General features: G+C 43.0%; 3 protein-coding genes and 1 pseudogene across 11 annotated transcripts in view; all 4 read right to left on the reverse strand.

Annotated features, from left to right (window-relative positions):
• Positions 1 to 32,328: 32,328 nt before the first annotated feature.
• On the reverse strand, positions 32,329 to 88,699 carry LOC105469933 (DAZ interacting zinc finger protein 1 like). 8 transcript variants are annotated; one of them, XM_071090967.1, is made up of 18 exons: positions 88,521 to 88,699; positions 85,091 to 85,231; positions 76,567 to 77,148; positions 70,479 to 70,563; positions 67,613 to 67,734; positions 62,826 to 62,987; positions 58,770 to 58,898; positions 57,357 to 57,419; positions 55,975 to 56,115; positions 53,598 to 53,628; positions 52,440 to 52,493; positions 48,887 to 49,020; positions 42,750 to 42,942; positions 39,256 to 39,472; positions 38,641 to 38,807; positions 35,713 to 35,852; positions 35,032 to 35,124; positions 32,329 to 34,089 (listed from the first exon to the last, which is right to left on the reverse strand). In XM_071090967.1, the coding sequence occupies exons 3-18, from the start codon at positions 77,065 to 77,067 to the stop codon at positions 33,928 to 33,930; spliced, it is 2,394 nt and encodes a 797-aa protein (XP_070947068.1). In that variant the 5' UTR covers positions 77,068 to 77,148; positions 85,091 to 85,231; positions 88,521 to 88,699; the 3' UTR covers positions 32,329 to 33,927. The 8 variants fall into 8 exon arrangements, with proteins under 8 accessions (XP_070947068.1, XP_070947069.1, XP_070947070.1 ...); XM_071090968.1 differs by lacking the exon at positions 88,521 to 88,699 and adding an exon at positions 88,389 to 88,503; XM_071090969.1 differs by lacking the exon at positions 85,091 to 85,231.
• On the reverse strand, positions 72,084 to 76,543 carry LOC139361883 (keratin, type II cytoskeletal 8 pseudogene; annotated as a pseudogene).
• Positions 88,700 to 93,105: 4,406 nt separating the features above from the next.
• On the reverse strand, positions 93,106 to 105,532 carry LOC105469934 (alpha-1,4-N-acetylglucosaminyltransferase). Of its 2 annotated transcripts, XR_011619733.1 has the most exons (4): positions 105,407 to 105,532; positions 103,920 to 104,353; positions 95,735 to 97,942; positions 93,106 to 94,875 (listed from the first exon to the last, which is right to left on the reverse strand). XR_011619733.1 is itself a non-coding variant. In XM_011721551.2 (3 exons), the coding sequence occupies exons 2-3, from the start codon at positions 104,325 to 104,327 to the stop codon at positions 97,328 to 97,330; spliced, it is 1,023 nt and encodes a 340-aa protein (XP_011719853.1). In that variant the 5' UTR covers positions 104,328 to 104,353; positions 105,407 to 105,532; the 3' UTR covers positions 93,106 to 97,327. The 2 variants fall into 2 exon arrangements, 1 of the variants encoding a protein (XP_011719853.1); XM_011721551.2 differs by having other exon boundaries at positions 93,106 to 97,942.
• A 30,556-nt stretch (positions 105,533 to 136,088) lies between these two features.
• Positions 136,089 to 144,179, reverse strand: part of LOC105469935 (debranching RNA lariats 1) — a 13,517-nt gene continuing 5,426 nt past the window's right edge. The window contains exons 5-8 of the mRNA XM_011721552.3: positions 142,095 to 142,319; positions 138,504 to 138,584; positions 138,075 to 138,220; positions 136,089 to 137,305 (exon numbers count right to left, since the gene is read on the reverse strand). Of these exons, the coding sequence (XP_011719854.1) occupies positions 136,612 to 137,305; positions 138,075 to 138,220; positions 138,504 to 138,584; positions 142,095 to 142,319 (1,146 nt within the window). The 3' untranslated portion in view covers positions 136,089 to 136,611. The remainder of the gene's footprint in view (positions 137,306 to 138,074; positions 138,221 to 138,503; positions 138,585 to 142,094; positions 142,320 to 144,179) is intronic.

Raw genomic sequence — 144,179 nt, forward strand, 5'->3', positions numbered from 1 at the left:
AGTGATGGCTTTTAGTATCCACACCACCACAATATTCAATACTAAATGCAGCTACTCCCTAATAACCAATAAGATGAAATCTTAGTCACCCCTGCCACAGTGGGTAGCTAAAAGAAAGCATAGACTTCTTCTTCTTCAGAGAAACTTCAAGGGGTGGGTGGGTCCTACTTGCAGACCAAGGATCATACAAATTCCATACATAGAAAATACTGTACTTTGTCCTATCTTTTAACTTAGATTTTCAGGGTAACATAAAGGTAGAATTAAATGTAATATGGAAGAAAACTGGAAATATTTCTTCCTTAATCCAGCAACCCTCCTTCTTTAAATTTCTCCTAAGGAAATAATCATAAATACTTATGCTCAAAGGTATATATCAATTGTTTAAAATAATATTAACTGGATCAACCTAAAAATCTAATGAGGGGAAGATTCCTAATAGTCTTTATATATAAGTAAGCTATTATATAGTCATTAAAATTATTATAATATTTTTCTAACATTAAGTCTATTTAACGGTGTATTGAAAAACACCCTGGAAAGAAATATATTCCAAAATATTTTAAGTAGTTGTTTCTGATTGGAGATATAATGATGATAGTTTTTTATTTGTACTTTACAGTCTTTGCAAATTTTCTTCAATGAGAATAGCTTCATTTTATATCTAGAGAAAAAAATAAAACTAAAAACTGAAGAATTAAAAAATAGAAAACAACGCCCAGACATGAAGTCCACAGGAGCAGATATAGCTCATTACCTGGAGACATAACCATCTCAGGCAGCTTGGAAGGAGGAAGTTATTAAGTCATGGCTGAGTAGAGCTCTCTGTTTACTTTGAACCAATAAATTAAAATGGTCATGAGCCCAGAAACTGACCTCACACTATGTTGCTTTAGCTTTTCTTCTCCTTTGGAGACCCTTTGGCAATTGGCAATCATTTCCCCATTTACTCACTTCTACTCACCTCTGAAGATGGGAAAGCAGAGGCCCATACCTCTGTTGTGAACAAGGACCAGAAAGGAGAAATGACATGCTCAAGGCCTTTACACAGGCATATCAGGGGAGCCAGAACAAAGACTAGAGTCCATACCAGGTTAGCCTCTTGCTTGCTCCACAAGGACACACAGACCTCATCTCCTCCCATCCGCTGGCCTTCTCAATTTCCAACTTCTTTTCCTGACTAGAAGAGCCATCCAGAAAGAGCAGGATGGGCTCGCTTCAGGATGGGTGGCCTAATGTTGGCAGGTGCTCTGAGCCAACCAGATCCACCTGTGTGGGGAAATATCCAGAACAGACCCTGAGTCCCCAAATGTTTATCACCTGGAACTCATCAGACCTGCATCTGATAAGGAAGGGGCTCTGGATGAGCTATGCACAGAGCAGCCTATCTTTAAAGAAGAAGACTTTTGGGTCCTTGATGAGTTTTTCAAGGTTTCTAAGAGATAATTTCAACCATGTGTTATCACTGGATTCTACTCAGGAACGTTAGGCGTCAGGGAAAATTCAGCAGCTATCGTTTTTTAGTTGGACATAGCAAAGCTTCAGAAACCCAGTTTTAGTCATTTTTTGTTACTTATCACAGAATACCTGAAAGTGGGTAATTTATAAAGAAACAAAATATATTTTTTACAATTCTGGAGGCTGGAAAGTCCAGGGTCAAGGGGCTGCATCTGGTGAGGCCCTTCTTGCAGATGGGGATCTCTGCAGAGTCCCAAAGGAGTTCAGGGCATCATGTGGTGAGGGAGCTAAGTGTGCTAGCTCAAGTCTCTCTTCCTCTTCTTATAAAGCCACCAGTACCACTCCTATGATAACCCACTAATCCATTAACTCACTAATATATTACTCTATGAATGGATTAATCCATTCATGAGAGTGAAGTTCTCTTAAAGGCCCCACTCCTCATTATTTCCACTTTGGGAATTAAGTTTCAACATGAGTTTTGGAGGGGACAAACATTCAAACCATAATACCCAGGCTTATGTAAAAATGAAGAAAACGAAATAAACTTTTTCTCCTTGAAAAAACATTAGAAAAAAAGAGAAAAGCACTGATGGCAGAAAAAATCACTCTGAGCCTTTAAAAAATACAGATGATTATTAATGTTAATATTGCTGTCATTATCATTATCATTATCATTATTGAGAATCTACAATGTCCCAGACGTAGTTTCAGGCCCTTTTCTTACACTATTTCCAACCCTCAAAATAGCCCCAGTGAGACAGGTATTATTATCCCCAGCTCACAGGTGAAGAAACCAAGGCTCAGGGAAGCTAAGTATCTTGTCCAAGTAAAGTGACCAACCATCCCAGTTTGTCCAGGACTGTCCCAGGTTCAGCACTGAAAGTCCCGTGTTCCAGAAAGCCTCTCAGCCCTGAACAAACCAGGACAGCTATGCCAAGTCTATATAGCTAATAAATAGAAACGTGTGGATTCCAACCTGGGTTTGTCTGACTCCACATCTCACTCTGTTTCTAATATGCCAGAGAAAATCTCATTAAATGGGAAAAATAAATTCATAACTACATTTTTTTAAATGGAAGGAAGAAAAACGGGAGAGAGAGAGACAGAGCAAAGGAAGAAGAAAAAACAAATGAGCAAAATAAAGAAAAATAGGGAGAAACTCATATAGATATACTTTAAAGAAAAAAATATTTACCAATGAAGCCAAGAAGCATAATACTTAATTTACAGTAAATTTTTATTTTTTAACACTCAAATATTTAAAAATGGCCAATAAGAGCCTGTCTCTGTAACTAGTGCATAGACAGATGGCAGAGATAGGGGAGGACATTGGGCTACCCGGTCCCTCAGCCTCTGCAAAGCTCTCAGTGGGCTCTGTGATGTGTGTACACTCTTAAGGGCTTCCATGCTAAAGAGGACTCTGGTGTGATGCCACCCAGAAAAGAAAGGAAAGCCCCAGCACCCCCAAGGTGGACTGTCTGTAGGAGAAATACCTGTTCCCTCCAGTGGTGGCAGCTACACAAACATTACAAGGTTGGGTTTGGACCAGGGCTCACTTCATCCCAGCAGCCACCTTAGGCTAGAGCTTCCCCAGCAGCATCTGGGATCTGAGTCAGTTTCCATCAGCACTGAGAGGTTTCCCATTCCTTTCTCATCTCAAGTGGAACTGGATGTGACCTGCTCACTCTGGTTTCGAGTTTTTGACCCGTCCAAGCTTTCACTGTTATCAAAGCTGCCGCCCTTAGCCCTTGTTGACAATAAAAAGCTTATTTATTTTGTTCGACAGGACAACTTGAATTTCCCCAAAGAATGTTTTGAAAAGTAAAACATCAAACATATTAAGTATGTAGGACTTTGCCGCCCATACTTATTGCCCAGAGGAGGGAGGTTGCCATGGCAATGCCTCTGGTAAGGAGAATGAAGTCTGGCTGAAGGGTGAATAAAGTATCACAGTGGGGCACAGGCTGCCCCGCCAGGCAGCAAGCCCCTTATGATACTGGAAGTGTTTGCCCAAGTCTTAAGAATTAAGTCATAATTAAGAGAGAGTAAGAAAAACAAATGTCCAGCTGCAAAAAAAAACAAAACAAACAAACAAAAAATGTTGAGGGGTGGGGGAGTCAGAATGTAGACAGAGATATTTTAAAAGTCAGCAGTGAGTGAACGTGACTATGCCTTCTTATGACAGCTGGCAGAACCCATCCACCAGTACCTTTTGTGCAAACAGGCCACACCCCATCCATCTGCAGAAGGGTACAGCTAATGGAGTAGAGAAAGCCCAAAAAGGAATTCATTGGAGGGCTGGCATCAAATGAGCTTCATGGCCTCTTCGGTAACACACCAAAACTTCCCAGAAATTAACACAAAACCTAGGCAGGAGGAACTCAGCTTCCAGTATGGCTTAGTAAGCTCCTACCAGGCTAACCTTCCTGCAGATAACAAATATAAACTCTGTACAAAATATAAAAAGTAACTACTTGAAGCCACTAGAGAGTGAACAAAGTCAGACATATTCTGAAGGGTAGTTGACATTTAAAAGAGAGGAAAGGCATAAAGAAAATTTCTGTTTTTGAGGCTTCTGGCCCAAGGACAAGCCAAAGACAGGTGGCATGAAGTACCTAAAATCTGTTAGAAAATCTGCAGTTTTTCTGGCCTGAAGAACCATGAGACAGAGTTCAGGGCAACTATAGCCACTATAAGGTGAGCAAAAAATCTTAGGAAAAAGAGACTCAGGGGAGAAGATCCCAGTTTTCTATAAAAAACCCTTCCTGAGTCTCTAGCTAAACCCTAAGCCATGCAAGTATAGGGCTGACTACAAACAGCTGACTTAGGATCCAAAGCTAAATGGAGACCTGAGATGTCCCCAAGACTCAAAGTTTGCTGTACGAGTACAAGCAAATTAGTTGTCTTCTCCAGCAAACAAACAAAAAAAAAATCAATACTCTTTGGAAGACTATAATAGCATCTAGAGTCTGAAACACAATATTCACAATATCCAGGATGCAATACAAAATTATCTGACATGTGCGTGACATGGCCTATGTTTAAGAGAAAAGGTGATCAATGGAGACCTGACCCCAAGATAACCCAGATATTGGAATTAGCAGATGAGGACTTTTAAAGCAACTATTGCAACTATGCTCAAATACATAAAAGAAAATATGCTCATAATGACTAAAAAGACAAGAGATCTCACAGAGAAATAGAAACTATTCTTGAAAACAGAACTTCTGAAACTAAAAATACAAAATCTGAAATTTAAAAATGTATGAACTTAGCAATGTGGAGATAACAGAGGAAATCATCAGTTAACTTGAAGATAGATCACTAGAAGTTATCCAAAAATAGAGAAAAAATTTTTTAGCAAAAACAGAACCTCAGGGACTTGAAGGATAATATCAAAAAAGAAACAACTGAGGCCAGAAAACAGTGGTATTTTTTAGGGGCTGACAGAAAAAAAAATGTACAAATACACTTCAAGAATGAATGCAAAATATAGTTTGCAGATAAAAGGAAACCATGAAGATTCATTGCCAGAAAATCTTCACTATAAAAAAAATGCTAAAAGAGTTCTTCAATCTAAGGGAAAATGATACTAGATGAAAACTAGGATCTCCAGGAAGACATAAAGAGCATCAGAAATAGACCTTGTTGAATAGGACATTGGATATCACTAGATGTATAAAGCAAGACACAAAGCCTGAGAATTTGAGGCAGTCAGGCATTGCACCTCACTTTCCACCATCACAGCGGTTCTGGGCAGCTGTCAGCCTTCCTACTGTCTCACATAACTGGGAGTATGAATCCACCTATAGAAGCACATATTGCTGTACATACAAAGAGGAAAGACAGTAGAATTAAGTAGGTAACAGCAATAGGTAAGTCTTGGCAGTCTGTAAACCCAATACTAAAGCAGGAAAATCTTAACTTTGTAAACTGAATTGAAAAAATATTTTTGAAAATGTTACTTTGTACATATTTAATGTCGAGGCGAAAAGTTTCAGGATGAGAATTCCCTCATAATCGGCATATCTCAAAGGCATCTCTTAGTGGGTCTCCAGATAATAAGCAAAGCCAGTACCAATGACAAAGAATTCATCAATGGTCATTCTCTGAATGTCTTGCCTCATACTAGGAGGTAGTATCATCTAAAAAAAAAAAAGATACGTTCACTTCATATTTCTTACCAACTTATCAGTTTGTTAGACATTTGTTTTTATGTTTTGATCTCTCTTTTTATGTGTGCTAACATTGAATATTTTGTGTGATATGTGTGTCCCTTTGGCTTGTGTTTATGGACGAATTGAGTATTGGTAAGAATAAAGGAAATTTCAAAATCCTTGGTTCTCAATCAGAATGTGCTAAAAAAATGAGAGACTTCCAGACTCCTGGAAGAATAACAGCAAAAAAAAAAAAATGTAATTTTATGCCAAGTACATTGAGTTGATTGATAAAAAATATCTGCTAAAACAACTTTTTCACACTAGGATGGTTAACAGGGACATTGTGTGTATATATGAAAGTTGTACAGAGATAAGATTTTAAAAGAAATGAAACTAAGACTACTCTGTTTGCATTTAATCACCTAAAACCTATTTTTAAGAAAGGATTACAGAGTTATCTATTAGTCATCATCATTGATGGCAAATAGTTCAACTCTCCTCTCCCTCCAGGTATATTTTCCTCCAGGATGTGAAAGAAAAATATTTTCCAAAGCAGTTGTCTTTAGGCCAGATTCTCCCAAGGAAATAATTATGGCCCCTGCAGTGGACAATTTAATCCCAGAGCAGCTGGTGAGGGTACGGTTTGCAGAGTAGGATGGGACAGACAATGAGTGTAAAGACACTATTGTGAGATCCTGTAGCTGACTGCCCTTCAGTTCTTCTGCTCTGCCCTGATTCATGTTTGAATGGAATGGAAACTCCAAAACCAGGCTGAACATGAGTTCCTCCACTTACATGCAACCCCTTAACATTCTTTTTTTCTTCATAGAAGCTAACTCTTCTTTCTGTGAACAGTAGAACTGGCACTTCAGTTATTGTTCTCCAAATTGGGTTTCATACACTTAATTTATTTTCAAGATTCAGTTGTATTCATTTAGTCAACAAATATGTATTAAATATCTATTTTGCAAAAACATGAAGAAACTTTGCTATTAAAATATAATATCTACGAACCATGTAGCAAATTTTTAAAAAATTAAAGAAATAAAGGGAAAAAACTAGACTGCAGTAGGTGAAACTGTTGAGTCCCATAGTAGGCACTCCTTATGGATGCATCCACACCCCAGGACATGCACGAGCTCCCCATACAAAAACACCTCTCACTAAAGTTAAGCTCACTATCAAGAATTAGAGAGCATGTGGGAAAAAAAAAAAAAACCATGATGAGAAAGCCACCCAAGGTAATAACCAAGAGAAATCCCATCTCAATATCTATAGCTAATAGAAAAATCTAAAAGAAACTGTAAAATAAGCATATGTAAAATGTCCAAAAAAATAAAGAAGGTGTAGTGGGGGGATGGAGGAACCTGTGGGATTTTAAAATAAACCAAATAAAAATGCTGGAAATCTAAAATATAGACACTGATACAAGAAACACAGGTAAGTTAAACAGTGGACTAGACATAGCAATAGTGACTGAGGAGAGCAAGTCAAAGAAATGACCCAATATGAGAAGGAAAGAAACATGATGACTGAAAAGGCTTTGGAGATATGACACACAGGATGGGGAACTTCTCAACATGCATTTAATTCAGGTTCCAAGAAAGGAGAACAGTCAGAATAAGGAGAAGAAATGTCTCTATACTTGAAAACATACATTCTAGTATTGAAAACACTCTGTCTTCTGAGAAGTATTAAACCATGCTTAGCTACACTTTAGTGAAAATGGAGAATATCAACAATAAAAATAACATCTTAAAATAAGAAAAAAAATATGTATTACATACCCATGGCAATGAGACTGACATCAGTACCAAAAAAATGACAGAAGACTTTGTAATCATTTCTTCAAAGATCAGAAGGAAGACGACTGTCAAGCTAGAATATTACACCGAGATAAATCATCATTCCAAAGTAAGGACAAGATAAAGAGTAGCAACAGCAACTGTGATCAAAGCCTTCATGGGACCAGCATAGAAGATACTGGAAATTCCAGCTGTCATCATGCTCCAAATGTGTAAGCCACTCAGGATTCTCCTAGCAAAAAAGGGTCAGACCTAAAGAACTGGAGATCCTGTTGACCTTGTTACATGGGGAATCCGATACAAATTTCACTGAGGATTCTATGCAGACACTCAAGAGCAGGTGGGCCTTGAATAGTAGTCATCATCTTAGTTTTAGTGTTATTTACCCATCTGAAATGGCTTCATTAGTTTGAGAACTACAAAGATACATACACTGGGTGAGCAGAGGGCCCAGATTAAATGTAAGCTGTGCTCACCCTAAGACGCATACATCTATGAATACCTTGGTCAAGTATTTTCATATGCAAGGAACAGAAAACCCACTCCAAGATTCTGGCTGTTCCTGCCAAGTGCTTACTCATCAACTAACAACGGTTGCCCCACCCAGATCCAATTCTGTGTGAACTTCTAATTAAAGCATCTACTACTGCCTAAGCAGAGTCTATGTTTCTCTTAGTTTAAATTCTCTCCAAAGAGAAAATCTTATTGACGACTAGCCAGTGAAATGTTTGTCACCCCCTCTGAAGAGAGATCCCCTCTCTCAAGAGTCCACCTCTGATCCAATCAGCTCTTTCCCTGTGGAGCTAGAACTGTTGGCTTGCCTAATCAACATCCATTCCACCATCACTATCACTTTTTTCTTATTAACATTGTAAATCAATCCCTCCCTCCTATGGTGCTATCCTCAGCTCAAGGGGTATATTCTGATTTGCCTAAGTCATGGTGTCCCATTCTCCTTACCAGTGATTGGTTTAGGGGATGGAGCACATGACCTTGTTTCTTTTTTTTAAGTCTTTATTTTTTTAAAGGAGTTTAAGCTTACAGCAAAATTGAAAGGAAGGTACAGAGATTTCCCACATACATGCAGGTGCATAGAGTCCCCCATTTTCAACAGCCCCCACAGAGTGGTACCTTTGTTACAACTGATGAACCTACATTGACACATCATTATCACCCAAAGTTTATAGGATTTGCTCTTGTCACTGTACATTCTATGGGTTTGGACAAATGTGTGATGACACATATCCACCATTGTAGTATCCTACAGAGTGACTTCATTGCCATAAAAATCTATGCTCTGCCTTTCCCCCAGCCTCTGGCAACCACTGATCTTTTTACTATCTCCATAGTTTTGCCTTTTCCAGAATGTCATATAGGTGGGATCATACCCTATGTAGCCTTTTCAGACTAGCTACTTCCAGTTCATAATATGCACTTACAATTTCTTCATGTCTTTTCATGGCTTGATAACTTATTTCTCTTTAGTACTGAATAGCATTCCATTGTCTAGATGTACTACAATTATTTATCCATTCACCTACTGAAGGACATCTTGGTTGCTTCCAAGTTTTGACAGCTAAGAACAAATCTGCTATAAACATCTGTGTGTGGGATTTTGTGTGAGTGTAAGTTTTCAATTCCTTTGTGTAAATACCAAGGAAAATGATGGCTACATCATATGGCAAGATTATGGTGAGTTTCATAAGAGCACATGACCCAGTTTTGACTAGTGGTTCAAAAGGAAAGATTCTAGTATTTCTTCATTGAAGGGAAAACTTCTTTACTCTTAATGAAGAGACAACAAAAGAGGCAGCTCCATCCTTGGAAACATATACAGACACACACACACACACACACACACACAGGTGCACACCTTCTTCCTCCATCTAAGCATTCTCATGTGTGATACATTGGAAGTACTGCAGCCCAAAGATGAACCAACATGGATGAAGGCAGAACAAAAGAAGCCTGGGGAAATGGAGCCAGAGCTCTACTTTATGTTCCTCACCTGACAACACCCCTCCTCTGAACTTTTTATAATGTGTGGTAAGTTTTCTTTTTTTTTTTTTTTTTTTTTTGAGGCAGAGTCTCGCTCTGACACCCAGGCTGGAGTGCAGTGGCATGACTCACTGCAACCTCCACCTTCCGAGTTCAAGCCATTCTCCTGCCTCAGCTTTCCAAGCAGCTGGGAATACAGGCACATGCCACCATGCCCAGCTAATTCTTGTATTTTTAGTAGAGACGGGGTTTCACCTTGTTGGCCAGGCTGGTCTTGAACTCCTGACCTCAGGTGATCCACTCGCCTCGGCCTCCCAGAGTGCTGGGATTACAGGCATGAGCCACCGCGCCCAACCTTATGTGTGGTAAGTTTCTTTATTACTTAAGTCAATTTCAGTTGGGATTTACTATTACTTAAAGCCAGTGCATCTGAATCAAAACATGGACACCCAGGCCAGTCCTCCATCAAAGATCACGTGTAGGTCCAACTCCCACAGAAATATCTACTGTTTCATGGGGGTTTTGTGGACTTGGAAAACACAAGGAATGAACAGTGTCCTGGGAAGTCCCATCTCATGAGAAAAAAAGTGAAAAAGAACAAGTTTGAGTAGGGATGAAAGATAATTCTATTGTCCTGTAAACTAGTGTGCATAGACTCATGTCTGAGTTCCAGGGCATACACATTGCAAAAAGTAGTTTAAAACAAAATTATATATATATATATATATATATATATATATATATATATATATATATGTGGCTGTTTCGCTAAAATCTCTGTGGCATAGTGAAAGGTGCTAGTAACTTTGGTGCCATGACCTGGCCATGTCAGGAGACCAAAGGAAGCTTCCTGAGGAGGAAGGGAGTCTTTGAATATTGGGTACTAAATGTACAAAAAGTGGTCCTTTTTGGGGCCAGGGACAACAAATTGTTTGATCTTAAATCTTAACTGCCAACTCAGGCCAATTCCAACTGACTATGCTGAGAAGGACTCAGGAATGGAAGACTGTCATGATCAATCGGCAATGCCTGTCATGGAACTGACTGGAAACCAGCAGTACACATGCCACATGCTTGCCCTCTTGAATTCCTTTTTGAGATGGACCTCGGCCAAATACTCCCTGCATCAGTGAAGATGCATTCACTCTAACACCCCACGTTACATATTCAAAAATCTTACATTTTATTTTCTCTACTCTTAAGCAAGGATACACATACAAAAGTGCACTTTTTAGTCCACTTTAGATTGGTTTAAATTAACCAATCTAATCATTGTTGAACAATCCCCCAAACCCAGGAGCTGTTCTTGTCACATTTATTGTCCCTTGTGCTTCAGGGTACTTGACAATCCTCAACTACTGCTGTTTCTTGAAGAGCAACAGCACTCCATCTAGTACATTTTACTTCAGAATGTTAGTACTATTGTTATTTTCAGCATTATTTTTGTCTGTCTGCCTCATCCTAAAGATTGTAACCATGAGTAGCTTTGACATGCTTCAAAACTTCTTTTGTTCTTCCAGGGAGCTTTTGGAGAGGGTCCCACTTCATGATGTCCCTATGAAACAAGGTCATGGAGAATCCTTTGAATTTACTTCCACGAATATTTCTTTGAGTACCTATTTTGTGCCAGGTGCCACAACAGGTATAAAGAGGAATAAGGAAGAAAAGAGAAGGATCATTTGTCGAGATTCTGGTCTGCTATGCAATGTGCTAATACGCCATTCTGGTGACTTGGAGGCGTTCATCTCATTCCATTCCCATAACTACCTCCCAAAGCATCTTTACCACAGTTACAGCTGAGGAAACTGAGGCTTGTGGAGGTTACATGACTTGCCCGGTCATTCATCTAGTGGTTACTGGTGCTGGGATCTGAATCATGTCTGTCTGACTCAAAGCCCATGTTTCAATTCTCCTGACAGGAGACCAGTTGAGAAGTATGGTTCACAAGTTGGGGAGGAGCGTGTCTTGGGAAATTTTGAGGCAGAGCACTTCCTAGCCCAGTGTATGAAAGCAGGTCAGTTATTAACCTATCTTAGCCTCAGCAACCCAGTCAACAGAGGCTAATACCTACCTTGCAAGGTTGTTGTGAGGATTAAAGATAATGAGTAAAACATCCAGCACACAGTATGTGGTCTATAAAGAATAGCTATGTTATTCAAAGCTATGTAAAAAATTACCATTTCTCAAAGAAGCAGCAGCTATTTTCTGATACAGTGAATTCTTGGAACTTGCAATGGGTGTGTATTGTGAAATTTAGGATCTAAGCTAGCAAGATTTTGCTATATGGCTCTGCGAAGGTATACGGTTGTCGCAAAAATCTCAGGAGTGTCTGCAAGATAAAAAAAATCTCAAAGCAGAGGCAAGTTCAGAGACTTGCTTTCCTACTCCTGAATCTTCATTCAGCTGAGCTACTGGCCAGGAATAACAAGAGGACTCACCATTGTTTGAGCCTGCCTGTGAATTTGCATAAAATGTGATTTAAAACAAAAACATAACCAAGGATCTGGCCCCCAGGAATAGCCATGGTATCTGCAGTGAGTAGAAGACCATTATTTATACTGCCTGGAATCCCACCACAAATCTTTACAGAAAGGCACAAACTCACATTGGATCAGGCTTTTGTTGGTCTCCAGGGAATGCTGACTTTGTTTATTAATGCCACAACAAATGTGTCTCTGAATAAGGGAATTGACAGAACACCTGTCTCTGCATTGAAACCTGATTAAAAGCAAGTCCAGCCCCTTCTAGTCTCTCAGGAGTCTTCACAGTTTCTAAGCTGTCCTTTGTGAGTCAGTGATGTCGAAGGCAGGAAAGCTCCATCCTTGCTTCTTCGGGTGATAATCCACACAGCACAGCATGAATACTCAAGCTCTCACACGAAGCAGTGGTCTGTCTCCCATATAGAAAGAAGGAGAGTTGCCTAAGTGGAAGGACTTGATAGGAGCTGAAAATGCAATCCCATGACACCCAGTCCTCCCCTAACAAAGGTTTTTCCCTATCTCCTGTCACTGATGCTGCAAATTCTACTCTGGAGGCAGAATGGTACAGGCAGGCAGCACTTCTTGAACCTTTCCATGAAAGGACCCCTCAAACACAGGGGAACAGTGCGGATAGTTGCACAACATTATGAGTATACTGAAAACTACTGAATTGTATACCTTATTCTGTGAACTTATTATGTGCTGAAGTTATGTTATATGAATTATATGTTAATAATAATAATAAATTTTTAAAAAACACATAGAAGAAATAGCCTATGTCCTTGCAAGGCCAGCAGGGCCAGGACTCAAATGGACAGCTCTAAGTATAAAGTCTTGTGCATGTTGTATTCTGCTCCAACATATATCTGTTGTAATTGTTTAAGGTTAAAGTTATTTACCAGTTAAAATGTTTAACTTTTATCCCCTCAGATATTCAAATAAAATTGATACCCCAGGTAGACATACCTCAGATGGAGAACCCTATGGCAGCACCACTCACTTGTGGCTTGAGAAACACAAAGGGGAGGTGGGCTTACCAGGGTGAGATCCCAAGGTGTGGATCCCAGAGTACGAATCCCAGGATGTGGATCCTAGGGTATGGGCGCCTAAAATGGTGCTGAAGTTCTGACTTAGGGTGACTCTCACTCACATTTTTCCCAGAATAAGTTCAGAACTCTGGGCTATCAAAAGCGCATTGTCACATGTGTGGACCCATGCATCCACTCTCACCCTTCCATGTTCTGTTCACAGTGCTGCCTCAGGTCAATGACATCCAATGGCAGCAGGCGTCATTCACCTTGTGCGTGCCCAACTCTGACTCCCAGGGCAGTCTCCCCACCCCTCACGGGCTGCATGCCACATATGAAGCAGGCCTCTGGGGGTGGTCTCAGCCATATCCTCCGAGAGCCTTCAAGACTGTTGCTCTGCAACACCAGTGGTCCCTTCCAACCAATGTCCTTTCTTGCCTCCAGTTGACATGGTGACATCATGCTCTCCAGCTTTAGTTTTAAGCCATGGCGGAAAATGTTTGGTCATGCCTTGCACAATAGACATACCTTACTCTTCTCACTCCATCCACAGGCCTTTTGCCTACCCAACCTGCAAGTGGCTGTGTGTGGAAGGCAGGGGTATGTCAACATGGAAAGAAATTACATTCTAGGAATGTGGGGGTTAAGGCCTAAAATGTCAAAGAGAAGACATGGTTTGTAGATGTGTCATGCTACATTTCCATTATGAAATTTCAAATGGCAAATTTAACAAGACCAGAACATTATCATTCAGATTCTCTGCATACTCTGGGTAGGATTTGTATTTGTTCTTAACAACAAAGCACAGCAACAAGATTTGAGAGAGTCCTTGGAAGCCAGCATCCACAGGAGGCTGACATGTGACTCGGCATCACAAGTAAGCAATGATATCACCAGCAGGACACGTGAAGCCCAAATGCACCTAGATCTACTAATCTGTGGGTCTTAGGTAAGGTGACGTTCCCTGCCAGAGGTCCCAGAGTGCCCCACATAGCAACAGAGCTGTCACCTGCACCCTCCGCGCGCATCCTCCCTGTGCTCTGTGATCTACTGCCCCCTGCCGGCCTCCCTGGACTCACCTCATCCCTCTCCTCTCTGAAGTCCAGACGACCGTTTTCTGGCTTCTTCCAGGCCACTCTCAAATCACCATCTACACCCACTGCAGATCTGCACACACCCCCTGCCTCTGTCTCCCAGAACAGGGCCTTCCCCTTCTAAGACCCAGCTCTGTCGCAGAGCTGCGTGGGCCCCTAATGATATAGCTGTGAACCCCATAATTCCCGAAGGGCTTTTTCAAAAGTCATTTTGTTTCTGCTATACATTAGCCACAAAAGAACTAATTCTAAAGAAAAAAAAAACAAAAAAAAGACAATTATGTGAAAAACGGCTCAGAACCATGAAATAGATGCTGATTATAAATATAGGCTTCAGGCTTTATGAAATGAGGCAGCTCTAAATTTTCAAAGAACAAAGAAAAAGCAAGAGGATTTTTTAAATATCAAAAAGACTTTCAGGTTATAATTAGTAAATTGACTAACCTTTTTAAAGGTAAAAGTGAATTTCTAAAGCCTGCAGCATTCATGGAATTATATATACTGTAAGTCTAGGGGACCGACTCTGCCAGCCTCACTTCACAGATGAAAAAACAAAAGGTTCCATGACTTTCCCAAAGTCATGAAACAAGTTTGTGGCTGCCAGGATTTTAATTGGAGCTCCTGACCTCCATCCTCAGTTTCTTTCACCCATTCTACCATGGAAGCTACTTTCACAAATAGGCAACAATGTTCAGATTACTTGGATAAATATATGGAGATGGTGTTTGTGGAGGTGGTGGTAGAGATGGTGGTGGTGGTAAGAAGGTGGTAATAATGGTAATAGAGGTAGTAGAGGAGGTGGTAATAGCCGTGGTGGTGGAGGTGGAAGTGGTTGTAGTGGAGGTGGTGGTTGTGGTGGTGGTGGTGGTAGTGAAATGATGGTAGTGATGTTGGTGGTGGAGGTAAGAGGTGGTGGTGGAGGTGGTGGTTGTGGTGGTGGTAGAGGTGGTGATGGTGGTAGTGGAGTGATGGTAGTGATGGTGGTGGATGTGGAGGTGGTAGTGGTAGTGGTGGAGGTGGTGGTTGTGGTGGTGGTGGTAGTGAAATGATGGTAGTGATGTTGGTGGAAGTAAGAGGTGGTAGTGGAGGTGATGGTGGTGGTAGAGGTAGTGATGGTGGTGGATGTGGAGGTGGTAGTGGTAGTGGTGGAGGTGGTGGTTGTGGTGGTGGTGGTGATAGTGAAATGATGGTAGTGATGTTGGTGGTGGAGGTGGTGGTTGTGGTGGTGGTAGAGGTGGTGATAGTGATGGTGGAGTGATGATAATGATGGTGGTGGATGTGGAGGTGGTAGCGGTAGTGGTGGAGGTGGTGGTTGTGGTGGTGGTGGTGGTGGTGGTGAAATGATGGTAGTGATGTTGGTGGAGGTAAGAGGTGGTAGTGGAGGTGATGGTTGTGGTAGAGGTAGCGATGGTGGTAGTGGAGTGATGGTAGTGATGGTGGTGGATGTGGAGGTGGAAGTGGTAGTGGTGGAGGTGGTGGTTGTGGTGGTGGTGGTAGTGAGATGATGGTAGTGATGGTGATGGTGGAGGTAAGAGGTGGTAGTGGAGGTGATGGTGGTGGTAGAGGTAGCAATGGTGGTAGTGGAGTGATGGTAGTGATGGTGGTGGATGTGGAGGTGGTAGTGGTAGTGGTGAAGGTGGTGGTGGTGGTGGTGGTGGTGAAATGATGGCAGTGATGTTGATGGTGGAGGTAAGAGGTGATAGTGGAGGTGATGGTGGTGGTAGAGGCAGTGATGGTGGTAGTGGAGTGATGGTAGTGATGGTGGTGGATGTGGAGGTGGAGGAGGTAGTGGTGATGATGGGGGTGAAGGTGGAGGTGGTAGTGATGAAGGCAGAGAAATGAAAATTGTGCTGGGGCTAGGCACAGTGGTGCACACCTATAATCCTAGCACCTTGGGAAGCTCAGATGGGAGGATTACTTGAGCCCAGGAGTTCAAGACCACCCTGGGCAATATAGAGAGACCGCCATCTCTATAAAAAATAAAAAATGAGCCGGGCATGGTGACACACGCCTGTGGTCCCTGCTACTCAGGAGGCTGGGGCAAGAGGATCTCTTGAGTCTGGGAGGTCGAGGCTGCAGTGAGCTGTGATCGCACTACTGCACTCTAGTCTGGGTGACAGAGCAAGACCCTGTTTCAAAAAAAAAGAAAAAGAAAGAAGAAAGAAAGAGAAAGGAAGGAAGGAAGGAAGGAAGGAAGGAAGGAAGGAAGGAAGGAAGGAAGGAAGGAAGGAAGGAAGGAAGGAAGGAAGGGAGGGAGGGAGGGAGGGAGGGAGGGAGGGAGGAAGGAAGGAGAGAAGAAAGAAAGAAAGAAAGAAAGAAAGAAAGAAAGAAAGAAAGAAAGAAAGAAAGAAAGAAAGAAAGAAAGAAAGAAAGAAAGAAGAAGGAAAGAAAGAAAGAGAAAGAAAGAAAATAGTGATGGTATGCATATGTGCTGGGAAGTTGAGGAGTGAGGGACAGTTCAAGGGCATTTCAGTCAAAGCTCAGATTCAGTTAAGAGTGAATATATATAAGAAACTGGTGGAATGAGGAAAAGGATTCAGCAGGTATAAACAAATCAATTACATGTATCTATAAACAAAATGACAGAAATGGTACAGCAGCTGAGGAAGTAGCAACAGGGTCATAAGGATCCTTCAGTGTGGGATTGCCATGCATGCTGAATACTTCCAGGCTGGGGAAAAGCTCCTAATAATGAGGCTTCTCGAGTGCAGGTACAGGTTGTGAAACCCATCAACATTTGTTGGTTGCCTTTTCTGTGCAAAGACCTCAGCTGGGCGTTGGCAACACAAGGGTATGCAGGAAAGCAAGAGAGGCCACACCCTGTCCTGCTCCATTTTCTATCTTTAAATATTGGAGGTTTTGTGCTTTGTTTTGTTTTTTAATCACGGGAGAGTTGCGCGGCTGAATAAGACAATTCGTCAAGTCCTGCCGAACCGTGAGTGGTGGTGCAGGCTGCAGGAGCCCGGCTTATTTCTTACAGTGAAGTTCACCTGTCATTAAAAAGTGCCTGTGTAGCCATTCACTTTGTGGCCCACAGTGCCACCGTGTGGAAGGCACCTGTTGACTGGACATGCACAAAATAAAACCGAAGCAGTAGCAGCTTTTAAACTAATCCATCACCTTCACTCAGGGAACCCAAAGCACTCTCTCTATGTGACTATTATGCTCAATTTACCAAAGAAAAGGCTGTTGGATCTGTGGGTTCAATGAACCCTTAGTGCATCAGCTATGTGGTCTAAGTTCTCACTGATCTCCTCTCCAAGATCCCTGACTGAGGCCAGAATCACAGAATCAATGGGCACCTCTCTATTCTTTCATACCAATCATTTGATCCATTGCAATGATAGTTTATTGAGTACAAAATGCTGCTTCCTTTTCCACAAAAGCCTAACAATGGTCAGCTATTGCCAGTGGAAGAACAATTCAGCTCATCGCATCTTTTCTGGATCAGGCCCTTATATTCACCACCCTCTGAGCTTTATTTAAAGTCCTCTCTATCCCTTTGAAACATTTTTCTTTCTGGCTCCCTGCTTAGGTTAGCTCTTCTCGCGTGTCTTGTCATTAGGTGGAATAATGCATGAAGACACTCCTGGCACAATTACTGCCTCAGAATTGGCCCAGTTCAGCTTATCAGATGATGAGTGTCTGCTATGGGCAGATACAAGTGATATAAGCATCAGAGACACCTCCTTCCTAGAGAACTTAACAAATGTTAGTGTCTCCACCAGCAGCTCTGTTTTCTGTCTACTATGCTAAACGTTGAGCCTGCATCTTTACGTCCAGCTGGGAGACAGGCTTGCAACCTTTTGTAACAGACACAGGCATGAACACAGATGTAGAGAAGGCCATACAGGTGCAGGATAATTCCTTCCACACCCTTTCCACCTAAGCCTGGAGAGGACTTAGTGGACCTTTGCAGCTCCCCTAAGAAACTGGCAGTGAGGCCAAGCGCAGTGGCCCACGCCTGTAATCCCAGCACTTTGGGAGGCCGAGGCAGGTGGATCACCTGAAGTCAGGAGTTTGAGACCAGCCTGGCCAGCATGGTGAAACCCTGTCTCTACTAAAAGTACGAAAATTAACTAGCCATGGTGGCACATGCCTGTAATCCTAGCTACTCAGGAGGCTGAGGCAGGAAAATCGCTTGAATCCAGGAGGCAGAGGTTACAGTGAGCCAAGATCAGGCCACTGCACTCCAGCCTGAGCAACAGAACAAGATGCCATCTCAAAAAAAAATAATAAAAAAAGAAGAAACTGGCAATGAGAGACATGGGGAAGAGAAAAAAGTGTAGAATTACACTTGATGCTCTGTTGATTCTAAAGGTTACTTTACTTAGATTCCCTATAAGCCTAGAATTTGGTTATAGTATGTGAGTCAGTTTATTATAAATATATAATTCACTTTGGATTTTCTAAAGTTGAAAATGGTCTTAATCTTTATCTCAGTTACACACCACTACTAGGTTCCAGCCACGAGACCAAAGCATCTTCTACTTCCTAAATTGTGGGCTCAGGTTTTCAGATGATAAAAACCTTTTTCAGGTTGTAACTATAAACCTATTATACATTTCCAATCAATGTCATCCCTGTATGTATAAGTTCAGGACATTCTTTAGTTTACCTCAGAAAATACAGCTAATTAAATTTTCTCTTTTTATATTGAACCATGCAGTCATGGAAGGGAAGAGCTTGTATGGTCCAAAGACACAAACCAGTGCAGCAGCTCCCAAGTGCTAGGCTGTGGACCAGAGTTGGTCTATTGCTAAATTTTCATTTGTCTAAGACAAAATATGGGGCCAGCTGTCCATTCTTGGAGAGCCTTATTTTCTTACTCTGCTGGTATTAAAGTATCCTTTATAAAATGACAGTTATTGTTGCATATTTTATGTGCTGACTCGGCAAAATAAAAGTTAGCAACCTTGGGTCAACTGCAAAGCTTTTTGTTAACAGCCTATACCTACCAGGGACTATACTCCTCACACTACCAGGGACTATACTCCTGCATTACAGACAACTAGCCTGATGAGAATCCAGAACAGGAAGAATTGTGAGAAATGAGACTTTCTACTTAAAAGTATTCAGAAGATGCCCACAACTAAGGTTCAGGACTCAACTTCAAAAAAGATTTCTAATTAGAATTCATGAAGGCACCTACCCGTCAGAGCATTTATCCATATGCGGAGATTGGGATGGCCTCACAAGAATGTGATGTAATTTCACATTTGAAAAATAGTCAATAAAAAATTCTGAAAGAGAAAAATAATCAGAGTATCTGTGTCTTGCAAGATGGTAAAATATATGATAAAATTTCCATGACTAAAAATAGCACACTATTAGGACTAATAAATGGATTCAGCAAAGTTAAAGGATACAAAATCGACACACAAAAATCAGTTGCATTTCTATACATTAATAATGAACAATCTGAAAAAGAAATTAAGAAAACAATCCCATTTATAATAACATCAAAAGAATAAAATAACAATACACCAAATCAAGGAAACAAAAGATTTGTACACTAAAAACTTCAAAACATTGCTGAAAAAAATTAAGGAAGACACCAATAAATGGAAACACATTGTGTGATCATGGATTGAAAGACTTAGTATTATTAAGATGTAAATACTAACCAAAGTCATCTATAAATGTGATGCAATGTCTATCAAAATCCCAACATTTTTTGCAGGAATAGCAAAATCTATCCTAAAATTCATATGGAATCTCAAGGGACCCTGAATAGCCGAAACAATCTTGAAAAAGAAAAACAAAATTGAAGGTCTCATGCTTCCTGATTTCAAAATTTATGGCAAAGCTATAATAATCAAAATAGTGTAGTACTAGTATAAAGACAGACATGTAGACCCATGGAGTAGAATAGAGACCCCAGAAATAAACACTCGCATATATGGTCACATGATTTTCAACAAGGGTGTTAAGACCATTCAATGGGAAAAGGACAGTCTCTTCAACACATGGTGTTAGGAACACTTGATATCCATGTGCAGAATAGTGAAGTTTGACTCCCCACTCCCCACCTTACAACATATACGAAATTTAACTCAAACTGGATCAAAGACCTAAACATAAGACCTAAAGCTATAAAACTCTTGGAAGAAAAGATAGGGGGAAATATTCACGACATTGGATTTGGCAAGGATTTCTTGGAAATGACACCAAAACACAGGCAACAAAAGTAAAAATAGATAAATGTGACTAAATAAAAATTGAAAATTCTTGTGCATCAAAACACACAATGAACAGAGTAAAAGACAACCTATAAAATGGGAGAAAACCATTTGCAAATCATATCTAACCCCACAATATATAAAGCTCCTATAACTCAACAACAAAAAAACCCAAATAACCCAATTTTAAAATAAGAAAAGGACTTGGATAAACATCTCTGCAAAGAAGATACACAAATGGCCAACAATCATATAAAAAGATGCTCAACATCACTAATCATTAGGGAAATGCAAATCAAAACTGCAATGAGATATTATTTCACATCCATTAGGACGGCCAATATTTTTTAAAAAAACAGAAAATAACAAGTGTCAGCAAAGGTGGAGAGAAATAGGAACATTTGTGCATTTTCGGTGGGAATATAAAATGGAAAACAGTATACAGGTTCCTGAAAAACAAAAAATAGACTATATGATTACTATATGATCCAGTAATTCCACTCTGGGTATATATCCAAAAAAGTTAAAAATAGGATCTTGGAGAAATATTTGCACAGCTGTGTTTATAGCAGCACTATTCACAATAGTCAAGATGTGGAAGCAACCAAGTGTCAACGGACAAATGGATTTTTTAAAACGAGATATATTCATACAATGGAATAGTATTTAATCTTTAAAAGGAAGGAAATTGTGACACACACTACAACATGAATAAACCTTGATTACATTACGCTAAGTGAAATAAGATAGTCACAAAAAGACAAATACTGTATGATACTACCATATATGGTATTTACAGTAGTCAAAATCATAGAAATAGAAAGTAGAATGGTGGTTGCCTGCAACTGGGTTGGGGGAGATAGGGAATTCTTTAATGGGTATAAAGTTTCTGTTGGGGAAGATGAAAAAGTTCTGGAAATTGGTTACACAACAGTGTTCATATACCCAGCACCACCGAACAATACAGTTAGAGGTGGGTAAGATGGTAAATTTTACGTGTTGTTTTACCACAATTAAAAATAAATTTTTAAAAACAAAACTGTGCAACACCAAAATAGTACCAGAATAGTCAGATTACTGGAATATATAGAAAGTTCAGGAATACACTAACCACATACAATAATTTACATTTGATGGAGCAGGTATTTTTCAAGTGAAGAAAGGATGAATTGTCAAGTAATGCTGCTGAGATGACTGGCTAATTGTAAAAATAAAATAGATCCCTAACTTACTGTTAACATCCCTCAAAAAATCCAGATATACTAAATATTGAAATTTTTAAAACTTTTTAAACTGGTAAAAGAAAATATAGATGAACATATAGAAGTCTTGGAATGGAGAAAACATTCCTAATTATGACACCAAAAGCAGAAATTACAAAGTAAAACACTGATTAATTAGACAGCTAAAACTTAAAATCTCTTTATAGTAAAGAACTCCATGAACATAGTTAAAAGACAAATGATCGACTAGAAAGGAGAAAAAGTAACATATACAACAAAGGATTAATATTTTCAATATATTAAAAACTCTTAAGAGCAATAAGACACAAATTACATAATAAAAATGCAGTCTCTAAAATCAAAAGTAAAATAAGGCATTCAGTAGCATAAACACAAAAAAGAACTACAAATGACTTTTGTTTGTTTGTTTGTCTTCTTTTTTTATTTTTTATTATTATTATACTTTAAGTTCTAGCATACATGTGCATAACGTGCAGGTTTGTTACATAAGTATACTTGTGCCATGTTGCTGTGCTACACCCATCAACTCGTCAGCACCCATCAACTCGTCATTTACATCAGGTATAACTCCCAATGCAATCCCTCCCCCCTCCCCCCTCCCCATGATAGGCCCCGGTGTGTGATGTCCCCCTTCCCGAGTCCAAGTGATCTCATTGTTCAGTTCCCACCTATGAGTGAGAACATGTGGTGTTTGGTTTTCTGTTCTTGTGATAGTTTGCTAAGAATGATGGTTTCCAGCTGCATCCATGTCCCTACAAAGGACACAAACTCATCCTTTTTTATGGCTGCATAGTATTCCATGGTGTATATGTGCCACATTTTCTTAATCCAGTCTGTCACTGATGGACATTTGGGTTGATTCCGAGTCTTTGCTATTGTGAATAGTGCCACAATAAACATACGTGTGCATGTGTCTTTATAGCAGCATGATTTATAATCCTTTGGGAATATCCCCAGTAATGGGATGGCTGGGTCATATGGTACATCTAGTTCTAGATCCTTGAGGAATCGCCATACTGTTTTCCATAATGGTTGAACTAGTTTACAATCCCACCAACAGTGTAAAAGTGTCCCTATTTCTCCACATCCTCTCCAGCACCTGTTGTTTCCTGACTTTTTAATGATCGCCATTCTAACTGGTGTGAGATGGTATCTCATTGTGGTTTTGATTTGCATTTCTCTGATGGCCAGTGATGATGAGCATTTTTCATGTGTCTGTTGGCTGTATGAATGTCTTCTTTTGAGAAATGTCTGTTCATATCCTTTGCCCACTTTTTGATGGGGTTGTTTGTTTTTTTCTTGTAAATTTGTTTGAGTTCTTTGTAGGTTCTGGACATTAGCCCTTTGTCAGATGAGCAGATTGCAAAAATTTTCTCCCATTCTGTAGGTTGCCTGTCCACTCTGATGGTAGTTTCTTTTGCTATGCAGAAGCTCTTTAATGAGATCCCATTTGTCAATTTTGGCTTTTGCTGCTGTTGCTTTTGGTGTTTTAGACGTGAAGTCTTTGCCCATGCCTATGTCCTGAATGGTACTACCTAGGTTTTCCTCTAGGGTTTTTATGGTATTAGGTCTAACATTTAAGTCTCTAATCCATCTTGAATTAATTTTCATATAAGGAGTAAGGAAAGGATCCAGTTTCAGCTTTCTACTTATGGCTAGCCAATTTTCCCAGCACCATTTATTAAATAGGGAATCCTTTCCCCATTTCTTGTTTCTCTCAGGTTTGTCAAAGATCAGATGGTTGTAGATGTGTGGTATTATTTCTGAGGACTCTGTTCTGTTCCATTGGTCTATATCTCTGTTTTGGTACCAGTACCATGCTGTTTTGGTTACTGTAGCCTTGTAGTATAGTTTGAAGTCAGGTAGCGTGATGCCTCCAGCTTTGTTCTTTTGACTTAGGATTGTCTTGGAGATGCGGGCTCTTTTTTGGTTCCATATGAACTTTAAAGCAGTTTTTTCCAATTCTGTGAAGAAACTCATTGGTAGCTTGATGGGGATGGCATTGAATCTATAAATTACCTTGGGCAGTATGGCCATTTTCACGATATTGATTCTTCCTATCCATGAGCATGGTATGTTCTTCCATTTGTTTGTGTCCTCTTTGATTTCACTGAGCAGTGGTTTGTAGTTCTCCTTGAAGAGGTCCTTTACATCCCTTGTCAGCTGGATTCCTAGGTATTTTATTCTCTTTGAAGCAATTGTGAATGGAAGTTCATTCATGATTTGGCTCTCTGTTTGTCTGTTACTGGTGTATACGAATGCTTGTGATTTTTGCACATTGATTTTGTATCTTGAGACTTTGCTGAAGTTGCTTATCAGCTTAAGGAGATTTTGGGCTGAGACAATGGGGTTTTCTAAATATACAATCATGTCATCTGCAAACAGGGACAATTTGACTTCTTCTTTTCCTAACTGAATACCCTTGATTTCTTTCTCTTGCCTGATTGCCCTAGCCAGAACTTCCAACACTATGTTGAATAGGAGTGGTGAGAGAGGGCATCCCTGTCTTGTGCCAGTTTTCAAAGGGAATTTTTCCAGTTTTTGCCCATTCAGTATGATATTGGCTGTGGGTTTGTCATAAATAGCTCTTATTATTTTGAGGTACGTTCCATCAATACCGAATTTATTGAGCGTTTTTAGCATGAAGGGCTGTTGAATTTTGTCAAAAGCCTTTTCTGCATCTATTGAGATAATCATGTGGTTCTTGTCTTTGGTTCTGTTTATATGCTGGATTATGTTTATTGATTTGCGAATGTTGAACCAGCCTTGCATCCCAGGGATGAAGCCCACTTGATCATGGTGGATAAGCTTTTTGATGTGCTGCTGAATCCGGTTTGCCAGTATTTTATTAGGATTTTTGCATCGATGTTCATCAGGGATATTGATCTAAAATTCTCTTTTTTTGTTGTGTCTCTGCCAGGCTTTGGTATCAGGATGATGTCGGCCTCATAAAATGAGTTAGGGAGGATTCCCTCTTTTTCTATTGATTGGAATAGTTTCAGAAGGAATGGTACCAGCTCCTCCTTGTACCTCTGGTAGAATTCAGCTGTGAATCCATCTGGTCCTGGACTTTTTTTGGTTGGTAGGCTATTAATTATTGCCTCAATTTCAGAGCCTGCTATTGGTCTATTCAGGGATTCAACTTCTTCCTGGTTTAGTCTTGGAAGAGTGTAAGTGTCCAGGAAATTATCCATTTCTGCTAGATTTTCTAGTTTATTTGCGTAGAGGTGTTTATAGTATTCTCTGATGGTAGTTTGTATTTCTGTGGGGTCGGTGGTGATATCCCCTTTATCATTTTTAATTGCGTCGATTTGATTCTTCTCTCTTTTCTTCTTTATTAGTCTTGCTAGCGGTCTGTCAATTTTGTTATTTTTTCAAAAAACCAACTCCTGGATTCATTGATTTTTTTGGAGGGTTTTTTGTGTCTCTATCTCCTTCAGTTCTGCTCTGATCTTAGTTATTTCTTGCCTTCTGCTAGCTTTTGAATGTGTTTGCTCTTGCTTCTCTAGTTCTTTTAATTGTGATGCTAGAGTGTCAATTTCAGATCTTTCCTGCTTTCTCTTGTGGGCATTTAGTGCTATAAATTTCCCTCTACACACTGCTTTAAATGGGTCCCAGAGATTCTGGTATGTTGTATCTTTGTTCTCATTGGTTTCAAAGAACATCTTTATTTCTGCCTTCATTTCGTTATGTACCCAGTAGTCATTCAGGAGCAGGTTGTTCAGTTTCCATGTAGTTGAGCGGTTTTGATTGAGTTTCTTAGTCCTGAGTTCTAGTTTGATTGCACTGTGGTCTGAGAGACAGTTTGTTATAATTTCTGTTCTTGTACATTTGCTGAGGAGTGCTTTACTTCCAATTATGTGGTCAATTTTGGAATAAGTGCGATGTGGTGCTGAGAAGAATGTATATTCTGTTGATTTGGGGTGGAGAGTTCTATAGATGTCTATTAGGTCTGCTTGCTGCAGAGATGAGTTCAATTCCTGGATATCCTTGTTAACTTTCTGTCTCGTTGATCTGTCTAATGTTGACAGTGGAGTGTTGAAGTCTCCCATTATTATTGTATGGGAGTCTAAGTCTCTTTGTAAGTCTCTAAGGACTTGCTTTATGAATCTGGGTGCTCCTGTATTGGGTGCATATATATTTAGGATAGTTAGCTCTTCCTGTTGAATTGATCCTTTTACCATTATGTAATGGCCTTGTCTCTTTTGATCTTTGATGGTTTAAAGTCTGTTTTATCAGAGACTAGTATTGCAAACCCTGCTTTTTTTTGTTTTCCATTTGCTTGGTAGATCTTCCTCCATCCCTTTATTTTGAGCCTATGTATGTCTCTGCGTGTGAGATGGGTCTCCTGAATACAGCAGACTGATGGGTCCTGACTCTTTATCCAGTTTGCCAGTCTGTGTCTTTTAATTGGAGCATTTAGTCCATTTACATTTAAGGTTAATATTGTTATGTGTGAACTTGATCCTGCCATTGTGATATTAACTGGTTATTTTGCTCGTTAGTTGATGCAGTTTCTTCCTAGCCTCGATGGTCTTTACATTTTGGCATGTTTTTGCAATGGCTGGTACCGGTTGTTCCTTTCCATGTTTAGTGCTTCCTTCAGGGTCTCTTGTAAGGCAGGCCTAGTGGTGACAAAATCTCTAAGCATTTGCTTATCTGTAAAGGATTTTATTTCTCCTTCACTTATGAAACTCAGTTTGGCTGGATATGAAATTCTGGGTTTAAAATTCTTTTCTTTAAGAATGTTGAATATTGGCCCCCACTCTCTTCTGGCTTGGAGAGTTTCTGCCGAGAGATCTGCTGTTAGTCTGATGGGCTTCCCTTTGTGGGTAACCCGACCTTTCTCTCTGGCTGCCCTTAAGATTTTTTCCTTCATTTCAACTTTGGTGAATCTGGCAATTATGTGTCTTGGAGTTGCTCTTCTCGAGGAGTATCTTTGTGGCGTTCTCTGTATTTCCTGGATTTGAATGTTGGCCTACCCTACTAGGTTGGGGAAGTTCTCCTGGATGATATCCTGAAGAGTGTTTTCCAACTTGGTTCCATTTTCCCCCCCACTTTCAGGCACCCCAATCAGATGTAGATTTGGTCTTTTTACATAATCCCATACTTCTTGCAGGCTTTGTTCATTTCTCTTTCTTCTTTTTTCTTTTGGTTTCTCTTCTCGCTTCATTTCGTTCATTTGATCCTCAATCGCTGATACTCTTTCTTCCAGTTGATCGAGTCGGTTACTGAAGCTTGTGCATTTGTCACGTATTTCTCATGTCATGGTTTTCATCTCTTTCATTTCGTTTATGACCTTCTCTGCATTAATTACTCTAGCCATCAATTCTTCCACTTTTTTTTCAAGATTTTTAGTTTCTTTGCGCTGGGTATGTAATTCCTCCTTTAGCTCTGAGAAGTTTGATGGACTGAAGCCTTCTTCTCTCATCTCGTCAAAGTCATTCTCCATCCAGCTTTGATCCATTGCTGGTGATGAGCTGCGCTCCTTTGCCGGGGGAGATGCGCTCTTATTTTTTGAATTTCCAGCTTTTCTGCCCTGCTTTTTCCCCATCTTTGTGGTTTTATCTGCCTCTGGTCTTCAATGATGATGGTGACGTACTGATGGGGTTTTGGTGTAGGTGTCCTTCCTGTTTGATAGTTTTCCTTCTAACAGTCAGGACCCTCAGCTGTAGGTCTGTTGGAGATTGCTTGAGGTCCACTCCAGACCCTGTTTGCCTGGGTGTCAGCAGCAGAGGCTGCAGAAGATAGAATATTGCTGAACAGTGAGTGTACCTGTCTGATTCTTGCTTTGGAGGCTTCCTCTCAGGGGTGTACTCCACCCTGTGAAGTGTGGGGTGTCAGACTGCCTCTAGTGGGGGATGTCTCTCAGTTAGGCTACTCAGGGGTCAGGGACCCACTTGAGCAGGGAGTCTGTCTCTTCACAGATCTCAACCTCCGTGTTGGGAGATCCACTGCTCTCTTCAAAGCTGTCAGACAGAGTCGTTTGCGTCTGCAGAGGTTTCTGCTGCTTTTGTTGTTGTTTAGCTGTGCCCTGTCCCCAGAGGTGGAGTCTACAGAGACAGGCAGGTTTCCTTGAGCTGCTGTGAGCTCCACCCAGTTCGAGCTTCCCAGCGGCTTTGTTTACCTACTTAAGCCTCAGCGATGGCGGGCGCCCCTCCCCCAGCCTCGCTGCTGCCTTGCGGTTAGATCGCAGACTGCTGTGCTAGCAATGAGGGAGGCTCCGTGGGCGTGGGACCCTCCCGGCCAGGTGTGGGATATGATCTCCTAGTGTGCCTGTTTGCTTAAAGCGCAGTATTGGGGTGGGAGTTACCCGATTTTCCAGGTGCTGTGTGTCTCAGTTCCCCTGGCTAGGAAAAGGGATTCCCTTTCCCCTTGCGCTTCCCAGGTGAGGCGATGCCTCGCCCTGCTTCAGCTCTCGCTGGTCGGGCTGCAGCAGCTGACCAGCACCGATTGTCCGGCACTCCCTAGTGAGATGAACCCAGTACCTCAGTTGAAAATGCAGAAATCACCAGTCTTCTGTGTCGCTCACGCTGGGAGTTGGAGACTGGAGCTGTTCCTATTTGGCCATCTTGCTCCGCCCCCCTACAAATGACTTTAAAACAGTAATTTAATCATGGCATCACACAAGTGATTACTATGATACTGCAAGGAAAAGAAGGGTTGACATACACCTAAAATACATGTTGGGAACTATCATGACCTAATGTATCTTTTATCATTATGCATTACACAAATGATGCTGCTAGGTCCAAAAAGAAAATATTTTATTTTTCATGTTATAACCTGCCAACTTTTGTTTAATGCTATATCTATCTCACATATATAGTGATATATAGGGATATACAGACATCCCAAGTAGGATCTACCTTAAGGACAAAAACAACTCCAAAAAAATTAGTAATAAATTTTAAATTGTTTTCAGTAGTCATACAATAAGCAATAGGGTGGGTATTGTTATTTCTAAGACTATGATTGTGATGTTAACAGCCAGGATTTTTGGTATGGAAGACAAGTGATATAGATGTTAGATCAACAAGATAAAGTAAAAATTCTGTAGTCAGGAATTTGAATAGGGAATATCAGCATGAACTCACAATATTTTTATTGTATTTCTTATCTCTGTGCACTGAAAGTTCTTAAAAACAAATAGTAATAGGCACTCCTAGCACCCAGATGTCTACAAATATAATTTCCTTCTAAAAGAAACCAGGATTCCCTCAGATAAATTACTAATTTTAGGTCTGGGACAAGAAAGGTATGCAATGAGCCTGGAAGGAAGCTATCAGACTACTAAGGTCATATCAAAATCATTCAAGAACCGAGTTAAAGAGGCACCCAAAGACAGGACAATCTCAGCATTAATAAGGATAATAGCTACAAGTGATTTAAACAAATCAAATATATTTAAATATATAAGGTTGTATGGCACCTATTGAAGATACTAGGAAGCTCATTCATTATTCTGAAAAAAGAAAGATTCGAGCCTTCAGCTGCTTTACCTGTATGAACTGTACCTCAGGGCAACCAGACAGTTTGATGTGGAGGATTTCTCTTTACAGAAGTTTTCCAGCTAGTAAATGTCAAAGGAATAACAGACTTAGACTATCAAACTTTTACAGATCTCTAATTAATAGATAAGGCTGGGCACAGTGGTTCACGCCTGTAATCCCAGCAAGTTGAGGGGTCAAAGAGGGCGAATCACAAGGTCAGGAGTTCAAGACCAGCCTGGCCAATATGGTGAAAACCCGTCTCTACTAAAAATACAAAAAATTAGCTGGGCATAGTGATGGGCACCTGTAATCCCAGCTACTGGGGAGGCTGAGGGAGGACAATCATTTGAACCCAGGAGGTGGAGGTTGCAGTGAGCTGAGATCACACCACTGCATTCCAGCCCAGGTGACAGTGCAAGACTCTGTCTCAAAAAAAAAAAAAGATGGTAATGATCAATGATCATCAGTGTCTATCATCAATGCCATCATCAACATCACAAGAAAGGAAAAAAAGATATTCTGTGTCTCCTGATGGAGATACACAAAACCACCGATGAAGAGTCCTGCCAAAACACAAAAGAATAGTCAAAGCTGAACCTGATCAAGCATTTAGCTCTAACTACAAATCTACAGATAGTTCAGGAGAAAGAGGAATACATTAAATGCCACCACAGTAATCAATCAGCAAAACCCAGACTGTGGGGAATTTCACAAGATGAACAATATGATTTATTCAGCAACCGTCAAAATAATAAAAATCATGGGGAAGGAAAAGGGAAAGGAAGAGAGTAAAGGTGGGAAGAATGGAAGAGGAATCTATAGATTAAAAAAAGACAAATATGTGTAGTAAAACAGAGGAATTGTGGATACTGAATCGATATTTGACGACATTTAGAAAAAAAGTACGGATTTTTGTTGTAGTGTGATGGTGGTACAGTGGTTATTTTTTAAAAGGAAGTATCTTTTAGAGACACATACAGAAATGCTTGTAGATATAATGACATTATTTGGAATAATATGTAGTATTACATGTAAATTACTTGGAATAATATGCAGTATATTAAAATATACAATATTATTTGGTGAAAGATACACAGGAAATAAGATTCTCTATGTGTTGATAATGGTTAAAACTGAGTAACAGGAACACCAAGGTCATTACACAATTCTATTTTATATACGCTTGAAATTTTTCATAATAAAAAGATAAAACAGCAAAAAGAAAAGTGAACTACAGGCAACTCATAAAAGAAGACATAGCAACAACCAATATGAAAAGAAATAAAAAAGAATTTTACTTTAGAAGAAATATTAAAAATGCAAGTTTCTTAAAAGGTGAGGTTTCATTTTTCACGTATCACGTGGCCAAAACTTTGAAAGATTAATGATATCCCTGGGAGCAAAGGAATGCAAAAACTAGCTTTCTTGTATGCTCCAAACACTAGTAGACTAAATTGGCTCCAGTTTTCTGGAAAGCATTTGGCAATATGTAAGAAAAGTACATGGGGAAAGGAGCTAGAGTTCCAGGGCCAGGTTGCCAAAGCCAGATTGCAGTCACACCACTCACTGGTGGCAGGACCCAAAGCAAGTTTCTTGGCTGCTGTGTACCTCAATTCCTAGCCCATAAAAAGCATGTACTATAACAGTGGCATCCACCTCAAGGGCTGCTGCGAGGCTAAGTCATAATATTTGTACCAAACTTGGACCAGTGCCTGGCATATGGAGCTGGCTTTCATTATTATGTTGGCCCAGCAACCTTACTTCTAAGAATTTATTTTAAGGAAATCTTAATCAAGTGCACAAAGACACATATACACATTTTTTAATCACTTCATTATATATAAAATGCAAAAAGTAGAAATGTCTGGTTAAAAAAATTTTTGTAATCTTTGCCTGGAATACTAGGTGGCCATTAAATATAACTGTCTTATATTTATATGTACTGACATGTGCATGTGTAATGATATAAAGACATTTGTAATCTGTTTTCCAGGAGGAAAATCAAGCTAGAGAAGAATATAGTTGAACCCTAGGAGGGAGTTTTTTCTTCACCAGCACATGTCTATCTAGATGTTAACAATAATTGACTAATTTGTGGGTTATATTCTTTTTGATTATCTGTATTTTCTAATTTTTCTGTATCAATCTTATCATTTGTGTAATTTTTAAATGATCTATTACATATGTTCCATAGTTCTGGCAAATCTTGTGCTGGTTAATTTTAGGTTCAATTTGATGAGATTAAGAGGTACCTGGACAGCTGTAAAGCATTATTTCTGAGTAGGTCTGAGAAGGTGCTTCCAGAAGAGATTAGCATTTGAATCAGTAAACTGAGTGAGGAAAATCCGCCCTCACCCATTGTGGGGGGACCATCCAATCTGCTGCAGGCCTGGATAGAAGAGCTCTCTCTCTGGAGTCGGGACACTCAGCTTCCGTCCTTGGATGTCAGAACTCCAGGTTCTCTGGCCTTTGCACCCAAGGACCTGCACAACAGTCCCAGGTTCTCCGGCTTTCGGATTTAGACTGAGCCACTCTACCAGCTTCCCTCGTTCTCCAGTTTGCAGACAGCCTATGCCGTGACTTCTCAGCCTCCGTAATCGCATGAGCTAATTCGCTTAATAGATCCCCTGTCATTTATTAGGGACACTGGCTAATAAATACCCATAAGTATCTATCTATCTATACATCCTACTGGTTCTGTTTCTATTGAGACCTAATACAACTTACTAAAGAATTTTTAAATATACTTGAAAATGGGGAGGGGTGAACACAGCATAGAAACACCAAAGTAATATGTTAGTCAAACCCTCCAAAGTAGATAGAAAAATCCATTTGGAAACATATAACGTAATGATGAACATTTAAGAACAGAGACATTCTCATTGATAATCATCACCAGTGTGTGCACACACGTACAAACACATTTACTGTTTGCACTTGCGTTCCCCCGAAAGTGGAGCTAGAAACAAGGACTTGGGTGCAGATTAATTTATCTCAGAGGTGCTCATAAGAGAAAGAAGTGAGGGAGTGAGAAAAATGAAACAGAAAAGAGGAAGACCGATGAACTATGCATTAATAATAGTAACTGCATATTAGTGAGAACTAGCACTCAGTCCCACAAGGGACTGAGAAACCGTGCAGAATGAAACTCAGAGGTACCCCACAGAAGCACAGGAAGCCTGGAGTAATTGCTCCAGGCTTTTACTCATCAGGCAATTACTCATCAACTCCCATCGCACCAAGATTGTGGGCTGGTCTGGAAGCATCAGCTCTGCAGCTCTCCTGAGCTTCCTCACTGAGCAGCTTCCTTTGTACCACAACACCCCAGCCTGCCCCTCCCCCAGCCACCCTACCCCACCACCAGACCCCTTTTGCTTCCCGCAGTGCGTTTCCTCCATCACCTTCCTATGAGAACTTCAAGTCCTCACCAGGTGTCAGGATCACCCAAAGGCCAAAGGAAGTCTGGGTGAGGTGGAGGTGGTAATAGACGAAACAAGATTGACCTTAAGTTGAGTTGATAATATTTGAAGCCCAATGATGAGCACATGGGTTCATCACACTCTTCCCTTTACTCATATATGTGTTTGAAACCTTCCATAGCAAAAAGTTAAAAATAGATCTTTGCTGTGTCAGGGATGGAGGTTCTTTGCTGGGTCTCCCTTTCAGGAAAAAAAAAAAAATTGCCATTCAACCAGGAGAAATGAAATTGACTGGCAGGTTCACACCAAGGTTCACTCCAGCTTTCAAGTCGAGGTCTCATTGAGTCCAGGCCACCCCAGCTGATGGCCAAGTACGGGGCAGGCATGAGGGCCTGGACGTTTCTGAACAAAGGGGGACTCCCAAGTGGGCGGTTCTTGCTCAGGAGCTCCCCACTGGGTCAGTGGAGACCTTGTCAACCCCATATCGATGCCCTGAGTTCTCCTGGCTCCACTAGCTTCCCTCTCTCTTTCTGTTCACAGTGGTCAGGTGTACATTGCACTCTGTGGCCTTTCCCCACCGGATCCTGCCTCCACCTCCTTTTCTTTCCCAAGTGCGGCTCCTCAATGACTCCATCTTGGCAACTGTGTCCCAAAAGACCTAAACTGACACAATTAAGATGCAGTTGCTTCCTTTCCTCCCAACCCCTTGAAAGCTCCAAAAATAATGAAATACATACCAGAGTTAAAAACATCATACTATATTTAAACGTTTGCATATAATATATTAATGTTTTTCACACTACAAATATACAACAGCTATGTATAAAACCTGATTTTGGAATATCAAAAAATACACGTGTGGTCCCTTGGGGATACAAGGTCCAGCCAAGTGGCCCTCCTCTCTTCCCATCCATGAGTAGGCCTGCCACATATCACAACCCTAGGAAACTCTCCAGGGTCACCCAGGCTGGGCTGGATGGCCTTTCATATGCTCCCCGTAACACCCTGTTCTCTGCCACTAGATTACTACCCTGTGCTGGCACTGGCTGCAGACATTCTGCCCCAGCCTCGGCCTGCACCCTAACTCAGTAGTGAGAGGCTAGAGAGCCTGACGCAGAGTAGGCAGGCACTCAGTAAATAATTTTGGATCAATCACAGAATGACTGACTGAGGCATATGTCCCCAAAAGGACTCCAGATAGGACCCATCTCCACAGTGTTCCTGCAGTTTTATAAAAGGCTTGGGAAAAGAGAGCTAGTGACTCTTTTCAGTCTCGGGGGGACACGGAGGTAGAGGAAGAAAACTACCTGGAGGTTCTGTTTTAACCCTTTCTCAAGCCTTGGGACCAGGGGCTCCTAATCAGGCACCTGTGGTGCTCTACAGCAGGGCCCCTCACAGGTCAGGAGGGATGAGATCATATCCGTTCCCTGCACTGCTTCTCTCCAAGAGGATGATCTCTTGGTTGTTTGTGAAGACAAGAGGCCCAGCAGCCTCTTCTGTTGGAGTGGACCTGAGCTGGCCCCAGCCAGGCTAACCCTCTGGCCAGCCAGCCTCTGGGGTGAATCACCAGGCAGGGACCCTGGGCTGGCTGGAGCTCTGCGGACCACTGCCAAACTTCTCGGGGAGCTTTGAGCGAGACAAGGGCTTGGGTTTCTCTCTCTGGTCCAGGTCCAGAGGAAGATCTTCCAAGGAGGAGATTTCCAAGTCACTCTCATCTTCAGAAAGCTGCAGGGGGTGAAGGGGAGAAGAAAATACATTTTGATAAGGGAGGAGGGTGGCTGAGAGCTAAGCACATTGCAGGATGGGAATGCAGAACGGAAATGGGGACAAATGCACACTGGGAAGGAAGCCAAAGGGAGACGCTACTCCTCCTGCCTTCTCAAGTCTTCCTGCCTTTGAGAACCTGCTTTAGTGACCTGGGATCACGGTGATTTCAAATACCCCTGAAATTCTACTAACCAAACCCAGGCAGCGCCTTGGAAAGGCCTATGTGCAGAGCAGGTTGCTCTCGTTTTCACTTCAACTTTGTGCAGATTTTTAACTCCCTCTTTGACAGAGCCAGAAGCCCAGAAACTCCACCGTTCCAAGTTCTCGAGCTGAATGCACTGTGGGCTAATGACCCGCCTCCTCTCAGACGGGTTCCCTCAGGCCTGGTAAACATCCTGACTGAAGGAGCATGAGAGGAGCTTGGGAGTCCTTCAGCCTGGAAGGGTCTGCGCTGCAGCCAGCAGGACAGCTCAGAGTCGGCCAAGGGACTCTGACCACAGAGTCGACCCTGACCACAGCCACCTGCGTAGCAGCCCAGGCCTTCCCCTCTGGAGTCCTCATTGCCCCTGCTGGCCACCTGGGCTTTGATACAAGCCATCCTGTGCATTTTCTCCAGGAATGTAAGGCGACCAATCAGAACGCATGCAGGGTGCAGGGCAGCAAGCATGCTCTGAGCAGCGCCTCAATCTGTTTGGGGCTGTTGGTGCTCTTTCACAATTTGGAAAAAGGAACAAGTTTTTTCTTCTCAATCATTTGGATGCATTACTCACAAACATACATGAGCCGTGTGATAAACCAAACACACCATGGTAAACAGCAGGGAGTGCTATCAAAAACCCAAGAATGGTTGCCCACCACTACCAATTTTAGAGCAATAGCACTGATTACCCCAGGATGCACCTTTTTGATGGAGAAAGGTGAGAAAGGAGTGCGAAGTAAAGGGAGCTCTGAAGTTTTCCGCTTGAAAAATAACAGCAGTGTGCAAGTTGTTCCCTGACGGAGGAGACAGGGGCAGTGAGGAAGGTCTGGTGATGCCAGGGAAGCTCAACGTCTGAGCTCTAAGTCTGAAAATCTCATGGTGGCTACAGTCTGACGCAAGGCTCAGGTTTCTAAATACTCCCGTCTTGTGCTGTTACTGACTCTGATGTGCTATGCGAGGCCACTCCAGTACCACCCTTCGGGGAGTCCTCTCCACACACATATTGTCTTAGGGTCCGTGGCAGAGGCACTGGGGAGGAGCCCACTGTAGGATGAGACCGGACTGGAAGAGCAGTTGCTGCAGGAAGCCAGGCACAGAGTCAGCTCCGAGGCTCTCGAGAGGCAGGAGATGGAAGAATCCAAACTTACTGAGCATTGCTTGTATAATGAACCAAAAGGCTTTTTAATGTTAACTTGGACACAAGTATTCCAAACTGGCCATCTCTCCATGTGCACAGGGCAGAGGGAGGTCACCTGCGACGTCCCACTAGGGCAAAGGATGACACTTGCTGGACCCTCCCCAACCTTCACCCCAGGCCCCCCAAACTCAGAGCTGGTTCTGTAGGGAATTGCAGGGTGAACTCTAAGCATCCTACATCCTACCTGAGGCTTCCCTCCTGGTGTGGCAGCCCTCTGCGGCCCAGCATTGGGCATAAAAAACAGACTGACCCCTCCAGCAGGCTTCTTTGCCGGAGCTTCTAGCTGCTTCTCCAGGTTTTTGACCATCGACTGCACCAGTGTTCCTGGAAGGGGAAAAAGTGGCTGTGTCAGTGGCAGAAGCCTAGAAAATGAGCATTTCAGTTTTATGGGTCATGTGTCCAGGCTCCAGTGTGGATAGAGGGAATGAGCAGAAGGGTCAGGAGGAAGAAGGCTGGGCAACCACAAAAAAGGAGACAGAGAAGGCCAGGCCAATGGGTGCCGAGTGAACAGAGGCTTGGCATATTCGGAAAATGTGACGGTGCAAACTTAATGACATGGCTAGTGACAGAGACTTAGGAAGCTGTGCTTCCCTCTAATGAGAGGCTGAGGCAGGACCTCTGCTCAGTGTGGGAAATGAGCTGTATCACTAGCATGCACTTAGTTCCTCAACATCTTCACACAGAGACAAGAAGAAATGTCATAAAGATTAGTACATGAGGACTGCAGGCAAGAATGACTTTCTGCAAAGTCCATGCAGGAAGCAGGAGCTAAGCAGTGACAGAGATCATCAATAGATCCCTGGTGCCTGGCACACCAAGGTGATGTATGAACCTCAGGAATGACCAAGAAGCAGGAAGCTAACTACAGTCTTCTACGATTCAAACGAAATCAAGGTCTGAGCTGACTTTTGGAGCTACAACAGCCCTTGGCTCACTGATTCATTCAAGAAATGTTTGTTAAGGGCCTATGATGTAGCAGGCACTGTTTCCTCACCCTCTCATTAATCACCTTGTCCAAATACCTCATTTTACAACAAAGGAGCAGAAACCACCTGCACAAGGACAAGCAGGTAGCAAGTGGCAGAGCCAGGACTTTCTCTGAAGATTCCTAACTCCCAGTCCCAAGACCGTGCCACCCTATTGCCCTCGCCTGGCAGGGCATCCATACTTCTCCAGAGATCTGTTTCTGGCGAATTCTGATGGACTGGCAGGCTTGGCTTATGCTGTAAACATGGCCAAGTGCTGCAGAGTCTATTAGGAGCAAGAACTTTGCAGACTGCAAGCCTAGCCTGACATCCCAGAGTTTCTACTTACTGACCTTGGCAAGATAAAACTCTAAATTCCACATTCTTTATTCTTTAACTCAGTCTTGGCTAGAAAATACAACTGAAGCCAGAAGCTGCAGGCCTCAGTTGGCAGTTTGATAGGAAAATCTTGAAAGAATGGGAGTAGACAGTTGTTTTGAAAAGAAGGATGCTCAACTAGTCATTGCAACCTGTTAGACAGAAAATAATACATTGAATGAATATTTTCATTCCAGTTACCATGACAGTTAGCTCAGGTCTCTACAATACCCTTTCCATCAACACGTTGAATTTCTAAGTCTCTTGGCTGAAAAGGGCAAAGAGCTTCCCCGTATGATGAAACAGGCTGCGTGGCCCAAAGGCAGCCTGCTATAAAGGTTGACTGACTGTCTGTGGCTGCCTCCTCTGTCTCAAGCTTTGCTGGGAAGCCACATTTTTCACAATTGAGTTGTTGCAAAAAGTTATGCTTGTTACAGTCTATGTGTTATAGAAAACTATATTTGTCAAAATGTTCATGGTAGCAAACTGTTTTCCCTTCAAGTTGTAACTGAGGTTTGCCCTGGAGGCTACTTTGACCACTGTGGTATTTAACTCTAGGACCATCAACTCTTGATCGGTGCTAACGAACTCAAACAGCATAAAAGACTATGGGGATATTCTTAACATTTGGAACACAGCTAAAGGCAGCTCTTTCTGGGGAAAAAAAAAAAAATTAGTTTACAATTAAATAAATAAACGTGACTCTAACACATTAACTTCAAAAACATCATACAGAATCTCAACTTGCCATGACATCGTTCTGCGGTCTTGGGCCAGTCATAATGTCTCTGAGGCTTAGTTTCAACTTCTGTCACGACGTGTGTGGCTCAGCCTTCCCTCATCAGTGCTGTGAGGAGTAAACGAGGAGACTCGTGCGAAGAGATCCACACAGAGCTGAGCACTCGGTGAGCACCCAGAAACACCAACACAGAGGGGAGAGCCTTCTCTCACGCCTCGAGCTTGCACAGAAGGAGGGAACTTCTGCTCTCCTCACCAGGATGGACAAGGATAGGAGAAACACCCTCCCAGTTTCTTCCCCACATCCTACCCTCTCCTCACAGAAGAAGCCAAGCAGAGGGGTGGGCCTGCAACACACCCTGGGCCACGGCGCACCTGAAGGAGGGCCGCTGATCCAGAAAACAGTGCCAGCTCTTTCTCTCGGAGCCTCCCCGCCCCTATGGCTGGGTTTGAGCCGGGCTGGAGTGCACCCTACAGCTGCCTGTTTAAGGTCTTACACATTCAGGGTCTGCTTTGCAAACCCAGCCCTGCGCACAAGTAAGATCAGGATCTGGATTCGGGGAGACTGGAGGGGCCCCCACTTTGGCCTCAAGTGCTGGTTGTTCCTCTAATCCAGCCCTAACAGAAAGCCAATGCCTCAGGCATTCCTGGGCCCTGTCACCACTATTAGAGCGAGGCTTTGATCACCCGTGGCTGGCCACTGTGTTTATTCTCTACTGGAAAGAACATGGAGGAGAAAAGAGATGAGTGGCTCCCTTTGACCTCCCACAGTCAACAATTTGATGACAAAACAAGGGGTAAAATAAACCTTGCTCAAACTCTAGCTTTCTCCTGATATCTCTGCTATCCCAGAAAAAAAAAAAAAATTTGAGGCGAAGGAGGACCATCCTCTCGAAGCCAAATAGAGAAAGAGATGTCAAATCAGAAAGCCTAAAGGAAGCTGAAGGGTGTTTCTGGAGCCTCGAGAAATCTGGGCTGGAGAAGGGTTTCACCCGTGGTCCCAGCCCACTCACCCGAAGGTGCCAGCTCACCTGAGCCCTGGCCAGGGGGCTGGGCATTCTCTGAGGTCTCTGTGTCAGACCAGTCCCAGTCGTCCTCGGGCCGAGGCACCATCCTGGAAGGAACTTTCGGAGGCTGTAGAGACACACGCTGCACACGGTCTCCCTCTGAGTCCTCTTCAGAACTGAACGGGGGCGTGCTGCCATGAGGAGGAGAAGAAATGAGGGATGCATGGGCCAGAAAGAAAACTTTGAAAGCCAAACTTCATCATGCTGCAAGCTGGCTTGGTGGGCTCAGGGCAGCCCTGCTCCCTCCCTCAGGCCCAGAAGATAGCTAGGAGACCCGTGGAGTGCAGCAGCCACACCAGCTTCTCCCTTAGCAGAGCCCTGCCTGTCTGAGGATCCGCCCCTCCGGAGTGGGAACGGGCTTGGGGGAGGAGATGGGTAAGGGGAAGGTGGGTTTGTATTGGCTAGGAGCACAGGTTCTCAAGTCCAGAGCCCAGACTGGACCCTACCTGAGGCACCTTCTGTTCACATGTATCTGCCCCCCACCTATCTGCAGAAGCCCGGAGGGAGCCCAGAACAGGGCTGCCTGAAGCCAGGAGCCGCCACTGCAGGTGGGGTGAGAGGGCAGAGTCTGGGGCTCACCTCATCCCAGGCCCCAAGGAAGGAGGGGTGCTGGAGGGTCCATGCACTCTGGGGCGTGGAGCCGGGGTGGACACCTGGGTCAGGCCGGAGCCATGGCTGCCATGGCTCTGACGAGTTGGTGGGGGCGGCTCTGCCGGCGTGGATGGCAAGGCCCCCTGCAGGGTCCTGGTCTTTGGCTGGGCCTCTCTGGTGACCAGTGTGCTCTGCTGGCTTTTGACTGGAAACACAGAAAGGAATGACTTTTGGAGGACACCCATGCTGGGTCTCAAGCCTAAGAGGAGGGAGAAAGCAGCTCCAACACCCTGGAAATGGACAATCACTCCCTCTCTGTGCTGTAATAGCCACAGCAGATTTCACAATTGCTGCCAAATCAGGTGTTCTGCTGCTGGCCAGATTCAAGGCTGGGACCATAGTTCCACAGTTTCCTCAGAGACCAGGAGAGCAGCTGGGTGCTCCAGAGTCATGCTGTCATTATAGACCAGCAGGAGTCCGCGGGCCTGAAGAGGAACTCAGCAGTCCTAGATGGACTTCACCAAGACCGCTACCCTCTCCCCAACCCACACTACAGCTGCGGCAGTGCAGGCAGCCCTGCAGGAAGACCACGCTGCCACCAGAGGTCGCCGCAGGACTGCATGAACCATCAAGATCCACTCAAACCTCCTCCCAAATGAAACCTGGGGCAAGGCACTACTAAGGCAGGCAATTGGACACAGCCCCTCTGTTTTCCAAATCGCATCAAGACCTATAGCTGAGAAGAGAGGTCTGGGATCAGCAAGTTTTTATGGAAAGAGAAGAGATAGAGTGCATCACAGGGAGTCAGACATGTGTAGACTGAGTCACAATGTAAAATGAGTTTCTTACAGTAATTCAAGATCAAAAAATGTTTGAAATACAGTTGACCTTTGAACAACGTGGGTTTGAACAGCCACGGGTTCGCTTGTACATGGATATTCTACTGACTCTGCCACATAAGACAGCAAGAGCAACCCCTCCTCTTCCTCCTCCTCCTTAGCCTACTCAACACGAAGATGACAAGAATGAAGTCCTTTATGATGATCCACTTCCCCTTAACGAATAGTAAACATATTTGCTCTTCGTTGTGATTTTCTTAATAACATGTTCTTTTCTCGAGCTTACTTTATTGTAATAATACAGCATATAATTCATATAACATGCAAAATAAGTGTTAACAGTCTATGTTGTCGGTAAGACTTCTGGTCAACAGCAGGCTATGAGTAGTTAAGTTTTGGGGCAGTCAAAAGTTACACGTAAATTTTCAACTGCATAGGGGGGTGGCACCCCTGGCCCCTGCGTTGTTCAAGGGCCAGCTGTGCCCTGCTCTCAGTCAATGTGTCTACTCAGAAGTGGAGCTTTCAGGAAAGAGTGAACTAAAGAGAAGGGGAAGACAAAGACAAGCTTGCTGGGGGAAAATAACAATAGTTTCCCATGACTATGCACCAGATACCAAGAAAAGCACTTTACCTACAACCACGTGGCCCCCGAGCATCTTCAGAGGCTATCCTTTTCCCTACAGAGGCTTGCCCTCAGCTCCACGGAAGAAAGTGGTGAATACAAACCCAGGCTGTCTGTCTGCCTCAATCTTGGGCCCTCACTGCTACCTCCCACAACCTTGCCCCAGACAAGAGAAGAGGCAGGGTCTGAGCAGAAATGAGAGGTGAGCATTAAGACAGCACTTGCAGGACCCAGGAAAAGAATAAAGGTGCAGAGCTGGAAGGAAAGGTCTACAAAATGCCACAAAAACACAGCGCTCATCTCACACCTCAGTAACATCTCCACAGAAGGCAGAATCTCAGGGCCAGGGAAAGGGAAAGGCAGTGAAGGGGGCTCTCCCTCCTGGCTTTTTTACTACAGGAACAAAAGTGTGTGGGAGTGGGTGGGGCGTAGTACCTAGAAGGAGCAAGATACCTTTGCTGTCTCCTGGAAGCCAGCGTTCCAAGGGTTTTTCCATTAATCCTCCCCAAGTCCCTGTCCCCTCCCACCTCTGAGCTCCCACCACCCCTGTGCTTGGCTCCATCATGTCACCTGGTCCTGGCTGGTTTCCCAGGTGAGGTGGCAGGCCCTGGCACACAGTCAACCTCAGCAAGTACTGAACTAAATGAATGAGTGGGCAAATGAATGAATGACCATTTGACTGAATGAGCAAAAGGATGTACATTTAAATTGGAGCATGAAAAGCAGATTGGCAACCAGGACAAATACCCTTCTGTCTGAGATTTCTGTGCAAGACTAAAAACCATCCTTTCCTTAGAGATTTTAAGACCAGAAGTTTAAACTAAATATTATAGTTTCCCAGGTCAACTCATTTTTTACCATATTTTCATGCCAAAATGACAATGCTTTTAAACACAAAATACCTGCTTTGTACTTGTCCAAGTAATAATTTCCATGAGCTCACAGGATTGCTATGTTAGTGTTATTTTCTCCTAATTCACATGAGGAAAAATAAAAATAAATTATAAAATGATTGGTAGATGTAGCAACTAAAATCATCTCTCATATCTTCAGAGATACCTGGGCCATACTCTGCAAAATTTTTTTGCATGAAGAGCTCAGGTTGGTTCTTCCTGGACACAGGAGATACAGAACTAGCCTCCTTCTGGCCGCACATGTCCCTGACTGAGGAGACAAAGTAAAAGGAGCAGGACAGCACCCTGCATAAGCAGACCAGACCCACTGAAGCCCTCCCCAGAGCCTCCAATCACAGCAGCCCAGGGCCTCTGGGAACCTTCTAGAAACAGGGGGCTCTCAAACCTGGGAACACAAATACCCTTGCTCCATAAGAACAGACTCAAGGGTCCTGGTCCACAGAATTTACTGTTCCACCAGAACCACAGGGCCTTCTTTTGTCATGACCCCCAGAGCATGGACAAATGGTAAAGTAGCAGCTATGACCTGGCCCAAAGAACTAACTCTGAGCTCTGAGAATTCATCCGTGTGCAGAACTGGCCCAGCCTCTCATGCCCTCCCATGGCCAGAGCAGGGGCTATCTGAGCTCTGTGGAAGTTTACATTTGATTGATATTTGCCTCCACCTGCAGCTCCAACGTTCCCAGGCCTCTGCCTGCCTCCCCAGGCTGGCACACCTGGTGTGTAGAGCCAGAAACTGAATAGGCTGCTCTCTGTTGAAGAGACACTCAACTGTGGTCGCAGCAAGCCAAGCAGTGCAGAAAGAAGGTGCTATGGGAGGCAGCATGTCTGCACAGGGACAGTTCAGGCTGACAACAGGCTCCAGCTCCGGCTGTCCTCCAACTTCCCTGAGTGACCCTGGACAAATGCCCCCACTCCCACCCCAGATCCTATTTCCTCAACAGAGAACTTCTGGACTCAGTCACCTGTGAGAACCCTACCAGCTCAGCCCTTCAGAGAAGTGCCCCTAAGGGACAAAGACTATACCCGCCTCATGTGCAAACAAGTCTTGGCAAGAATGGGACCCTTCCAGGTCACAGCCCTGAGCGAGCCCTCTCCCCAGTGTACCTGAAGGCTGCCCATCTGGCTGGGACACCACAGCGCCATTCTCCTGTCTCTCCTTCACTCTGCTGGTGACTTCCTTGACAAGCTTTCCCCTCAGACTCAGAAATTCAGAAAACTTCCGGGCCTTCTGCTCCCGCTGGACTCTCAGCAGGGATTCCAGGTGTCTGAGAGTCTGAATCGAGATTCCCTTTGCATCCTAGAGGAGACAGGAGTTCACCTTTACAGACAGAGGCTACTCTTCTTCTCCTTCCCCTAAGCCTCTCACACCTGCTGCTGCTGGCCTGGGAGTCTGCGATCAGTGCCTGGGCTTTTCTTGCAGGAGTGGGGGGCATGAAATGAGGATCAGAGAAGGGTAAGCAGCGGCTTCAAAGTTGCTGAAAGTGCAGTGGTTTGGGGTTTGAGAGCACCATCAAAATGTGCACAGCAGGATAATGCAAAGGACTGCATCACAATTCTAACCACATCATAGCAGAAGGGACTTCGTTGGAACATGCTTTTCTACATCTGACTGAATCCTAGGATAAGAGACCATAGCTTGCTCATTTTTGTACCCCTGATTACCATTATTATGCCAAACACACTGTCCATGGCTAACAATGTTTAAAAAACTAAACTGCTGTAAACACAATTCAGGTCCCTTTCAAGACCTACTGAAAGTTGCTCAAGCTTTTGACATCCACCCAGAGCCCATGGGAGGGTCTAGGGAGGCATCTGAATCCAAGATGAGGATTCATGCAAGGTTAGAAAGGAACGTCTTAATCAAGTATAAATATAGAGCCAAAGTTAGAGTAGTCAGTAGTTGAAAACAATCAAAGCAGTGAGCATTCTTCCTAAAATAACCCTAGTTGTCTATTTGATTTTTTTCTAACTTACTGTACACAAATAGTATTTCCAATAGTGTAGTGCTTGGCTAATTTAATAACAGGTGTGTTTTTATTTAATAATAGATTTCATTGGTGCTTCTAACAATAACATACATGTTCTGGTTAAGCACAATGGCATTCAAATACTAGTTGGAGAGAGAATCCATAGACCCTTTAAAGGAACTGGATCACTGCTGCAGACTCCCTGAGATGCCGAAGACCTGTGAGTCTGCTTGCTTTCTCAATGGGGAGGCTCATGATCTGGGGCAAGTTCCCAGCCCTGGTCACCGGCTGCCTGGAAATAGACTCGGTCCTGTTGGTGGGGCACAGTGAGAGTGAGACCGGACTTTAGGACTGCAGGCTGCGTGGAAGCGGGCTGAGGCCTGTGACTGCCAGCTTTCCCCCACTTCCCTGGCGACCTGTATGACTCAGCAGAGGCAGCCATAATCCCCCTGGGAATATAACTCCACTGGACTGGGAACCACACCCTCATCCCCCACAGCAGCTGCAGCAAGCCTCACCCAAGGAGAGGCTGAGCTCAGACATGTCTATTCCTGGCCCCACCTGGTGGTCTTCCTCTACCCGCCCTGGTAGCTGAAGACAAAGGTCATAATCTCTTAGGAGCTATATGGCCATGCCCACCACCTGAGAAACCTGAATACTTAACCACGTGTCCCTAGAGCAAGTAGGCAAGTATGCTTCCTCCCTATAGGGCCACAGCTTGAAAGCACCACCTCCTAGCTGGAGGCCAACTAACACAAAACCAGTGCACTAAACAAAAAAAGAAAAACACAAAGACCCTCAAGAGTCCACTTCACTCCCCTACTACCTCCACCGGAGCAGGCGCTGGAATAGTATCCACGGCTGCAAGACCTGAAAATAGATCACATCACAGGACTCTTTGCAGACACTCCCCAGTACCAGCCTGTAACTCTACTGGGTGGCTAAACCCAGATGATCAAAAACAATCGCTAGAGTTCAGCTCTCAGGAAGCCCCATTCCTAGGGGAAAGGGGAGAGCACCACATCAAGGGAGCACCCATGGGACAAAAGAATCTGAACAGCAGCCCTTGAATCCCAGATCTTCCCTCTAACAGAGTCTACCCAAATGAGAAGGAACCAGAAGAACAATTCTGGTAACATGACAACACAAGGTTCTTTAACTCCCCCAAAAATCATACCAGCTCACTAGCAATGGATCCAAACCGAGACGAATCTCTGAATTGCCAGAAAAAGAATTCAGAAGGTCAATTATTAAGCTAATCAAGCAGGCACCAGAGAAAGATGAAGCCCACCTTAAAGAAATCAAAAATATGATACAAGATATGAAAGGAAAATTTTTTAGTGAAATAGATAGCATACATAAAAAGCTATCACAACTTCTGGAAATCAAAAACACACTTAGAGAAATGCAAAATACACTGAAAAGTCTCAGCAATAGAATCAAACAAGGAGAAGAAAGAACTTCAGAGCTCAAAGACAAGGCTTTCAAATTAACACAATCCATCAAAGACGAAAAAGAATTTTAAAAAAATGAACAAAGTCTCCAAGAAGTTTGTGACTGTGTTAAACATCCAAAACTAAGAATAACTGTTATTCCTAAGGAAGAAGAGAAATCTAATAGCTTGAAAATTGAAATCATCTTTGAGGGAATAATCGAGGAAAACTTTCCCAGCCTTGCTGGAGACCTAGGCATCCAAATACAAGAAGCAAAAAGAACACTTGAGAAATTCATCACAAAAAGATAATCACCTAAGCACACAGTCAACAGGTTATCTAAAGTCAAGATGAAGGAAAGAATCCTAAGAGCTGTGAGGCAAAAGCACCAGGTAACCTATAAAGGAACACCTATCAGACTAACAGCAGATTTCTCAGCAGAAACCCTACAAGCTAGAAGGGACTGGGGTCCTATTCTTTAGCCTCCTTAAACAAAACAATTATCAGTCAAGAATTTTGTATCCAGTGCAACTAAGCTTCATAAATGAAAGAAAGACACAGTGTTTTCCAGACGAACAAATGCTGAGAGAATCTGCCACTACCAAGCCAGCACTACAAGAACTGCTAAAAGGAGCTCTAAATCTTGAAACAAGTCCTTGAAATCTACCAAAAGAGAATCTCCTTAAAGCATAAATCTCACAGGACCTATACAACAATAACACATGAGAAAAAAAAAAAAAGGCAAGGTATTCAGGCAACAAATAGTACAGTGAATAGAACAGTACCTCACATCTCAATACTAACATTGAATGTAAATGGCCTAAAAACTCCACTTAAAAGATACAGAATGGCAGAATGGATACGAATTCACCAACCAAGTTTCTGCTGTCTTCAGAAGACTCACCTAAACTCACATTGGGACTCACATAAACTTAAGGTAAAGGGGCGGAAAAAAACATTCCATGCAAATGGATACCGAAAGCGAGCAGGAGTAGCTATTCTTATAGCAGACAAAACAAACTTTAAAGCAACAGCAGTTAAAAAAGACAAACAGGGACGTTACATAATAATAAAAGGACTAGTCCAACAGGAAAATATCACAATTCTAAATATATATGCGGCCGGGCGCGGTGGCTCAAGCCTGTAATCCCAGCACTTTGGGAGGCCGAGGCAGGCGGATCACGAGGTCAGGACATCGAGACCATCCTGGCTAACACGGTGAAACCCCGTCTCTACTAAAAATACAAAAAGAAATTAGCCGGGCGTGGTGGCGGGCGCCTGTAGTCCCAGCTACTCCGGAGGCTGAGGCAGGAGAATGGCGTGAACCCGGGAGGCGGAGCTTGCAGTGAGCTGAGATTGCGCCACTGCACTCCAGTCTGGGCGACAGAGCGAGACTCCGTCTCAAAAAAAAAAATAAAAAAATAAAAATAAAAATAAAAATAAATATATATGCACCTAACATTGGAGCTTCCAAATTTACAATACAATTACTACAAGACCTAAGAAATGAGATTGACAGCAACACAATGATAGTGGGGGATTTTAAGACTGCACTGACAGCACTAGACAGGTCATCAAGACAGAAAGTCAATAAAGAAACAATGGACTTAAACTATAACCTACAACAAATAGACTTAACAGATATTATAGAACATTCTACCCAACATGAACAGAATATACATTCTATTCATCAGCACATGGAACATTCTCCAAGACAGACCAAATGATAGGCCACAAAACAAGTCTCAGTAAATTTAAGAAAATTGAAACTATATCAAGTACTCTTTCAGATCACAGTGGAATAAAATTGGAAATCAACTCCAAAAGAAACCCTCAAAACCATGCAAATACATGGAAATTAAAAAACTGGTTCCTGAATAATTGTTGGGTCAACAATGAAATCAAGATGGAAAATTAAAAGTTATCTGACTGAACAATAACAGTGACACAACCTATCAAAACCTCTGGGATACAGCAAGAGCAGTGCTAAGAGGAAAGTTCATAGCATTAAATGCTTACACTAAAAAGTCTGTGGTCAGGCACAGTGGCTCATGCCTGTAATCCCAGCACTTTGGGACACCGAGGCGGGTGGATCAGGAGTTCGAGACCATCCTGGCCAATATGGAGAAACCCCGTCTCTACTAAAAATACAAAAAAAATTTAGCTGGGCGTGGTGGCGCATGCCCGTAATCCCAGCTACTCAGGAGGCTAAGGCAGGAAAATCCCTTGAACCAGGGAGTAAGAGGTTGCAGTGAGCCGAGATTATGCCACTGCTCTCCAGCCTGGTGACAGAGCGAGATTCCGTCTCAAAAAAAAAAAGAAAAAAAAGTCTGAAAGAGTACAAATACATAATCTAAGGTCACACCTCACAGAACTGGAGAAACAAGAATAATCCAAACCCAAGGAGACAATGGATCAGGACGAGTGGCTGAGGAACGGGCCCAGAAGCCTTGGGTAGCAGCACTGGAGGTCCTAAAGACTGCAGACTGTCCTTAAATGAGGAGGGAGCTTCCCAGAGTGGGGATAGTCAGCATCACTAATTACCAGGAAAATGCAAATCAAAACCACAATGTGATACCACCTCACTCCTACAAGAATGGCCATAATCAAAATATCAAAAATTAGTAGATGTTGACATGGATGTGATGAAAAGGGAACACTTTTACACTGTTGGTGGGAATGTAAAGTAGTACAACCACTATGGAAAACAGTGTGGAAATTCTTTAAAGAACTAAAAGTAGATCTACCATTTGATCCAGCAATCCCACTACTGTGTATCTACCCAGAGGAAAAGAAGTCATTACATGAAAAAGATACTTGCACATGCATGTTTATGGCAGCACAATTTGCAACTGCAAAAATGTGGAAGCAGCCTAAATATACAATCAACGAGTGGATAAAGAAACTGTGATATATATACATACCATGGAATACTACTCAGCCCTAAAAAGGAACGAAATAATTGCATTTGCCGCAACCTGGATGGAATTGGAGACTATTACTCTAAGTGAAGTAACTCAGGAATGGAAAACCAAACATCATGTGTTCTCACTCATACGTGGGAGCTAAGCTATAAGGACGCAAAGGCATAAGAATGGTACACTGGAATTTGGGGTAAAGAGCACGGGGGTGGCGAGGGATAAAAGACTACACACTGGGTGCAGTGTATACTGTTCAGGTGATGGGTGCACCAAAATCTCAGAAATCACCACCTAAGAACTTATTCATGTAACCAAACAACACCTGTACCCCCAAAACCCATTGAAATAAAAAAAATTAAATTTCAGATATTTTATCTCAAAATAAAATATACATACATATATGTAACTGCTAAAAAACTATAGGAAAATATGTTGTTATTTCTCAAAAAAAACCCCACAAATAATTGGTGCCAGACATAGCTTTCAATGATGCCCACACACAGCCACCTGCTGAGTGGACACAGCCACATATACCACAGATGATGGGCTTGCAGATGGATACTTACCCAAGGGGGGGACCTGTCCATAGGCCAGATTGAGCCAATTAAATTCCCTCTAGCAAAAAAATTAGAGACACAGAGGGAAGTAACCAATGAGTGGAGAACACTGAGCAGTGAGGACTCAGGGTAGCATCACCAGCCAAATAGGGCCAGTCTTGAGAAGCTGCTGGAGAAACACAGGAAAGATACCACACTGCCACTGTGAAGTGAGAAAGGCGTGCAGATGCCAAAGGAGCCCGGGCTGCCAAGTGAGATGAATGAGCTCACAATGCAAAGAACAATCGATCATTTGTCTGTTTGAGAGTGCTTAGTGTCTAAATCGTAGGTATCAGCCCTTAAAACGGTGGCCCTGAAACTCACCTTCCTTATCCCCATGCTTTCGAGCTTCTCTTCCAGGGTGTCCTCCAGGATTGGTCTGAAGTGCTTCAGCAAGGTGGGGTTATGCCTCAGAGCTGCCAGCACCTTCTGCTGTTCATCCTCGGAGTCGTCCATCTCTGTAGCATGAGACAATCACCCAGATCAGCCTGGGCACCTGAGTTCTCTGTTCCTAAAGCCCCACTGCACCTGCCAAGCCCTCACACTGCCAGGGATCCTGGTCTCTAGCCTGTGAGCCCAGGGCCACTGACCCCTCCTGAGTGTCCATCCTTGGGTCAGAAGCTGGGATGTTTCTGCTCCTGGGTACCGCTGCCTTGGACTCTCCACACATCTTTACATTTCTCATCCCCCGCCAGTCTGGATCTCCAAGACCTGGGCTCAGTCAGTCCTACCACAGGTTAACTCAGAACTTGGAGCTTGCATTTGAGCCCTTAAAGCAGCTTGTTCTCTGGGCTCCCTTCTGATCTCAGATTCCAGGCCCCACTGCTGTGGGTTCCAGCCTAATCCTAGCCCCACCTGATACCCTCATCTCATTTCCATGCCAGGCTCAATTCTGGTCCAGGTGATAAACTGGTGGACAAGATAGACAGATCGCTGCTCCCTCAAGTTTACTCTCTAGGCCGGGGATTCTCCCTCTAACTTTAGCATATGTCAGAATCACCTGGGCATGGGTTAGAAATTAATAGTCCCGGCCCGGCACGGTGGCTCACACCTGTAATCCCAGCACTTTGGGAGGCCGAGGCGGGCGGATCATGAGGTCAGGAGATCGAGACCATCCTGGCTAACACAGTGAAAGCCCGTGTCTACTAAAAAATACAAAAAATAAGCCAGGCGTGGTGGTGGGCGCCTGTAGTCCCAGCTACTCGGGAGGCTGAGGCAGGAGAATGGCGTGAACCCGGGAGGCGGAGCTTGCAGTGAGCCGAGATCACGCCACTGTACTCCAGCCTGGGTGACAAAGCAAGACTCCATCTCAAAAAAATTAAAATAAAATAATAGTCCCTCACCTCACCCTCCAATGAGTCTGATTCTATAAGTCTGGGGGAGGGCCCTAGAATCTGCAATTTAACATATTGAGATGATTCTTATGGAGGTAAGCCACAGACCATACTTTAAGAAATACTGATCTGAGGCTAGCAAAATAAGCAATTACAATTAAATGTGGTAAGTGCTACAAAGGAGCAGTCCAAGGTGAGTCAGGAAAGGCATCCTACAGTGTTCTTCAGGTTCCACGTGGGGGCCTCTGTGGTAAGAGTGGGACCAAGCCCTTTGACTCACTCAGTAGACATTAACTGAACAAGTAGCATGAGTGTAATCCGGCTAAGGCTGGATGCTAAGGACAGCGAAGCTCATCTCTCATCCCCCAAGGACCTCACTCACAATCAAGGGTGGTGAATTTCACCGCTGGCTGCCTGTTGGAATCACCCCAGGCTGATTCCATCAGAATTTCTCAAGGTGGACCCAACACTTGATATTTATATTTTGAATTCTCTAGATATTCTAATAAACAGCAAAGCCTGAGAAACAATGATTCTAGGACAATGGTCTTTAACTGTGAGCCAAAGGATCAGCATTACCTGTAACTTGTGAGATGCAGATTCTCAGCATCTACTCCAAACCTACTGAATCAAAAATTCTACAGCTGGAACCCAGAAATCTGGGTTATAACAATCCCTCCCCTACCACCCACTCACCCCCGACCCTGCGTGGTTCTGCTCAATCAAGTTTGCACCAGGACATGAGCCTCAACCTTGTCTTCACATTAGAATCACCTGGGGAGCTTTAAATGCTACTGATGCCTGGAGCCCAACCACTCCATGTTCTGCTTTAGGTAATGTGGGGGTGTAGCGTGGTCCTCTAGACAGTTCAAGCTTCCTGGGTGATTCTTAATGTTTAGCCAGTTGTAGACAGCCACTGGTCTCATGATGGTTCTCAAACTTGAGCAAGAATCAGAATGCCCTGGAGAATGTGTGAAAACAGACTGCTGGGTCCTGCCCCCAGAGTTTCTGCTTCAGTTTGTCTGGGATGGGGTCTGAGAATTACAACTCTGCATTTCTAACAAATTCCCAAGTGATGCTGTTGCCTGCTGGTCTTGGATGGGAAGAGGTAGACAAACAGTCTGCTAAGCAAGTAAAACCTCCACTGTAACAGCACGAGCACGGCCATGGGATCCCCCTGACTCATCGATCTCAGCCTCCTCCTCTCTAGAACCCTGCATCCACTGTTTGAAGATGTGATTCATCCTACCTGAGGACTTTGTGTCACTGAACAGATACTTTCCTCAAAAGTTATATGCAATTCTAATTTTTACAACTATATCCCAAGGTTAAATGCACTGGGAGGGTAGGGGGAGGCAGCAGAGGACTAACTGGTTAAATAAATTTTAGTTTGTCCATCTAAGGGAAGACTGCAAAGCCCTGAAAAAGTAATGAAGCAGTTCTCTTTAAAGGGATATGAAACCATTTCTCAAGTAAGTTGTTAACAATACAACTGACAGCAGAACAATGTGTACAGTGTGTTCCCATTTGGGAAAAGGGAGGAGAACGGGTACACACATGTGCTTATATTTGCACATACTCCCATGTAGCATGAGACGATACACGAGAAACCATTAACAGTGAAACTTCTGGAGAGGAAACTGGATAGCTGGGCAGAAGGGAGGCCTGCTTCTCACTGCATACCCTTTTACACCATTCCTTTTTTTTTTTTCCCAAGGATTACCATCTCAAAAATAAAGAAAAACATTACATTAAAAAATAAAGTACCCCGTGATGAGCTCTCTGATGGCACAATTAAAATCTGTCTGGGCGTGTCTGTGGGGAACTTTGAAATTGTCACATTGCTGCCTTGCTCAGACGAATGGGCCCTGGTCAGCAGCTTTTCCAGTCAGCACTCACTCATCTGTCCTGGGAGCTTCCTCTCCCTGACTATCCTAAGAGCTCCTTGCAGTCTGGGAGCATCTCTCTTTTTCTCACTTTTCTTTGGCATCCCTTGGCTACGTCTGGTTGAGAGGTCTGCGAATCACAGTCAGTCACCGAATAGGGTGAATAAAAACAGCAGGTACCCAGTGCTCTGAAAAGGGAGCCGAGGTGGATTCCTACGCATTAGTTAGGCCCTGTGGGACCTGTCTGCAGCACACTCACAACGTAGAACAAAACAGCAAATGCCGTTTTAAGACAACTCAGCGAGTTATCTTCCACTGTTCTGCATAGTCACAGGTGAGAGTCAGTGGGGCAGGCTGTGAATCAGAAGTCCCTCCAAAACCTCACTCAGCTACCTTCTAGCTTTGTGACTCTGGACAAGCTAATGACCTCTCTGGGCCTAGGCTTCCCCATCACTAAACCAGCAGATTGTATGTCAGTATCTGCGTGTCACATACCTGGCACACAGAAGGTGTTAAGAAATACTATTTCATGTCCTTAGTTCCCTCCACTCCAGCTTTGGATGTTCAGATACAGTTAAGTAGAGAGAAACTAAACAAGAAGGAGGGCAAAAAATCTGTTTCTGCACTGGACACCCAGGAAAGAAAGTAAGGTCCCACCTTCCTCTGGAGAGTCCTCCTCTGCGTCCGCAGCCTTTGGCACCTCGTGGGTCCCTGAAGAGAGGAGGAACGGTTAGTGGCGCCGGTGCCCTGGACCCCATCCCAGACTAGGAGAAAAGTACAGGACTCCAGCTGAGTATAAGCCAGAAAGAGAAAACCCTCCAGTCAGTTCATCTTGACTGTAGAAAGGCAGGATGCAGCAGACACTGGGGGCAGAAAAATCAGAGTCCACACACTAGCTCTGCCCCTCACTATCTGTGAAAGAGGCAAGTCCTTGAACCCCTCTAAGCCTCAGTTTCCCAGTCTAGAAAATGAGGATAATAATATCGACACCACATTCAATAGTGAGCCCATGTAATGAGATGATGAATCTGAAGTGGCTGGGGAAGGGTGTGGCACATGGCTGTTATTACTGGCTCTGTTCTGGCTCCATCCCTCAAGAAGTTCAGGGCCACAGGGGTCAGGCCTCTCTGAACTGGCTGCATGGCTGGGAAGGGGATGGGAGGAAGGCAAGATAGGAGGAAATGTGAGTTTGCAATAAAAGGCAGAAGTGTAGCTAAAGCCATAGGACAGGGGAGCTGGGGGTGGAGGATGAAGGGCCAAACTTCACAAGGGACTGTCCAAGGTCCTCTAAACAGGAGTAGTCCCCTGCGGGTTGCCGTCTACCTTTAGATGCCAGCACCTGCACCCCATTACACACAGATACACGCATCCCCACACCAGAGTACCCAAGAGGAGGAGACTGTATATGCCAAACAGGACACATTCACATGGGGTTGGGGTCAACTTCCTGAACATTGGGAACAAGGTAAAGGTTGCTGGCAACGCTGAATCCTAATTTTCCTCATTCGCTGCAGGCATGGTGAATTAGAAAAGCCTTCTCAAGAACCCCCACTCTACTCATAACCACCCTCCTCCCCACTGCCTCCATCCCTCTACAGACAGGAGCAAACCAGGCAAGCAGCTCTGCCAGCTGCATGGAAAGCCTTCAGCACAAACGCAGCTGCAGGCCGTGTGTCCCAGACGCCTGACACTACACGTCCACAGGCGGCTGTCACCCATCCACCACCCGTGAATTGATTCGGGGAGAGGGCAAAGGAGGGAGAAAAGCCAGACACAACAGTCAAGACTGCTACATGCTGCCCTGTGTAGACTTACCTTCCACCTTCCTGAGGGACAAGGACTGGATCTGCAAAGAGGTGGAATAGAGCGGGTTACAACCAGCAGAGAATGTTGTGAGAACTCTGCTTCGAGCAGTGTGTCTGCCTAGCACAGTGAGGAAGGGATGGTTACTGATTCCATGCCTCCCATTGGGAACTGGAAGGAGCTCAGATGCACCACCCCAGTCCCCTGACACATCTCTGGGGTCCGTGTGTGAAAGGGAATGGCAGCATGCTCCATTTTCCAAGGTGGGGGGGCAAGAATGTCCCCTCTTCAAAGAAGAATTAAGGCTCGAGGGCAGGAACCCCATAGAAACAGAGTGGGACAGGCACACAGTTGTTCCTATTGGTATAATTCATGGGAAACAGCCAGGGCAAGGGAGAGGCTCCCTCCCACAATGTGGGCATCTGAGCAGAGCACTCCCTGGGAGGAAGGAGTCAGACATGATCCAGGACAGGAGGCCAGATGTAGACATTCACTGAACGGTCTGCTCAACCCCCCTGCTCCAAGAAGTTCCTCTTCCTTCCTCCTTCATGGCTGCAGGCAGGACAGCCACAGGTGTGTGGCTTCACACCACAGCCGGACCCAACGTCAGGTTTGGGCAGAGAGCTCCGGACTGGCAATGAATGAAATCAAGAGCTGTTGGCAACCAACTGTTTGTGGTTTTCTTGGTTTATATATTTGTTTGTTTTACCACATGAAACAGATAAGAAGCAGAAGCTGATCTTCAGGGTAAAAGGGAAAAATAAAGCAGTTACAGAGAAAGTAACAGAGACACACAGAAGAGGAAAACTGACGACCACCTTCATGTCTCTGGTTTCAGTTTACTCCCAGACTCAGCTGCTCCCTGCCGTGAGCTCTGTGAGATGCTCCATCTACCCTTATGACAAACTCCCTTTTCTGCTTAAGTTTGGGTTGCTTTTTATCACCTGCGGTGGCACATACTGATATATGACTCATCCAGTGTCCATTCCCCACTGCTGTCTCCTTTGCCTACCTCACTCCAAACTGCAGAACTAGCTGTTTACTTTCCCAGCCTGCTTTGCAGCTGTAGTTTCCCATGTGACACAGCTTTAACCAGCAACATAGATAAGCACAAGTCTTGGGAAGGGACTATGTCATCAACTTCTTCTGCCAAATATGGTTGTATGGTTGGGACTACAGTAGTCTGCTTGCAACTATGAAAGTGAAGCGGGAAACAAAAGTCATCACACTGAAGATGGTAAAAAGAAAAACACAGTCTGGATTCACAATGGCATACTTCTGCTGCTAACCAAGCCCAGCAACTGTCACCTCTCTTGCTGTGACAATAAAAATAAGCCCCTATTAGCCTATTCTGTTATCTTTAGCCAATAGGCTCCTAACTGAATCATTTGCAAACAAGAGTTCTGAATAACATACAGGACATTATAGCCAGCAGGGAACATTGTGGAAACTCTGCCGTGGTTTCCTCCTTAGGACACCTCCAGACTAGAGTTCAGTGCAGAGCTGAGTGTTTTGGGGGGGAAACTGAAAAGTAGCAAGAGAGTGGGGTAGTTATGTCACCTGGGTGAAATGTGGCTGGGTGTGTGGGAAAGCACAAATAGCAAGGGGTGCAGGAACAAGAGGCCAGGACTAGGCAGTAACAGTGGGTGCTCAGCCCAGGGAAGTTGTGTGGAGCCTGGTCCATGAGGTGGGTGGCAGCAGAGGAAGATACAGATTTTCCACAGACCTGGGGCTCGGGAGGGAGAGCTCAGCCTGGACTGGGCAGAGAATTGTCAGCAATAGGTAAAGAGTCACAGGGGCCAGCTTTAGGAGAAAGGTGCTAAGTGAGTGCCTTTTCATCACACTGCGTTCTCTCTCACCTCATCAGAGACTGTTCCTTTATGAAAAAGGTACTGGTTAAGGAATTCTGCCTGAGAACACTGTGTAAAAAACACAAGCTTTGCATTCTTCCTGCCTGGCCAGGGTTAAATCTCATCACTTACAGAGTGCCCCATGAGGACTTGAGCGAGGCACTTCCCTTCTCCAGTGTATTTCACCATCTGTCAAATGAAGATGGGGAGAAGGGGATGCCTACCTTGAAGGACAGTAGTGAGGCTTAAACGAGGTAGTAAGCAAAGTATCAGTGAGGTGCTGAGCATTTCACATGGTCTCTGCTGTTAGAGTGGCCCCATCTGCCAGCAGCCCCTAAGGAGACGGCACATCTTCAGCCTGGAAGGAGGCAGCTACAGCCTGATGATTTTGTGCCCTTCATGCCAGAGGACTTTTCTCTCTCCTTAAGGAGCCTGAGTGGTAAGACTAGCACTGATAAGCCCAGAAGAATCCAAGGAGATCCTCACAGGAAAGAGGCCCAGGGACACCAAGGCCTGGCTGAAAGCGGGGACAGACCTACCATCTCCTCCTGGGAGGCAATGATCCTAGCTTGTTCCTGCAGCTGGGCACGGAGGGCGCTGATCTGGCGCTGGGACTGGGCAGCTGCCTTCTTCTGATCCTGAGACAGGGAGGCCTGGAGCCTCTGGTTCTCCTCCTGTAGCTGGCAGGCACAAGATGGCTGGTCAGTCAAATGTCTGCAGGGACATCTGAGTGCCCAGTGTCTGCAGGCCCAGCACCTGTAGGCAAGTGCCGGGCAAGCACGGTAAAGGATTTTGAGACCTGGACAAGCTTTCTAACAAGATTACCTTCAAGTCTGGGGACATTTTTGTGCTGTGCCTGAGAAGAAGAAAGAATGGAAGGCATGCGTTTAAGACTAGGAGAAAAAGGGCTGTCTGTCAGGTGTAGCCACCCACTGAGGAACAGTCAGATAAATTAAAACCATTTGAAAATCATCAAATGGATGTTTTTAGGTGAAAACAAGAAGTGAAGAAAACAAGTTAACATGCTACTTCTGATGTAACAGTGGAAATAAAGTGAAAATATTTATTAATATTTGCATAAAGAAACTTTAGAAGAATACAAAAGAAAGCTATAAAAGTCACCTGAGCAGTAGGTGTTGGGGACGGGTAGATGGAACAGGTGGGAGTGAGACTCTACTCAGTGTAACTTAATATATTTCTCCTGTTTTTGGAACAAATGTGAACGTATTTCCCATTTGGAAATGCTTCAGATAAAATAAAACCATCACATGTGAGTGATCATGCTTCCCTACACCACAGTGAGGAGCGTCTACCATGGACCAGACTGATCTAAGCCTTTTCATCTTCTGAGCTTTCTGCGGGCAGAACCTGGGGCTCTTATGAACCAGCTTCCTCCTCAACTTGCCTCCTGCTCAGGGCACTTTTACAGAAGCTGTTTGCTCTGCCCTGAGGCCCACCGCTCCCTGTTCACTGTTCTCAGTATCCAAGTCCTTCCCTTCGGACTGCCGCTGAACTATCACAGAGGCCCACGGCCGCCTGCTTCTCTCCTAGGGTGGGGGAATTTCAAAGAAGAGCCCAAATGTGAAATGACCAGGCGATTCATCTGAGGGTTATGGCACAACCCTCCCTGGAGGGCCTATAGGGGTCACTGCAAAGAAGACCACAGAACAAAGGATGTGTTTGATTCAGAGGAGAAGGCCTGGAGGGCCCTGTTCCTGGACAGGGAAGCTGCTGGCTGGACAGTTCACCCCTTCTGTGTACTGAGGAGACAGTAGCGAGGAGCAAAATCTGCAGCAAATTATCTGCCAACCAGTTCTAGGTGAGATAGGGGAGATGGTGGGTGAGGGGACATGGAGAATGCTGAATTCTGAGAGGAGGTCACGGGAAACCAAGCTCCCCGAGATCACCCAACAAAAGCTACCTCTTTCTTCTCAGCCACGTGCTCTTCATGCAGTTCCTTCATTTTTCTTTTCCACTCCATTTTCTGAAAAAGATTAAAAGCTTATCAAATGGACCCTTGGGGGTATTAAAACATATTATAAAGCTACAGGAAGTTAAAAGTACTGGCTCATGGGTAGGCAGACAGAGTAGTGGAATAGAATAGAAAATCCAGACAAAGATGGAAATAAATGGAAACAGTATGAGGAGAGGGAGATGGATTATTGACTAATGGTGTTGGAACAAATGGCTAGCTACCAGAAAAAAAAATAGGAGGTTGGATCCTTATTACACATCTTAAACCAAAATATATTGTAGGTGGGTCAAAGATTTAACACAAAAAATAAGGCCATAAAAGTACTAAAAGAAAACACAGGAATGTTGTCTTTAAATCTCAGAATGGGAAAGGCCATAAAGAAAATATGAGTAATTGGATAATTTTGACTACATAAACATGAATGTATTGTTGTATGGCCAAACCATAATAAACAAAATTGAAGGACCAACAGAATACTGGGGAAAATAACCACAAGTAGAACAACAAAGGGCTGAGTTAATTTCCATACATTATACAAACTCATAAATTGATAGGGGAAACGTCAATAATAGAAAAGTAGACAAAGAATGTGAACAGAGTTCTCGGGAAAAGAGTGGCCTCTTTATAATGTGAAACCTGTCAAACATCAATCAGCAGAAACACCTTACTGCTGATTGTTAGTTAGACTTTACATTTTTTCTCAAGATTCTCGGACAGCAGAAAGAGAAACACAACATGATTTAACACCTGTACCAACTACCCTTCTTTGCCATGGAATTATCAGTGATACAGACTATTTTATAACCAGACTGCAGTAAAATTCATCCAGGGGTGGCCACAGCCACCTCCTACCAGCCCGTGAGAGCAGACTGCACAAGTCTTCCTGGCTCCATTCAGTGACCTCACATTGATAGCAGGAAATCGGCCATGGTGGGAGTATTTACACCATGGAAATTGGCAAATGCTACAAATTAAAGTTTTTTAGTTCCAGAGAGCTGTTTGCTAAACAACTACCATCACAACACTGGATGCATCCCAAATATCATCAAACCCAAGAGACTATCACACTTTCTAAGAGTTGTTTCCAACTAGGTTAGAATTAGAATGGGGCAAAGGTGTCAAATAAGAGACAGAGTTTTATGTATTTTTTAAAAGATCTTAGGCAAATCTGACATTGCACACATACCACCAGCCTTACCTGAGAACCCTATTCTATGCTTTCATGTACTGGCAGAAGGTCTGAAAATACAGAACTTTGATGTCCTTCAACTTCTCTACATTCATAAATGAGAGAATATATTGGAAGAGAAGATGGCTCTCGGCTTCCTCTGGGAAGAAAGGCATGGAGCATCAGCTCACCTGAATTTCTGTCTTCTCTCTCAGGGCCTGAAGCTCCTGTGCCTGCCGGAGCCACTCCTCTGACTCCTCATCTCGCAGTGATCCCAGGTTGGACTCCATCACACTGTGGGACTGCAGTGCCCGCAGTTTCTGAAAAGGCCAGGGCACAGTTTTATTCAGATGAAGATCTCATCATGATGTCAGATCAGAGGGGCACGCCTTACCCAACTCATCCTCCCAACTTATCCTCACTAGATACCTACACGCCTACAAATATTCACACAAATCAGCATTCCCCTGTACAAGGGCTCTCCTGGGGGCTCAGCCCTTGCATAGAAAAAGCAATTCCATGGAAGAACAAATTAAAGAGTGTAGTTTCCATTTCACTTAAATTCTGCTATACTCAATATCCTGAGCTCTCCTGACTGCTGTCCCATTTCTTCCTCAGTCTGGAATAAGCTGATGAGAATGAGACTCTTAGAGCCTATGGGGGGGTCGCAGGCACCCCAGGCTACTCCTTGAGGACTCCTGCCTCTCTCCCTACAAAACATCCTGGCTGTCTCCAGAAAGGGCTTTGCACAGCTTGGAGTAGAGTCATCGATACCTGGTGATTCCTGGGCTAGTAGTGTGTGTGACCTGAAGGAAAAGGTACAGAAAATCGGATCAAAGAGAGGATGCCTTTCCACCCACCTATGATTATTTCTTATAATATATGACTGGTGTAGTAACAAAAGCAACGTATTTCCATCTGTATGACTGTATAAAACTCATAAGCCCTATTAAGGCTTTAAGGAAGTAACTGCAAGTGCCTAAGTTTAACTTGGCATCATTCTTGCTAACACTTCTCAACTATTGCTAAGCAATACTGGTTCCAAAGGTTAACAGTTTCTAAACTCCTTGAATATTATCAGAGAGTCAAATGCTTGATCAGATGTATGCACACCTCCCGGGTTCTGATGTGTCACTCCTGGTTTCCATATGCTGCTTATGACACACCACAGAGCTGACTTTCTTGGCAGTACAAACTTTCATGATATTTTCATTTAGCTAGACACTCCTTCGGCATCTCAGTTTACTCCAGGTCTAATCTAAAGTTCTCTCTTTAGTCAGGTGACATAGCCAAAGTAAGCTCTCAGACTTCTGTATCAAGCAAAAAGTTTTGAGGAAAAAAATATTTTCAAAATACATAGAGTTTTCATTGGCCTTCCTCACATCAGGGAGAATCGGTTTTTGCATTTTGAAAATGAACATCTTACAGTGTTTTATTTAACAATCATTCTAAATGGAATCTTGCTTGTTTTTACCCTTAAAATTTTTTTTAAATAAATTAACAAAATGACTACCCAACTACATTGAGAATTTGGTATCCAGTTTGATTCCTATACTTTAATAAAAGTAAAACAATAAAATATTGAAAGGAGACAAGGGTAAGACACACAAACATACAAACACAATATAAATAATCCTATAGGGGAAAGGTTTTTAAAAAAGAATAAGATGGGCCGAGCGCAGTGACTCAAGCCTGTGATCCCAGCACATTGGGAGGCTGGGATGGGCAGATTACTTGAGCCCAGGAGGCCAGCCTGGGTAACATGGCGAAACCCCATCTCTACAAAAAATATGAAAATTAGCTGGGTGTGGTGGCACGTGCCTGTAGTCACAGCTACTCAGGAGGCTGAAGGAGGATCACTTGAGCCTGGGAGGTCAAGGCTGCAGTGAGCCGTGATTGTGTCACTGCATTTGAGCCTGGGCAACAGGGTGAGAACCTGTCTTAAAGGGAAAAAAAAAAAAAAGATAGGATGTTCGAGTTTAGGAGAATGTGATCCAAGTTAAAAAGGATATCATGGATGATAAGGATTATGTCCTCATTCACTGAAACTCATAATTTTCTGACCAAAAGTAACCCTTTGACCCTTGAAGAGGCGGTTTCTGAACAACAACTTGAAATTCCTATCAATACCTATTTATCAAACGTCTAGTCAGCTAGCACTGTGTCGGGGAAGTGTGGGGGTCAGGAGATGTTTGCATGCGCTTGGGAAGGATGGATGTGGAGCTGTGTATTAGGAGCATGAGGTCAGTAGTGGAGCAGCATCTTCTCTTCCACAATCATGCCTGGCCCAGGAAGCATTTTGGATGGAACGGTGTCATTTTAGGGAGCCCCCACCCCCACCCCAGTGCACACAGAGTTCTCATTTCAACCCGTCCACCTTCCACCTTTGGCTTTCCATCTCAGACAGGAATGATGGAGCACCCAAGACTCCAGGCATATGACAATTTCCTTTTGAAAAAAAATTTGCCTAGGTGTTTCTTTAGGTAAAACATGGAATGATTGTGAAAAAAGCTATTAGACGGTTCATTTTCAAAAACAAGATTCTCCTTGATCTAGGAGGACCAATGAGAGATAAATACATTTAAAAAATATTTTTCCTTAAAACTTTTTCCTTGATACAGTTTTAGTCATACAGGTTTATATGGGAAGATATGGTCAAGGGATAACTTTTTTTTTCTTTTGAGACGGAGTCTCACTCTGTCACCCAGGCTGGGGTGCAGTGGTGCGATCTCAGTTCACTGCAACCTCTACCTCCTGGGTTCAAGTTATTCTCCTACCTCAGCCTCCCAAGCAGCTGGGATAACAGGCACCCACCACCACACCCAGCTAATTTTTGTATTTTTAGTACAGACGGGGTTTCGCCATGTTGGCCATGCTGAACCACCCGCCTTGGCCTCCCAAAGTGCTGGGATTACAGGCGTGAGCCACTGCGCCCAGCCCAGGGATAACTTTAATAAGGTTTTCCTGCATAAACTTGATAGTATATCCAGTAGAAGAATAGGACCTTTGGAAATTAAAGAGCTAGGTTCAAATCCCAGCTCCATCTCTTCCTAGCTAAGTGACCTTGGGCAAGTTATATGGCCTCAATTTCTTCACCTATAAAGAAAGAATGATAGCTGGGCACAGTGGCTCAAGCCTGTAATCCCAGCACTTTGGGAAGCTGAGGTGGGAGGATCATTTGAGGTCAAAAGTTCCAGACAAGCCTGGTCAACATGGTGAAACCCCGTCTCTTCGAAAAATACAAAAATTAGCCAGGCACGGTGGCACACGCCTGTAATCCCAGATACTCTGGAGGCTGAGGCACGAGAATCACTTGAACCCAGGAGATGGAGGTTGCAGTGAGCCAACACCGCACCACTGCACTTCAGCCTGGGCGACAAAACGAGAGAATGAGAGCAAGAAAGGAAGGTGGGGGGAGGGAGGGAGTGGGGAGGGAGGGAGGGAGGGAGGGAGGGAGGGAGGGAGGGAGGGAGGGAGGAAGGAAGGAAGGAAGGAAGGAAGGAAGGAAGGAAGGAAGGAAGGAAGGAAGGAAGGAAGGAAGGAAGGAAGGAAGGAGAGAAAGAAAGAAAATAGCTTTAAAAAAAAAAAACTTCAAAAAAAAGTACTAAACTAGTAATGCACCTATTTTGAGAATGTTATGGTTGGTTGCTATGAAGATGAAAAGTTAGTGTATATAAAGTATACTGCATGGGGGCTGGAAAATAGTAAATACAGTCAGTAAATGGTAGGTATTATGTCTGACCTCTGAAGACCCCAACACAGTGTCTGGCATGTAACCAGGATTCAGGGAATATTTGTTGGGAGAAAAACGCATTCATTTAAATTTTATCCCATTTCTTGTCCAGTGATGAAACCCCTTGGCAAAAATAATACCTAGAGATATTACTATATACCAGATATACTACTGATATATTACTATATGCTAGATAATGTTACATACTGTATGTGTACTAATTTAACCCTCTCAGCAGCCTATCTTACAGTCATAAAACTGAGGCATGAGGAGGTTAACTAACTCATCCAAGGTCTCACAACCAGTATGTGACACAGCAGTGATTCAACCCCAAGGCCTCTGATATCTGGGCCTCTAATATCAGGCCTCTGATAACTGGCTTCTGATAACTGAGCTCACAGTGTTTTAGTTTCCAACAGCAGATGAAATAAAACTAGTACAAACCAAGATATAAATTTTGAGAATAAGCAGATTTCCAACAAAAGAACTTTGAAAAGCCTTTTATGTTGGGTACCTCTTCTAGTGTAGAGTTCTGGTTGGCAACATTTTTAAATTCATCCCAAAATAATTTTTTTAGTTTGTCTATTTCCCCATAAAGTTTGGTCCACTCTTGTTCTTTCCATTTATCAAATTCTTTCTTAGCTTCTACTTCCCTCTGATGAATGATCTCTGCTTCCTACAAAGAAGAGCAAGAACAATATGATGATTAATTCCACATCACAGCAAATATTTACTAAGGACCTGCTTAGGCTTCCTTGTCTATGCAAGTCACTATGGAGACCCAAAGAACATTCATCCCACAGTTCCCGTTGTTTGGACTTGGGAGGACCAGTCTAAGCCAGTCTTACCTGAACTGTAAAGTCTCTTGAGTATAGGGACTTGTTTCTTTTTCTCTATGCAGGCATACCTCTGAGATATTACAGGTTCAGTTCCAGACCACCACAATAAAGAGAATATCACAATAAAGCAAGTAGTCGAATAAAGCAAGTATCACAACAAAACAAGTGTGTCATATAAATATTTTTGCTCCCCAGTGTATATAAAAGTTGCATTTACGCTAGACTGTAACCTATTAAGTGTTCCATAGGATTATGTATAAAAAAAGTACATAACTTTATTTAAAAATATTGTATTGCTTAAAAACAAAGATAAATAGCTAGGACCTAATTAAACTAAAGAGCTTTTGCATGGCAAAAGGAACAGTAAGCAGGGTAAACAGACAACCCACAGAGTGGAAGAAAATCTTCATAATCTATGCATCTGACAAAGGACTAATATCCAGAATCTATAATGAACTCAAACAAATCAGTCAGAAAAAAACAAACAATCCCATCAAAAAGTGGGCTAAGGACATAAATACACAATTCTCAAAAGAAGATATACAAATGGCCAACAAGCATATGAAAAAATGCTCAACATCACTAATGATCGGGGAAATGCAAATCAAAACCACAATGCGATACCACCTCACTCTGGCAAGAAGGGCCATAATCAAAAAATCAAAACACAGTAGATGTTGGCATGGATGCGGTGATCAGGGAACACTTCTACGCTGCTGGTGGGAATGTAAACTAGTACAGCCACTATGGAAAACAGTGTGGAGATTCCTTAAAGAATTAAAACTAGGGCTGGGTGCGGTGGCTCACACCTGTAATACCTGCACTTTGGAAGGCCGAGGCAGGCAGATGGAGACCATCCTGTCTAACACAGTGAAACCTTGTCTCTACTCAAAATTCAAAAAATGAGCTAGGCGTGGTGGCATGCACCTGTAGTTCCAGCTACTCAGGAGGCTGAGGCAGCAGAATCGCTCGAACCCAGGAGGTGGAGGTTGCAGTGGGCTGAGGTCGCACCATTGCACTCCAGCCTGGGTGACAGAGCGAGACTCTGTCTCAAAAAAATAAATAAATAAATAAAGAATTAAAACTAGAACTACGGTTTGATCCAGGAATCCCACTACTGGGTATCTACCCAGAGGAAAAGAAGTCATTATTCAAAAAAGATACTTGCACACACATTTACGGTACCATAATCCACAATTGCAAAATCGTGGAATCAAACTAAATGCTCATCAATCAATGAGCAGATAAAGAAACTGTGAGATATATATATATCTCACAGTTATATATATATATATATATATATGAAGGAATACTACTTAGCCATAAAAAAGAATGAATTAACAACATTTGCAGTGACCTGGATCAGATTGGAGACTATTATTTTAAGTGAAGTAACTCAGGAATGGAAAATCAAACATGTATGTTTTTACTGATATGTAGGAGCTAACCTATGAGGACACAAAGGCATAAGAATGATACAGTGGACTTTGGGGACTTGAGAGGAAGAATGGGAGGGGGGGCAAGGGGTAAAAGACAACAAATATGGTTTTGCTGTGTATATGGTTCAGGGATGGGTGCACCAAAATCTCACAAGTCACCACTAAAGAACTTACTCATGTAAACAAATGCTACCTGTACCCCAATAACTTATGGAAAAATAAAAAATAATAATAAAATTTTTAAAAAATACTTTATTGCTAAAAAATGCTAACGATCATCTGATCCTTTAGTAAGTCATAATCTTTTTGCTGGTGCTGGGTCTTGCCTTGAGGTTGATGGCTGCTGACTGATGAGGGTTGGGTGCTGTGGCAATTTCTTAAAATAAGACAACAGACCAGGCATAGTGGCTCACGCCTGTAACCCCAACACTTTAGGAGGCCGAGGTGGGTGGATCACTTAAAGTCAAGAGTTCAAGACCAACCTGTCCAACATGGCAAAACCTCTGTCTCTACTAAAAATACAAAAAATTAGCCAGGTGTGGCAGCATGTGCCTGGAATCTGTTACTGTTACCAGGCTGAGGCAGGAGAATCACTTGAACCCAGGAGGCGGAGGTTGCAGTGAGCCAAGATCATGCCACTGCACTCCAGCCTGGGCGACAGAGCAAGACTCTGTCAAAAAAAAAAGACACCAGTGAAGTTTGCCACATGGACTGACTCCTCCTTTCATGAAAGATCTCTCTGTAGCATGAGATGCTCTTTGGTAGCATTTGACACACAGTAGAATTTCTTTCAAAATCAGAGCCAATTCTCTTAAACTTTACTGCTGCTTTCTCAACTAAGTTTGTGTAATATTTTAAGTCCTTTCTTATCATTTCAACAATGTTCACAGCATCTTCAGCAGTAGTAGAGTCCATCTCAAGAAATTCCTTTATTTGCTCATCCATAAGAAGCAATTCCTCAACCATTAGTTTTATCATGAGGTTGCGGCACAGTCCCATCTTCAGGCTCCACTTCTAAGTCTATTTCTCTTGCTATTTCCACCACATCTGCAGTGGCTTCCTCCACTGAAGTCTTGAATCCCTTAAAGTCATCCAAGATGACTGGAATCTATTTCATCCAAACTCCAACCTTCTCCAAAGAATCACACATTTGCTTAATGGCATCCAGAATGGCAAATCCTTTCCAAAAGGTTTTCAATTTACTTTGCTCATATCCATCAGAGGAATCACTATCTAGACAGCTATAACCTTACAAAATGTATTTCTTAAATAATAAAACTTGGAAGTCAAAATTACTCCTTGATTCATGGGCTGCAGAATGGATATTGTGTTAACAGGCTTGAAAACAATACAAATCTCCTTGTACATCTCCACCAGAGCTCTTAGGTGACCAGGAACATTGTCAATGAGCAGTAATTATTTTGAAAAGAATATTTTTTTAGCAGTAGATCTCAACAGAGGGCTTAAAATATTCAGTAAACCATGCTGTAAACAGCTGTGCTGTCATCTGGACTTTCTTTTCCATTTTTGGAACACAGGTAGAGTAGAGCTAGCATAATTCTTAAGGACCCTAGAATTTTCACAGTAGCAAATGAGCATTGGCTTCAACTTAAAGTCACCAGCTGTATTAGACCCTAACAAGAGAATCATGCTGTTCTTTGAAATTGTGAAGCCAGGCATTGTCTTATCTCTAGCTATAAAAGTTCTAGATGGCTTCTTCCTATAGAAGGTTATTTTTTCTACACTGAAAATCTGTTTAGTACAGTTACCTTCATCAATGATCTTAGCTAGATCCTCAAGATAACTTGCTGCAGCTTCTATATTAGCACTTGCTGCTTCACATTGCACTTTCATTGCTATGGAGATGGCTTCTTTCCTTAAACCTATGAACCAACCTCTTATAGCTTCCAACTTTTCTCCTGCAGCTTCGTCACTCTCAGCCTTCATAGAAGTGAAGAGAGTTAGGTCCTTGCTCTGGATTAAGCTTCGGCTTAAGGGAATTTTGTGGCTGGTCTGATCTTCTATCCAGACCACTAAAACTTTCTCCATCTCAGTAATAAGGCTGTTTCACTTTCTTAACATTTGTGTGGTCAGTGGAGTAGTACTTTAAATTTCCTTCAAATCTCCCTTGTATTCACAACTTGGCTGTTTGGCACAAGAGGCCTGCCTCTCAACCCATCTCAGCTTTCGACATGCCTTCGTCACTAAACTTAATCATTCCTACTTTTTGATGTAAAGTGAGAGATGCTTAAGTTTGCCATCTTATATGGACAGTTTGTGGCACCCCAAAACAATTACAACAGTAACATCAAAGATCACTGATCACAGATCACCATAACATTATTTTTCATAATAATGAAAAAGTTTGAAATATTGTGAGAATTACCAAAATGTGATTCATAGACATGAAGTGAGCACAAGCTGTTGGAAAATGATGCTGATAAATTTGCTCAACACAGAGTTGGCACAAACCTTCAATGTGCAAACAATACAATGTCTGTAAAACACACAAAACACAAAAAAAGAGGTATGCCTGTATTCGTCACAATACCCACTATGCAGCTGGTGCTCAATAAATGCATGCTGAGGGGATGAATAATGAAGGGATGAGCAGGGTAACTTCATGTATTTTCATTCTACAAACATTTACTGAGCATCTTCTCTGCGCTGAGTTCTGGAGCTTTCAGAATCAAACCCAGTCTTTGTCCTCAAAAAGTTAACTTACAGTATTGTGTACGAAGCTAAAATTCAAGTGCAAATGTCCTCAGAGGGTGCTGACTAATGCAGGAAACTGCATCTCTCTGCTCTACTTTCGTCCACATAAGTCTGGCAAAAATAATTCAATTTTCCTTTCCAGGCTACCTAAAATCATTTGCCGTGTCTGAGAAGGCACTATCCCAGTTCTGACTCTCAGCTCTGGGAAACCAGCCGGAACATTTGCCCTGTGGGATTCCTGTGCATCAAGGGTCTCCTGGGGTAGGTCCATGACCCGGGTCTCCCTGATGTTTTCTCTCCCTGCCCACCTGGAGCTGCCGCTGCCTCTCCACCTCCCTCTGAGCTTCCAGCTCCTCTTGGGTCCACTTTAGCTTGGCCCGTAGCTCTTCTAACACCTCTTCCACTGGCTGTTCCTGCTTCTTCTGTTTTCCTGTGGGGTCCATGCAAAGACAGGTGATCAGTTTAAGTCCAAAAATCAAGGGAATGTAGTTTCTCACCTCGTCAATCAGCCACATCTCGGTCTGAAACCAGCTTCACTACTTAGTACATTGACCTTGGGCAAAGAACATAACCTCAGTGTCCCTCTGTTTCCCCAAACTGGAAAATAGAGATAACAATAGCACCTAACTCAGAGGGCTGCTGTAAGGATGAAATGTGAGAATGCAAAGTGCTTAGCATAGTGCTTGGCACGACAGCTCAAAAAATGTGAATTACTTTTGTACTATCACTTAAAGTAAGTATTTTGACAGTACTGACATATGGAAATAGAAATTTAAAATTACTGTAGTAACAGAACAGAATATCAAATAGCATGTACACCAATTATCAATAAAAAGAACATATCTATGTATCCTGACAGTAATCAGAGAGAATTTTAAAGTAATAAAAATCATTGTAGTTTTAAGTTCACTGTTTTCAGTAATGTACGTGTATACTTTTAAATGTCAGGCCAGGCGCGGTGGCTCATGCCTGTAATCCCAGCACTTTGGGAGGCCGAGGCGGGCTGATCAAGACCAGCCTGACCAACATGGTGAAACCCCGTCTCTACTGAAAAAACAAAAAAAATTAGCCGAGTGTGGTGGCGGGTGCCTGTAACCACAGCTACTCGGGAGGCTGAGGCAGAAGAATTGCTTGAACCCCGGAGGCAGAGGTTGCAGTGAGCCAAGATAGTACCAATGCACTCTAGCCTGGGAGACACAGCAAGACTCCGTCTCAATAAATAAATAAATAAATAAATTTCAAATGAAAAAGCAGCAGCATGTATTATAAAGAACCAAAGCTCCTTTAAGTGTATACTTTAAATTGTTTAAGTGAATAAAAAGATTCAGAATAAATTATAAAAAACATCCTAACTGAACCACACACTAATGATAAAGCAAGAGTTCAGGGTCAAAAAAGAATCCAATTATTCTTGAACATTTGTTACTTTTTAAAGCATATTTAGTGATTACTAGATAAATCATACTGTTATTAAAATTCTAAGCCTTTTCTTTGAAAAGCGATGTGGCTTTTCTCAGGTTGGACATTTTACAAACAAGCAACTTTAGTTGCAGTAGAAATTAATCTGCTTTAACAATATGATTTGAGGCGACTGTAGAATAGGAGAGCGGGGCATCTGGGAAGTCAGCTGCCTGCGAATAAAGAGGCCATGACCATTAACATAGCAAAAGTGATCTTAAGAACACATTTCTCTCTCCTTACAGCACTTTACATTAAGGAAATAAGAAGAACTATGCACAAAGATTGACAAGTAAGAATATCAATTATCATGTGATTTATAATAAAGAAATGTTGGGGTAAGCCATATATTCAACAGGAGGAAATTGTGAAATAAATTATGATAGCCACTTAATGAAATACTATTCGGCCATTAAAAAATCACATTTTCAAAGATAATTTAATGACACTGGAAAATATGACATATTCTTAAATGAAAATAAGCAATAGTCAAAGCGCACACTATATGATTATATATGTCTACAGAAAAAAAATGACAGAGAATACACCAAAATATTAACTGCTGGTGATATTGTCCATGGTTTTTATTTTCTCTTTTCTAATTTCCTATATTTAAATTTTCTATATCAGAGACACATTTTTATTCAAAAAAATTGAAGGCATGGAAAATTTATTTTTCCTTATAGCCTCCAATGCAGAACTAAGAAGAATTAGATATGCATTAAATACATAGTTTTAGGTAAGTGATACTTCTTTTATGAAAAGGGAATTTGAATGATGGAAAATAGGAAAAGATGTACGTAATGGCATTTTTACATCTATATTTGTTTTATGTTTTAACTAATGTTTCTTATTGAACCTCAAAAAGGGAATATAGGTTGAGCACAATGGCTCACGCCTATAATCCCAGCACTTTGGGAGGCCAAAGCAGGCAGATCGCTTGAGCCCAGGAATTTGAGACCAGCCTGGCCAACATAGTGAGACCTCATCTCTATGAAAAATGTTTAAAATGAGTCAGGTATGGTGGTGTGTGCCTGTAGTCCCAGCTACTCAGGAGGCTGAGGGAGGGGGATCGCTTGAGCCCGGGAGGTGGAGGCTGCAGAGGAGCCAAGATCAAGCCACTGCACTCCACCCTGGGTGACAGAGTGAGACCCTGTCTCAAAAGTGAATGTAAAATATGCAAATCTCTTTATGGGGAAAACATACAGCCTTGCTCCTCATTTTGGAATCTGAAGTTGTAAAATTAAAGTGATTAGGTCATGATAATCTCAAGTATGTAGAAAAGTCAAAGAACTGGTCTGACTGCCCATTCACCCCATTTAGGCTTATTTGTGGCTGGCATCAGGAAATTGCAGATTCGCAGAAGGCTGAAAGGTAAGAGCCCTTCAAAGTCACTCCATCTGACTGCCCCATTCACAGCGAAGGCCACTGAGACACAGAGGGGAAAGCATGGACCAAGGTTACATAATAAATAGGGACAGAGCTAAGACTGAAATCTACCTGTCTGACTCCAGCCCTTCTTTACACATGGGGTCAGAAACCCTTCCAACCCATGGGGGCTCCCCGGGTGGTGGATGGTGGGATCATCCCACCCCCAATTGGACAGTGAGGCTCTGAGAGAAGTTTTGGGTGGTATAGGTGGTCGCCACCCACTGAATACCAGCCCCCGGCCCTTCCACAGTCCCAGAAGGGGCCCAGGCTGCTGTCTGGACTCACCACCTTCTGCCACGCCTGCATGCCTGCGCTGGATGTGGCCCCGGAGAAAGGTGGCATTCATGAATGTCTTGTCACACAGGTGGCACTATACAGAGAGGAAGCAATGGGGAGTACAGGATTAGGTCACCTGAGTCAGCCTGGGATTTTCCCTATATCAAAGCCCCCATCCCCTTGGGACCCCTGGGCTGCTTCAGAAATAAAGAATTTAATTTACTGAGCAAGGCAATGATGTCAACCCATGCTGCCCACTAGGATCACCTGGGGAGCTTTAAAATACCACCAGTGTCCCGGGAAACTGCGAACACTGACTGGATATTTGATGATACTAAGGAATTTCTGTTGCTTTTTCAGAGAGTGATGATGGTGTTCGTCTATGTTTAAAAGTCAGTCTTTCTCTTTTAGAGACACAAATAGAGATATTGAAATATTACGAATAAAATCATATTGCTAATATGCTTCAAAATAATCCAGAAGTGGGAGAAAGTGTGCAGGGGAAGAGACGCAACAACACTGGCCACGGGTTGATACTGTTAGTGCGTAGATAAAGGTTCATTAAATGATTCTCTCTACTACTGCATATGTTTGAAATTTTCCATAATAAAAACCTTTTTTTTTTTTGAGACGGAGTCTCACTCTGTTGCCCAGGCTGGAGTGCAGTGGCTGGATCTCAGCTCACTGCAAGCTCCGCCTCCCGGGTTTACGCCATTCTCCTGCCTCAGCCTCCCGAGTAGCTGGGACTACAGGCGCCCGCCACCTCGCCCGGCTAGTTTTTTGTATTTTTTAGTAGAGACGGGGTTTCACTGTGTTAGCCAGGATGGTCTCGATCTCCTGACCTCGTGATCCGCTTTTAAAATATGCCAATGTCTATGTCCCACCCCAGGGTGGAGAACCACCAGAGGCAGGGGTTAGCAAATAAACAGCATCTGTAATGCCACATCCCTCTCCTAAGACATTTCAGACATAAGCAATCTATCTACATCGTCTTCTCACTGTAAAATTTCAGAATTCTTCTCAACACAGCTTTGGAGGCTGCCATTGCTAGTTAATCCATAGGCAGATTATTTGCTATCTTTGCAGACAATTATGACAGGAATTGCCAGCTGTTCCCCAATACCCATTTTCCTTTTCTTCCTTGGTAATAGTAAGTCCTGTGGCCAATGAGAATAAACACTCTATGACCCAACCTTCCTAGCAACCAGGTGTGTCCACAGGCCTTACTACTACAAGGGTTCTGACCCTTTTAATCATAAACATCATATCAATTATATCAATTTGTTATCAATTAATAATATATCGTAACGATTCCTTCTGTCCCACTGTGATATTGTGATACAATATGAATGCAGGCTGGGCACAGTGGCTCACACTTAAAATCCTAGAACTTTGGGAGGCTGAGGTGGGTGGATCACTTGAGCCCAGGAGTTCGAGACCAGCCTGGGCAACCTGGAGAAACCTTGTCTCTACAAAAAATTAGCCAAACATGGTGATAGATGCTTATAGTCCTAACTACTCAGGAGGCTGAGGTGGGGGGATCACCTGAGCCTGGGAGGTTAAGGCTGCAGTGAGCCATGATCAGATGGCAGCCTGGGTGACAGAGTGAGACCCTGTCTCAAAAAAAAAAAAAAAAAAAGTAAATTTGGTCTTTGTTTCTAGTTTCTGGCAGGGAGCTCCTAAAACACTTAAAACAAGCTTGTTTAACCTGCAGCCCATAGGCTATATGTGACCCAGAACAGCTTTGAATGCGGTCCAACACAAATTTGTAAACTTTCTTAAAACACTGTGAGATTTTTAAGAATTTTTTTTTTTTTTTAGCTCATCAGCTATCATTGTTAGTGTATTTTATGTGAGGCTCAAGACAATTCTTCTTCTTCCAGTGGGGCCCAGGGAAACCAAAAGATTGGACACCCCTGACTTAAAATCTTCAGAGTGATAAGGGTGATAAAAGCATCTTTTGTAATAATATTTGGTCTTAGTCCCCAGTTCATGACACAAGAGATTCTGAGATCTTTGGAATCTCCAGAGTAATAAGAGCATCTACTATAGTTTGAATGTTTGTTCCTTCCAAATCTCATGTTGAAATTTAATCTCCAATGTGGCAGTGTTGAGAGGTGGGGCCTAGTGGGAGGTATTTGGGTCATGGGGCAGATCCCTCATATACAGATTAATGCCCTCCCTTGAAGGTGAGGGAGTTCTCATTCTTATTAGTTTGACAGAGCTGGTTGTTAGAAAGAGCTTGGCACCTCCCTCTCCCCTTACTTCCGCTCTTGCCATGAGCTCTGCATAGGCCAGCTCCCCTTTACCTTCCACCAGGAGTGAAACCAGTCAGAGGCCCTCACCAGGTGCCCAGTCTTGAACCTTCCAGCCAGCATAACTGTGAGTCAAATAACCTCTTTTCTTTATAAATTACCCAGCTTCGCGTATTCCTTTATAGCAACACTAAACTTACTAAGACAGTGTTTTTTGTATGCTAATGAAAGGACTGGTGGCTGGGCACCTTCTGCCCCACCCGACAAATGACTTTCTGGGGACCAACCCCTATCCTTTTTCTCTTTGGCTCAACAGCCAAAGGATGCTGGGCTCAGCTAATCCTCCCAGGATGGGGGTTGGTCACCAGAAAGACCAAGGCACGGGGAGAGGGTTGGAACTTTCAGCCCCACCCTCCAGCCCCCAGGGAGGGAAGAGGGGCTGGACTACTAAGCCATGGCCAATGATTTAATCAATTATGCATGCTTGGTGGAATCTCCATAAAACCCCTAAATGATGGGATTTAGAGAGTTTCCAGATGGGTAAATACTGAGGTGCTAGGAGGTGGCATACCCAGAAAGGGCAGGGAAGTTCTGAGTCCCTTCTCCCATACCTTGTACTCTCGTGTCCTCAGCGCATCTCTTCCATTTGACTATTCTGACTTCTATCCTTATAACAAACTGGTAATAAAGTGTCTTCTTCCTGAGTTTTGTGAACCATTCTAGCAAATTATTGAACCTCAGGATGGAGTTATGGGAACCCTCAATTTGTGGCCAGTTAGTCAGAAGCACAGGAGGCCTGGGTATCTGAAATGGACCAGTCTTATGAACCTCAGGATGGAGTTATGGGAACCCTCAATTTGTGGCCAGTTAGTCAGAAGTACAGGAGGCCTGGGTATCTGAAGTGGACCAGTCTTATGGGACTGATCCCTTAACTCATGGGATCCGATGCTAACTCCAGGTAGATAGTGTCAGAATTGAAATTAAGGGCACCCAGTTGGCATTGGAGAATTGGTTGGTGTAAGGAAAAAAAACACACATTTGGTGTCAGAAGTGTTATGAGCAGAAATAGGAAACCCACCCATCCACAAACTATGAATGTCTTAAAAACCTGAACCAGCATGACTTGTGCCCACATCCTCAGAGCCTGGCACAGGGCCTAGCCGCCATGACAATTTTTATTAAAGGGAAAACATTCCCAATCCATACTTCCGCGGAGACACATTCAAATGCTCATGCTGCTTTGGGAAATGAACTGTCACTTAGTAGAATAATGGAGTCAGTATTCCAGGATAGGCCTGGCTCCACCAATCCCTTGTCACACATAGATTCAATACATACACACACACACACCTTTACACAACACACTCCTCTACATACACATAAAATCCTCCATCATACATAAATATGCACGCACTCACACCCTCTATAAACACACTCTTAGACACATATACATCCTTCTTTTACATACACATCCTTACACACTCTCCATAAGTACATAACATACTCTTACTCACATATATACCCTTCCTTCATTCATTCACACACACACAAACACTATTTTTTTGTTTTTTGTTTGTTTGTTTGTTTGGCAGAGATAGCTGAGGTTTCATTTTGGACCAAAAAAAAAAGAAAAGCTATTGAATTGTTTTGTAGCTGGAGGCATGGGCATGGGCAAGGGGGGTCCCTAGGCAGTAAACTCCCCCACAGGTGGGTTGACGGCTAGGGCTGAGCCTCAGGTGGGTCTCCCGTTCCCTGTGCTACCCTGCACAGCAGCCTCCCACCATCACCCCGGGCTCTGGGGCAGCCACAGGAGGGGCAGGCTGAGAGGGGCTGCCGCAGCTGTTCACTTGGGCAGGATGTCAGAGGACTCAGACACCAGCTTCCCATTGCGAGTCTCTATCTTCTTCACAACCACAGTGGCCCTGGTGGAGCTGGTGCAGCTGAAGGAGCTGGAGCCTGCACCAGAGCCAAAGCTGGAGCCCAAGCCGTAGCTGAGGCCAGGGCTTGTGAGGCCCCTATAGGCTGAGCTCAGACCACCTGCATAGCTGCTGGTGGTCTTTGTATGGATACTCCTGTTCTGCATCCCAGACTCCAGCCGGTTCTCCTCACCCTCCAGCAGCTTCCAGTAGGTGGCGATCTCGATGTCCAGGGCTAGCTTGACATTCATCAGCTCCTGGTACTCATGCAGTTGCCGCGCCATGTCCTGCTTGGTCCGCTGCAGGGTGGCCTCCAGCTCAGAGAGCTTGGTGTTGACATCCTTAATAGCCAGCTCCCCACATTGCTTGGCATCTGCGATGCCCTCTGGACTTTGAGGCCCTCAATCTCAGCCTGGAGCTGGCTGATACTCTGGTTCATCTCGGAGATCTCAGTCTTTGTACGCTGCAGGTCATCCCTGTGTTTCCCAGCCAGCATTTGCAACTCCTCATACTTGATCTGGTACATGCTCTCAGCCTTAGCCCAGCTGCAGTTGGCGATCTCCTTGTACTGCGCCTTGACCTCAGCGATGATGCTGTCCATGTCAGGGAGCGGCTGTTGTCCATGGACAGCACCACAGGCATGTCCAAGATCTGGGACTGCAGCTCCTGGATCTCCTCTTCGTACAGCCGCCTGAGGAAGTTGATCTCGTCAGTCAGCCCTTCCAGGCGAGACTCCAGCTCCACCTTGTTCACATAACCTTCATCCACATCCTTTTGATGAGGACAAATTCATTCTCCATCTCTGTACACTTATTGATCCCATCCTCATACTTGTTCTTGAAGCCCTCCATAAGGCCCTGCATGTTGCCAAGCTCTGCCTCCAGCTTCAGCTTCTCCTGGCCCAGAGTCTCCAGCTGCTGCCTAAGGTTGTTGATGTAGCTCTCAAACATGTTGACCGAGTTGACTCTGAGCCGTCTTCTGCTGCTGCAGGAGGCTCCACTTGGTCTCCAGCATCTTGTTCTGCTGCTCCAGGAACCGCACCTTGTCAATGAAGGAGGCAAACTTGTTGCTGAGGGTCTTGATCTGCTCTCTCTCCTGGGTGCGCATGGCCTGGATGTTGGGGTCCATCTCCAGGTTAAGGGGGCTCAGCAGGCTCTGGTTGACTGTGATGGCAGTGATGCCTACCATGCCACTGGCCCCACCACAGCCTCCACCCAGGCCAACCCGGAAGCTGCTGCTGCCCACTCAGGAGAAGCTCAAGGAGCCAATGCAGGCACTGGGCCTACTCATGTAGGAGCAGCTGCTGAAGGCCTGGGGGCCAGAGGTGGCACCTTGTAGGACTTCTGGGTCACCGTGATGAACATGGTAGAAGCAGGAGCGGAGGCAGGTGGGCTGAACCAGGCGGAGATTCCAGAAGGAGCAGAGAAGCTGCTTCTTGGTCACAAACACTATTAATACACCTTTTTATACATGCTCCAGAGTTGTATCCTTTATAATATAGTACGAGCACACATTACACATCACACACCCTACATACACACAGAGGTACCCTCAAGTATTCACATACACACACATTAAACACACACACGTATTCACACCATTTACAAACACACACACACACTCTCCATACATTCATGCATATACATACACTAGACATGCACCCTCTCCATAAACACACACACCTCCAACACATGTACAGTCTACACACACACACACACACACACACACACACACACACACTGTAGAACCTAATGAGACACCCCCAGGCTCTCTGGCCATGAGCAGCATCTCTGAAATCTGCTCCTAACCAGTGAGAACAGCCCCCAGCAGCCTTGTGGCCCCAGCAGTGCTGCCCAGTGGCAACAGCTGCCCAGTGGCTGGGGCGCACAGCCCTCCCACTCTGCCTGCCTGGTGGAGATTCCTCACCGTGTGGTAGCTGTGGGCGCCTGTCTGCATTAGCAGCTGCTGCAGGGTGCTGATCATCTTGCGACGCCGGCGGCTCTCCTCCCGCACACCCTTGAGCTCATCAGCCTGGCGGCCCAGCTCCTGCTGACCACGCTGCTGTTGGCCCAGGCTGGTCTGCAGCCGTGCCTCCAGCTGGGCAATGCTGGCACTCAGGCAATCCTGGCAGTGCAGCAGGTACTCGATGATAAGCTGTGCCAGGCGCAGCACCTTGAGCAGTGCCGGGTCCACAGGCTGCCCACAGCGGTTGCATACCTCCCGGTCCAAGTTGCAGAAGGTGATGCCAGCAATGTTCTCCTGCAGAGTGGCCACATCCAGCTCCCGGGCCACGCGGTCTACATCCAGGGTGCTAATGCGCCTCCAGTCCATGCTATCGTGGCGAGGCTGAAACTTGAAGGTGGGGAACGTGTAGGCCCCAAAGAGGGGGCCACTGAGGCCCTCAGCAGTGGCAGCTGGGGACTGCATGGGCAGAGGAAGCCCTGAGCTGACCACCAGAGGAGGGTGGCACCAAGACCACGGCAGTAGGCCAAGGAGCTGAGAGAAGGCCTGGAAAATGAGAAGAGAGTCCAAGTTAGGTGAGGTGTGTGTGGCTGCACATACTGTATATCTGGCCAGCAAGGGCCTAAGCGGGGCAAAGTGAGGTGTCGTTGCAGCAGCTGTAGCATTCATGGTGTGTGCTGACATGGCCAGAGCTGTGGAAAGAAAATGTGGGCTTTGCAATCACACAGATGTGAATTCGAATGTTCTGCCTTGGGCAAGTCCCTGCACATCTTTAAGCCTCCTGGGTCTAAGGAGGAACATGGGGCCCACTGTGTAGGCATGTGGTGAGGAATGAGGCAAGTGAAGCACCCAGCCTAGTGCCTGGTACACAGCAGGTCCTCAGTGAGCCCCCTCTGCAAAGCCCACCTCCACTGCAGGAGTGCATGGCAAAGGCCTCTGTCAGCAGGTGGCTATCAAATTTAGAAATGGGTCCTTCTGCAACCCTATTTTTATATCAGGATAAAGTCCAACAACTTGCTGTGAGTGACCAAGGTACCTAATATCTACCCTGTCTTCTCTTTCTCCTGTAACTACAGGATTCTAGTAGAACACGAGTGAACTACCTTTCCTAGCTTCTCCAGCAATAACATGTGATCATATGACTAAGTTCTCTCTCCTGGAATGTGAGTGAAATGATGTCCACCCCTGTCAAGAGGGACTTAAGGGAGTCACGGAGTCTGCCACGTGATGCTCAATCCATCATGGGCTTTTTTAACTTAACAGTTAAGTAAAAAGATCTCCAGTTTTTTTTGCCAAGACTCAGATTCTACTCTCAAAACTCTTGGTGAGCATATGAACTGTTCTCTCTGAAGAGGAATTTGACAATATCAATGGGAATTTTGAACATTCCACTACTAAAAATTATAATTACGCTACAGACAAACTCATATGTACAAAGGTACTTGTGAAAAAATTGTCATTGTAGTATCTTTTATACAAGCAAAGTACAAGAAAAAGTAGAAGAAAGCAAAGTACAATGTATCTCTAGGCAATGGAATATTATGCAGCTATCGATTGGTATAAAGCAGACTTATACGTACTGATACGAAATTATAATCTCTGAGATATATATATGTAAACACACACAAAATAGGTATATATACCTCTATTTGTGTTTTAATGACATTAATATAATCATATTTAATAACTCACCAAAGTGAAAGATATATATCATATTAGAATGGTTGTCTGTGAGAGGAGGGAGGGAAACGGGAGTGTGGAATGGGGATAAATAAATGAATAGATGGATGGTGTGTGGGTGGTGATGGTCAGATAGACAGGTAAATAGGCCTTCACAGACCAATGATGATCATTATATATATACATACATATTCAGTCGCCTCTCAGTGTCCATGAGGGATTCGTTCCAGGACCCTCCTCAGATACCAAAATCTACAGATGCTCAAATTGCTTATATAAAATGGTACAGTATTTGCATATACTATGCACATTCTCCCATAAACTTTAAATCATCTCTAGATTATTTATAATACCTAATACAATGTAAATGCTATAAAAATAGCTGTTATACTTAATTATTTAGGAATAATGACAAGAAAAAAAGTCTGTACATGTTCAGTACAGAAGAAACTATCCTTTTTTTTTCAAATATTTTTGATCCGCAGTTTGTTGTATCTGCAGATGCAGAATCCACAGACATGGAGAGTCTATATATATATATACACACACACATATATATTTGTATACACACACACATATATACACACATATACACACATATATACATATATACACACACACATATATATACACACATATATATACCCACACACACACATACATATGAAAAGACTCATATTTGTTATAATTAGTTTTATAACGAATAAAATATGCTCATTTATAATTCATATATATGATTCATTTATGTATATTATTTCATAAGCATAGACTGTTTCTGGAAAGATAGACAAGAAGCTATTAGCAATGGCTGCCTCTGGGAAGTGAGAATGGAGATTAGAGAACTTTTATTTTTCACTTTCTGCCTCTCTGTACTATTCAAAGTTCTTACCATCTTCTATCACTTTTATTATTTTTTAAAAGAAAACATAGAACTTCAGCTCTTGCATAAGTGAGAATCTGACTAAGGCAACAAGAGGAACATTTTACCTTATTTAATCAAGTCCTTTCGAGATTACATCATTCAGTCTTCTTTTTTTTTTTTTTTTTGGAGACACTGTTTTGAACTGTCACCCAGGCTGAAATGCAATGGCGCAATCTCGACTCACTGCAACCTCCACCTCCCGGGTTCACGCAATTCTCCTGCCTCAGCCTCCAGAGTAGCTGGGATTACAGGCACCCTCTACCACACCCGGCTAATTTTTTGTATTTTTAGTAGAGACAAGGTTTCACTATGTTGGTCAGGCTGGTCTCAAACTCCTGACCTCGTGATCCACCCACCTCGGCCTCCCAAAGACCTGGGATTACAGGCAGGAGCCACCGCACCTGGTCCATGATTCAGACTTTAAAAAGTGCAATAGAAAGTGCACTTTAAAAAGTGCAACAGAAAGTCAAAGAAGTAATCAGCTTCAGAAGTAAGAAGGCCTTTAAAAAATGGTAGGACTGGGCTGGGGGCCACTGTCTTCTTCTGTCTTCTTCTGTGAAAGGCAGTGACAGGCCAGCCCTGCCTACCTCACAGGGTGCTATGAGACTTGGAGAAGATGCAAGGGGAAGGTGCTCGGTGATAACACTGGCAACTCTGCAGAGAGTGCCACCCTCTGTGCTAGATACAAACTCCTAATACAAACCTACAAACAGGTATTATTATTCTCATTTTACAAATGTGGCATCCCTCAAAGGTCATATGTTGAAAACTCAATCCCCAATGCAGCAGTGTTGAGAGATGGTACCTTTAAGAGGTGATTAAGTCACGAAGACTCTGCCCTCATGAATGGATGAATGTCATTATTGTAGGAGTGGGTTAGTTATCACAGGAGTAGGTTCCTGATGAAAGGAGGAATTCGGTCCCTTTCCCTCTTGCTCTTGTGCTTTCTTGACCTTCCTCTCTCCACCAAGAGATGATGCTGCATGAAGGCCCTTGCCCAATATTGGACTTCAAGCTCGATATTGGACTTGATATTGGACTTGACATTGGACTTCAAGCTTCCAGAACTGTGAGAAATTTATTTCTTTTCTTTATAAATTACCCAGTCTGTGTTACTCTGTTGGAGAGTACAAAATGGATGAAAACAGGAGGCCAGATTTGAAGTGTAATTGTAGGTTCATCTGGCACCAAAGCTTACGGACTTTGAACCACTCAACATTGATTCTTGGGGCTATTCCTCCTAAAATTTTGCTTTGATCAGATTATCATCCTTTATCCCTTAAACCTCCAATTCATCCATTTACTCACTCCTCATTTATAGTATGCCTATGTGGGTCCTGCCCAAGCTCAGGTCCTGGGCTATGGAGCTATACTAACCACACAGCTGCTCCCCACCCTGGAGCTCAGCACGGCTCCTTATTCCCACTGTACCAAATGCAAACCGCTTAGCCTGGTCTTGAGACTGCCTACAGGATGCCACTAGCCCACCTTTTCAGTTTCAGCTCTATCCTTCCCTTTCTCAGAATCTCTTTCCCAGCAAGTACTCCAAAAAGAAAACCAGCCAGACCTAAGCCCCACACCATGGCCATGAGAAAACTAGCACATTTCTGCCATGTTATGAGGGAAAAAAAAAAGGAGTTAGGTGACATGATACTCACCATGCTTAGCTCCAAAGCTGCAACTGTGCCACCAGAGCCTCAGAGACGACTGCTCACAACAAGCTGTGCCTCAGAGCAACAGCAGGTTACCAGGCATGCTGTGGACAAGGGTAACAAGACACCTGCTTCCTGATGTCCCAGCTTTCAGGTGAGCTCACCTGAGAACTGTACTGTTTAACTATTTAAGCTTTGGCCTCAGATGTTTGCCAACAGTCCTCTCTCTAATAATAAAGTCAAGAACTCTCCATCAGCCACTCTCTCTCTCTCATCTCTCCTCCTACCTGTTTGAATGCTCTTCCTTAAACAGTAACCATTCTTTCCCCTTTCTTTTATGACAGGGTGTGCCAGTGCCCCCTTGATATTCTGCTCTCCACCTGCAACCCATTTCTCCCTGCACGCTATCCCTAGGAATGAGCTCACAGCTTCAGCTACTATAGGCTTGCTCTAGGCTGAGCCTCAGTCACCCCCAAATCTCTGTCTCTGTAGCCCCTCAGTCTCTTGTGGTCTTATACCCAACCATTCCATACTGACTGTGCCAGGAATTGCAAACCCAAGTTCCACCAGGGCCAGAAAAGTAACATTAAATGCACAAAATGTAGCAGATGTGAAAGAAACCACAGTACATGCATGATGATAAACGGCAACTCATTCGCCATCTTAGTGTCCAAGAGACAATAAGGCAGTGGTTCTCAAAGTGTGGTCTCTGGACCAGCAGCATCAGCATCACCTGGGAATTTGTTAGAAATGCAGATCCCCAGACTTACTGATTTAGAATCACTAAATCTGTGGAGTGCTGGATTAGGAAACATTAGGGATTGTGGCAAACCTGAGAGTGCAGGCCCTGCTTAAAGTGGGAAACCACTATTGAGCTCCAGCCACAGAGGAATGGATTTTGTGTTCCTTGTTGGCTAATTCCAAATACACTGAGTGATATTCAAAGACTTTGATGAACTGTTTCCAAACCTACCTTTCTAGCTGCATCTCCCATGTAACCATATTACTTGTCTTCCACACTTTCACACCTCTGGGCTGTTTATTTTATGTATAAGCACTGTTTTTAAAAGCTTTACAAAGAAGCACTCATATTTCTCAGGGCAAGCCCTTGAGGAGGTACTATTATCATCTAAGCCACAGAGAAATAAAGAAGCTTGCCCAAGATCCAGAGGTAAGATTCACACCCAGGCAGCCTGACTCCAGTCTGGGCTCCTAACCCCTATTCTATGCTGCCTCTTGGTATAGATGGTCCTTTGCCACCTCCTTGTGTTCCAACTAAAGGTCGATGCATGTTTCAAGGCCCTGCTAACAAATGATTACCTCCAAATGGGAGTGTAAATTAGTTCAGCCATTATGGAAGACAGTATGGCGATTCCTCAAGGATCTAGAACCAGAAATACAAATTGACCCAGCAATACCATTACTGGATATATACCCAAAGGATTATAAATCATTCTACTATAAAGACACATGCACACACATATTTATTGCAACACTATTCACAATAGCCAAGACTTGGAACCAACCCAAATGCCCATTAATGGCAGATGGGATAAAGAAAATGTGGGATATATACACCATGGAATACTACACAGCCACGAAAAAGAACGAGTTCAGGTACTTTGCAGAGACATGGATGCAGCTAGAAACCATCATTCTCAGCAAATTAACACAGGAACAGAAAACCAAATACCACATGTTCTCAATCATAAGTAGGAGCTGAACAATGAGAACACACGGACACAAGGAGGAAACATCACACACCTGGGCCTTTTGCGGGGTGGGGGACAAGGGGAGGGAGAGCTTTAGGACAAATACCTAATGCATGCGGGGCTTAAAACTTAGATGACAGGTTGATAACACCATGGTACATATATACCTATGTAACAAACCTGCACATTCTGCACATGTATCCCAGAACTTAAAGTAAAATTAAAACTAAAATAAACAGATCCCATTTGTCTATTTTGGCTTTTGTTGCCATTGCTTTTGGTGTTTTAGTCATGAAGTCCTTGCTGGAAACCATCATTCTGAGCAAACTATCGCAAGGACAGAAAACCAAACACCGCCTGTTCTCACTCATAGGTGGGAATAGAACAATGAGAACACTTGGACACAGGGTGGGGAACATCACACACCAGGACCTGTTGTGGGGTGGGGGGAGAGGGAGGGATAGCATTAGGAGAAATACCTAATGTAAATGAAGAGTTAATGGGTGCAGCAAACCAACATGGCACATGTATACATATGTAACAAACCTGCATGTTGTGCACATGTACCCTAGAACTTAAAGTATAATAATAAAAAACAAACTTCCCACAATACAAAAATAAATAAATAAATAAATGATTACCACCATAAATCCCTGCTAGGCTCACAGTCAAAGTTCCCTGCCCCTCCCCTGGGCTTCCAGAGTACAGAGCACACACTTTGGTCTGTTAGGGTGTCTCTGCAACATTCATATCTCCATCCCATCAACAAATGATTCCTGAGGCCCTACTAAGTGCCAGGCATCATGACTGGCACTCGGGATCAATGATGACCTGGGCAACTATCCCTACTGTTGTTAATAAAAATAGTTCACATTTCTGGAATTCTATTATTTTCCATACTCAGTGCTAAGGCTTTATACGTATTATCCCACTTAATTCTCACAACAACCTATTATGCAGATGAAGAAACAGAGAGTGAACAAAGAGAGGAAACAGAGAGAGGAAACAAACAGGGGAAATGACTTTCCCACAATCACACAACTAGTAAGTGATAGTGTCTGGCTCCAAACTTTTTTTCTCCAGAGAGACAGAAAAATACACAGAAATTAACCCACAGAGTGGCAAGTGCCAAGACAGGAGCTGGGAAAGGGTCCTCTGGGAACACCAAGGAGGGGCCCATACCAGGACACTTCTGTCTCCTTCCTCCCCCACTCCCCTGGCTATGAACTTTACAGGGGCTGAGACCATGGCTTATTCATATCTGCTGTATCCCCGTCCCCAGCCCATTACCTGGCACCCAGATTGCTACTGAACTGAGCAAAATTGTTGAAATCTCAGAATATCTGACTTAAAATTCTATATTCTTAGGGTCTTGAATAAATGGGACTATGGACTGCCAAGAATTAGGATAAAGAGTAAAAGCTGAGTTAGGAATCCCTCATTCAGACTCGTTGGAGGGAAATGCCATTCAGACTTAGTAAATGCTGATTTGTTGACCATCTGCATCCATAGTTTAATCCCATGGGCTACCAATAAGAGCTGAGAGTGCAGGAGCCCTGGCAGGTGGAATCAGGCATATCAGTGAGAAGTCACAGTGCCCACGCTGACTGTCAAGATATGGCCTCAGTGTTGGAGCTTGCTTCCTGAGCAGCCCTGACACCTTCACACTTACACTCTGAGTGTACTCCATAAACACAGAAGGTGGCAGCCCCACTCCCAGCTACACAGAATTAGGGGTCTGAGTTCATGAGGTTTTAATGCACCTCAAAAGTATTACTCATGTCTTTTTCTAGAATCCTAAGGGTCCAATTCTTAGATGTCCTAGAGCTCTAGCATTATAAGACAGAGCAGGGCCAGGCACGGTGGCTCACACCTGTAATCCCAGCATTTTGGGAGGCTGAGGCAGGTGGATCACCGGCGGTCAGGAGTTCAAGACCAGCCTGGCCAACAGGGTGAAACCCCGTCTCTACTAAAAATACAAAAATTATCTGGGCGTGGTGGTGGGTGCCTGTAATCCCAGTTACTTGGAAGGCTGAGGCAGGAGAATTGCTCAAACTCAGGAGGTGGAGGTTGCAGTGAGTCGTGAGCCAAGACTGTGTCATTGCACTCCAGCCTGAGCAACAAGAGCAAAACACTGTCTCAAAAAATATATATATAAATAAATAAATAAATAAATAAAGATGGAGCAGCACTGTGGAACTTAAAGATGATTATGATATGATGATAGTATAATAGTTAACATTTTTCAAACATCTATATGCCAGGCACTGTGCCAGCCTTTAAAAGTACTAATTCTAAACTCATATAGCCTTGTAGATGGCTATGGTTTGTCTCATCTCACAGATGTAGAAACAGGCTCAGAGAAGCTAAGGGCCCTGCTCACTCAGCTACTAATAATGAAGCCAAGATTCAAGCCAAGTTCTGTCTGACTCCAGAGCTTTTCAATTATGCCAAACTCTTAATAATGATAATAATGATGATGATGACATACCAATTATTTCTCATTATGGAAATTACAATACCTGAGTTTTCTTGACCAAAGTACAAGCACTGACAGAGTTCACAGCAAATCACGACAGGGTTAGTGCTGGAGATTCTAAATTCTCCCTGTATTTCAGCAGGGCTTGTCTGAACCCGACTCAGCTCCACAGCTTGCGTCCTGACTAGGATAGGCAGACAAAAAGCAGAATGAGAGTGTTGCACATTACCTGGAAACCATACACCCTAGGGGCAAGGACAGCGTGCTTTATCCAGACTGAATTTTGAGTAGACTGCTTTTCCCACATCTGGGAATAGAAACACAAGGTAGAAATGACTCACTGGCGACTGGGAGCAGTGGCTCATGCCTGTAATCCCAGCACTTCGGGAGGCCAAGGTGGACAGATTGCCTGAGGTCAGGAGTTCAAAATCAGCCTGGCCAACATGGTGAAACTCTGTCTCTACTAAAAATACAAAAATTAGCTGGGTGTTGTGGTGCATGCCTGTAGTCCCAGGTACTCAAGAGGCTGAGGCAGGAGAATCTCTTCAACCTGGGAGGCAGAGGTTGCAGTGAGCCGAGATCGCGCCATTGCACTCCAGCCTGGGCAACAGAGTGAGACTTCTTCTCAAAAAAAAAAAAAAAAAAGAGAGAGAGGGGAAATGATTCACTGTCATTAGGAAAACTGAAGCTGTTTAATCACCTTTAGATATGACAGGGTTTTGGGAAACTTTCCAGTCCTAGACCAATATTATGAATAAAGGACCCAAAAGAATATTTGTGCTACATTCAAACTTGCTTCATTGTTAAGAGTTGGTTTCTGCCTGGGACAATTCCACACCCATCTAGAACATAGAAAACCCATCTACCACCCTTGCTTTGCACTCTCCCGGTGACAGGTTGTTCACCACCTCACAGCCATCCCACTGTGAAACAATTCCTGGAGACTTTATGGTTCCTCTAAAACCAGTCCACCGATAATCTGTCAAAAATTACTTCCTCAAAATTGGCCAAACATCTTTTTTTTTTTTTTAACATAAACTGACAGCTAGACAACAACAACATCGCCATCTTATTGTCTCTTCTGCTTCCTCAAGAATGCAGTCAAGAGGAGAACTTGAGGGAGCCAAGTTTCCAAGGTGGCTGCCAGGCAATCATTTACAAACCTGACCTGGCTCCCAAGCTAACTTCAGCGGTGCCCACTGGGGGAGCTCAGGCGTGTCGTTAATGCTAATTGCTGTGGCTGCCAAGGAAACCTTCGCACAGTTTGCAAACAGGCTATGCACACACAGTATGCAAGGGAGCTCCAGAGACCTCAACGGAGATAACAGGGACCTGGGAGCTCTCCTGAAGTACTACCACTGCAGAGCTTAGACTTATTCTCAGATTCTGTTGTGTTCTCTTTTTCCACTCTTCCCTGATCCTCATGGGGGCTGCACAGACTCCTAGAACCTTCAAGCAGCAAGACAGAGGTCCCCTCCACCAGCCACAGAGCTCTCCTTACACCTGGCCTCCTATTCCCAGCAACTTTAAGGAGATATTTTTAAGTGGCCATAGTTTTATCAAAACCCCATTAAGTTTTTGCCACAAAAGGATTTTCTTTAAAATAAAAATAGGGGTAGGTATTTGACTGATGTCTCTTGGGAGTGCTTTAGAGAAGAGGAATGAATACTGACATGTCCTATCTTCCCAGATGCAGAACTGTAAAACAAACATAATTGCTTTTCACAGGTAAAAGAAAACTAGGCCGGGCGCGGTGGCTCAAGCCTGTAATCCCAGCACTTTGGGAGGCCGAGGCGGGCGGATCACGAGGTCAGGAGATCGAGACCATCCTGGCTAACACAATGAAACCCCGTCTCCACTAAAAATACAAAAAAATTAGCCGGGCGTGGTGGCGGCGCCTGTAGTCCCAGCTACTCGGGAGGCTGAGGCAGGAGAATGGCGGGAACCCGGGAGGCGGAGCTTGCAGTGAGCCGAGATCGCGCCACTGCACTCCAGCCTGGGCGACAGAGCGAGACTCCGCCTCAAAAAAAAAAAAAAAAGAAAAGAAAACTAGCTTAGAACATACTAGCGTTTTCTTTGCCACGAAGGAGTTCACTTTCAGTGACTGAGCCAGAACTACTAGAGTTGCCAGGCCTAGGGACAGGACACATTGTGAGTGCTTAGCCAGGCTGGCCAGGACTGACCATCTCTGCAAGGAGTCCATAAGAAGGCTCAGGGCAGCCCTTCCCTGCTCCTGTCAATTTGAGTTGAGCAACAAACCTTTTGACCAAATATCAGCTCCATGGCACAACCCACAGTTATGGTGCCCACATGAATTCAGATTTCTGTTTCCAACCTGAAGCATACAACTTCATGAGGCATTTAGATAGTATCAAAAAATATTTCCAGATGAGGTAGGTGTCTCCAGACCCTTGGTGCTGACAGAGACAGACAAAAGGCCCCTTATCAGCCACTTGACTGGAGGATCAGCCTTCCCTAAGCAGGGTTGTTCTCACTGGCCAGTCCTCACATCCGGGAGGGGTGTGGAGAGGTGTTAGGGGCTGCAACTGAGAAGAGAGAGGTCACCCACCCTATCTGCAGATGAGGGTGTGAGAAGCCAAGTCAGAAGACCCCATACTTCCCAGGATTCTCTTCAAAGTCCTGTTAGAAATCGAATTCCAGGAGGCCAGGCAGGGGCAGCCTAGGCCCTGGGCCCCTAGGAAGGGCTCCCTGAACTAGGCCCTGCCCAGGCTCCCTCGGACCTCCTCCTCTGCCGTCTCCTGGACCCCTGTCCTGCACTGAGCAGGTCTTCGGTGGACTTTATTCGCAGCCACCTCAAGATGAAAATACCACGTCTGCCTCCCGCTGAGGTCCAGCCCAGGAAAGGAAGAAGGGGAACGAAAGATGCCAATGCTATTGTTTTTAAATCACCTATTTACTAAAAGATCCTCCTTTACCTAAGGCACTCAGATCATCAAGCCCTCCCAAATCACTTTTCTTTTTACAAAAAGTTAAAAACCCAAGTCCGTCTTCCCAGTGTAGCCAAGTCCTGGGGCATCCCGTCATTCCCGCTCCCGCCTTCACTGCCCGACGCCCGGGTCCTTCCCTTCCCGGGCGCAGCGGTTCGGCGCAGGCGGAGGCGGCCGGCGTGCAGGGCGGCGCCGGGCCGGAAGGGCGCGCCCTGGGCAGTGGGGACGCACGCAGCCGGCTCCTCCAGCGCCCCGCTGCACCCCGGTAGGGAGTTCGCCCCGGCTAATGTTTAACCTCCCGAATCCCTGATCCTTAGGAGTGCAGCCAAGCTACCCACCCGCCCCGCTCCCGGGACTAATTCCTGGCATAGTTTTCCCGCGCGGCCCGCTCACCGTGGGGTCGCCCGGAACCGGGGGCGGCGGGAAGACGTCTCGAGGTGGCGGCTCCCCTACTCGCCCCACGTCCTGCCTCCAGACTTGCTCCACTGCCCCAGACAGCCCAGAGACAGTTCCCGGAATGCTCACCGCCCGCCGTTCCTGGGATGCTTCCCCAGCTCCCCGCAGCCCGGGCGCTCTCTGTGGCGGAGGCAGAGCCTGCCCGGCCCACTCCGGTGCGGGGCCGCGGGCAGAGAGCTCCTCGGTGCGCCAGTCAGCTCGTGACTTGGGGTCTCTGGTGCCTCCCGCTCTTACTACAGCCGCCCCGCCCCGCCCCACCTCAAGAAGAGGTGGAGCCTCTCCCGGCCCCTCTAGGACGAGCTATTTTTAGGTCTGTAACGGATGGGGGAAGGAGAGAATGCCACGTTTAATCCGTTAGTAAAATCCAGGATCCAAGTGAATGGCTTCCTGGCCTTGCTGAGAGGCTGGCCTTGCTCGGGTTTCCCCACACCCTGCCTCCGGTACAATTGATGGCCTGCTGTGCAGGGGCGGCCGCAGCCCCCCGGGCAGATAGTCCTGCTCACTCTCCTAAAGGGACCGTCCTGGTTTCTTCCTGACCTGATCCCAAGCTAGGAGAGTTCTTTGGGTGTGCCCCAGGTCTGATCAGACAGATGGCAGCCACCTTCCCTCCGCAGCCCCCACCCACCAGCCCCTACCCTCCCAACCTGCTGGTTTGCCCTGGGGATGCCAACTTGGAAACCCAGGACTGAAAAACGTATTTTTTCTCCTGATGTTAGTCTCTGATCGCTTCCCATAGCCAGTAGTTGCTGTGCTGAGATTCTGTTTTGTGGGCACCGTAACTGTGGGTTGTGCCATGGAGCTGATACTTGGTCAAAAGGTTTGTTGCTCAACTCAAATTGATAGGAGCAGGAAAGGGCTGCCCTGAGCCTTCTTGTGGACTCCTTGCAGAAATGGTCAGTCCTGGCCAGCCTAGCTAAGCACTTGCCATGTGTCCTGTCCCTAGGCCTGACAACTCTAGTAGTTCTGGCTTAGTCACTGAAAGTAAACTCCTTCGTGGCAAAGAAAACGCTAGTATGTTCTAAGTCACTTTTCTTTTACATGTGAAAAGCAATTATGTTTGTTTGTTTTACAATTCTGCATCTGGGAAGATAGGGCATGTCAGTATTCATTCCTCTTCTCTAAAGCACTCCCAAGGGACATCAGTCAAATACTTACCCTTATTTTTATTTTAAAGAAAATCCTTTTGTGGCAAAAACTTAATAGGCTTTTGATAAAACCATGGCCAATTAAAAAAATATCTCCTTAAAGTTGCTGGGAATAGGAGGCCAGGTGTAAGGAGAGCTATGTGGCTGGTGGAGGGGACCTCTGTCTTGCTACTTGAAGGTTCTAGGAGTCTGTGCAGCCCCCATGAGGGTCCGGGAAGAGTAGGGGAAAAAAGCTCCTTTTCACACTCTCTCTCTCTCCCATCCCCCAACTCTTCGCCCTCCCTCCCTCTTTCTCTTTTTTCCATTGCAAAGGCTTTCTTCCCACCACAGTCTCAATCTGCCAAGCTCTACATTTTGAGGCAGCCAAAGCAAATGTGTATGGGAGCAAGCATTGTCAAGGACATGCAGGAAAACTGGAACTCCTGTGCATTGCTGGTGGGAATGTGAAATGCTACCATTACTGTGGATACAATGGTAGTTCCTCAAAAAATTAAACATGAATTGCCAAAAGATCCAGCAATTCCATTTCTGGGTATATACCCCAAAGAACTGAAAGCAGGGATTCAAACAGATATTCATATACTCATGTTCATAATAGCATTATTCACAATAGCCAAAAAGTGGGAACGATTCAAATGTCTATCAACAGATTAATGGGTAAACAAAATGTGGTATATCCATACAATATAATATTAACTTTAAAAGGGAAGGAAATTCTGACATATGAATGAACCTTGAAAACTGTCTTAGTCTATTCAGGCTGCTATAACAAAATACCATTGAGTGGGTAGCATATAAATAGTAGAAGTGTTTTTCTCACAGTTCTGGAGGCTGGGAAGTCCAAAATAGAGACATTGGCAGATTCGGTGCCTGGTGAGGGCCTGTTTCCTGGCTGTCATCTTCTCACTGCACCCTCACTTAGTAGAAGGGGCTACCTTGCTCTCTGGGGTTTCTTTCATAAGCGCACTAATCCCAATTATGAGGATTCTACCTTCATGACCTAACCATACCTCCCAAAAGCCCCACCTCCCAATACCATCACCTTGGGGGTCAAGATTTCAACCCCATTTTGCAGGGACACAAACATTCAGATCAAGGCAAAAACATTATGTAAATGAAATAAACTAGACACAAAAAGACAAATATTGTGTTATTCCACTTATACCTAGAAATATTGTATGATTCCATTTGTACCTAGAATAGTCCATTCACAGAGACAGAAAGTAGAATAGTGGTTACCAGTGGCCGGAGGAGGGGGAATGAGTAGTTATTGATTCATGAATACAGAATCTCAGTTTGGGAATGATGAGAAAGTTCCAGAGATAAATGGTAGTGATGGTTGCACAATAATGTGAATGTACTTAATGCCACTGAATTGTACACTTGAAAATGGTTACAATGGCAAATTTTACGTTATGTATAGTTTACCACAATTTTTTAAACATTAAAAAAAATAGTAGATGGCGCAGGGACCAGGACCAAGTTGGGATATCTGTGCACCACCTACTCGGATGGGGAATCTTGTTCCTGCTGTCTTCTCCTAGTCAGGGCACTTTTTTCACCCCAGGGTTTTCTGCCACCCAGAAGAGCAAAAAGAAGAGTCCAGGCTTTGGGAGTCAAAGATGCATCTACATTCCACATTCCCAAGCTACATAACCCTGGGAACATCACGTAGCCTCTCTGATCTTCGTTTTTCTCATCTGTAAAGTGGGAAAAGTAAACTCTACCTAGAAGAGTTGTTAGAACCAAATTAGCTAAATTATATGTAGGCTCTGCCCTGAACCTACAAGTCAGTGGTGTGCCCTCTTGACTTGACACTGTGAAATCGCCTAAGACATTTACTTCTCAGCTCTCTTCCCACTGTATCCCTGACATTTGCAGAAAGTAGTTCTGAGGATACCTTTGTGTGTGTTATTTCCACCAGCCTCAATTTCCCCATGTGTAAATAGGGTGCCCTCCTTTGCAGGGCTGGTGTAAGAAAGTAGACTTGACATGCACCCAGATCTACCTTAGCCAAAAACCAAATCCTCCATCTTGAGCTGACCAAGACCTCATGCATGCAACCCTCACACTCTTCCCTTACTAGGCCTTAGTTCAACCCTCAACAAAGGGAAGAGTTACTGAGTGCCTATTATGTGCCAAGTTCTTTTCTTAGTCCCAAGGATACCAACAGCCTCTAAAGGACTAGATCACTTGGCACTGGAAAGCTGTCATTTCTGCTGCCCACCTCTACTGCAGCACACACAAGATCTGGCATCAGCCGTGGGGACAGGTGCACAGACTAAAGTAGACCAGCCCTAGCTGGCTAGTCCTGTCACCCTGAGCAGCTGGCCCACAACTGCTGGGTGGGAGGACAGGAGGATGGATTTTCAATACCCCAATGGCCCCTCACTCCCTCCTAAGCCCAGTGCTAGGCACCTGCCCTCTCAGCCCCTTTCACAGAGGGTCTCCCTCCTACACCCCAGGAAATAGGACACAGCCTATGCAACCTGTAATAGGAGTGCCCTCTGCTGCCAAATGCTGGCATCACACCTCAGAAGCCTGCTCTGGATCCCATTCTCCTGAAGGGAAATGTATCTGAGGTGTATGGACAGGGCTCCCCGCGCTGGGATGCCAGCCACTAAGGAACCCTGAGGTGATTTAAGGTCAAAAGTGTATTGTTGGGCTTTCTGGGTTGATGTATAAATAGGCAGGCATACAGTCAGAGGGGGGGTTTACATAAAATCTGGTTTGCTGGTTTCTCCTGAAAAATCTAAGAATCTAGTAACAAAAGAAAGGCCTGCACTCTGACATGTCTAGAAGTGGCAGGATCTGAGAAGAAACTCTTTCTTAGGCAGATCGTACATTCTAGCCCAATCCCCGAAAAGATCACTTTGAAGGAAGTCTGAGCACCTACCGAAAAGACCTCCTTTCTCAGGAAAACGTCCCTTCTGCAAAAATGAAAGTGCAGAGCTGGATAAGCTTGGCCTAAGGCGTGGCTGTGATATGGCCACTCATTGGCTGGCAGTGATGGGGGGTGGGATCTGGAAGGAGCTGCCCCAGCCGCCTCCTGCCTGGGCTCTTGCCTTTTGGAGGAGGGATTCCCCTTTGGCAGTTTGATGAAGCCCATACCCTTTCCCCAGAATGGTTTTTATTTTTATTTTTTATTTATTTATTTATTTTATTTATTTATTTTTTTTTTTGAGACGGTGTCTTGCTCTGTCGCCAGGCTGGAGCGCAGTGGTGCGATCTCGGCACACTCCGCCTCCCAGGTTCAAGTGATTCTCCTGCCTCAGCCTCCCAAGTAGCTGGGACTACAGGCACGCACAACCACGCCAAGCTAATTTTTGTATTTTTAGTAGAGACGGGGTTTCACCATGTTGGTTAGGATGGTCTCGATCTCTTGACCTTGTGATCCTCCCGCCTTGGCCTCCCAAAGTGCTGGGATTACAGGCGTGAGCCACCGTGCCGGTCTAAGAATGGTTTTAAATGCACAAAGCAAAACATAGAATTACAGAGGACATCAAAATATTGAAAATATAGCTATGAGAACACAAGAAAATGTGCAAAATAATAGCATTTGTTTATTAATGCATTAAATAGCAAGACCTAGCATCTGATCTAAAAGTAGTAAGAGTGTAAACAATATTTCAAGATATCTGTAATAACTTTAACATGATAGGAAAAAACTAATATTTAATGACAGTCACAGGTTTCACTGATACTACTGCGGTTTGTGGCCTACATTCATAATTGAAAGAAATGATACATTTTGATTAACAGCTAGTAAAAATAAAGATGTAAGTTCCCAGACTCCCAAAATCTCTTCACAGCCCCCTAAATTAAGAATCCCTGCCCCAGTATCACCAAGGAGAGTGCGTTAACCTTGCTACTTAGTTTAGAAGATACATCTGAGATTCAGGGTCCTGACAATTCCCTTGGGTGAGAGAGCTCTACCTTTATTTATTGAAGGGGAGCAGGGTGACAGAAGGGTAGGGAAGCACGGCATGAAACCCAAAAGACCAAAAAAAAAAACAGGTTGGATTACATAAAAATTTTAAAATATATATGATGAAAACATCCTAAATGAGGTTAAAAAACAAAGAACTAAAAAAAATGCAACGTAATGATACAGTATTAGTGACATTAATTTATAAAGAGTGCTTACAAATCAACGAGAAATAGAACAACCCAAAAGAAGAGTGGACAAAAGATGAGATTATTCATAGAATAAAAATAATTGCCAGTTAAACATGTAAACAACCTTACCAAAATGAACATCAAAATTACATGTTTTAAACTATTATACTGGCCAAAATTAAGTAGATATTTTAAATTGGTGAAAAGTGGGAAAATGGGCAGTTTCAAACAGCCTTCTTGAAAAATAATTATCAAAATTTAAAGTCCTCAAAAATGCAGGAATCAGGATTTTTTGCTATAGTATTACATGTACTATTAAAATTAGAATAACCTAAATATCCAATTGAATAACGATTAAATAGATTATGTATCATGTATCCTACAATGAAACACTATGCAACCATTATAAAGAAAAAAGTATATCTTGGTGTGCTAATGAAAAAAGGTACCTAAGACATACATTTTTAAAGTGAAAAACAACATACAAATAACATGTATCTTTTTTTTTTTTCTTTTTCTTTTTCAGACAGAATTTTGCTCTTGTTGTCCAGGCTGGAGTGCAGTGGTACAGTCTGGGCTAACTGCAACCTCCACCTCCTGAGTTCAAGCAATTCTCCTGCCTCAGCCTCCCAAGTAGTTGGGATTACAGGTGCCCACCACCACGCCCGGCTAATTTTTGTATTTTTAGTAGAGACGGGTTTCATCATGTTGGCCAGGCTGGTGGTCTCAAACTTCTGACCTCAAGTGATCTGCCCCCATTAGCCTCCCAAAGTGCTGGGATTACAGGCATGAGCTACCACAGCTGGCCATAACACATGTTATGGAATCTTATGATTCCATTTGTGTTTTTTTTAACTGTTGATATGAGAAACTCAGGAATGGTATTCAAAATATTTAATGAGTCTGGCAAAGATACCACCCAATCAGCACTGATGCTGGCCGTTATCCTAGAGAAGGAAACAAGACAGCCCTGTTGAATTGTGGGAGTCCTGGGGACAAAGCAAGGGCAGACAAGGTGGCAGTGTAGGGTACTTGGAAGAGACTTCTTACCAATAAGCAGGAATACATATGCAGAGAAAGAGTGAGACGTATCTACAGACTTGACAGTGGTACACAACAGGCACTTTCACGTTTTGCCCCACACAATCCTATTTGAAATTCTAAGAATGAGTAGGATTTGAAAAAAAATTAATACAGGAGAAAACACCAGCATGAGCCTATTCTCAAAATGTAGCCTGACATAAATTAATGGCATAGATTCACAAAAGACCAGAAGGAATCCAGGGTTATCTGGGGTCCCAGGAACCTCACATTTCTTACCACTTACTACTCTTGCCATCATCACTACCACCATGTTTTGAAATGTTCTTTTTCACTAAGCAAACTGGATTCATTAAGTAATACATTATTACTTTATTTCCTACATTTTTTATTAATCAAAAAACATATTAATCAGAAACATAATTTACTGCCAGGTAAAGCTCCCTATAAACATCAAATTATCATTAATGTCAAAATGAATTTGTGTATGTGTGTGTGTGTATACATTTATTTACTTATTTATTTATTTGACATAGGGTCTCACTGTCTTGCCCAGGCTGGAGTGCAGTGGTGTGATCACAGTTCACCATAACCTAGAACCCATGGGCTCAAGTGATCCTCCTTCCTTAGCCTCCCGAGTAGCTAGGACTACAGGTGAGCCATCATGCCTGGCTATTTGTTTCTTGTAGGGACAGAGTCTTGCTGTTTTCCCCAATCTGATCTCAAACTCCTGGACTCAAGCAATCCCCCCACCTTGGCCTCCCAAAGTGCTGGCATTATAGGCATGAGCCAATGTGCATGGCCAATTCACATATTTTTGAAATATCGAAAATATTTCTAATCAAACCCCTCAAAACCCTATTGGTCAGGAATGTTCGACAGTTGAAGAACCATTTGTCATGCATTCTCTAGATGTAGAAGTGAGAGACCTATGTGTCCCTGCTTGTCTCTAAGACAGCTAGCCCTAGAAATCCTCACCTGTGGAGACAGTCAGGAGAACTGAAAACCAGTAGCAGTTCCTAGGACACAACCCAGAGGACAACCATGGGGTATGGCAGCAGCCTCAGAGCCTGACGATGGTATCAGACATCTACAAGTCCAAAGCAAGTAGCTGTGAATAAATAAAGCTGGGGCATGAGACATGACTTGTAAATATTTTTTAATAAGACTGTCAGAGCAGTGATTTTTTTTTTTTTTTTTTAATCTGGCTCTATCACCCAGACTGAGTGCAGTGGCACGATCTTGGCTCACTGTACCCTCAACCTCCCATGTTCAGGTGATCCTCCCAACTCAGTCTCCCAGCTAGCTTGGCCTACAGGCATGCATCACCACACCTGGTTAATTTTTGTATTTTTTGTATAGACAGGGTTTCACCCTGTTGCCCAGGCTGGTCATGAACTCCTGGGCTCAAGCAATCCACCTGCCTCAGCCTCCCAAAGTGCCAGGATTCCAGGTGTGAACCACTGTGCCTGGCCAGCAGTGATTCCTAAAGGGGGAAATATTAGAATAAAAGAGGGATAGATGGATATAGTTTGAAAAGGTATCATAATTTTATATTCAAGGGCAAATACAAACTTTTTTCCATAAAGCAAACTATCAAAAGGAAAGTTCTAGAAAATCTTCGCTGATAAGTGTTTGCTGAAATATTCTCATAACAGTATAATTCTCATACCTCCTGAAAATAAATAAATAATTTATTTGTAATTGACAAATAAAAATTGTATTTATTTATGGTGTTTTGAACATGACATTTTGAAATGCAGGAGGTAAATTTTTATGTGAATCTAAAAAGGGCAGCAGTTTTAAATAGTCTAAGTTTGTAATTTGTTTCTATGGGCCAATTATGACAGGGTTAAAGTGTATATTGGAAAGAGGTAGGGTAGAGAACAGCAGACACCCTGGGGAGGAGAGGAGACTGTCCCAGGGTCATGAGGCCAGGGATTAGGATATAAGTGCTGAGGACCTCATCTGCTTGATCCAGCTGTATCTGCAGCATCTAAATCAATGCTTGGCACATAGACCAGGCTCAGTTAATATTTATTGACTGAATGCATTAATGAATGTCAAAATCAGGACTAGAAATCAAGTCTCTTTTTACCTCAGTCAATGCTCTAACAGGTCCTGGAATTAATCTTACTGTATTAAATAGAACATGTGGCAAAACTGTTCGCTGCCTACCCCAGTACCCATTTTTTCTTCCTCCTTAAACTTCCCAGCCTCTCTTGCAGCTACATCTCAGTCAGTGCAATGTAAGAGGAAGTGTTATATGGTACTAGCAGGAAGTCTTCACAAAATAAAGCAAGTGCACCTTTCCTCTTTTCTTCATCCTACTGCCTGAAATGCAAACATGGTGGGTTGGAGGCCAAGCAGCCACATGGACCATGAGTGTATGTTTTATAGCCAGTATTATTTGCGATTGTTCTATTATAGACAGAGAAAGCTAATCCTAACTGACATTTGAGAGGTAACCCTCTGCCCACCCCCGCAAGGGACAGTGGAGATCAAGTGAAAATGTGGCACTCCAGGAAATATCCATTTCCACACTGCAGTAGCAGCAACCCAGTGTTAGCTCTATTTGTTACCTGGACCCAGCTCCCCAGTCACTGACCCCTCTGGGCCTTGAATCAGGTCTCTGTAAGTCCCGGGACAGTGTTTGCGATAGAGATTTTCCACCAGTGTGTTGCTTCCTCTAACCACAGCCCGCCCCTCCTGGTTCATGTAGTTCCACAGATGCAGGGCATAGGAGTCATTGAAGCTTGGGTCTGTATCCCACACTTCATAGTAGCGCCTCCACTCTGGATAGGAGATGGGGTAAAATCTTTGGGGGTGTAGGAAGGATATGTTCAGGCACCTGAGGTCGCTCAGCTCCTGGAAGTCTTCAAGTTTACACCATACCCTCAACATCCTTGTCATCAAATCAGGGCCTTGGTTGCCCCAAATGTCTGAATTATAGTGTTCAACAAAGTTTTCCATGCATTTCCACAAAAAGGGGTGCTGGGGGAGGAACCCAAATACTCCATTACTAGAGTACCGAGAACCCTGGGCAGCCAAAAAGTTCTCCTCAGGTATGGGCCTGATGGAGATGACATCGGTGTCCATGTAGATGCCACCGTATTTCCAGATGACGGCCAGGCGGGATGCGTCCGAGCTGATGTGGAGCCAGTTTCTCTCTATGCTGGTGTTGATCTGCAGGAGCAGGTGCAAATCAGTCCCAAGTAGCCAGGGGGAAGAGGGAGGGGCATCACAGCAGGAGGCCAGGCCCAGAGAAGCTGGGGAGGGGTTAAAGAAGCCAGCTTCCCAAAATCCTATTTGCCACAAGCCCGATTTTGCAAATTTACCAAACTTACCTCACTCCAAAATTTTTCATTTAAGTAAAAAGTTTGCAGCAATCAGCATCAATGGAAAGGTTTTAGCACCTTTTAAAGATTTCATGAAATGGTTTTTTAAAAACATTAAAGCATTGGAAAGATAAAGAAGAAATCCAGAAAAGATTTCACAATGCACTGTATGATTCATTCTTCAATGTGGGTGACAAACTACAAATATGAAACTGTAGAGGAAGAACCAAATAAAGCCCTTAAAATGCTAACAACTGACAATGAAAAAATCAGTATGTCTGCTCTTTGAAAAATTGGTAAAAAGAATCTTAAAATGCATACCTTTGCTCATTTATTAATTCCTCTAATAATATTTAATGAGGACCTATTTACTATGTGCCGAACTCTATTAAAACTGCTAAGGATACAGCAGTTTACAAACAAACAGAAAACCCTACTGGGAGGAGACAGATAATAAATAAACATTATGTGTCAGATGTTGACAACAACTATGAAGAAAAAAGGCTAGGTGAAGGGACTGTGAAGGGGCCAGGGTGGAGCACTGTATTTCATTTGTTCCCCCAGAAACTGGAATGAAGTGGGTGGGTGACCCATGCCCATAGCTGAGGAAGAGAGTTCCAGGAGGAGGGAACTCCTAGAACTCTCTTCTCTTGCAATAGAGATCGTCCACCAGTGTGTTGCTTCCTCTAACCACAGACCTCCCCTCCTGGTTCATATAGTTCCACAAATGCACGGCATAAAAGTCACTGAAGCTTAGGTCTGTATTCCAGTGAATACAAGGGCCCTGAGGCAAAAGCACACTTGCCATGTGCGGGAACAAGGAGGAGGCAGTGGGCTGAAGCAGAGTAGAGAAGGGAGTAGGGTAGGCAATGAGATCAGAATTGGACAGGGGTGGGGAGGGAGGCTAGATTATGTAGGCTGGGGCCAAGACTGAAGTTATTGGGAAGGTTTAGAAGAAAGGAGGCACGTGATCTCAAGTAGTCTTCAAAGGGTCACTCTGGCTGCTGTGTGGAAATCAGTCTGGGGTAGGGTTGGTAGGTGGCAAGGGCAGAAGCAAAGGCAGGTTAGGAGTCAGTTGACATAATCCAGACAAGAGATGATGGTGCTAACAGTGGGGGTGAGGGAAGGGCACATAATGAAGATGAAGCTGGTCAGCATTTTCTGATGGGCTAGATGTGGGGTGGGAGAGAGAGGAGTCACAGATGACTGCAAAGGCTAAAATGTGGGCAAAACAGAAAATTACTTTAAAAAGAACAAAAATAAATCAGCATAAATGTCAATGTTCTCATATGGAATGCTAAGATTTTGAAGAGAAATAGCAAAATGTTTTATTTGTTTGTTTGTTTTTTAATTTTAAAGACATTGGACAAAAGGTTAAACAACCACCCCTGGCTTTTGACAAAATAAACAGTCTTTAAAATTCTGCTATCCAGTCAAATGAAAGCAGGTCAACTAAAACTTTGCAGAAATCTTCACAAGTTGTTAAAAATTGTCACATTGTGCTGGGCGTGGTGGCTCACACCTATAATCCCAGCACTTTGGGAGGCTGAAGTGGGTGGATTACCTGAGGTCAGAAGTTCGAGACCAGCCTGGCCAACGTGGTGAAGCCCCGTCTCCACTGAAACTACAAAAATTAGCTTGGTGTGGTGACAGGTACCTGTAATCCCAGCTACTAGGGAGGCTGAGACAGGAGAATCACTTGAACCTGGGAGGCGGAGGTTGCAGTGAGCCAAGATCATGCCATTGCACTCCAGCCTGGGTGACAAGAGTGAAACTCCATCTCAAAAAAAAAAAAAAAAAAATAGGCCGGGCGGGGGTGGCTCATGCCTGTAATCCCAGCACTTTGGGAGGCAGAGGCGGGCAGATCACGAAGTCAGGAGTTGGAGACCAGCCTGACCAACACAGTGAAACCCCATCTCTACTAAAAATACAAAAAAAAAAAATAGCCAGGCGGGTGGCGGGTGCCTGTAATCCCAGCTACTCCGGAGGCTGAGGCAGGAGAATCACTTGAACCTGGGAGGTGGAGGTTGCAGTGAGCTGAGATCGTACCACTGCACTCCAGCCTGGGCGAGAGAGCAAAACTCCGTCTCAAAAAAAAAAAAAAAAAAAAAAAAACAATTGTCACATTGTATACAATTGCCAAAAACCTAATAATAATAGCTAACATTTATCAATAATTGTTCTAAGTTCTTTTTAATCTACACAAGTCCTCAAAAATAGGTACTATGATCATTCCTATTTTTTTTAAGTTAAAAATTATGACCAGGGGCGGGGTGCGGTAGCTTAAGCCTGTAATCCCAGCACTTTGGGAGACCGAGGTGGGTGGATCACAAAGCCAAGAAATCGAGACCATCCTGGCCAACATGGTGAAACCCCATCTCTACTATAAATACAAAAATTAGCTGGGTGTGGTGGTGCATGCTTATAGTCCCAGCTACTTGGGAGGCTGAGGCAGGAGAATTGCTTGAACCCGGGAAGCGGAGGTTCTGGTGAGCCGAGATCGCACCACTGCACTCCAGCCTGGGCGACAGAGCAAGACTCCATCTCAAAACAAAACAAAACAAAACAAAAACAACATAAGCGCACCAATAAGGATGACCAGCAGAAAGAGGTTGAAGGTTCTAGCTGCTCAGAGAACAGTCGCCCATCCCCACCCTATGCCCATAGTTCTAATTCCTGGGCATCATTAAGGGCTACAGTAGCCCAGATCAGTGCAGCAAACCCAGTGGTCATGAGGAAGTGATGGCACCTTGAGTCTTTCCTAACAGGTGGTTCCCAGCTATCCTGTGGTGGCCTAACTGGGGAAGCACATGCCAGAGCTCAGCATCCCTAGGGTATTATGGTGTGATCCCTGTAGATGTACAGCCTACTGTAGTATCCTGCAGGCTCAGACGGAGCAAACACTTAGGAGCTCTCTAGCTCAGAGCCCATCTTGCTCCTAAAATCCAACATAGTAAAATTAAGGTGCAGCTTAGAGCAACCTAAACTGTGTTCCATGGAACATCAGTGCCAAGAGATTATTTATGTGTCACACTGAAAGACGGTTCCATGCTCAAATAAGTTTAGGAAGTGATGGGTTGAATCCAGTTAAATTTCTTTAGTTCAGAATGATAAAGAGGCTTTAATATCCTCATGTGCATAATTCATCTGTAAGAAAAGGATGTGGCATGCAGCTTCTCCCAAAATAATTTAATTACAGATTTTTTTCAAGGAGCAAAATACAATTTAGGCAGTGTGTTAGGCTGTTCCTGCATTCCTATAAGGAAATACCTAAGACTGGGTAATTTATAAAGAAAAGACGTTTGATTGGCTCATAGTTCTGCAGGCTGTACAGGAAGCAAAGCAACAGCATTTGCTTGGCTTCTGGGGAGGACTCAGGGAGCTTTTACTCACAACTGAAGGTAAAGCAGGAGTAGGTGCATCACATGGCAAGAGCAGGAGCAAGAGAGAGAGTCGCGGGGGGTAGGTGCCACACACTTTTAAACAACCAGATCTTGTGAGAACCCACTCACTATCCTGAGGACAGCACCAAGTCATGATGGATCCACCCCCATGACCCAATTACCTCCTACCAGGCCCCACCTCCAACAATGGAGATTACAATTCCACATGAGATTTGGTGAGGATATATATTCAAACCATATCAGGTGGTATTAGTCTAGCTCAGGCATCAGGAAACTTGTAGAGTCCCGGAGCACCCTCAAGCAAGTTAGCACTGAGAGCCACAAAGACCAAGCTGGGGTATCCCCTCCACTCCCAGAAACTGCCTCCCTACCCCTCTGCCCGCCCTGCCACTGCGCAGGGCAGCACCACCTGTTTTTTGGGAACTCTGCTGTTGGCACTGCCAACACAGTGGAAACTCAGTCCACGAACTGCCCCACCTCCTCCTGATGAGTCCCAATCTGAGGACTTCAGGGCTCTTCAGAAGGAGAGATAGGCACTTTGGGATCTAGAAGTCACTGAGGCCAAGAATAAACTGACCCCAGCAGCCACTCCCAACCCCAGCCCTTACCTTTCTGGCCCACCAGATCCCTCGTCATCAGGTCTGTCACTTAGTCCAAAAAATGTCTCCAGCTGACAGCAACTAGGTACACGCATGCCCTCCACCCAGGGGAGTCCACCCAGTTTCCAGGCAAATGAGGCGGGGCAGGGAGTAGGCTAAATAATGGCTACCCAAAGACCTCAGGTCCTAATTCCTGGAACCTGCTAATGTTACCTTATATGGCAAAAGTATCTTTGCAGATGTCATTAGGAAACTTAAGATGGGGAGATTATCCTGGATGGGCTCTAAATGCAATCACAAGTGTCATTTAAAGGGAGAGACAGAGGGAGATTTTACACACAGAGAGAAAAAGAGCTTTGAAGATGGAGATAGAGATTGGAGTGAGGGGCTATTGACCAAGGAATGCCAGCAGCCACAGAAGCTTGTCAGAGGCAAGGGATCATCCTTCCCTAGGAACTCAGGAGGAAACACAGCCCTACCAGCACTTTGATATTGGCCCAGTGAAAATAATCTGGGACTTCTGACCTGCAGAACTGTGAGAGAACGAATTTCTGTTGTTTTACGCCACCAGGTTGGTGGTAATTAGTTACAGCAGACGGAGGAAACTACCACAAGTACCTTCATAATATCCTCAATTTTGCCACCTTAGCCCACAAAGCCAAAAATATTTACTATCTGGCCCTATACAGAAAAAAAAAGTTTGCTAATATTTGCTACAGCCTATGATTAGAATTTAGACAGAACTTTATGTGGCAAGCAAATAGTATTATTTTTGCTTGTGTGTTTGTTTGAGACAGAGTCTCACTATGTTGCCCAGGCTGGCCTTTGAACTCCTGCGCTCCAGCAATCCTCCTGCCTCGGCCTCTGGAGTAGCTGAGACTACAGGTGCATGCCAGCACACCCAATGCGAATAGTATTATTTTTATGTCAATTTTTAAATGACTTTTTGTTTTCTAAAATAATTTTATTTGTAAAATCAACACATTCTCATCAGTAAATTCACTCCTAATCCAATTATACTAAAACACCTACTATTATTGTGTGTTGTATAGTTCTTTGAGGTCTTTTTTTTTCAATAGATGTGTGTGGGTTTTTGCATAACTTAAATCGTTATAACTACTATAATCACATTATGATATAAGGTGGTTTTAATTCCATATTGTGTTATAGTCTTCATAGGATGTCAGTTTTAAAAAATCATAGTTAAAGCCTGCATAATGGAATCATTGAGTGGCTGTACTACAATTTCCTTAAGCAGCCTGATTTCAGTTCTTCTATAAGAGAAATATTAGATTGGCATGTTATTCCCTTATTATGGTTTGCTACTATCATGGGGATTACAAAATTCCTCCGAGCTCCAGGACTTTCTCAATCATATCTTAATACAACCCAATCCATATCGCAGCATTTCACCAATCCTTCATGAATTTTCTACTTACATCATTTCATGTTAAATATTGCCTGGTTTCCCCTTTAGGTGCAAAAAAAAAAAAAAAAAGTTTAACATAAGTGGATTTAAAACGATAGTGAAAAAAAGTGTCCTATACACCTAGAAAAGATACAAAAACTCATTCAGTTAAGAACAGTCTCCAAAGTAACCAAGATCCTAAAAGAAATAAGGCTAGAAGCAAAAGACACGAGAATAAAGATGCACCTAACACAAGTCTCCCCTGTTTATTTGAATCAGTTCTCAACATAAAAAGAGGGCCAAATGAGAGTCAACCCAAATATGAGTTCTAGTTCCATCTCCGACCTGAGTCCTTGCCCTCAGTTTACCCATATATACAATTCGTTGATATTTTAAGTTTTCCTGAACACTTACTTGATTGTACCATGAAAACAATGGTGTGTCTTCAAACAGCCTTTTCATATCCAAAGGGAAGAGGAAAACGTTGTCTATTGCTGAGAGGAAGGAAAAAGCTGGGTATGTGGAGTTTGAGGGCATTGGTGTGGAATCAGTGAGACCCTTCATAAAGAATACCACGGGCCGCTCAGGATAAATCTTGGCAGCAGACTCTACAGCACAGGAGACCAAGTGGGTCGGCTCCATTCTCTCTGAGGTCTCTAGAAACACAATGCCGCGTCTGTGGCTCAGGAGGGCTTCCAACCCCTGCTGGGACTTGAAAGAAGGCAAGCAGAAGAGGAAGCTGGACTTCAGGGTGAACTGGTAGAGGAAGCCACAGGCAAACAGCAAGGTGACTGAAAGGGAGAGCTGGAGCTCCTTCCGCATGTCCTCTTCTCTGTGCCAGCCTGCTCCTTTAAATCAACATAATTAATTAAAAATCACAGCTGCAAAGGCTGAAAAAGGTAGCACATGAGAAAATGATACATGAATATCATTTAAAAACTTAAATTTTAAATATCCTAAATAAAATCTTATGAAATCAAGTCCAGCAATATTAAAAAGAAAAAATGCAGCCAGGCATGGTGGCACATGCCTGTAGTCCCAACTACTAGGGAGGCTGAGGCAGGAGGATCCCCTGAGTCCAAGAGTTTGAGACTAGCTTGGGCAGCATAGTGAAAATTATCACAAAAATTTTTTAAAAAAAGAAAAAGACAAGAAATGTGTGAGAAAGAAAAATGCATCATAACCAATCAGGATTTATCTTAGATTTTAAAAAGATTTGACATTAAAAATAATTAGTTAATAGGGAAAACTATTGATAAAATGCATTATCTTAACAGGCTAAAGAAGAAAAGCCATATCATTTTGGCTCAAGAGATGCCAAGAATGTGACTAACTTTAAGATTCATTCACAATTTTTTTAAAGTACAAGGAAACTTTCTTAAGCTGATTTTAAACAATGTCTACCAGAACATACAGTAATTATCATACTTAATATGACACATTTGAAACATCCCATTAAGATCAGGAATGTGATATGAATGCCCATTGTCATTGTCACTGATATCATTGCTTACAATCTGATAATTGTAACCAATGCAATAAAACAAGAGAAAGAAATTTCTACTATGAATATTAAAAGAGGCAAAAGTATCTCTAGTTTCAGAAAACATAATTGAAAAACTAATAGAACTAAGAAAAAAAATTAACAAAGGAAGCAAACTGAAGGCTACAGAGTTAAATAAATTGCCAAGATCACACAATTATCAAGTAGCAGAGCTGTGACCCTAACTTGCATCCACCTGCCACCAAAGTCCAGGCTCTGAACTGTTACCTGCAGTGTTTTCCTCACCATAAATGTTAGCTCTAACCAAGCAGAACACAGATCTCAATTCTTAGCAGGTCTATCTTTCAAATTACTTATAACTGTTTTACAAAATACAAAACAGTGAATCAGAGCCTACCTTCTAGCTGGAAACTTGCAGTTAACCAGTATTTGAGATCTTAGAAGCAACAAGTTTTTCCTGCTACACTTTCTGATAAATCGCCACCCAATCTTCCAATTCAACAACACAGGGTGAGTAAATCATTGGCAGATTGAGACTAAACACAAAAGGTTCCGCAGAAGCTCCTCCCTTTACTAAGTTCCCTCAAACACAGACACTTGGGAACAAGAGGGGGTTCCCCAGATTTTTAAGGTGACCCACACACTAATCCTGCCTGTTTGTGGATCTATTATGGGGGTTAGAAAGGGATTATTTCACCTGGAGAAAGCTGTATCCTGGCATAACCTTGGAGCCAACATATCCTGCACTTGTTCAGTTTAGCTTGAATCAAAATTATGGACAGAGACCCTGTAAGGTGGTACAAACACCCCTTTGCAAGCACAAAGTTTGATGAAAAGGAAAGAGAGCCCATCACCACAAATAAGCAATGAACAAGCGCCTGCAGTCCAAAGGCCCAGTGATTTAGAATGTAAGAAGTGATTCTCCAGTGTCAGTCACAGTGGCTGCAGGAAGGCTCCTTTTTCCCCAAGGTCCCCCTTGTATGGGCCTCCTCTCAGTCTCAGGAAGCCAGCTTTGTTGTCCTCCACTGATGTGGCAGTCCCCACATTTCCCAAGGTGTTAGCACTCACCTGTGGCCTATTCCCCACTGCCCCTGACATGAGCTCTTAGTAATCTTCTTTGGAGCCATCCTCTGCTCAGTCACCTGTCTTGGCCATGAGCAGGTATCCACAGTTCCCCCTGGATGCTCTAGTGTGAGCAGGTAGGCCTGCTCCTGAGCAGACTTTGGATTCTAACATAGCAGGTCCTACACAAAGGAATTAAAGCTGCCCCACTCATTGATGGCTTCTGGTTTTCTATGTGTCCAAGGATCCCAGAAACAGCTTGTAGGTCTCCCCTCTTCCTTTTGGAGCTGAATTTCTTCTCTGGACCTCATCAGTTCTGGGCCCAGAGTTCCTTGGCATCTTTCCAAAGTTCTCTGTAATTGGACAGATTGGTTGTTCTTTCCTGTGAAGGGGAGTGGAGATTAGTGCTCCTGCTCCTTGCTCAGGGGTAACTAGAGGACCCCATCTGTGGGAGTGGCAATGCATTCCTGGGTCTCAGGTGGGTCACATATCTTAGCGCCTCGCAATTGCTAGCCCAGTGGCTAAAACTATTGAACAAGTGGTCAAAGCAGAGATCAGTGATGTAGTTAATGGCCTTTGTCAGGTGAGGATGAATGTGAGCATCAGCAATGCAGTGAAATCCCAAACACAAAAAATCCCAAACTTGGTCTGACCAAGAACCAAGTAGAAAGTATGATGGAAGTAGCACTGAGCTTGGAGTTATGCCTCCAGCCACCCCAGGCGGAGGGAACTAGACAAGCCCCTAAACTGCCCAGAGCCTCAACTCCCTTGAAAAGTGCAGAAAATGACTGACCTTAGGCTCACTGTGAGAATGAAAGGGCTCTGTAAACCAAAGAAGCAATTGTCACTTTCTACCAAGGAAAATAGAAGAGAAAAATAGAATTATATCAATATGGATGGTATTTGTACTCCCTGATGACAAACATTAAGTTGTTTTGTTTTGTTCAGAAGAGTGAAATCTCTTCCTTATTCTAACTCTTTTTTTTTTTTTTTTTTTTTTTTTTTGAGGCAGAGTCTCACTCTGTCACCCAGGCTGGAGTGCAGTGACATGATCTTGGCTCACTGCCACCTGCACCTCCCGGGTTCAAGTGATTCTCCTGCGTTGGCCTCCCGAGTAGCTGGGACTACAGGCATGTTCTACCATGCCTGGATAATCTTTGTATTTTTAGTAGAGACAGGATTTCACCACATTGGCCAGACTGGTCTCAAACTCCTGACCTCAAGTGATCCGCCCACCTTGGCCTCCCAAAGTGCTGGGATTACAGGCGTGAGCCACTGCACCTGGTCCCCAGTGAACTTTTAAGAGGGAAATCTTCAACCCTGTATAAAAGTTGATGAGATGTGTTCAGAAGCCAGGTCACTGGTAGTTGGAACCTCTTTAGGTTCATAGCCCGAAGTCTTTCCTGTGTCTTTTTGAGAAGGCCTCCTGTCATCTGAGCCGCTCTACCTGCAACTTCTCAGGGCCCCCACATCCATCCTTCAGCATTCCCTTTGGTTTGAGAAACAGAACTATTTTCCCTGCCTTCTACTCCCCTTTCTGCCCTTCCTGGCCTATACCACACTAACTTCTGTCTGTTCAGGCAGGTGTCACAGCAGCAGCTCCTAACCTGGACTTTACAGATCCCTAGAAGCTCCAAGGATGGGCTTCAAGAAACCCTGAACCCTGGGGCCATATTTTACATCAGTACCTTAACCCAGGATGTCACTTGTCCATACCTTCTCCTACATATCACCTTCCCTAAGAAATATTCCTGCTCCCTGACCCTCCTTGACACTAACTCTGCTCAAAATTCTTCTGAATTTCTTCACTACACAATCTTAGGCCTTCTCCAACTAGCCAAGCAACCCCTAGGAATCCCAGTGTAGATATCTGATTAGAGATGTACAAAGAACTACTTGTCTTTGAGCAATGGATGTGTCTGAATACACCAATGACAGTCACATATGCATTCATGTGTTGTCTACTTTCCTGGGAATTTCTGAGTCATGTGAGAGAGATCTTGCTTCCTCCATTATGATGTAAGCCAGACTTGGTCAATCCAACAGACTATGGAGCCTGGGCAATGGCTGCTGACTGATAAGAACTTAGGAAATATGAATTGATGTGGCCCCAAATAAATTAACAGGATAAGACAAAACATCTGAATTCAGTGTTTTTCTATTATACGTGGATGTTTGGAACTAGTGTTAAAAAAGAAAAAAGAAAAAAAAAAGGCAGACCAGGGAGGAAACCATAGAACTAGAGGAGAAGAGGAGAAATTTCCCCAACTCTTCAGTCCTTTGGATGACCTCTGATAAACTCAAATGAAAATAGTTCATTGTTTGGCACTAAACTTCCTCCTTCTACAGGACCCACTGTATTAAGAAGGGGAAGGTAAAAGAAGTTTTTTTTAACAATAAATATTTGTCGAATTGAATTTCACATGAAAAGCACAATGCTTAATTCTATAGCTTCTTTGAACTCACGTTTATTGCATGAAGGAAATTTTCAACCTAAGAATATTTTGCCTTCTTTACTTTGGAGCCTTTGGAACCACAGTTCCGGTTTTAACGTATTTGTTAAGCAAGTGGGGCTGATAAACTTGTTAAAGCATTCAGTTATTAACAGGGAGAAACCAATACACGAAGTGCTATCTTATCAACAATGCCAATTCCCTTCACCACTGTTCTGAAGTTGGAACAAACACTGGAATGCTGGGTTCACATGAATGGAGAGATGGCTGGGCAGAGGCATTTCACTGCAGACTAAGGACAATCCATAGCACAATACTAGGAAACCCATAGAGGAATAATAAAATAATTGACATGCATTAAGGACTGACATTATCAACATTAAATCCTGAAAAAAATAATTGTTAAAAAGTATTTTTCACTAAAAATCAATGAGTTAGCACCAGAGAAAAATCTCTTTGTCCCTTAGCAATATTTTAAACTGTTCCGCATTTTCAAGGAAATGAATCTAGCCTTGTGTATCTGGTGATAATGCTTTTTGTTCTCCATTCAGCCACAGCAGTCCAACATGCCCCTGTTTGCAACACTTTACACAGCTATCAATAATTGATTTCGGGGTTTGTTTTGGAAATTATCGTGTTCACACATGTAGTTTCCCCCCTTTTTAAATTTACTTGCAGATAAAAGAGTAGGTGAGGGATAAGAGCAGGGAGATAAGGGAAAATAAGTTAATAAATGTTCCCTATAAACCAGTTGTGCCCCAGACACCACTTTCAAAGACTGAAGAACAGGGTCTGCAAGAAGCCTATAGAAAAGAGTGGCACCTTTCTGAGAGCGAGGGGCTATTTGAGGAGACCTTGCTAAGTTCTGTAAGCCAGAGTTTACTTCCTTTTTCTTGTAAGGAACTGAAAACAGCCTAGGGCCATCTATGCTAAGTGTCCACATGGCACAGGACTTTATAAAGCCTGAGTGTCTGAGAATGAGCACTTTCCAACATGGCTGAAAGAAACTGTTATGGATTGAATGTTTGCACCCCTCTATATGTTGAAGCCCTAACCCACAATGTGATGGTGTTTGGAGGCAGGGCCTTTGGAGGTAAGTAGGTTTAGAATAGGTCCCTGAGAAGAAGAGGAAGACAGATCTCTCTCTCTCTCTCTCTCTCTCTGTCTGTCTCTCTCTCTCTCTCTCTCCCTCTCTCCCCATATATACCATGGAAAGGCTATATGAGCAACACGGAGAGAAGGTGGCTACAATAAATGTCTGTTGTTTAAGCCACCCAAACTGTGGTATTTTGTTATAGCAGCCCAAGCTAAGACAGAAACCCCAGGGTAGGTTTCTTCTGTCGAATCCCCTTACACATGTTTTTATGAGAATCTGTTTTTGAGCCATGAGTGAGGTTAGAGCTGCTCTTAAGATTTACAGAATTGGGACCAGGCTTCAGTGGGGAAGGAGTAACTTCATCTGCAACAGAAACCTGTAGCAAGTGGAACTGTCCTCCTAACCTGAGGCCTCTCTGCCTTTCCTTCCTTTTGTCCTTCCACACACCCCCGCTCTGTCCTCTTGCTGTGTCTTTTCTCTTTAAATGGAGATCCCTGGTCTTCCTTATCTCAGGGACTGACAATCACCATGCACTCAGTTGCCCAAGCCAGAAACTAGAGGTTAATTCTGAACTCTTCTTTCTCCTTACCCCTCACATCTAAGCTACAAAGTTCAGGTCCTCTGAGAAGCAGAGACCATGATGACATTAACTGCACAAGGTTTTATTGGGGAAATGCATATTTGAGAAAAATAGGAAGAAAGTCTTGTATGGCTGGGACAGTTGTCAAGTCACAATGCAGATCTGAGAAAAGTTGGAGGGAAGCATTCTAGGCTGGTTTGTCTAAGGTTGTCCTTGTCTAAAGAAGATTCAGCACAGTCACTGGGGAGTCCTCAAGCCAAAGTCAGTCATATAGGCTGGTCGCGGTGGCTCATGCCTATAATCCCAGCACTTTGGGAGGCCAAGACAGGTGGATCACCTGAGATCAGGAGTTCAAGATCAGCCTGGCTAACATGGTGAAACCCCACCTCTACTAAAAATACAAAAATTAGCCAGTGGTGGTGAGCACCTGTAATCCCAGCTACTCGGGAGGCTGAGGCAAGAGAATGGCTTGAACCCGGGAGGTGTAGGTTGTAGTGAGCCAAGATCACGCCACTGCACTCCAGCTTGGGAGACAGAGTGAGACTTCGTCTCAAAAATAAATAAATAAATAAAAATCAGTCATAGAGTAGTTCTGCCTCTCCCAAGAGTGGGTCTACCTTAATACTCTTGCCACATCCAATCATTGGCTGGGAGCAGCCTGTGGAAGGAGTGGCCTCGGCATAAAATCAGTGATGTATTTCATAGTGCAGCAGCAGCAGCTAGGACTCCTGGTCAGTTATGCTCTCTCTAGCTGGAGGTCTGTGAGGCACATTCTCACAACTGCCACAGTGCACCCCTTGAGCTGCATAGATTTACTTCTGCACAGAGGTTCCAGAGGCCTTTCTTCCTGGGAGGAACTAACAAGAAGGAGGTTACTGAGATGAGCTACAGCCCCTATCACCGTAGTTGATCTTGAGCAGCAACTCATCTTGTCCCTTCTCAATATTCATTCTAAATTCCCTTATCCTCAGAAGGTACCTCATCAGATGTTGGTAGCTCAGCTGCTTGTGCAACTTACCCTGAGGTGCTAAATGCTTGATAGTCATAACTTTCTAGGTTCAGGGTTGCTGCACATGTCTGTTCACAGTTACAATGGGGCAAGGGAGTACCAGGAGGCCCAAAGTGGATCTCATAGGTACCATATCTATTCCTCCCTGCTGCTATTGTGAGAGAGCAGCCTTACTTCCTCTTGCCAATCAGGGTTAATTACTTCTACCAGTGTAACTACTTTTTACTTACTGGTGCCAAAGCACAAGGAGTCCAAGATGCCCTGCAGTAGTTTGTATTACAGGGGAACCCTTACAGTATCACCTGGCAAGAATCTTCTCTATTTGGGACAAGAACCTCCAACACTGAAGAGCTCAGAGTTTCAGGAACGAGAAACACAAAATCTCCTAATAGATCATTAGGAGTGAGGATTAGTGGGGCCACTCCTATTCACACCTCCTTAATGCCTGTATCCTTCCTACTGGGAACAGAGCACCCAATGCACATCTCTGGATAGACATAAATATGTTGTGTCCTGAAGGATGGCACCCCACTCTTTCAGAGTGCTTCTTCCAAGCAAGCACTTTAGTTGCACCTTTAGAAAGCCATTCCAGAAAGCTGCCTCTGAGTGGTGTGATATGTGATACAGCCAGTGGATCCCATGGTCATGGGCCACTCCTGCACCTCCATTGCTGTAAAATGGTGGTCAAATTCTATGCTATATGAGATCCCACGCCTGTGTACCAGGCATTTCATAACGCTCAGATAGTGCTGTAGTTGGAAGGAAAAGAAAATTCATACCAGGAATTTTCATTCCTGTGGGGATGAACCATTGGCTCTTTCAAGGTGTGATGGTTAATTTTATGTGCCGACTTGATTGGGCTAAAGGATGCCCAGATAGCTGGTAAAACATTATTTCCAAGTGTGTCTGTGAGAGTGGTTCCAGAAGAAATTAGCATTTGAATCAGTAAACTGAGTAAAGAAGATCCACCCTCACCAATGTGGGTGGGCATCATCCAATCTGTTAAGGACCTAAATAGAACAAAAAGGCTAAGGAATGGTGACTTCCCTTTCTCTCTCTCCCTCTTTCCCTCTTTATTTGTGAACTGGGACATCCATCTTCTCCTGCTCTCAGACATTGGAGCTGCTGGTTTTGGGCCTTCAGACTCCAGGACTTACTCCAGGCTCTCCCTAACCATTCCCCAACGCCACCCCCCCAGCCCCCCCAAACACACAGTTCTCAGGCCTTCAGACTTGGACTGAATTACACCACAGGCTTTCCTGGTCTTCAGCACGCAGTTGGCAGATCATGGCATTTTTTGGTCTCCATAACTGGGTGAGCCAATTCCCATAGTAAACCTCCTCTTATATATCTACATCTATTCCATCAGTTCTGTTTCTCTGGAGAATCTTGATTAATACACAACAGAAGGGGTGTGATGTGGTCAACCAACTGGCACCAAGTAGCCACTTAGTCCCCTCAGTAAATAATGCCATATCAGGGATTTAATGTTGATCTCTGTTGCTGACAAGTTGGGCATTCAGAGGCAGCAGTCGTTAGTTTGGTCCTGGTAAGTGGGAGTCTATGCTGTTAGGGCAATACATGGCCTCTATCTTTGCCATGATGGCCCTTCCGTTTATGTTCCCATCATGCAAATTTTGGGGTGGTGACCAATTGCTAGACTGTCAGCAGTACCCCAGTGTTCCTGTGAGACGCCTCGCTGTTGTTCTATTGGCATTTCTCTGATAATTCTTAAGTTGAAGTATCACTTCATAAAAAGTTAGCTTTTTTGTTTCCTCTGGTATAAATTGCCTTTTCATGCACTTTGCTCATCTTTCTGTTGGATTCTCTGCCTTTTTATTGTAAATCTACAACTTCCTTATACAATCTAGATATTAGTCTCATGTTGGTTTTAAATATTGCAACTATTTTCTCCCAATATGTCATCTGGTTTGTCTATTTAACAGATATTATTATTTTGATGCAATAAATACAGGAGTTATTTTGTTGAATAACGTGTGTCTTGGAGATCTTTTTGAAAAAGACCTTCCTGGCCGGGCGCGGTGGCTCAAGCCTGTAATCCCAGCACTTTGGGAGGCCGAGGCGGGTGGATCACGAGGTCAGGAGATCGAGACCATCCTGGCTAACACCGTGAAACCCCATCTCTACTAAAAATACAAAAAACTAGCCGGGCGTGGTGGCGGGCGCCTGTAGTCCCAGCTACTCGGAAGCTGAGGCAGGAAAATGGCGTAAACCCGGGAGGCGGAGCTTGCAGTGAGCCGAGATCGCGCCACTGCACTCCAGCCTGGGTGACACAGCGAGATTCCGTCTCAAAAAAAAAAAAAAAAGAAAAAGAAAAAGACCTTCTTCACTCCTAAATTACAAAAATATTCTCCTGCATTTTTTCTTTTTCCTGTATAATTTTTTTTTTTTTTTCTTGAAACGGAGTCTTACTCTGTCTCCAAGGCTGGAGTGCAGTGGTGCAATCTCAGCTCACTGCAATGTCCACCTCCTGGGTTCAAGCAATTCTCCTGCCTCAGCTTCCCAAGTAGCTGGGATTACAGGCACACATCACCACACCCAGCTAATTTTTGTTTTATTAATAGAGACAGAGTTTCACCATGTTGGCCAGGCTGGTCTCGAACTCCTGATTTCAAGTGATCTCCCTGCCTCGGCCTCCCAAAGTGCTGGGATTACAGGCATGAGCCACTGTGCCTGGCCATTCTGTATAATTTCATAGATTAAATTAAACTTATTCATTCATCTGGAGTCCACGTTTGTACATAATAAGATACGGAGATTGGCTTTTCCTTTTCTCCATATGGAGAATCTGTTTCCACAACATTGTCTACAAAATATTTCATGTTGTCTCTGTTGGGTTGTGATGCCAATGCTATCACACAGCAAGTCTCCATATGCATGTCATATATATGTACATATTTGAATCTGTCTCTGAGTTTTCTCTTTTGTTCCACTGGTCTAATTGTTCTGTACCTGTACTTCTTTGCCTGTACTTTTAAAATTCCACTGGCTTTGTCTGGTAGTCTTAATTCATGGTAGGTATTGAAGGACTGCATCCTTTTCTGATTCCCCACATGTCCTTGGAGCAGCTGCCTCAGCAGAACAAAATGGCTGCAAAAGGCAGTAGCAATAGAGAGACACTTGTCCTTAGAATAAATTGATAGAAATGAATGAAGATTAAGGAACAGATTAAAAAAAAAAAGCTGTGACTGGATAGAACATATTCTTGGAAGAAATGAAGAAAAAAGAAGTAGGAAAGGAAGAGGAGAAGGACTGGAAGAAAAAGAAGCAGGTGTCAGCAACAACAGCTATTGAGAGGAAAGAATTTGAAGAATTTGAAACTATTTAGAAGCAAAAAAACCACAAATTATTAGTAAAAATGATAGTCCAAAATAAGTGCAGGATGTGGTACAAACTTAAATTTTATCTCAAGAGATCTCAGCAGAATTTTAAGAAAATAATAACAGCAGCCATGTAATTTTTTAATCTCTCCAAATCCCCATGTAAAAATGTGTAGACCAACTATATTTTAGCACCAGAATACCACAGGCAAAATTTACTACAGAACTAGGTGACAAGGTATCCCCATAAATCCCAAAATATATGTGGATGATGACAGACCACCAATAGCCCCAAGAATTCCAGGGTATCAGCTCTGTGCTGAAAAAAGCAGAGAGAGATTATCAGACCTGAAAGTAAAAGAAACTCAAAGCATCCAACAGATACTTACCAGAAAGCATGGCAAGGCAATGTGGGAACAGCACTGAAACTGGGGGAGGTTTTGTCCAGTATAATGGCGGATGAAGGCAAGGAGACCAAAGAAAATATAAAGGGGCTAGACTAGCCTGGACCTTTGTCAACTCGGAAAATTGAGCAACCAGGCCTCCTCTCCAATAGAGAATCCCACACTGAAGATAAACTGATAGGAACAGAATGAAAATTGTAAACGATAGGAAATTTCACCTTCAAAAAGATGAAATAAAGGGACCGGGTTTACCCTCTCATGTGAAACAAACAAAAAATAGACAACATATATAAAATAATGGTTTTTAAGACCCTGAACATCAGGGAATGGACAGTAATCCCTGAAAGATGGGAAACAAAGGTGAGCCCTGTGATTTTCCTAGCTTACTGCCTCAGGACAATTTCTAGGCCACAGTACAGAGAGGGAAAACCCAGGCAGAGCTCATAGACTCCTTGCACTGAAAAGACAAAGCTATCCTCATCTCTCACCTTATACAAAAATCAACTCAAGATGGATCGAAGACTTAAATCTAAAACCTGAAGCTATAAAAATTATTTGCTCAAGCCAATGTCTAGAAGAGTTTTTCCAAAGATAACATCAGAAAAACTCTTCTAGACCTTCTAGACATAGGTTTAGGCAAATAATTCATGACTAAGACCCCAAAAGTAAATGCAACAAAAACAGAAATAAATAAATGGGACATAATTAAACTAAAAAGCTTCTGCACAGCAAAAGAAATAATCAGCAGAGTAAACAGACAACCCACAGAGTGGGAGAAAAAATTTGCAAACTATGTATCCAGTAAAGGAGTAGTATACAGAATCTACAAGGAATGCAAAGAAATCAACAAGAAAAAAAATCACATAAAAAAGTGGGCAAAGAACACGAATACACATTTCTCAAAAGAAGGTATACAAACAGCCAAGAAGCACATGAAGAAATGCTTGGCCGGGGGTGGTGGCTCATGCCTGTAATCTCAGCACTTTGGGAGGCTGGGGCAGGTGGATCACTTGAGGCCAGGAGTTCAAGACAAGCCTGGCCAACATGGTGAAACTCTGTCTCTACTAAAAATACAAAAATTAGCCAGGGGTGGTGGCATGTGCCTGTACTCCCAGCTACTTGGGAGGTTAAGGCAGTAGAATCGCTTGAACCCAGCACGTGGAGGTTCCAGTGAGCCAAGATCATGCCACTGCACTCCAACCTGTGCTACAGAGTGAGACTCTGTCTCAAAAAAAAAAAAAAAAGAAAAGAAAAGAAAAGAAAAGAGGCCGGGCGCGGTGGCTCAAGCCTGTAATCCCAGCACTTTGGGAGGCCGAGACGGGCGGATCACGAGGTCAGGAGATCGAGACCATCCTGGCTAACACAGTGAAACCCCGTCTCTACTAAAAAATACAAAAAACTAGCCGGGCGAGGTGGCGGGCGCCTGTAGTCCCAGCTACTCGGGAGGCTGAGGCAGGAGAATGGCGCAAACCCGGGAGGCGGAGCTTGCAGTGAGCTGAGATCCGGCCACTGTACTCCAGCCTGGGCGACAGAGCGAGACTCCGTCTCAAAAAAAAAAAAAAAAAAAAAAGAAAAGAAAAAGAAAAAAGAAATGTTCAACATCACTAATCATCAGAAAAATGCAAATTAAAACCACAATGAAATACCACCTTACTCCTGCAAGAATGGCCATAATTTAAAAGTCAAAAAATAAGGCCGGGCGCGGTGGCTCAAGCCTGTAATCCCAGCACTTTGGGAGGCCGAGGCGGGTGGATCACGAGGTCAGGAGATCGAGACTATCCTGGCTAACATGGTGAAACCCCGTCTCTACTAAAAATACAAAAAACTAGCCGGGCGTGGTGGCGGGCGCCTGTAGTCTCAGCTACTTGGGAGGCTGAGGCGGGAGAATGGCGTGAACCCGGGAGGCGGAGCTTGCAGTGAGCCGAGATCACGCCACTGCACTCCAGCCTGGGAGACACAGCGAGACTCCGTCTCAAAAAAAAAAAAAAAAAAAAAAAGTCAAAAAATAATAGATGGATGGCCAGGTGCGGTGGTTCACGCCTGTAATCCCAGCACTTTGGGAGTCCGAGGCAGCTGATCACCTAAGGTCAGGAGTTTGAGATCAGCCTGGCCAACATGATTAAACCCTGTCTCTACTAAAAATACAAAAAATTAGCTGGGTGTGGTGGCGGGTGCCTGTAATCCCAGCTACTCGGGAGGCTGAGGCAGAATCGCTTGAACCCAGGAGGCAGAGGTTGCAGTGAGCCAAGATTGCACCATTACACTCCAGCCTGGGCAACAAAGCAAGACTGTCTCAAAAAGAAAATAAATAAATTTTAAAAAATAATTATTTTATATATATATACACACACACACCCACACACACACACACCAGTTAGGATTAAAGGCAGATTTGACATGGCAGAAGAAAACAATGGTGAACTGGAAGGTACAACAACAGAAACTATCCACAGTGAAACACAGAAAGAAAAAAAGAATTTCAAAAATGAACAAAAGATCAGTGTGCTATGAGACTTCAAGCCACCTAGTATATGTGTAACTGGTATCCCCAAAGAAGAGGAAAGAGAGTGGAGATAGAAAAAATAATCTCTAAAAATAATACTCAACTGGGCGCAGTGGCTCCTGCCTATAATCCCAGCACTTTGGGAGGCCAAGGCGGGTAGATCACCTGAGGTTCGGAGTTAGAGACTAGCCTGACCAACATGGAGAAACCCCATCTCTACTAAAAACTACATAATTAGCAGGACATGGTGGCACATGCCTGTAATCCCAGCGACTTGGGAGGCTGAGGCAGGAGAATCGCTTGAACCTGGGAGGCGAAGGTTACAATGAGGTGAGATTGCACCATTGCACTCCAGCCTGGGCAACAAGAGTGAAATTCTGTCTCAAAAAATTAATTAATTAATTAATACCTAAAATGTTTTCAAATTTGATGGAAATGATAAAAGCACAGACACAAGAAGCTCAACTAACCCAAGTATAAGAAATATGAATTAAACTATATCAAGACACATCATAATCAACTTGCTCAAACCCAGAGGAGAGAGATGTTAAAAGCAGTCAAAGATACCAGCAATGAACAAGAAGAATTTGAATTAAAAATACAATGCCATTTACATTAGTAACTCCCAAAAATTAAATACTTATGAGTAAATCTAACAAATATGTATGAGATCTATATAAGGAAAACTACAAATCTCTGATGAAAAAAATCAAATAACTAAATAATTGGAAAGATATTCCATGTTCATCGATAGGAAGACAACATTGTCAAGATGTCAGTTTTTCCCAATTTGGTCTATAGATTCAATGCAATACCAATCAAAATCCCAGTAAGTTGTTTTCTGAATATTGATTAAATGAGTCCAAAGTTTATATAGATAGGCAAAAGACTCACGATAGCCAACAGAATATTGAAGGGGAAAAACAAAGTTGAAAGACTAACACCACCTGACTTCAAGACTTATTATAAAGCTAAAATAATCAAGATAGTGTGTTATTGGCAAAAGAATAGACAAACAGATTAACGAAACAGAATAGAGAGCCCAGAAATAGATCCTTACAAATATTGTCAACTGATCTTTGACAAAGAAGCAAAGGCAATACAATGGAGAAAAGATAGTTTTTCAACAAATGGTGATGAAACAACTGAATATCCACATGCGAAGAAAACAAATCTAGACAGACACAGACCTTACAACCTTTATAAAAGTTAACCTAAAATGGATCACAGACCTAAATGTAAAACACAAAACTATAAAACTCCTAAAAGATAGCACAAAAGAAAATCTAGATGTCCTCAGGTTTGGCAATGACTTTTTAGATACAACACTAAAGGCATAATCTACAAAAAAAAAAGATTTCATAAGCTTGACTTCATTAAAATTATTTCTCCTCCATGTAAGACACTGTCAAGAGTTTTTTAAAGCAACAAATGTATAGAAAATATTTGTAAAAGACATATCTGATAAATGACCATTATCCAAAATATACAAAAACTCTTAAAACTCACAATAAGAACATAAATAATCCCATTTTAAAATAGACCAGGGGCCGGGCGCGGTGGCTCAAGCCTGTAATCCCAGCACTTTGGGAGGCCGAGACGGGCGGATCACGAGGTCAGGAGATCGAGACCATCCTGGCTAACACAGTGAAACCCCGTCTCTACTAAAAATACAAAAAACTTAGCCGGGCGAGGTGGCAGGCGCCTGCAGTGAGCTGAGATCCGGCCACTGCACTCCAGCGTGGGTGACAGAGCGAGACTCCGTCTCAAAAAAAAAAAAAAAAATGGACCAGGTCAGGCATGGTGGCTCATGCCTGTAATCCCAGCACTTTAGGAAGCCAAGGCTGGTGGATCATTTGAGGTCAGGAGCTTGAGACTAGCCAGGCTAACATAGCAAAACCCTGTCTCTACTAAAAATACAAAAATTAGCCAGGCATGGTGGCACGTGCCGGTAATCCCAGCTATTGGGGGGCTGAGGCAGGAGAATCACTTGAATCTGGGAGGCGGAGGTTGCAGTGAGCCAAGATCGTGTCACTGCACTCCAGTCTGGGCAACAGAGCGAGACTCCATCTCAAAAAATAAATAAATAAAATAAATAAATAAAAATAAAAATGGACCAAAGTCCTTAATAGATACCTCACCAAAGAAAATATGCAGATAGTGAATAAGCATATGAAAAGATGCTCCACATCATATGTAATTAGGGAATTGCAAATTAAAACTGTAATGAGATCCACTACACACCAATTAGAATGACTAAAATCCAAAACACTGACAACAAATGTTTAGCAAGGATGTGGGGCAACAGGACCTATTATTCCTTGCTATGGGAATGCAGAATGATGTAGCCACTTTGGAAGACAGTTTGGTAGTTTCTTACAAAACTAAATATACTGTTAACATGCAGTTCAGCAGTCACAGTCCTGGGTATTTACCCAAGGGTGCTAAAAGCTTGTGTCCACACAAAAACCTATACATGGATATTTTTAGCAGTTTTATTCACAACCGCCAAAACTTGAAAGCGACCAAATGTCCTTCAGGAGGTGAATGGATAAACTGTGGTACTTCCAAGCAATGAAATAGTGTTCAATGCTAAAAAGAAATGAGTTGTCAAGCCATGCAAAGACATGTAGACACAAATGCATATTGCAAAGTAAAATGGCCAGTCTGAAAATGCTACATGCTTTGTGTTTCCAACTATATGACATTCTGGAAAATGCAAAACTATGGAGATAGTAAAAAGATCAGTGGTTACCAGGGTTTCGGGGAAGAAGAGATGAATAGACAGAGCATACAGGATTTCTAGGACAATGAAACTACTCTATGTGATACTACAATGGTGGGTACATGTGACTCTACATTTATCTAAACCCCTAGAATATACAACACCAAGACTGAACCCCAATGTAAATTAGGGGGACTTTGAGTGATAATGATGTAGCAATGTAGGTTTGTCAGTCATAACAAATGTACTACTCTGGTGGAGGATGTTGATAATAGGAAAGATTATGCATGTGTGAAGGTGGGGGGTATGTGGGAAATCTCTATACCTTCCTTTCAATTTTGTTGTAAATCTAAAACTGCTCTAAAAATAATGTCTTTTTAAAAAAGCAGTTAGAGGTGGAGAAATGCATGTTACATACAAGGAACAAAGACATGGATTACAGCAGATTTCCTATCAGAAACAATACAAAAAAGAAGGCAGTGAGGCAACATTTGAAAGTGAAAAACAACAAGAACTATCAACATAGAATTCTACCCCCCGTGAAAATATCTTTGAAATTTGAAGGCAAAATAAAGACTTTTTTAAAGATATACAAAAGGTGAAAGAATTTATCACAAATAGATTTGCAGTACAAGTAATATTAAAATAAGTCCTTCAGGCAGTAGAAAAATTATATGAGGAACTATGGACTGACACAAGGGAATGAAGAACACCAGAAATGAGTATATATGAGTAAATATACAAAGGTTCAAAAACAAAACTTAAAAAATTTTTCAAATATAATCATTGTTTAAATAAAAATCAAAACAATGTAGTGTGGAGGTTATAACACATATAAAAGTAAAATATATGACTAAATAGCGTGAATGTTGTGAGGGAAGCAATGGAAGTATATGATCATAAGGTCCTTATACTGTATGTAAAGTGGTATATCACTTGAAGGCAAAAACTCATAACTTAAAGGTATGTATTATAACCCTAAAATATCCACCAAAATGACACAACTGAGCTTATAGCTAATAAGACAACAAAGGAGGTAAAAATCGAATCATAAAAATATTAAATTATTCTACAAGAAGTCAGAAAAGGAAGAAATGGGGAACAAAAAACTGATGAGAAAAATAGAAAAAAGAAATCTATATCAGTGACTTAAAACTGACCATATCAACAAGCAAAAACCAAAATGGGGAGAAAATGGAGAGCAGATAGGCAAAATAAACAAACAAAAAAAAAACACAAAAAAGCTCTCAGTAATTGTCTTATTGTGAGACTTTTGTGTGAATAATGTAGTCAAAATAAATGAGTGATTACAGAGTATTCTGATTCTATCATAACCTAGGTCCTTAAAAATCAGGATTTCCTGTGGTGGATAGAAATATACCCAATACAGAAAAGGTTAAGCAAAACACCCTATAGTCCTGAATTTGAATTGTAAGTATCAGAATGAACTTGGGATATTTTGCAGTGTGTGTGTGTGTGTGTGTGTGTGTGTGTGTGTGTGTGTACATTTCCTAGCTATCATTGAAGAAGCCTACAAACAATGGCCAATCCAGTAGCAATTAGCCATCCTTTAACCCAAACAGATTGTGGTTTTGAAATATCTCTAAGAAAAACTAAGGCTTTTAGGGCCAGGTGCGGTGGCTCATGCCTGTAATCCTAGCACTTTGGGAGGCCGAAGCGGGTGGATCACGAAGTCAGGAGATCGAGACCATCCTGGCTAACGCGGTGAAACCCTGTCTCTACTACAACTACTAAAAATTTTTAAAAATTGGTGTTGGGCACCTGTAGTCCCAGCTACTTGGGAAGCTGAGACAGGAGAATGGCATGAACCCACAAGGTGGAGCTTGCAGTGAGCCAAGATCGTGCCACTGCACTCCAGCCTGGGTGACACAGAAAAAAAAAAAAAAGAAAAATTAGGGCTTTTAGAGGGAAATACTTCATTCAAGGCCTGAGGCAGGAAAAGTACATGATGAATCTAGAATATATTTTCACACCAGATAGCAAGAAAGCTAGTAGGGTCATATAAAATGATTCAGGAACCAATTTGAGGAGGTTTCTACTGAACAAAAATAGGATACTTTTAGTTTTATAAGGCATAATCATTGCAGTTGATCAAAACTCTTCAAATATATTTAAAATCATAGACTCATGATATTTTTTAAAAACCTAATTGACCAGTTTTGGATCATGATAGATACCCAAATCACTATCTTGAAAATTGGTAAGAGAGAGAACCAAAGATTTATTTTATATTTCCTATATAAAATTGTACTTGTGGTTACTGACAGTAAAAACAGCAGTTATAAAAATATTTCAACTTATAGATGTATGTAAAAGCATTCCAACTAATACATGGCAAAGAAATTACTGAGTTAGAATATTACAATTTTGCAACTCCCAGTAAACTAATGGTTCTAGGCATTGGGTATCAACAGCTGCTAATATCAAAAAACGAGTGAAAACCAGGCATTATTTGCCTCCTGATAAATGAACACAGCACCACCTATGGACTTTTCAAAGGGATTATACCTAAATCCAATAAAGCCTCTGGCTCCAGCTGCCGATTTGCAGGTAATATAGCCAATGAGAAATGTGTTAAACTGTATCAAGAGCAAAATCCAGACTGCGGGAAACCACACATCAGAAGTTCCAGTGTCTTAATCTGAAAAAATTGTAAAGAAAATAAAGAATGGGCCGGGCGCGGTGGCTCAAGCCTGTAATCCCAGCACTTTGGGAGGCCGAGACGGGCGGATCACAAGGTCAGGAGATCGAGACCATCCTGCTAACCCGGTGAAACCCCATCTCTACTAAAAAATACAAAAAACTAGCTGGGCGAGGTGGCTGCGCCTGTAGTCCCAGCTACTCGGGAGGCTGAGGCAGGAGAATGGCGTAAACCCGGGAGGCGGAGCTTGCAGTGAGCTGAGATCTGGCCACTGCACTCCAGTCTGGGCGACAGAGCGAGATTCCGTCTCAAAAAAAAAAAAAAAAGAAAAGAAAGAATGGAGGGGATTCCTGAAGATTAAAAGGTACTTTAAGGCTGGGCACTCTGGCTCATGCCTGTAATCCCAGCACTTTGGGAGGCCAAGGTGGGCAGATCACTTGAGGTCAGGGGTTCAAGATCAGCATGGCCAACATGGTGAAACCCCATTTCTACTAAAAATACAAAATATTAGCTGGTCGTAGTGGTGTGTGCCTGTAGTATTGCTATTCAGGAAGCTGAGGCAGGAGAATCCGGGAGGCAGAGGTTGCAGTGAGTGAAGATCGCGCCACTGTGCTCCAGCCTAGGCCACAGAGTGAAACTCCATCTCAAAAAAAAAAAAAAAAAAAAAAAAAAACTTTAAAGATATAGCAATTTTTGAATATACAATACTAAACTGTAGTGATTAGGATTGTACATGGATGGAAAACTGAAGAAACACAAAGAAGTGATTACTGTAAAAGACAGGATAATGGATAATGAAGGAAGGGAGGGAGTTGAGATCAGAATGGGACATATAGAGGGTCTACTGGGATGACTGGCAAAGTTCTAGCCACCCAGGTAACCTGGGTGGTAATTACAGGAGTATTCACCTCATAATAATTCAGTAAGCCATATACTTGTGTTGTAGAATATTCTGATTCTGTGTTTTATTATATTTTATTATTTTATTATATAAAAAGACCTGCCAGGCACGATGGCTCACACTTGTAATCCCAGCACTTTGGGAGGCTGAGGCGGGTGGATCACTTGAGGTCAGGAGTTCAAAACCAGCCTGGCTAACATGGTGAAACTCTATCCCTATTAAAAATACAAAACTTAGCCGGGTACAGTAGCCCATGCCTATAATCCCAGCTACTCGGGAGGCTGAAGCAGAAGAACTGTTTGAACCCAGGAGGTGGAGGTTGCAGCGAGCCTCCTGAGATCACGCCACTGCACTACAGCCTGGGTGACAGAGCCAGACTCCATCTCAAAAAAGAAAAAAAAAAGGCCTAATGATTACAGTATCTTTAAGGGTAAGTCAGAGACAATGAAAAGCAAAATTATAAATTCCCTATTATATAGAAACTTCTACAAATCAATAAGAAATTTATATTTAATTCAATAAAAAAACAGGCAAGGCCGGGCGCGGTGGCTCAAGCCTGTAATCCCAGCACTTTGGGAGGCCGAGACGGGCGGATCAAGGTCGGGAGATCGAGACCATCCTGGCTAACATGGTGAAACCCCGTCTCTACTAAAAATACAAAAAAACTAGCCGGGCGAGGTGGCGGGCGCCTGTAGTCCCAGCTACTCGGGAGGCTGAGGCAGGAGAATGGCGCAAACCCGGGAGGCGGAGCTTGCAGTGAGCTGAGATCCGGCCACTGCACTCCAGCCTGGGCGACAGAGCGAGACTCTGTCTCAGAAAAAAAAAAAAAAAAAAAAAAACAGGCAAAAATTGGCCAGATGCAGTGGTTCACATCTGTAATCCCAGCACTTTGGAAGGTTGAGGAGGGAGGATCCCTTGAGGCCAGGAATTTGAGACCAGCATGGGCTACATATTGAGACTCCATCTCTACAAAAATTTTTTAAAAATTAGCCAGGCGTGGTGGTGTGCACCTGTAATCTCAGCTACTTGGGAGGCCGAAGCAGGAGCATCACTTGAGCCCAGGAATTCAAGGCTACAGTGATTTGTGATGACACCACTGTACTCCAGCAGCCTGGGTGGCAAAGTGAGACCCCATCCCTAAAAAGAAAAAAAAAATTATGACTAGGCAGTTAACAGTAAAAGATAAGCAAAGGCTTATAAAATTTAATAATATAAGGTGTTGGGGAAGATGTGGAGAAACATACATTCCTGGAAGCATAAATCTGTATCAGCTTCTGCAGAGGGGAGTTGAGCTGTACATACCAAAATTATAAACCAACATATCCTTTTTTTTTTTTTTCTGAGACAGGATCTCACTCTGTCACCCAGGCTAGAGCACAGTGGCACGATCTCAGCTCACTGCAAACTCCACCTCCTGAATTCAAGCAATTCTTGTGCCTCAGCCTCCCCAGTAGCTGGGATTACAAGTGCATGCCACCATGCCCAGCTAATTTTTGTATTTTTAGTTGAAATGGGGTTTTGCCATGTCAGCCATGCTGGTCTCGAACTCCTGGCCTCAAGTGATCTACCCATCTCAGCCTCCCAAAGTACCAAGATTACAGGTGTAAGCCAGGCCTGACTAGCAATTCTAATACCAGGAATTTATCCTAGAGATCCAGTTACACATAGGTAAAATGACATTTTCATTGTTTGTATTATCAAAGGGTTAGAAACAACCTAGTGTATATCAGTAGGAACTGGTTTAATAAGATACATTTATATAATGCGCCCATAAAAAAAACAAAAAAGACTTTGTGTATGGACATGGAATCATCTCCAAGATATACTGATTGTTAAAGTGGAAAAAAAGTGAAGTAACAAGTAGAATATAGATTGCCAGCATATTCCTCAAAAGAGAGGAGAAAAAGATAAATTCAACTTATTTAATGTTGATTGACTCTAGAGAGAGGAACTGGGTGACTGGAAGACAGAGATAAAATAGATATGTTTTATTGTGTGAATATATGAATAATTCAAAATAAGAAAATTTAAAGAAAACCAAATGAGTATCCCAACAATGACTGATGAACATAAGCTTATGATGAGAGTTCAGAATTTTGATACAGGTATTACTGAAAAATTCAGGAAATCACCAGCAATTTCCCACTTTGGACTCAGTAAGTCAGTAAGTGGAGAAGCCCAAAATGGACAAAGAAAAGCAACTGAAGGGCCAGGCATCGTGGCTCAGGTCTGTAATCCCAGCACCTTGGGAGGCTGAAGTAGGAGGATCTCGAGGTCAGGAGTTCCAGACCAGCCTGGCCAACATGGAGAAAGTCCATCTCTACTAAAAATACAAAAATTAGCTCAGCATGGTGGCAGGCACCTGTAATCTCCGGAGGCTGAGACAGAAGAATCATTTGAATCCAGATGGCTGAGGTTGCCATGAGTCGAGATTGTACCACTGCACTTCAGCCTGGGCAACAGAGCAAGGATCCATCTTCAAAAAAAAAAAAAGAAAAGAAAAGAAAAGCAACTGAAATGCTTTGGAATCCTTTGATAATCTCACCTAGCCTTCCTTCTCCACATTTTATGTGTTAATAATAAATATAGTGGTCATATCAACATTTCACAGTGTTCTTTCTTGTATCAGTACCTTTATCTACTTTAAAGAATTGATGTTGAGGCCGGGTGTGGTGGCTCATGCCTGTAATCCCAGCACTTTGGGAGGCCAAGGTGGGCAGATCACGAGGTCAGAGTTTGAGACCCGCCTGGTCAACATGGTGAAACCCCTGTCTCTACTAAAAATACAAAAATTAGCTGGGCGTGGTGGTGGGCACCTGTAATCCCAGCGACTTGGGAGGCTGAGGCAGGAGAATCATGAACCCCAGAGGTGGAGGTTGCAGTAAGCTGAGATTGCACCACTGCACTCCAGACTGGGTGACAGGGCGAGACTCCATCTCAAAAAAAAAAAAGAACTGATGTTGAATGTCCTATGTAATTTCACTTCTATAATTCATATTAAAATTTTACTTTTCCAATTTGTTAAATTACCAGAATGGCATGAACACTTTCTCTCAAGTGGTTTGGGATCACTAGCAGTTGTTAATTGACAACTTTATAATGTTATTCTATCACATCCAGAACCATGGACTATTTCCTCATTTATGTAAATATTAAAATACTATTTTTAATATAACTTAAAATTTTTCTTTATTGATGTCTACTCATTTTTTGAACCATTAATTTCCAGAAATGTTATCATATTTGTTCTTGCTATTTCATTTGCTCTCATTTTTTCTTACTGGTTATTGCTGATGTAGAAAAATGCTACCGATTTTTTCTTTTTTCCGAGACAGAGTCTTGCTCTGTTGCCAGGCTACAGTGCAGTGGCACAATCTCGGCTTACTGCAACCTCCGCCTCCTGGCCAACCCTTATACTTCTTATTTTCGGTTCATATTTTATACTTTTGACCAAGACCTCCAATAAGAATATTAAACAATACTTGTAAGTCAAATTTCTACTTATATTCCTCTCATGTGTGACACTACTATAATTAGAATTTCACTATTATTGGTGTGATTATTTTATTAACATTAATTTATCTCATTGTACTATAAACTCCATGAAGGCAGGAGTTATACCTGGTTTTTCTCATCCATTATATCCCTGGTATAGTGCCTGGGACATATTTATCTCAGTAAATATTTCTCGAATAAAGAAATGAGTGGTCTAGGGTGGTAACGAAAAATTGAAGAAAATAACAGGTAAGGGCCTTCTATTTCTTCCCTTGCACTTTCCCTCCACTCCAATACAAGCTCATTAAAACTCAGAGTATATGTATAAGTCAGGATATTTTGGTTGCAAACACCAAAACTCACTCTGGCTAAATTAAACAACTGGGAAATTTACTGGAAGGAGGTAAGGTAATGGGGGATTGGTGATTAGAAGATGAAAGGAAGGCTGAAAAACTAGGCTAAGAAAAGAGAAATCCTGAGAATGTAGAACAGATAGTAGAAATTACTCAATAGTTTTGTCAAGCTACTGCCACTGGAATTAATGAGCACCAACCATTTTCATCTCTTTATCTCTCTGATCAAGATTTGTATTCCAAGGAAGGAGCATCCAACTGGTACAACTTGAGTCATGTGACTTCCCACGAACGGGCAAGAGCTGGACACCAGTGCGGTAAAGGTGACTCTCAAAAAAATAAGATGTGGTACCAGTACTAGAAAGAGGAATGGAGGTTTACAGGCCAAAAATCAATGACTGTCACAACTTCCGCCACGTTAAAGGTTCACCTGAGATAGTACCAATTCAAATAATTGGATAAACTAGAAACTAAAAAAAAAAAAAAAAAAGAGTTGGGGAGGGATAAGAGGACAAAGGGGTTCAGAATGAAAGCAAGACATCTCCGAGTATACCTTCCCATATAGGTTTGACTTTTGAAACATGCAAATGTTTTATAAATTCAAAACTAAAAGAAAAAAAGCAGAAGGTGAACTTTCTTATTGGCAGAAAATATATTGTATTAGTCCATTTTCACACTGCTATGAAGAATTTATGTAGGAAAGAGATTTAACTGACTCACAGTTCTGCAAGACTGGGGAGGATGCAGGAAACTTACAATCATGGCAGAAGGAGAAGCAGGCACATCATACATGGTGGCAGGCAAGAGAGAAAGAGAAGGAGGAACTGTCAAACATAAAAACCATCAGATCTCATGATGATTCACTCACTATCATGAGAACAGCTTGGGGGAAACCACTCCCATGATTCAATCACCTCCCACCATGTCCCTCCCTCTATGTGTGGGGATTATAGGGATTACAATTTAAGATGAAATTTGGGTAGGGACGCAGAGCCAAACCATATCATATATACTGTTCTGCATCTGGCTTTTTTCACTTATAACCTAGAACTCACTCCATATCAGTTTATAAGAATCTCTCACATTCTTCTTTCTTTAAGTGTACAATTTAATGTTTCCTTTTCTTTTTCTTTTTTTTTTTTTTTTTGAGACAGAGTCTCGCTCTGTTGCTGGGCTGGAGTACAGTGGCTCAATCTTGGCTCACTGCAACCTCCACCTCCTGGGTTCAAGCAATTCTCCTGCCTCAGCCTCCTGAGTAGCTGGGACTACAGGTATGCACCACCACGTCCAGTTAATTTTTGTATTTTTTTTTTTTTTTTTACCTTGAGACAGAGTCTCACTGTTGCCCAAGCTGGAGTGCAGTGGTGCGATCTTGGCTCACTGCAATCTCTGCCTCCCAGGTTCAAGTGATTCTCCTGCCTCAGCCTCCCAAGTCGCTGGAACTACAGGCGTGCGCCACTACACCCAGCTAATTTTTATATTTTTAATAGAGACGGGGTTTCACCATGTTGGCTAGGATGGTCTTGATATCTTGACCTCGTGATCTGCCCACCTCAGCCTCCCAAAGTGTTGGGATTACAGGCATGAGCCACCGTGGCTGGCCTATATATTTTTTTTTAGTAGAGACAGGGTTTCACCATGTTGGCCAGGATGGTCTTGATCTCTTGACCTAGTGATCTGCCCGCCTCAGCCTCCCAAAGTGCTGGGATTACAGGAATGAGCCATCGTACCCAGCCACAATTCAATGTTTTCAATATATTCAGAGTTGTGTAACCATCACCATAATCTAGTTTGAGATCATATTCATCACCCCCAAAAGAAACCCTGTATTCATTAGCAGTTATTCCTCTTTATTCCCTACTCCCTTCCTTCAGCCCTAGGCAACCAATAATATACTTTCTATCTCTATAGATTTATCTAATTTGAACATTTCATATAAATGGAGTCTTACATGTGGATTTTTGTGTCTGGCTTCTTTCACTTAGCATAATGTTTTCAAGGTTCATCCACATAGCATTTATCAGTACTTCATTCCTTTTTACTGCTGTGTAATATTTCTTTGTATAGATATACCACATTTTATCCATTCATTGGTTGATAGACATTTGGGTTATTTCTACTTTTTGGCTAACATGAATAACGCTGCTATAAATATTCATGTATAAAATTTCATGTACCACATTCTTCTATTTTTTAAGGCTTCATCTTATTTCTTTGGGTGTTTGTTCAACTAGTCCTCTGGTGAACATTTAGGTTATTTCTAATCTTATGCTACTACAAATAATGCTACAATGAATAACCTGTGCTTATGCTTTTTTTTTTAAATTTGTGGACATATGTCATTAGGACATATTCCTAGAACTGGGATTACTGGGTCTATATCGTTTATATTTCGGGAAGATAAGCACTTTGTTGGTGATGAGTTGCAAGTATATATCACCAGATTGTCATTTACCTTTTAACTTTGTTTATGGTATGTTTTCTTTGCCATGCAAAAGTTATCTATTTTTATATATAGTCAAAATGTATCAATCTTTTCCTGTGTTTGCATTTTAAGATATAGTTACAGAGGCTTTCCTTCGTTCTAGGTTATAAGGAAATTTACCTGTGTTTTCATCTGGTATTTATAGGGTTTCATTTTTCACATTTAGATCTCTGATCTCTTTGGAGTTTATTATGGTATATAAAGTATAAACCCAAGTTTCTTTCCAAATAAATATCCGTATATCCAACTCTATTTATTAAAAATATCATCTTAGCAGGTGCAGTGGCTCACGCCTGTAATCCTAGCACTTTGGGAGGCCAAGATGGGAGGATTGCTTGAGGCCAGGAGTTCAAGATCAACGTGGACAACATAGTGAAATCCATCTCTACAAAAAAAATTTAGGCCGGGCGCGGTGGCTCAGGCCTGTAATCCCAGCCCTTTGGGAGGCCGAGACGGGCAGATCACGAGGTCAGGAGATCGAGACCATCCTGGCAAACACGGTGAAACCCCGTCTCTACTAAAAAAATACAAAAAACTAGCCAGGCAAGGTGGCGGGCACCTGTAGTCCCAGCTACTCGGGAGGCTGAGGCAGGAGAACGGCGTAAACCTGGGAGGCGGAGCTTGCAGTGAGCCGAGATCCAGCCACTGCACTCCAGCCTGGGCGACAGAGCAAGACTCCGTCTCAAAAAAAAAAAAAAAAAGTTAAAAAAATTAGCCAAGTGGGGTGGTACATGCCTGTAGTCCTAGCTACTCAGGAGGCTGGGATGGGAGGACTGCCTGAGCTTAGAGATTTGAGGCTGCAGTGAGCTATGACCACACCACTGCACTCCAGCCTGGATAACAGAGCAATATCCTGTCTCTGAAAAGACAAACAAAAATATTCTTTTTCTTCAGTAATTTGAGATGTCACTTAATACGAAAACTTTATATACATTTGGGCCTATTTCCAGTCTTTCTGGTCCATTGATCTATCCAATGCATCAATACTACACAGTACTACATTGTTTTAATTATACAGGAATTTTTTTTTTTTTTTTTTTAGACAGTTTTGCTCTGTCACCTAGGCAGGAGTTCAGTAGTGTGATCTCAGCTTACTGCAACCTCCACCTTCTGGGCTCAAGCGATCCTGCCATCTCAGCCTCCCAAGTAGCTGGGACTACAGGAGTGCACCACCACACACTAATTTTTGTACTTTTTGTAGAGACTGGGTTTTGCCATATTGGCCAGGCTGGTCTCAAACTCCTGGCCTCAAGTGATCCGCCCACTTCAGCTTCTCAAACTTCTGGGATTAAAGGTGTGAGCCCCCGCACATGGCCCATGCAGGTTTTATGGTATGTTTTTAATATATAATATGCCCAGTATCCCTCCATTGCCCTTTTTTGGAAAGTTTCCTGTCTGTTCTTATTTCTCCAAGTAAACTTTAAAATCAACTTGTGTAGCTTTAGACAAACAAACAAAACAAAACAAAACAAAACTATTGGTATCATGACTAGGATCATTTTAAATTTGTGTAACTTGAGAATAATTGATATGTTTAAAATTGTCATCTATCCAAGAATAAAAGATATTTTACCATAAAGTCTACTTTTGTATTTTTCAAGTATATTTTATGGTTTTCCTCATTATATGTTTTGCCTACTTCTTAAGTATTCTTATTGGTGTTATGTCACTGGTAATTGTGTGTGTGAAAACTGATTTCTATGTTAATTTTATCTTATTACTTTACTGAGGTATAGGATTGTTTGAATTACTTTTAATTGTAATTTTCTTTCTTTTTTTTTTTTTTTTTTGAAACAGAGTCTTGCTCTGTTGCCCAGGCTGGAGTGCAGTGGTGCAATCTCAGCTCATTGCAAGCTCCGCCTCCTGGGTTCACACCATTCTCCTGCCTCAGCCTCCTGAGAAGTTGGGATTACAGGCACTCCCCCACCACACCCGGCTAATTTTTGTATTTTTAGTAGAGATGGAGTTTCACCGTGTTAGCCAGGATGGTCTCGATCTCCTGACCTCGTGAGCCGCCCACCTCGGCGTCCCAAAGTGCCTGAATTACAGGCGTGAGCCACCGTGCCTGGCCTAATTGTAATTTTCTTGTTTTCCACCTAAACTATGAGATCACCTGTATATGATGCCTTTTCTTTTGCAATTCTGATTCCCCTCATTGTGTTCTTTTTGTGATTGTTTTGTTCTTTCCAATACAATGTTAAAATGTAACGGAGGTAGTCGGTTTCCTTGTTTTGTTCCTTTGCTTTGATGGGAATACTTAGTGCTTTCCCATTAAGTAAGATGCTACTTTTTGTTTATTATTTTTTTTTACAAAATCAGAAATTGGTGTTGAATTTTGTCAAAGACCTTTTCATTGTCCATGACGATAATCATGATGTTTGGCCTTAGGTGTATTAATGTGTGAATTATGTAAACAGACTTCCTAATATTGAATCATGCCATATCATTATAAAGTGTGCCATGGATTGCTTTCTAATATTTTATTTAGGATTTTTGCATTGATATTTATATATGAGATTTACAGGGTTTTTTTGTATAATTTTTTCAGATTTAGACATCAATGTGATACTTTCATAAAAAGAAACTGCAAACTTTATTTAATTTTATATATTTTAAAACAATTTATCTAACAGAAATTATCTGGTTTGGTTTTTTTTTTTCTTTTTTTTTTTTTTTTTTTTTTTTTTTGAGACAGAGTTTTGCTCTTGTTGCCCAGGAGTGCAATAGCATGATCTCGGCTCACCACAACCTCCGCATCCCAGGTTCAAGCGATTCTCCTGCCTCAGTCTCCCGAGTAGCTGGAATTACAGGCATGCGCTACCATGCCTGGTTAATATTGCATTTTTAGTAGAGACGGGGATTTCTCCATGGTGGTCAGGCTGGTCTTGAACTCCCGGCCTCAGGTGATCTGCCTGCCTCAGCCTCCCAAAGTGCTGGGGTTACAGGCATGAGCCACCACACCTGGCCAGAAATTATCTAGGCTTTAAAAGATTGGGTAGTTTCCTCCCGAAACCATCTGGGCCAGGAGGTTCTTTAGTATGGCAATTTCTCTTTTCTCTCTCTTTCTCTTTCTTTCTTTCTTTCTCTTTCTTTCTTTCTTTTCTTTCTCTCTCTCTCTCTCTTTCTTTCTTTTCTTTCGGGCCAGGAGGTTCTTTAGTATGGCAATTTCTTTCTTTTCTTTCTTTCTTTCTTTCTTTCCTTTCTTTTTCTTTCTTCCTTCCTTCCTTTTCTTTTTCTTTTCTTTCCTTCCTTCCTTTTCCTTCCTTCCTTCCTTTTTTTCTTTTTCTTTCTTTCCTTCCTTCTATATTTGTGCTTTCTCTTTCTTTCTAATGTGTGCTTCATTTTTTGACTAGGTAAGCTAGAGGATTATCTAGATTTTTTGAGAAACACCATTTATTAACTCTAATATTTGTTTCTGCTTTTATCTTTAATAAAAATTTCTGGGGAAAAACAATAAATGGCAGAATTTTTACAATTCAATTAAATCAGCAATCGGGGGAAATTCATAGCTTTTTCTTTCTATCTTTTGAGACAGTCTCACCCTGTCAGCCAGGCTGAGTGCAGTTTGATGATCACAGCTCCCTACAGCCTCAACCTCCTAGTCTCAAGCAATCCTTCCTTCTCGGCGTTCCAAGTATCTGGGACCACAGGCACGTGCCACCACACCCAGCTAATTTTTATTAATTTGTAGAGACGAGGTCTCACTACAGCCCAGGCTGGTCTCAAAACTCCTTAGCTCAAGCAATCCTCTTGCTTCAGCCTCTCAAAGTGTTGGGATTACAGGTATGAGCCACTGTGCCTGGTCATAGCTTTAAATACTTTATGTAAATAACGGGAATAAAAGTAAGTGGGCCAGGCTGGACATGATGGCTCAGGCCTGTAATCCCAGCTCTTTGGGAGGCCGAAGCGGGTGAATCATTTGAGGCCAGGAGTTTGAGACCAGCCTGGCCAACATGGTGAAACCCTATTTCTACTAAAAATTCAAAAATTAGCTGGACTTGGTGGCGGACACCTGTAGTTCCAGCTATTCAGGAGGCTGAGGCAGGAGAATCGCTTGAAGCCGGGAGGCGGAGGTTGCAGTGAACTGAGATTGTGCCACTGCACTCCAGCCTGGGCAACAGAGTGAGACTCTGTCTCAAAAATAACTAACTAACTAAATAAATAAAGCAAGCCGGGAACAGTGGCTCACGCTTGTAATCCCAGCACTTTGGGAGGCCAAGGCGGGCGGATCACGAGGTCAAGAGATTGAGACCATCCCGGCCAACATGGTGAAACTCTGTCTCTCCTAAAAATACAAAAATTAGCTGGGTGTGGTGGCGTGGGTCTGTAGTCGCAGCTACTCGGGAGGCTGAAGCAGGAGAATCGCTTGAACCCAGGAGGTGGAGGTTGCAGTGAGCCGAGATCACGCCACTGCACTCCAGCCTGAGTGACAGAGTGAGTCTCTGTCTCAATAAATAAATAAATAAAATGAAATAAGTGGGCCAGGCGTAGTGGCTCATGGCTGTGGTCCCAGCACTTTGGGACGCCAAGGCAGGTGGATCACTTGAGGCCAGGAGTTCAAGACCAGCCTGGCCAACATGGTGAAATTCTATTTCTACTAAAAATACAAAAATTAGCTGGACATGGTGGCAGGCATCTGCAGTCCAAGCTACTTGGGAGGCTGAGGCATGAGATTCACCTTGAGACACCAGAATTGCCTTGAACCTGGGAGGTGGAGGTTGCAGTGATGAGTCAAGATTGTGCCATTGCACTCCCACCTGGGTGACAGAGTGAGACCTTGTCTCAAAAAAAAAAAAAAGTAAAATAAGTGAATTAAATATTCAACTCAAAAAAGAAAGTAAACAAAAAAATGGAAGGAAATAAAGATAAAATCCCCCAAATAATAGACCTTTACGAAGTCAAATGTTGACAAGGTAGAAGCCAAGTACTACATTATTCTCCTAGATTAACTCCTGGATTTGGACTGCCATGGATTGATGAGATCATGGAACAATCTTGGATTCCACGACTTTAAGTACAGAGTGACAATCTCTTCAGGTGGCCCAGGTAGTTTAACCAGAGATAGCACAGAGGTGTAGTTTTTCTATACAGATCTTCAAAAATACTTTAATATTAGCAATCCATCACGCAGCATGAGGGGCAGTATTTGTGCAGCTTGATCCTTGCTAGTAATTAAAACTATGGGGTGAACGATGCCAAAAATGACCTACATAGTTACTATAGTTACATGAAAATTAAAGCTAAAGTTAAAACACAATATGCTGGCTGGGCACGGTGGCTCACGCCTGTAATCCCAGCACTTTGGGAGGCCGAGGTGGGTGGATCACGAGGTCAGGAGATCAAGACCATCCTGGCTAACATGGTGAAACCCCGTTTTGTATTTTGTTTAGTAGTAAATAAAATACAAAAAATTAGTAAACAAAATACAAAACAAAATACAAAAAATTAGCCAGGCATGGTTGCAGGCGCCTGTAGTCCCAGCTACTCAGAAGGCTGAGGCAGGAGAATGGTGTGAACCCAGGAGGCGGAAGCTTGCAGTGAGCTGAGATCATGCCACTGCACTCCAGCCTCAGCAACAGAGTGAGACTGCGTCTCAAAAAAAAAAAAAACACAATATGCAAAAGTCAGCAGGGTTATACTAACCTCAGCAAATATAAGATTGTATGTTTACCAATGTTTAGTATTCAAAGTAGTTTATTTCCTGAAATCTTATATACCATCTTCAATTTCAATTTTTATTTGACAGATATTAAAAGCTGATTAGGAAAAATATTTATAATAAATGAAAAGAAAGCATACATAGTATATACAATGACTTGATTTTATAAAACAAAATATAATATAGCCATATTGTATACATCAAAATGTTTACAGTGATAGCAAGTCCTTGAAGGCAAAAATCCTTGTCTTACTTATCTTTATGGTCCCATATTATAGCAGAGTGCTTGGCACAAAGTAGATGTTAAATAAGTGTTTATTGTAAAAGTAGAAGTGAATAATGTATGTCTTCAAAAAAAAAAAGATACCCAGTCAAGTAAATATATTAAAGTTTTAATATGTTTGCATCTGAAACATACAAAAGCCTAAAGTCAATATCTAACTAAAATTCTCTAGTGTATCTTCATTATTATAAAGTTAAGTCTTTCGTCAAAAATTCAGCTCTAAAAATACGGTCTCAAAAATCATATATCTATATATAACACTAAGACAAGTAAATTGTCGGCCAGGCACAGTGGCTAACGCCTGTAATCTCAGCACTTTGGGAGGCCAAGACAGGTGGATCGCCTGAGGTCAGGAGTTTGAGACCAGCCTGGCCAACATGGTGAAACCCTGTCACTACTAAAAATTAACCGGGTGTGGTGGCGGGCACTTGTAGTCCCACCTACTTCGGAGGCTGAGGCAGGAGAATTCCTTGAACCCGGGAGGCAGAGGTTGCAGTGAGACGAGATCACGCCATTGCCCTCCAGTCTGTCTGACAAGAGTGAAATTCCGTCTCAAAAAAACAGAAACAAAAACAAAACAAGTAAATGGTCTTAAGCTGCATCATCATCATCATCCACTGCAGCATAAATGGCTTGATTCCTCCTCTTAATTTTTTTTCTTTGTTCAGGTTCGTGTTCATCACTCAACCTCTTCAATGACACCTTGGTTAAGTCCTCTCCATTCCCTGATTCCACAGTCCCACCAGGTTTCCCCTCTCTATCAACTGTGGAATCCACCGTATCATCAGAAGACACAATCATAGAGCCTGGCAAGATCCTGACATCAGAGAAACTTGCAGAAAACTCAGAAGCTTGATCAGAAGGTTCTACAGATGGTGTATTCATGTCACTATGTGCACTTACAATACTATCTTCATCTTCTTCTTCTTCATCTAACATTATTTCATCTGGATTAATAGAAGACAGAGCAGATGTGTCTGTATTATATTCACTCCGGTCTTCTCCAGAGTCATTACTCTCCACATCATCCTGTTCTTCATATTCACCACACACATGATGTTCTTCCTTGGACTTCTGAAGCCTAACATTGATGTCTGTGATGCCAAGTTGGGCACAAAATTCAGTAGTCTGAGGATTGATCCTATGAATCAGCTGCATTTGTGTCTGTGGCTTGCTAGGATCATAACAAGCAGCTGTTACACTAAAGTTACACGGAACCTTGAGGTCATGATTCAATTTTTCCAACACTTCTTTCATACCTTCTTCTGTTGCACTATAATCCCACCTATAAAAGTACAAAACAATAGCTTTTTACATTTTATTAGCTCTAAACAATAAATGATGAAGTCTAATTCTAGACTTCAGGTGCAAGGATAAAAAACAAGCCATCTATCAAAATTCCATTTTTAAAGTTACAGTTAATTTAGCAAAGGACCATTTAGAAATAAAAATAATTCTTAGAAAAAGCCATCTTTAACTCATACTCCAAAACAATTTTAATGTGTGGACTACATCTTCACCATATTATAGTTTTATGAACACTTATTCACTTATAAATTTATTTGAGGTAATGTTCAACAGTCCATTTTCCTGTCTCTTTTAGATGGAAAACCTGCAAACTGAATTGTTCTGATACTCATTCAACAATAATTCCCTTGATTAAAAACAACAGTGGAGGCCAGATACAGCGGCTCACACCTGTAATCCCAGTACTTTGGGAGGCCAAGGGAAGTGGATTGCTTGAGCTCAGGAGTTCAAGACCAACCTGGGCAACATGGGAAAGCCCCATCTGTACCAAAAATATCAAAAAATTAGCTGGGCATGGTGGCGTGTGCCTGTGGTCCCAGCTGCTCTGGGGGCAGGGGTAAGAGGATCCCTTTAGCCCAGGAGGCGGAGGATGCAGTGAGCTAAGATCCAAGATCACACCACCGTACTCCAGTTTGGACAACAGAGCTAGACCCCGTTACAAAACAAAACAAAACAAAACAAAGATGGGAGACACAAAAATTATGAATGCAATGGAAAAAGCAGGTCCTAAATAAAGTCTGACTTACCTTGCATGCAGGCCATTATTTTCAGGCATATTCCATAGGTGACCAGTCACATTAATAAGATCATCTGTAGCCCTGAGAATAGTGAGCCATTCAATATCATATTCCAAGTAATCAGGAGCACTGGGGTCATGTTCTATCTCTAATATCTACAGGATGAAATCAACATTAAGAAATATATATTTATTTTTAACAGCCTAAGAACTTTAATATAATTTAATAAAATAAAAAGAAATTTAATTTAAATTTAATCTCAATTAATTTTAAATAAACCCATTTAATTTTAAAACATGAATAACTAAAATACTCCCACAGAATTCTCAGAATATGTAAATTACAAAGAGCACAAAAAAATTCCGAAAGGAAAATTAATATTTTTTTAAGTCTCTGGAAGAGTACAACTATATTATAAAGCCACTTCGTTCTTCTTACCTGAAGAAAATCTCTATGTGGTAAGCATTTGTCCAAGGCTAAAAATTTGGTTGCTCTGGCTGTCTGTCCTTTATCCTTTGCCTGGACAATATGAATCGTGATTTAAGAAAGAATGTTAAAACAATCACAGTAATTCTTCATACACAGAATAGGATGAAAATAATCTTTATTACACATACCCCTAAGTTGTGTGTCAAAGGAATGACTGTTACTTTTCCAAAATAAGTTAATTCTATACACACTTGTGCGATAAGAGAAGGCATTTAACTTCTCAGAGCTTCAATTTTCCTACAAAATTCAAAGCAAAAACTAATGATGATGATATTAACTCAAAGCATTGAATATACATAAATCAAAGCTTAAAGGATTAAAGATAAAAGGATTAAAGATAAACAAAAGAGCTTAAAAGTAAACTGGCAGAACTAAAACTGTATAATTTTTAGAAGAACCCATAAGAGAAAATCTTTGTAACTGTGGGTTAGGCAAAGATTTCTTAGCTATACCACCAAAAATAGATGTGATATATCCATAGAATGAACTATTACTCAGCACTAAAAAGGAATGCAATATTGATACATGCTACAATATGAGTGAAACTCAAAATCAAGCAAATGAAAGAAATCAGTTGCCAAAGACTATATATTTTATGATTCCATTTAAATGAATGTTCAGGAAAGGCAAATCTATAGAAACACAAAGCAAGTTAGTGCTTGCCTGGGGCTGAGGGTAGGAACAAGGATTACCTGCAAGCAGGCACAAAGAATCTTCGGGGGTGATGGACAAGTTCTAAAACTAGATTATGTGATATTAGCACAACTCTGGAAACTTACTAAAAATCACTGAATTGTTCATTTAAAACGTGGTTTTTTTCTTTCTTTCTTTCTTTTTGAGACAGAGTCTTACTCTGTTGCCCAGATTGGAGTGCAGTGGCATGATCTTGGCTCACTGCAAACTCTGCCTCCCGGGCTCAAATGATTCTCATGTCTCAGCCTCCCAAATAGCTGGGATTACAAGTGTGCGCCAACATGCCCAGCTAATTTTTGTACTTTTAGTAGAGACATACTTTCGCCATGTTGGCCAGACTGGCCTCGAACTCCTGGCCTCAAGTGATCCACCTGCCTTGGCCTCCCAAAGTGCTGGGATTACAGGCATGAGCCACCACGCCAAAACATGTTTATTTTATGGTATGTAAATTATACTCCAATAAAGTTTTTTTTTCAAAGGTGAATTGTCAGAAACATGGGGGGAATCATAAACATGTAGGTCATTGTGTAAAAGGTTAAAAAGCCTTTCCCCAGCATCTCTAGTTAAAACCTGAACTCCAGAGCATGGCCTCTAGAAGGCAGTCATGATCTTGTTCCAGTTTCGTCATGGAGGAAAAAACACAATGAAGCAAGCTACGTATCTCCTGCTGAGGACCAAGCATCAGTTCAGTTCTGGTGAGGTACAAGTTGAGTATGCCTTATCTAAAATGCTTGGGACCAGAAGTGTTTTAAATTTCAGATTTTGGAATATTTGCAGAATACATACTGGTTGAATATCCTTAATCCAAAAATCTGAAAATTGTGTGTCATGTCAAAAATTTCAGATTCTAGAGCATTTCAGATTTCAGATTAGAGATGCTCAATCTATACTAAGAAAAATGGAAGGCATGGATATTATAGGCAGATATTGGCAGCAAAGCAGTTCCAAGGAAAAGTGATCTTTGGTGCTGGTAAAGGGGCTAAAATAGAAAGTGTCAGTCAGAGGAGGTTGAGAAGCCAATTACAAAGAGGTCAAACATATCATTAATGCAGAAACACAATGAAAAGAGTAACCTCTCTGTCTCCCAGTGAAACTGGGAAGTGAGAAGAATAAATCCCCAATAGAAAGGGCCTATAGGAATATTTTCAGACAAAACCTTCCAAACTGTGTTTGAGGAACATTTTTAAAGTGTACCTCTAAAACAGAAAAGTGTTTGGTTAAGTTTGGGAAGCATCACATTCTACTCGAAAGGGAATGCCCATTAGTGCAATAAAGACTCTCAGAAATTCTCTAAATGTTTCCAAGAAGAAATCTGTAACTCTGTTAACCCAGAATTTTCTAAACAGTTTTCCTATGGAATACTTTATGGGTAAGTCAGAGTTCAGCCAGAATCAGAGGTGAAAGGAAGAAATGCATACTTCCGGCCGGGCGCGGTGGCTCAAGCCTGTAATCCCAGCACTTTGGGAGGCCGAGACGGGTGGATCACGAGGTCAGGAGATCGAGACCATCCTGGTTAACACGGTGAAACCCCGTCTCTACTAAAAAATACAAAAAACTAGCCGGCCGAGGTGGCGGACGCCTGTAGTCCCAGCTACTCGGGAGGTGGAGGCAGGAGAATGGCATGAACCCGGGAGGCGGAGCTTGCAGTGAGCTGAGATCCCGCCACTGCACTCCAGCCTGGGTGACAGCGCGAGACTCCGTCTCAAAAAAAAAAAAAGAAAGAAATGCATACTTCCATAGAATTTTAATTATAAGTATATATTTATTTTCTACCTTCCATCAAGTACATCATCCATGCAGTTAAGCAAAGAAAACGGAGGATCATCCTGGACTCTCTTCTCCCCCAGTCACCAAATCACAATGATTCTCCTTCTAAAATCTCTCTAGAATCTACTTCATTCTCCGTATTCTCTCTTTGCCTTAGGTTAAAACCTTTTCTTTTGCTTAAATAGCCTGCTCTGCCTCCCATTTTACAGTACTCCAATCCATACACAACAATGCTGTCAAACTAATCTTTCTAAAATGAAAATCTGATTTCATCACTCCCCAAATTTCCCCACCATCTCTGGTTAAAACCCGAACTTCGGCCGGGCGCGGTGGCTCAAGCCTGTAATCCCAGCACTTTCGGGGGCCGAGACGGGAAGATCACGAGGTCAGGAGATCGAAACCATCCTGGCTAACACGGTGAAACCCCGTCTGTACTAAAAAATACAAAAAACTAGCCGGGCGAGGTGGCGAGCGCCTGTAGTTCCAGCTACTCGGGAGGCTGAGGCAGGACAATGGCGTAGACCCGGGAGGCGGAGCTTGCAGTGAGCTGAGATCCGGCCACTGCACTCCAGCCTGGGCGACAAAGCGAGACTCCGTCTCAAAAAAAAAAAAAACCTGAACTTCAGAGCATGGCCCCTAGAAGGCAGTTATGATCTTGTTCCAGCTTCATCAGTCCCTATGCCTTAGTCCCACAGGAACTACCTACAAGCGCTCAAACACCCCATGCTCTCAGACCTTTAGCCTCTGCACGTCAGTCCCTCTAAATAAAATACCCTTACAGTCTGTTTGTTCCTGGCACTTCAAGACTCAGTTCAGCTATCGCCTTTTGAAAACCTTCTCTATCGTCATCTCCCACGTTCCCATCCCACCAGTCTGGCTTATGTGCTCCCACTGCCTAAGTTTTCTCTCAAACTTACTGTACTATTTTGTAATTGCTTGTCTTTTCCCAGAATCATATATTGAGCTACTCATAAGAGGTAAGTTATATTTTACTTCTTTCTCTAACTTTACAACTGTGTCTGGTCCACAGATGTTCGATAAGTGTGTGTTAAATGAGAGAATAAATATTTTGTTTTCTACCTGATGCTGCATCAAGGCGGCAAACTTCACATGAAGGTGGGCAGAAAACCAATAAGTAGGTTTTAGATGCTCTAAAAGCTCTGAGGCAGCTGGACTTCCTAATGTGTTATTTTCCACTTCTTGTCGGAAAAAAGATTTAGTCTTAAGAAGTTGCTTCTTATTTCCATAATGATATATACTTCTTGGCCAATCATGAGACAAGAATATATCTATAGGCTGCTTCAGCTTTCAAAAGAGAAAAAGAAAAAAGAAAACTCTTAAAATAGGTTAATAAAAACAATCCCCTCCTTTTTCTCTACCACCATACAACCATTCACCCACTGAGATCTCTAGAATTCTGTGTAATTCATTTTAAGGACACTTTAAGAGAATGATAAAAATACTAGGCTACTCATTCATCTAGGCAAAGAAAAGGTGCATTTTCTCTGCTCATAAATCATTCTTATTTTCAGTGGCAAGGCAAGGCAATGGAGACAGACTCTGGACTGCCAATCGTCTAAGATCCTTAGCACTTAGCTTCTAAAATACACGACGACCATAGTTCTTTTCTTCTTTGGTAAAGAAATTACTACTTTGGGCTGGGGGCAGTGGTTCACGCCTGTAATCCCAGCACTTTGGGAGGCCGAGGCAGGTGATCACCTGAGGTCAGGAATTGGAAACGAGCCTGACCAACATGGTGAAACCCCGTCTCTACTAAAAATACAAAACCTAGCTGGGCGTCGTGGCATCTGCCTATAATCCCAGCTATTAGGGAGACTGAGGTAGGAGAATCGCTTGAACCCGGGAGGTGGAGGTTGCAGTAAGCCGAGATCATGCCATTGCACTCCAGCCTGGGCAACAAGGGTGAAACTCCATCTCAAAAAAAGAAAAAAGAAATTACTATTTTGAAGATCCAGAGAAACCAGATTTCACGAGACCTCTAACATGACTGATTCAGTAAACCCAAAGATTTATCAGGAAAAAAAAAATTATAATAGGCTGACATAGTATACACTAAAAAACTCTGTTTACTACATAAATTAGTATTTAATTAAACAACTAAAGGAAACAAAATATACTCCAGACTTATCTCCAGAACCTTCAAGTAATCTGAAACGAATACTCGAAAAACGAAATTAAAACCACTTAAATACCGGCTGGGCGCAGTGGTTCATGCCTGTAATCCCAGCACTTTGGAAGCCTGAGGTGGGTGGATCACCTGAAGGTCAGGAGTTCGAGACCAGCCTGGCCAACATGGTGAAACCCCTTCTCTACTTAAAATATAAAAAATTAGCCGGGCGTGGTGGCGGGCACCTGTAATCCCAGCTATTCAAGAGGCTGAGGCAGGAGAATCACTTGAACCCAGGAGGCAGAGCATGCAGTGAGCTAAGATCGCACCATTGCACTCCAGCTTGGGCAACAAGAGTAAAACTTTGTCTCAAAAAAAAAAAAAAAACTTAGGTAACTGCTCAAGACAATACAAAATATTAGATATGACTAACCACTGAATAACTGGTATGGCCAATAGATGCAACAAAAATTCAGACTAGGGTAATGACTCTAAACTAGAAAAGTCATGGTTGGCTGGGCATGGTGGCTCATGCCTGTAATCCCAGCACTTTGGAGGCCAAGGCAGGAGGATTGCTTGAGTTTAGGAGTTTGAGACGAGCCTGGACAACATGGCGAAACTCTGTCTCTAAAAAAATACAAAAAAAATTAGCTGGGCGAGGTGATGCATGCCTGTAGTCCAAGCTACTCAGGAGGCTGAAGTGGGAGGATCACCCAAGCCTGACAGATTGAGGCTGCAGTGAGCCAAGCCATGATCATACCACTGTACTCCAGCCTGGGTGACAGAGTGAGACCTTGTCTCAAAAAAAAGAAGAAAAGTCATGGTTGGGAAATGGCATCTAAGTTGGGTCTTAAAGGACTGGTAGGATTTAGATAGGTGAAAGAGAAAATCTATTTGAGGGAACTGTATGCACAGAGCATAAAAGAAACACTTGCAAGCATCGTTAGGCTCCTGCAGAGGCTCTACAGACAGTGTGATGGGCATGAGTGCAGTCAGGCAGGCTCTACCACTAAACTTTGGGAAGTCCTGGGCAGGTT

This window comes from Macaca nemestrina, chromosome 2 (assembly GCF_043159975.1).
Source record: "Macaca nemestrina isolate mMacNem1 chromosome 2, mMacNem.hap1, whole genome shotgun sequence".
Classification (NCBI taxonomy): domain Eukaryota; kingdom Metazoa; phylum Chordata; class Mammalia; order Primates; family Cercopithecidae; genus Macaca; species Macaca nemestrina.

What these genes read in the sequence shown, in the direction of transcription:
- LOC105469933 (XM_071090969.1), bottom strand. Translation starts at nt 77,067, where the DNA reads ATGCAGTCCCCAGCTGCCACTGCTGAGGGCCTCAGTGGCCCCCTCTTT. An exon ending in GGAGGACTCTCCAGAGGAAG is followed by an intron (nt 49,021 to 52,439) that starts GTGGGACCTTAC and finishes CTCATGCTACAG; the next exon opens with AGATGGACGACTCCGAGGAT. An exon ending in GCCCCCTGGCCAGGGCTCAG is followed by an intron (nt 35,853 to 38,640) that starts GTGAGCTGGCAC and finishes TTCCCCTTCCAG; the next exon opens with GAACACTGGTGCAGTCGATG.
- LOC105469934 (XM_011721551.2), bottom strand. Translation starts at nt 104,327, where the DNA reads ATGCGGAAGGAGCTCCAGCTCTCCCTTTCAGTCACCTTGCTGTTTGCC. An exon ending in TGTTTTCATGGTACAATCAA is followed by an intron (nt 97,943 to 103,919) that starts GTAAGTGTTCAG and finishes CTGCTCCTGCAG; the next exon opens with ATCAACACCAGCATAGAGAG.